Source organism: Eurosta solidaginis, chromosome 5 (assembly GCF_040869045.1).
Source record: "Eurosta solidaginis isolate ZX-2024a chromosome 5, ASM4086904v1, whole genome shotgun sequence".
Taxonomy (NCBI): domain Eukaryota; kingdom Metazoa; phylum Arthropoda; class Insecta; order Diptera; family Tephritidae; genus Eurosta; species Eurosta solidaginis.
In genome coordinates, this window is record NC_090323.1 from 269,053,302 (window position 1) to 269,197,480 (window position 144,179).

Consider the following 144,179-nt stretch of genomic DNA (forward strand, 5'->3'; position numbering starts at 1 on the left):
TTACTACAATTTTTCACAAATGATATGCTTACGGAACTTTTCGTGAGAGTTTTCTTATGATGAGGATATATAGCTTTCGTAAGTTAATAATGCGCTGCTAATATTTCGAACAAAGGTGTAGATACAAACATATTTGGAGATAAACACAACTACTAATAATATAAATAAAAATAAAATAAAAAATAAATGTAAGGCGCGATAACCTCCGAAGAGATCTAAGGCCGAGCTTCTCTTCCAATTTGCGTCGTGCTCCTCTTGATTTTCCCTACAAATTAGCCGGACGGGACCTACATGTTTTATGCCGACTCCGAACGGCATCTGCAAAGCAGATGAGTTTTCACTGAGAGCTTTTCATGGCAGAAATACACCCGGAGTGCTTGCCAAACACTGCCGAGGGGCGACCCCGCTTAGAAAAATTTTCTTCTAATTGAAAAATCTTATTTCTAAAATTTTGATGTTGCTTTGCCCGGGAGTTGAACCCAGGGCGTACGGTGTGGTAGGCGGAGCACGCTACCATCACACCACGGTGGCTACTAATAATATATCACCTCGTAATATCAACAAGCTGTAGATCTGTAAACCGAAAGATAAATAAACTTAGAATGATTCAACGTTAACAAAAAATCCCCCACATAATGATTTTTAAACAATATCCATGAGAGGCAGATAAACAACAAGCAACAAATACTGCGAAAAAGTGCAGCTCATACATGCGCTCAATACAAGCAACACAAGTACAGGTTAAAAGGAGAACTCACCACACCTGCTTAGTGTACGCTAACTAAGCACGAATTCATTACTACTTTCTATCTCCAAGTAAACAAAAAAAAAACATGCTAAAAATACAACAACACAATGAGCTACTCAGATTTTAGCACTAAACGGAAAATGTAAACAACCTTAAAGGCGGTGACACAATCACATTTTTCATATAGAAGCGTTTAACACAAGCTTATGCATTCCAATAACATCGCCACAATCAACCAAGATGTTGAGTTTGTAAATATGAAGGAACTTCAGACTTGGAAATTGAAGATGATTACGCCTGGCCCATTTACATACAAATTTCGCGAAAAACTGTTGTAAACATTCTCCCTATACAACAAAAATACTTGCTAACATGTTTTATGTCGTATTCGATTGTTATATTGCAGTTTTTATACTCAGTTGAGCAGAGCTCACAGAGTATACTAACTTTGATTGGATAACGGTTGGTTGTACAGGTATAAAGGAATCGAGATAGATATAGACTTCCATAAATCAAAATCATCAGGATCGAAAAAAAAATTTGATTGAGCCATGTCCGTCCGTCCGTCCGTCTGTTCGTTAACACGATAACTTGAGTAAATTTTGAGGTATCTTGATGAAATTTTGTATGTGGGTTCCTGAGTACTCATCTCAGATCTCTATTTAAAATGAACAATATCGGACTATAACCACGCCCACTTTTTCGATATCGAAAATTTCGGAAAACCGAAAAAGTGCGATAATTCATTACCAAAGACGGATAAAGCGATGAAACTTGGTAGTTGAGTTGAACTGATGACGCAAAATAGAAAATTAGTAAAATTTTTGACAATGGGCGTGGCACCACCCACTTTTAAAAGAACGTAATTTAAAATTTTGCAAGCTGTAATTTGGCAGTCGTTGAAGATATCATGATGAAATTTGGCTGGAACGTTACTCCTATTACTATATGTATGCCTAATAAAAATTAGCAAAATCGGAGAACGACCACGCCCACTTTTAAAAAAAAAATTTTTTTAAAGTCAAATTTTAACAAAAATTTAATATCTTTACAGTATAAAAGTAGATTATGTCAACATTCAACTCCAGTAATTATATGGTGCAACAAAATGCAAAAATAAAAGAAAATTTCAAAATTTTTCCTTTAATTTGTCTATAATACTTTTAATGCCATAAGTCGAAAAAAAATTTACCAATCCTTGTGAAATTTGGTAGGGGCTTAGATTCTGGAGCAATAACTTATTTCTGTGAAAAAAGGCGAAATCGGTTGAAGCCACGCTCAGTTTTTATACACAGTCGACCGTCTGTCCTTCAGCTCGGCCGTTAACACGATAACTTGAGCAAAAATCGATATATTTTTACTAAACGTACTTATCTGAACTCACTTTGTATTGGTATAAAAAAATGGCCGAAATCCGACTATGACCACGCCCACTTTTTCGATATCGAAAATTACCAAAAACGAAACAAATATCATAATTCTATACCAGATACGAAAAAAGGGATGAAACATGGTATTTGGATTGGCTTATTGACGCAAAATATAACTTTAGAAGAAAACTTTGTAAAATGGGTGTGACACCTACCATATTAAGTAGAATGAAATGAAAAAGTTCTGAAGGGCGAAATAAAAAACCCTTGAAACCTTGACAGGAATACTGTTCGTGGTATTATATATATAACTAAATTAGCGGTATCCAACAAATGATGTTCTGGGTCACACTGGTCCACATTTGGGTCGATATCTGGAAAACGCCTTCACATATACAACTACCACCACTCCCTTTTAAAACCCTCATTAATACCTTAATTTGATACCCATATCGTACAAACACATTCTAGAGTCACCCATGGCCACCTTTATGGCGATATCTCGAAAAGGCGTCCACGTATAGAACTAGGGCCCAGTCCGTTTTAAAATACTCATTAACACCTTTCGTTTGATACCCATATTGTACAAACGCATTCTAGAGTCACCCCTGGTCCACCTTTATGCCGATATCTGGAAAAGGCAACCACCTATACAACTACCACCACTCCCTTTTAAAACCCTCATTAATACCTTTAATTTGATATGGTATAATGGCGATATCTCGAAAAGACGTCCACCTATAGAACTAAGCCCCACGCCCTTTTAAAATACTCATTAACACCTTTCGTTTAATACCCATATTGTACAAACGCATTCTAGAGTCACCCCTGGTCCACCTTTATGCCGATATCTCGAAAAGGCGGCCACCTATACAACTACCACCACTCCCTTTTAAAACCCTCATTAATACCTTTAATTTGATACCCATATCGTACAAACACATTCTAGAGTCACCCCTGGTCCACCTTTATGGCGATATCCCTAAATGGCGTCCACCTATAGAACTATGGCCCAATCCCTCATAAAATACTCTTTAATACCTTTCGTTTGATACACATGTCATACAAACACATTCCAGGGTTACCCTCGGTTCATTTTCCTACATGGTTATTTTCCCTTATGTTGTCACCATAGCTCTCAACCCAGTATGTAATGTTCGGTTACACCCGAACTTAACCTTCCTTACTTGTTAATTATGAAAAATGTTAGAAAATTTAGCAACAGGGTGGGAAAAATAATTTCACTTGCAAAGTGTGCCAACACCCTTAGCCAAAGCAAATTCTTCTTCTTATGATTTGCTTGGAACAAAATTTGGGAGATGGCTACTTTTCAATATCAGATGGTGCCAGTGTTGCTCATTCTACCGTTCTCCATAAAAAATATGTGCAATCTACTCATAATGCATAAGCATGTGTTAAACTCATCTATATGAACATTTGCTAATGTGTCGCGGCTGTTAGAGAAGGCAAATACAATAAAATTCCAATGCACAAAAGGTGTGCTGTCTTTAGAGGAATCACAATAAAAACTACAACTCATCTTTATTTTTATTTTTATTTATTTTTACTGTAAGCATTGCTACAAAGAAAATTTAATTCAAATGCGACTAAGATAACGCAGCATAATAAAACAAAGGCCTTCTTATTCACGTAATTTACGTGCTTTCAAGCGAGGATCGGAGGAGCGAGAAGCTTGCTTAGCATTCGAGCACAATAACAGTAAAACAGGTAGATGTGCGCATGTATTTGTTAACAGTAAGCCGGCTAGCAAAAGCTTAACACCCTCGTATGCCAGGTGATCGTAATCGCTATCGCACACACACACACAAGCGAGCCACTTTACTCACTCACTTCGTCTTGAGTTTGCGCATAACATAACAAAAGTTCGTGGTGAAAAATGCAATGAAGTGCTTTGGAGCACGACTAAGCTAAGCTGCTGCGTTGTCGTTAAGTCATTTCGTCGTTTTACGTTTTACTACTTCTGCACTGCGCTGCTTCAGTCATATTGAAGCGGCAGCATTCAGCAAGCGTTGCGCTATGATCACTTAGTGGCAGCGGTGCTGTTGCCGTTGTTGGGGTTTGAAAATTTCAACAAAACCAACTGACAACTGGCGCGGTCCATTCAAGCGAGCTTTTCATTTCGTCGTGATAACTTCAAAACGAGAAACAAACGCGCGCGCGTCTAACTACCGCACGCACAGTCGAAGAGATCGGTTGAATCGAAATGAAAAAATCATTGCGAATTGTACGGATATTTTAAATTACAAGTTAAAAAGTATTGAAGATTTAATTCAAATACAAAAGTAAAAACAAAAAAAAACATATTAATATGTAGAAAAAAACCAAAATAGAAAAGTATTTTATAAAAGTGTAAACAAAAAAGTTATTTTTAATTAAAATAATATTTTTTCTATTAATCTAATAAAGATAAAAAAAATACAAATATGAGAATATTTAGTGTTGCAATAAAAACCGAAAAAATATAAAAAACTTAAAAAAGAATTTTGTTTAAAACAAAATTCTAGGATTGAGCGCATGAAATCCGTTACGAAAAGTTGAAAGGATACGCGAACGTGCCACACAAAGCGTGACAGTTAGAACACAAAATAAATTGTGCAGCAAAACATTTCACTGTTGATCTGTGGCAGGATAATATCAATATAATCTCAAACTTAAATATGTGTGAATAAATTTAAACAGATTTGAATATTAAATTTCGAAATTTTGCGTGAAATTCGTTTGTTGTACCAAATATTTGTATGGGAAGGATAATATTATGCAGCAAACTTTGCGCAAATTTCTATAAAAAAAAAAATTGTGTAAAAAGGTTTTTGTGAAAAAAGCAGCTGGTTTCATGCTAATTCTAATTAAATAAACCGAAAACCACAATTCTTTCAACGAAACCGCTTCAAATTGCAGATTTCATTTGGATAAATTTTGTGTAAGTAAATAATTAAAAAAAATTGTTTTTTGTGAGTTTGGAAAACAAAATTGTATATATTTGCTTTTTGTTTTTCTTATTGACAGAGACTTTAAATTAAAAGATAATTTTTAAGAAAAAAAGGAAAAAATGTTGAAATTTTAATTAAAAAAGGCTAAAAAAACAGCTAGAGGCACAAAAATTTAGTCTCACTAATGCTGAAAACTAACACTTAAAGATCTAAATTTAAAGAAAGTGTTCAAAAAAATGATCAACAACAAAAAAATAACAAGAACATAAAACTGAATAAGAAAACACAGTCATTCCGGTTTTCATCAAATGTTGTTTTTTTTTTTTTTTGTGGGAAATGTATTATAATATTTAAAATAATTCCTATTTATATGAAAATTAAAAAAAACTAAGTTTGTGAGGTATGAAAAATATTAAAAAAATTTTTAGAATTTTCTATATGTGTATACTTAGAATTTTAAATTTGACCAAACAAAGCAACAACGTCTTGTTATTTCAAAAAAGTTTTCAAAAATTTGGAATCATAATTTTTTTTTTAAATTTAAAGCGAAATATTTTTAACAATATTTGTTTATTCAAAAATAATTGAGGAGATGTGTGGAATAACGGTATAACTCAAGAATCAACCTTTTGAGAAAAGTGAAAAAAACTTAACAATGCAGGTAAAAATAAATTTATAATAATCCTACTTGGTAGGATTTTAGATAGTATGATTCTTTGATAAGAAAAAGTAACAAATTTTATATATACATAATTTTATTAGAAAATGGATGATTTCTAGTTTTCAGTCATACCGTTATTCCATAGATCGAATATCAAATATTTTGATTGAGATACTTTATTAAACAAAATAGAGGATACATTAATAACCATTGTTAAATACATTATATTCTATTATTTAGATGTGCCTATAACTTTTTGTTATTTCTTTTTGTTATTTTTAGCAATTTTTTTTACTACTTTTATCATTTTTAAACTTTTCCTATTTTTAAAAATGGAGTTCTCTGTCTGCTTAGTCGTTTTTGAAACCACTTCAGTTCGTTTATTTTTCAGTTCTTTCTGGTCTACGACATTGAATATATTTTCAAACCATTTCTATGCTTCACTACTGCAAAATTTTATTAGAGAGTTAAATCGTTTTTCCATAAATGAAGCTAATATCTTTGTTAAAATATCACTATTATTTTCTAAGATTTATATGGTATGTGTATGAATCGTGCTATTATATATTTGCAAAAGATTGGAATATAAAAATTTGTCTCAAACAAAGTTTTTGAAAATCTGGAATAGCTGTTTTCAAAGCCAAAGACAACGACAAACTATGATAAAAACGTAAATTTAGCAAAATTTTATGAAAATGATAAAGGCTGCTGAGTGCATTACATTACTTGGGCTACCGTTCTAAAAACGACCTATCTGATCTTAAATTCAATAAATTTTTATATTGGCTGTGGAGTTTACGAAAAATTTCTGAGATACCGAATTCTGAAATAGGATGTTTTTAGAAAGTATTCTCACATCTTTTGCTTGTGTTTAAGTAAAATCGCTTTTTACATTTTATTAAAGCTTTTGGCTTATTTTTTAAGAACTTTACTCAAAAATGTTGCAAAAACAATTCCATACAATAAAAATAAAAGGCACTATTTTTTTTTAAATCATAAAAATATTGCGATGCTCTAAATCATATCTGTTTCAAAATTTTCTTCAATACTTATTCACTACTTTTTAATTTACTTAAAATCGTTTTTTACAAAATCGTAAATCAATTTTAAAATATTTTGCGCTAAATAGCTCTTTAAGCACAACAACAAAATAACAATGTTTAACAACAATCAATAAACAAAACAAACGATATAACCAAAACTCACACACGCGTTCACACATCTAAACAAGCAACAACAATTAATTGATCAGCAAGCGAATGGGGCTCGGTGGCAGCGGTGCCCAATTCGCGTATCAACATAAATTAGCCACATTTCGCAAATTTTGTAATACCAAGCAAAGCAAAAAGAAATAAATGAATAGAAGAAAAAAAACCTCGAGCAAACACACAAAATCGCCACAGCATCCACCAACAACAACAAGTGGGCTAAATATGAACAGGAACAACAAAAACAATTAGCAAGCGCATGGATGGCAAATGTCGCATTTAGCGACGTGGTCCATTGCCAATTGACAGTGACGCTGCTGCGTAGATTTCTTGTATTGGCAGCATTTTAGCGCATCAGTTGGCTTTGGCTGGCTCATTGCATCTTCATATAGAAGGGCGCGCAATTTCTGTCACCAAATGACTTTGTTAAGTCAACGCCAAAGAGCGTTAGCTGGTTAATGAGGTTGTGCGAAAGCAGTTGCGTCAAATTGCCCACAATCGTTTGTATCGAATCGAATCTGCAAAATCACGCTAAACTATCGATATCATCGGTTTCCTTTTACCACTGCTGCCGTTTTTTTTTACCAATTTGGTGTGACTAAGTTATCTTTTAGTCATGCTAATTGACATTTTGTATTGTTTAAAATACTTAAATGTAGGGAAATTTTTTTGATAACGTTAATGTAGACTTAAAGCTCGTTGAATATCGAGTTTGGTTTGAGTTATAATCCTAAAAAGAGTGAACATCTCAAAACTTTATAATTTACTGCGTAACTGCAAGATCTGCTTACGTTACATTTCACTCTAAACTTCAACTTCTTTCAATATCATAAATTGTAGTCTACACAGAAAAAACCGTAATTGCTTTCCAATTGAACTTTGGTTCGGTTTGTTTATCAAACAAATTTATGAACTTTGAAAATAGTATTCTTATTTAGTACGACATTTAATTAAATTTGCTCTAACTGTTCATATATGTTGTGTATCTAAGGGAAGAAAAATAATGTAATTTGAAATTTTTTTCAATTAGGGATTTATTTATTTGGTGAGCACTTTGAAATTAAATTGTGTAGCCCATTGTGTATCGTTTCTGTTTTTTTGTACTTAATTTAAGAGTTTTTAAACCGGTGTCTTAGTAAATTTTAGTATTCATTTTGAATTTGAGGTAAAAATAAACATTTTTGCAAAGAAATAAAAACTGAAACTTTTCTTAAGTTTGTATCACAGTTGGTCCCAAACAGCATGTTTCTTCATTAATTACTTGCTGTTATTGTTAGACTGCATTTATTGTTAGCATAGTTAATACACCGAAAGAACTCTAGTAACTCTACTAAAATCAACCAAACGGGTTTATTGTTCCTGAATTAACAGACAATGCGTAGTCATTTCAAAAGAAGAGAAAATGTTGGATTCGAGTCATTAATAGTCTGTAAAGAACATATTCTCAACTAATATAGGCAACTGATTTTTCTGCTGAAGCACCTGGATTCGTCGGTCATTTCAACAGCGATCAACTGTCAGTATTATGCAAATGCATCAGACAATTTTGAAAAGAAACTTATAGCCACGGCACTTACTTCTTTGTTCTTAATACAATGATGCTTTCACTGTTATTCTAATTTGTTATTTTAACAGATTTCATTGTTATTTTCAGGGTGACAGCCACAACCATCAAGTTAGCATATGATGAACAGTTTTTTTTTTTGCTGATTTGACTGTTGATATAGCCAAACGACGCCAACAACTTGTGCGAAGTTGATTCAACAGCTTTTTGCGATGGAAAAAAGTATACAAAAATATCGGTTGAATTTATCTGCTTTTTCTTTCAGTGTACCTCCTGCTTTACAGCTATTTATTGTTGTGCTACCAATTCGAATTTAAATAATTAAATTGATTGTATTTATCCATGTACTTTTCATTTTTTGTTGCTGTTTTAATTTGTGTCTGGAAAGCAATGTTGTTGTTGCATACAAATTGTTATGCACATGAATAGCTTCTTTGTTTTTGCATCAAACAATATTTTCTAATTTTGGCTCTTTAAATTTTGACATTTAGCTTAGCCCTTCGTAGGAGTGGCACGAGTGCTCGAAATGCCGAGAAATGTTAAGTTGAGTCTCGCTCTCTTGGCCTAAATCTCCTCAAGAGTGTATCTCGTTAAATTATTTTTACTAGAGTTCGCCCAGTGGTTGAAATTCAACCACAGGAAAGGAAAGGACAGGAAAGGAAAGGAATGGAAGGAAAATCAATAGAAGGGAAATGAAAATAAAAGAAATATAATTTGTCATTTTAATATAATAATAGGAACATTCGATGGATAATGTAATGAATAAGTAAGCTCAAAATAGGGAAATTTTATATCGCTCTGGCAGGAAGGGTATGATTTAATCAATCTGCTTCTCGTAAACAAAAGGTAGGAAAAAGAAAGGTAAGAAAAGGAAACGAAAGGAAAGGAAAGGAAAGGAAGTAAAATCAATGGAAGGGAAATGAAAATAAAAGAAATGAGAGAAAAGAAAAGTAGAGAAATGGAAAGGAAAGTAAAAGAAAGGAATGGAAAGGTAAGGAAAGGAAAGGAAAGAAATGGAAAGGAAAGGAAAGGAAAAGAAGGAAAGGAAAGGAAAGGAAGGAATATGAATGGAAGAGAAATGAAAGTAAAAGCAATTAAATAAACAGAAAACTAAAAGAAAGGAAAGGAAAATAAAGAAAAGGTAAGGAAAGGGAAGGAAAAGAAAGGAAGGGAAAGGAAGTAAAATCAATGGAAGGGAAATGAAAATAAAAGAAATGAAAGAAAAGAAAATTAGAGGAATGAAAAGAAAGTAAAGGAAAGGAAAGGAAGTAAAATCAATGGAAGGGAAATGAAAATAAAAGAAATGAAAGAAAAGAAAAGTAGAGGAATGGAAAGGAAAGTAAAGGAAAAGAATGGAAAGGTAAGGAAAGGAAAGGAAAGAAATGGAAAGGAAAGGAAGGGAAAGGAAAGGAAAGGAAAGGAAAGGAAAGGAAGGAATATGAATGGAAGAGAAATGAAAGTAAAGGAAATTAAATAAAAAGAAAATTAATAGAAAGGAAAGGAAAATAAAGAAAAAGTAAGGAAAGGAAAGGAAAAGAAAGGAAGGGAAGGGAGAGGAAAGTAAAGTAAAGTAAAGTAAAGGAAAGGAAAGAAAAGGAAAGGAAAGGAAAGGAAAAGAAAGGAAAGGAAAGGAAAGTAGAGGAAAGGAAGGAAACGAAAGGAAATGAAAGGAAAGGAAATGAAAGGAAAGGAAAGAAAAGAAAAGAAAAGAAAACAAAGGAAAGGAAAATAAAAGAATAGAACGGAAAAGAAAGGAAAGCAAAAGAAAGAAATGAAATAGACTTGATGCATGATCAGCTATGTATTTTTGTTTTGCAACTCCTCGGCCATGCTCACGATTCAGCATAGTACACAAAAAGCAAGTACACACACACAGCGTGTCTATAGTATGAATAAGTGCATGTGTAGTGGCGTTACTTTTATGTTAAATATTTTATATTAAAATGATTTTTCAAATTTTTTTGTATTTATGGATAACAGTGCAGCTCAAAATTTCCTATCAATACATATATAATAAAATAGTATACCTTAGAATTATAGTTTAGCAGAAAACGGTTCCACATTTTTTCATCTTGTCTATTTATATATAAGATAACTAACAGAACGTTGTCAGTTTCAAAAACGACACATTATTTTCCACTTTGAGTTTTTTTAGCCTTTTATTGCTTCTGAATTAGATTATTAAAATGTTGATGTAAATAGCAAGAAGATGATTGGGAAATGCTAAGTCGGAAAGCGGTGTATGCATCTTCTTTGTAATTTTTTTCTTTTCCAAATGGCTCAAAATTTCACCTCGGTACCGTTGAAAATGCTTTAACCAAGAAGGCAATCCTGTGGTGTTGTTGTTGTGAGACACTCCCACAAAGTTTTGGGGTGTGTTATGAATGTTGATAGTCGTTTGCTGGATATATATTCAGTACGTTCCGGCAACAAGCACCACAAGCACGATTTAGTATGACCACATTGAACCTTCTACCCTCCGCGCCCCCCCATTCCTTTATTCCGTGCGAAACTTTAGGTCGACAGAATCTCGCCTGCTATATATGTGTATGATATATTAACATTTATAACGCAATTCGCCTCGTGTTGTCAATTGGGTTGCGAAAGTTGCGCTTATCAACACCTTGAATCCCGAGGCATTATTATGGATAACTGCCTTTAGCATCAATGGAAAGAAACTTTTACTGAGGTCGGAAATATGGATAGAAGAAGATTTTATCTCCCTTTGAGCTACCAATCGAGGTCAGGTATCGCAAAGCAAGGGTGACTGGCGTAATCTGCCTTGCAATGGGCAATTTTTTCTAGATGGCTGAGAGCCAAATAATAATGATGTTGGGTTAAACTTCTGATTTCGAGTATGTAGCTAATTTGAAAAAAGTAAAAGAAATAAATTTTTCAGTTTACCAAGGATTTCTTAAATATCTTGTTCCGCGCGCCACCTAGCGTAACTTTTTTTTTGTGATAGCATTGTTTTTTGTCGATTTCCTTTTGCCCTCGTTATCCATTTATCAACCAACAACTGAAATCATTGGTATGATATGAAAGAAAAGATAATATAAAAATGGCCAAAACAAAATGATAAATTTGCCAAAGAAAAATTTGTGTCTACCTAGCAACAAAGCTAAATTAAAATATTTAAATATATGCAAAAGACTAACAAAATTCGAATTAGTCGAAATTATGTCTGGCATTAAGCGCAACAGACGCAACGTCAAATGTAAGTCAATGTCAAAGCAAAGAAATGTTAAATTTTATGCAGAAAAAAAAGTTAACCAAAAGCTGCAAAAATAAATGTGGCGATAAACAAAAAATTAATAGGTATGTTACATTCATATGCGAAATTGAATGCAACAACAACAACACTGTTGTCACTCTTTAACAACTAAAAAAATATGGAAACAATAAAAAAGAGCTAAACAAAAACATACACGACTTTTTTTAAATATCAATTTATTTGTACAAAATACTTTGTCAAAAAAAAAACTGAAACTATGCGTATCGGTAAAACAACTTGAGTTTAAATGTATGGGTTACGCTAAATTTAAGATTTTGCATATTAAAATCGTATGAAGAATGAATTCGAAGCACCAGAGACAAGCCGAAGCAAAAATATCTATTTGAACGAATGCATCAACTTTTATCAGGCTTGCGAGATATTATTAAGATGTGCATTTCAGTCTAGCGATTATTGAACTTTGTAGGAAACCTATTATGTAAATAGGTCTAGACTTCTACCCTTTTTATTATGTATTAAGTTTTAACAACAGTTTTGTGTCTAAGCTTTTCTAAAGATCAAATTCATATTTTCTAAAACGACTGTGTTGCGTATGAATATTCGCTTAAAAGTTTGTTTTTTTTAATACAATTTTACTTTTGATTGTGTTATCATTTATGGTTTCTGCTACTGTTGTCGTAAGTGTCGTCACATTTATCATGATCGTATTTAATTTCACTGTAAATGTTGGTGCTTTGGCGCATGCGTGTCCTCTCATGCATAGCAAAATCATTCTTACTTAACTATTTCTTCGCTGAAATAAATATAATGGTATCACATATTTATTTGTTTGTATGTACAATATGAGATGTAATAAATAGCATAAACCTTGTTAACATTAAACTTCAAAATAATATAATATGTCATCAAAACATCAAACTCGTTTAAGTCAACCCCCACTTAGAAGGTAAAACAAAAGACTTAAGCAACAAACTGTTTTTTTTTTTTTTGTGCAATAGTATGTTACAAGCATTCACGTGCACAGTTGTAAGAAACTTCTTGAAACTAATTTGATCACAGTTAAAGTTGCTAGTGTATCTGAACTGAGAAACACGGAATGAACAATAGAACAGAATAAAAAGTAAAAGCTTTTTTAACAACAGACTTTGATATTTTAACACGGTTTGAGCTCACCTATAGAAACAACTTAATAATTTGAAAACTAACGCTAAGCGCTCAAGGAATAAGAAAAAAATTGGTTAGATTGTCAGCGTTATACACAGGCCCGCACATATAGTAGCACACCTAGATCAAAACAGCGATCAACTCCAAAAATTTCAATGCTCAGAAAACGCGTTAAACCGACTGCCTCTCCTATATGCGCTAATGTAATTTTTATTTTCTACAAAGACTTTTGCAGCTGATTAGAGGTATTTGTCAATCGAGTACATAGTTAGGTAGCTATTGCATTGGGCAGCCCTTAGGCACTCATAACTTCGAAATTTCAAAATTTTGAGTTAGCTCACTATTGATCTAGGTTGTTTTAAAGCGCATCCAACACAAAATATTTTGTGAGAATACCAAATAAAGCTCTGTAGTCTGCGATCAGTAATCTTGCATTGATTTCAACGGAGTTTTTAGAGTATATTACAGTTCAACGTGTGTGCCTGCCAAGGTTCACTCAACTCCATAAAGTAGCATTCAAACCCTACCCCGCGAAGGAGGTGGTCTTAGATATGAACTCTTACTTTACTCGAGATTTATCTGAAATATCAACGCATTTTTTCCTATTTCTGTTCCCTTCTCTATCTGCTTTCTTTGATTTACTGAACACCATATTATTTAAGATTTCACTCCTATAAAGCCTTCCGAAACCTCTTCGAAGCGTAGACATGAGAATCTCGAATAGCTTTTACATATTCACATCATAAGGCTGCTCGCCTAATTTGGCCCCCTTTCTCTTAAACTGTAAACTTTGTTGCTATCTTGCCAAACTTCTTCTTTAATCGTTACTCCCATATTAACTTAGGCATATTCAGCTACGCAATTGTAAATTGTTTTAAAACATTGATCAAAACTTTATCCATTCATATTGATCCATCCTAATGTACACATACTAGTTTTTCATTCTAGTTAAACACAATCTAGCATTTGTTTTGATTTGCGTTTTTATATAATTACAAACATCAATTGAATTTAAAGCGAATTGGCAACTCAGACCGTTTGCGTGTATGTTGTAGTGACGCACTGGTGCGTGTCGCCGCAAGATTATTTATTGTTATTTTTATATTGTTTATACTACATACTTCAATCTAACTTAGATAGTTTCTTCAATAAATTTTTGTTGCAATCGAACGTTTGCCAATAAATTCATTGAGTTTCCTCAGCGGCTAAGTAACTTCAATTTAACCTCGTTTTAAATGCTCTAGTTGTAAGTAATGGGGGAAAATAAAAACATAAACAATAGCAAAAATACTATTTATCACTGTAATTACATTGTTTCACTATTTTGTAATACTTAAATTAGGTGCTTTTATTTTCGTTAAGTTTTACTTATTTTTTTAATGCTCCAATTAAGCTTAGAATCAAACAAGTTCGGAGCAAAGTTTAATTTATTTTTAGGGATTATGGAAAATTCTAGGTCTCGAAAAAGAATACATGGGCCAACTACAACAAAATAAAAATCCCTGCAAACATTCTCTATCGCGCGAGTCACTTATTCGATACGTAATTCATAATCGATATGGTCTTTATTTCGAAATCTAATCAGCCTTCGGGAAGAACTCTCCCTCCAATACGAATCGGCATAGCATTTCGAAAATATTGCAATTGGAATAGAAGTAAATAAAGCGATAGGATATATTGGGAAATTGAAAATGGCAAAGAAGATTCATAATGATGTGAGAAATTTTTTTGAAAAAACTAGGCCAGTTGCAGTTTCTGAGGCACAGAGAAATAAATTCATATCAACTTAGTAATTACAAAACGTTTCGAATTAGTTACTTCTTGGCGATGGATGATAAAATAATCAGAAGATTGCTGGCAGGGATATTTCTCCATCTGGTAAAAGCCATAAAAAGTCTATAAATGAGCGATCCCCTTCGGAGTTTCAAAATTCGCTTTAGAACTGACATATCAAGTAAAAAAAAACGAGGCAGACTCTACATATATAAATATATAAAACAAATTTTCAGCGAAAATCCTTCGACTTAAAAATAAGTTCTGAAGAAGGACTTTCTAGAAGTTAAGTAAATTGTGATATAAGACATTTTCGAACAATTGGAAGAGGGCTTCTCAAACCCCTAGCAAAGATGAGTTGAGATCGTCTATCTTCCACTTCTTCGTCGATTTGCTTTTGCGCAGTCCAGTAAAAATTGTTTCACTTAAATTTTTTCTCAAGTGAGCTTCCCCCCAGTGCAGTTACCACCTTACCTAACCTAACCTCATATAATTTGAATGAAAAAAACCATTTACATTTTAAAACTCACACTTACTGAATAGAGCCTCAGTTCTGCATAAAAGCATTGATTCAAGAAACAAGTATGAATATTTTGCTTTTATTATGAGCACAGTACGCGCCTTTATTTTGTTTTTTATTATTTAATATTTATTCAAGAAATTGAGTAAATGTTTGCACATTGCAAGAAAACCCATTGCCCTGACACTGACAGAACTTAAAAATGCAGAACTGTGATCGGATGTTTTTTGTTGTTGCTAAAGTAAAGTGTGAGTAAACACGAGTGTAGTGTATGGCCAATGTCACATACCGAACTTCAGAATGTACGCTTTCAATGTTTTCTTTGACTGACACAGAAACTAAATACGATGATTAGTCACGCCCCTTACGCATTCCCTGACATGCTGATGTTGTCAAAATTGAAATTACAAATAGTCATATAAATACAAAGTTTGCAAAATGTGATCATACTTTTTTTGCAAATCTCATATACAATCACGTTCTTATGATTTATACATACTTACAACTTATTTCAAAGTATTTACTTACTTACTTAATTGGTGCTTAACCGTCTAAACGGTTATGGCCGTCCAACAAGGCGCGCCAGTCGCTCCTGCGCTCCGTCAATCGGCGCCAATTCGTCACACCAAGGGAGTTTAAATCATTTTCCACCTGGTCCTTCCAACGGAGTGGGGGACGCCCTCTACCTCTGCTTCCATAGGCGGATTCCGATAGAAACACTTTTTTCATTCACATAACATGGCCTAGCCCGCGCTGCCGCTGCGTTTTAATTCGCTGGACTATGTTGATGTCTGCGTATAGCTCGTACAGCTCATCATTAAATCTTCTTCGGTACTCGCCATCGCCAATGCGTAGAGGTCCATAAATCTTACGAAGAACTTTTCTCTCGAACACTCCCAAAGCCGCTTCATCTGCTGTTGTCAGTGTCCGGGCTTCTGCCCCATATAGCAGGACAGGTACGATAAGTGACTTGTAGAGTATGATTTTCGTTCGCCAGGAGAGGACTTTACTTTTCAATTGCCTACCTAGTCCAAAGTGGCATTTATTGGCAAGATTGATTCTTCGCTGGATTTCAATGCTGATGTTTTTGCTAGTGTTGATGCTGGTTTCCAAATAAACGAAGTCATTTACTATTTCGAAATTATGGCTGCCAACAGTAGCGTGGTTGCCAAGACGCGTATGCGCTGACTCTTTGCTGGATGACAGCAGGTACTTCGTTTTGTCCTCATTCACCATCAAACCCATCTTTACCGCTTCTTTTTCCAGTTTGGAGTAAGCAGACCTAACAGCGAGGGTGTTTAGGCCGATGATATCAATGTCATCAGCATATGCGAGTAATTGCACGCTTTTATAGAACATTGTTCCAGTGTAGTTAAGTTCTGCAGCTAGTATAATTTTCTGCAGCATCAAATTAAAGATATCGCACGATAGGGGTTCGGAGAGGTCCTTCTCAATTCTGACTGAGATGATGGTGTTGCTCAACGTCATTTTGCACAGTCGTATAAATTTTGCGGGGAAACTAAATTCAGACATAGCTGCATATAAGCAGCTCCTTTTCATGCTGTCAAAGGCGGCTTTAAAGTCGACGAAGAGGTGATGTGTGTCGATTCTCTTTTCACTGGTTGTTTCAAAGATTTGGCGCATTGTGAAAATCTGGTCGATGGTAGATTTACCAGGTCTGAAGCCGCACTAATAAGGTCCAATCAGCCAGTTAACGGTGGGCTTCAATCTTGCGCACAATACACTTGAAAGGACCTTATATGCGATATTAAGAAGGCTGATTCGACGATAGTTGGTGCATTTTGCAGTATCCTCCTTTTTGTGGACTGGGCAAAGAATACTTAAATTCCAATCGTCGAGCATGCACTCGTCCGCCCATATTTTGCTAAGAAGCTGCTGCATGCGCCTTACTAACTCCTCGCCGCCGTACTTGAATAGCACCGCAGGCAATCTTTCAGCGCCCACGGCCTTGTTGTTTTTCAATCTGGTTATTGCTATTCTAACTTCGTCATAATCGGGCGGGGGGACATATATTCCATCATCATCGATTGCGAGACCGGGTTCGTCATCTCTGCGCGGTGAATCGATGCCTCCATTTAGGAGAGCAGAGAAGTGTTCCCTCCATAATCTAAGCACTCAATTTTTACTAATCCGACCGCCTTCATTTTGTCGTAAAAATTTCTGGTACCAGGGGCCCTTATTCGCTAACTGTGAGTTTTAAAGTGTACACAAGAAATTGTGTAAAATTTGAAATTCTGATTCTGTAAATCAAGACTGTGACCAAAAAAAAACTCACTAATAAAAACTTCGTGAGTTTTCTTGGTAGTCAGTGTACACGATTGTGACATTCAAAACTCATACGCACTATTGCAGAATGACTGTTTTGTTTTCATGGCGTTGGATGAATATTTTCTCACTGACATAAGACTTTTACATTCAGCAAAACAATTTGCACAATAATTTACAGAATCGCATGAAATTTTAAAGTGTAAATTGTGGGTGCAAATGAGTTTTCAATGAGTGTACATTTTTCAGTTTTTCACAGGAAGGCAAATGAAAGCGAAGAATTCTAGCTTAGCGCTGTGAGGCTGCCTGAATACTTGAGTAAATCCGGCTTTCTTATTGGAAAAGCTGTTCCGAAAATGACAGTTCTGTGTCCCAAATGAAGGCTGTCGCAATTGTTGTGTCTGATTCAAGCAACTTAGTTTTTCATCTTCCGGACTTAACGTTGAGATACTGTTACTTCTGTAAATATATGACTGCTTGTGCTATTACACCTTTATTTCAGATTTTATTACGTTCGGTGAGACAACCCACAGTTATGGAAAGCCCTACCTTGCAGTGTACCGTACTTTCACCGACTCGATGTCAAGAGTTTGACTGCGTCTATGCGAAGATATATGTGTTTAGTCGAATTTTTTTAGGGGATTTGATCATCGCGTTGCTCTTTATATTATTGAAATCGCAATCTGTGTATCAGTGTAAGAATATTTCCACCAAGTTTATTAGTTGCAAGAAAGTAACCAAAGTACGTGCTATAAAAAGTAACCAGTTAAACCAAAGGAAACCGCTTCCAAAAGTTTACCGAGTCTAAAAAAGTAAACGATCCAAAAAATAGTCTAAAAAGTAACTGGTTGCAAAAAAGAACCCGGTGGCATAAAATTAAGCGGTTACAAAAAATTCCCCGGTTAAAAAAAAGTAACTGGTTCCAAAAAAAGTAACCGGTTCGAAATAAGTAACCGCATAAAAAGTAACCAGCACCTGATGAAACAGATTTTTCCGCTATATACAACTTTTATCTATAATAAACAGTTTAATGTGTATTTTAAAAACGAACCTTCCTAGAGGTTCAAAGCAATCGACCAATCGTACCAAAATAAAACTTTAACTTTTTTGACCGTAAAATTATTTGGTTTTTTACTGAAAAAATAAGTGTCAACCATTTCTTATAATTTTGCAAAAAAAAAATGTATTTAACTTAGTTACGATTTGAAGCACTGAAACACTTAACCGTCTTCTGACGATATTGAAAGCGAGAGGCCTTCATTTTAACCACTCCATACATTAAATTAAGCAGCATAGTTGCGAACTAATTTTTATACTCAGCTGAGCAGAGCTCACAGAGTATATTAATTTTGTTTTCATAACGGTACCCCATAATGGCATAAACTAATCGAAATAGATATAGACTTTTATATATCAAAATGATCTGGGCGAAAAAGAAGAAGAAGTCCATTTAGCCATGTCCGTCCGTCCGTCCATCCCTAAACACGATAACTTGAGTAAATTGTGAGGTATCTTGATGAAATTTGGTATGTAAGTTCCTGAGCACTCATATCAGATCGCTATTTAAAAAAAGAACGAAATCGGACTATAACCACGCCCACTTTTTCGATATCGAAAATTTCGAAAAACCGAAAAAGTACGATAATTCATTACCAAAGGCGGATAAAGTAATGAAACTTGGTAGGTGGGTTGACCTAATGACGCTGAATAGAAAATTAGTAAAATTTTGGTTACACCCAAACTTGGCCTTCCTTACTTGTTTTCAATAACTTTGTCAAAAATTATTGTTGCTAATGCAAAATTGAAGGTGAAACTATTGATTTCTATCCTAAAATTTATGGGCGCACATGTTTGTCAAAGTTTCAGTGAAATTAAGCAATTAATGAAAAATAAATTATCAATTTTTTACGCTGCGAAATTTACCCATTAGATAATGAATCAAATATTGAAGCACTCAATCAAAATGTTGACGTCGTGCGGAACACAAAATTTTGCATCCCCAAATCTACATATGTATGTACGTATTTTGTAAGTAAATTGGAATATGATGCATACTTTCGATTCACTTCAAAATAGTCACAGAAGGCACTTAGTTTTTTTGTTTCGAAAATATTGTTACCTATTGTATCGTTTTCAATAAAGAGCTTTTAAGTGTGCGCTCAATCAGTCAGTGACTTCGACGGTTTAATGACACCTGCTGTGTGATCTCAAGTACGGCAATTGAGTCAACGACTTGACAGCTGCATGACATCTCAAATTATTTCCTAATCTACTTATTTGCGTATAGGATTTAGATAACTATCGATTTATCAATATCACCAGTTATTTTTGTGATTTGCAAAAAAAAAAAATAACAACAAAAGTAAATAAATAGGCAAAAAGATGAATAAACAACAAAAACTAATTGACACAGTTATACCGGCCTCTTGAAGTTCACCTTGACAGTGACGCCTTGTTATGTACATGAATCTATGTTTATATAAATCGTGTATTATGGTTTTTTAACAACATAAAATCATGCTCGTTGTACACTCACTTTCGTTGTCCAACTGCATTTTATTTTGTATAAAAACTCCCTAACAAAATACCCTCAAAACAAGTAAAAACACTCATTCAACGAGGTGCAAAATTTCAAATGAAAGTGGAATTTTTTGGGCGGGCTGGCAGTTCTGTATAGTTTTTTTTTACTAACAAAATAAGGGGGGTTGGCTTATAGCTAATAGGAATTGGTTGGTAAATATGCTAAACAAATATTAATGACGACAAAACATTTCATATGCTCTGCTAAAGATGTTGGACTTCGGTTTCGATAAAATTGCTGATTATAAATAAAAAGCATTTCGATTCTAGCTCTGTGACTGAGGTGCTAATTAATATAATTAGCATGTTTGAATCGCTTTCCTTATAAGCTGCTACTCGTTAATAACGTTTATTGTACTAATTATAACATTATAAAACTGAGCAGTGTGTATGTTAGGTTAGGTTACGCATAAATACCCTCAATATTTGTCATAAGTTAAAAAAAAGCAGTTTTTTCCGCTAAGTAGTTCCACTCACCTGGAAAACCAGCTTAAGCCACACTAATTTCAAGCTTTTTTTTTGTGTTATGATAGGCTTTTCTTGACCATAATGTTGCTTTTAATGCAAGTAAAACTCCACTATTACGTCCCAACTCTCTGTTTAGACCATTTGAAAAATATTTGTTAAGACAAATAAAAGCTTCTGAATATTAAAAGAATTGCACCATAGAATCAAAGAATTTTAGATTGAAGTAGTCGCAGTGGCCAGTAGCTAAGCACAACAAAAACTCGAAATAATGACCAAGATATAAAGTCTCACTAACCAACCAACTGGCATCTAGTCTGTTAATGGTCTTTGTTATTCATTATTTTGACGCTTAGCTGCCAAAGAGATTGGGGCCGTTGTGTAACAAGTCACATCAGCTACCTCTGTGTTGCGATAGCTAATGCCCATTGGTCGCACCATTGGCCCAGTAAATATTCTTGAAGCCAATATATATTGTCAAATTTGGTTTGGAGACAAACCGGATTTGATATGTTACATTAGTTTGTCTTGTATTTAGAGTTCGTAGGTACATGCATGTCAAAATAGATGTTTTCGCATATGTTGTGTGTTCATTCAGGAAGGGGTGGATTTAATTGATAAATTGGTGAGAATTGCTGAGGCAAGTAGTAGTCACTAATTTAAGTCATTTGACCCGTTTTGTGTACTTGTTGTTGAATTTGACTCTAAAGAGTGTTATCTCCGACTTCTCATTATAGGATGTAATTAGACATTCATTAGTCCAGAATAAATATCTTTCGGGTACCACTGACAATTTATGATTTTAATTTACTCATCAATAAAAAATGTATAACCGTTCGGGCACATAGAGAAATCAAATAAAATAATTTAAAAAAAAATTTTTAAGTTAAACGGTTTTATTGAAAATAATACTTACATGAAGTAATAAAAATACTAAAAGCTAGAAAATAATCACGTAGATCCTAGGTAATAGTCATCACACTCCTCATCAATCTAGGGCGTTGATCAGACAAGTAATTAAAAAAGTTGGGCGCGTCAAATTTCTATTGACAGTCATATATAAGACCAACATTTTTAGAAATTTCATGCACCCAACGCTTTTATCTACTTGTCTGATCGACGCCCTAGATTGATGAAAAGTGTGATGACTAATACCTAGGACCAACCTAATTATTTTCTAGCCTTTAGTACTATTATTACTTCTTATAAGTATTGTTTTCAATAAAACCGTTTAACTTAAAATTTTTTTTTTAATTATTTATTTTCAAGTTTTTAGTCTTTGTTAATTGCCTATTATTTCTCATTTTACTAAGTTCATTTAGTGACTCATTATCACAAGGACTTTTTCCTGACAATTTGTTACAATCTAAGCCCTCAGTACACAATCCTTCCAAAGACTTTACTCGACTCTGCGCCACGTATGATTGTCCCTCCTCCAACTCCAAAATATTTTTATGTAACTTCTACCGGACTGTATGTAATATTTGTTTCAAATATGAGCCAAATCGGACATGATAGGTCGCTTTCTATTCATGTATGTATTATGTGTTCCAAATATGGACCAAATCGGACCACAGATACGATTTTTTGATTATCTCGATCTTTGCGCCACCTAGTGGTGGTTTTTTTCATAGGTCGCTTTCTATACTTGTATGCATTATGTGTTCCAAATATGAGCCAAATGGGACCACAAATACGATTTTTGGATATGTTTCGATCCTTGCGCCACCTAGAGGCAATTTTTTCATAGGTCGCTTTCTATTCATGTATGTATTATGTGTTCCAAATATTGACCAAATCGGACCACAGATACGATTTTTTGATTATCTCGATCTTTGCGCCACCTAGCGGTGGTTTTTTTCATAGGTCGCTTTCTATACTTGTATGTATTATGTGTTCCAAATATGAGCCAAATGGTACCACAAATACGATTTTTGTGAATGTTTAGATCCTTGCGCCACCTAGCAGCGATTTTTTCATAGGTCGCTTTCTATTCTTGTGTGTATTATGTGTTCCAAATATGAGCCAAATCGGACCACAATTTTTGTGAATATCTCGATTCTTGCGCCACCTAGTGGCGATTTTGTTCTTATTATTGCGTTGTCATCGGGTTCTGAACTATATTCCAAGTTTCAAGCTTTAGCTTATCGGGAAGTTAATGAAATTTTAATTACAAAATTCGTGCCAGCCCACCAACCAGCCTGTCAAGTCAAGCTAAATAAAACGGTTTAAAAAGAGTCAACCAAAAGTGGAAAGTTTATTTCATTCAAAGCTATTAAGAGCATAGTCCTCTACGACTAATCTGCCACGCATCCCGAACTTATCGCAACTTTGGCAGTACCGACCATCTTTCTCGTACTGCGGCGATTAGTAAACATTTGATTCTCATGGCCAATATCAATGGTAAATGAGTTTACCAGATAGTCAAAGAAGGAATGTCTTCCGCTGTTATCTTTATCCTTGGATTTAATATCTTGTGGATATTCCTTTTCATAAGAACGGAGTATTTGGTTTAAAATATTTTTTGAAAAAGGGGCGTTTAAGAATTCAACGTATTGAGTGTGCCTATAATTATAGTGTGTTATAGCTAAAAAAATTTTAATTTCAATAGAAGAAAGATATTATAGACATCCATGCATAAAAAAAGATAAATGTAAGGCGCTATAACCTCCATAGAGATCTAAGGCCGAGCTTCTATTCCAATTTGCGGCGTGCTCCTCTTGATTTTCCCTACAAATTGGCCGGACGGGACCTACATATTTTACGCCGACTCCAAACGGCATCTGCAAGGCAGATGAGCTTTCACTGAGAGCTTTTCATTCCAGAAATACACTCGGAGCGCTTGCCAAACACTGCCGAGGGGCGACCCCGCTTAGAAAAATTTTCTACTAATTGAAAAACCTTATTTCTAAAATGTTGATGTTGCTTTGCCCGGGGTGCGAACCCACGGCATACGGTTTGGCAGGCGGAGCACGCTACCATCACACCACGGTGGCCGCCAATCCATCCATCAGCCGACATCCATGCATATGCCTACCAAATTCAATCCAATGATTCTTCTTAAATTAAACCGCCAACAACAAAAGCATAGCTTTGGTACAAGCTAACATACAAAGTATGTACTATCCAAGAAAAAAGTACGCAAAGAAAGCAATTGGGGAAAAGGCACCACAACAAAGGCATGGCTTTGGCTGAATGTGTTTGTAATAGTTCATCTAACGCAAAAGTGCGGATTTTTAACTGTTTTTCAAATGATTTTATTAACAAAGTAAAACATCTCCCATAACATTGCAGTTAATAAAGTTTTTTAAAACGTCAATATATTTAAGAACTGTACTTAATAAAACTTTACTTAATAAAAGTGATACCACATTTTACTACCACCAATGAAGTAGCAAACGATGAAATATTTGCAATGACAGCATTTCCTATAAACAGCGACAAGCACCTTAAAAACCTGTCAACTTTCAACCTATAAAAGGGGCGTGACTGCCGCTCGCTGTGTTCCACTGAATGCAAAAACTTTAATGAAAAGTGCAGTCCCAAAAAAATCTGACCATAGTAATAAAAATAAAAATTAATAAAGCGATGCATATGCTTATAACCATACACCCACACACATGCATAAACAAATATTTATACACCCGATTGCATACATATACGATTTACGATGTCATACAGCAAGTCCCAATAACAAAAATTGTATGCACGTATAAATGTGGAGATGAGATAATAAGTAATAATAATAATACAAAAAAAATGCATAAATGCAACAACATCAAGCTGCAAAAACAAAAAGCAAAACGGCTGACCTTCGCACTACTTTTTAAAACGAAATTATTTAATCAACGAGCAGACAGGCCGACCGGTAAAGTTACCTGCGCGCGAGCTCCCTCCACGCCGCTCTCTCTCTCTGACAATGTGATGGCAGTCAGTGAAGCAGCAACAATTGCAAAGTCGCCTGCATGCGATAAACTTTCAAATTGTTGTCGTTGTTGGTTTTTATGTGCATAGCATTTGCCATTACTTGTTTTGTGCAACATTTCTTTGTTTTAATTCACTTTAAGTTGCAGCCACACAACAGAAAAAATTTTAATAACAGCAACAAAGACCTGTGGCGATTATCAGGTTGCAATTATTTACTGAAACATATACTGCCATTTGCCAAAATCCATGCTCATTTATGTATATATATGTGTGTGTATGTATGCATGTAGAAGCATATCGCTTTACTCATATGCCTAAGCTCTTCAGTTGTTTAGTTTGGCTGCTGTTGTTGTTTGCGCCATCGCTGGTGCTTGAGCAAATTGTTAGCCTGTTTATATTGCAACTTTGGTTTGCTTGTCTGCCTTCGCATTGTTGTCCTCTGCTTTATTATTTACCTGAGCTTTTTGTTTTCATTTCTTTAAAGCAAAACAAAGGCAAATAAGTGCTCACCCCAAGACTAAAAAAAAACATAAAACGAAACTGGTGTAGTGCAACGTGCAACAGCAAGATGAATGCAACCAATGACCACCCTGGTTGCTATGAAAAAAAAAATCGTAAACAGTCGCAAAGTAGTTTTTTTTTTTTTCATATGGATCTTCATAGCAAATTTCTAATTGACATTTGGAGTAGACTGTCGATATAGTACAAGTATCTGCTGGAGGTACTCTTAAAAAACCAGCGGTACATTTAAATTACGAAATCACGAAAAGTTTCTTATCTGAACAATCGGTTGTGGGGGATATATTCTATATATACGACAATATGCGCAATATCCGAAAGCATATGGTGAAGTTTGAAGCTTTGGTAAATTGAGGAAGATATGACAAACATCCTCTTTTCTTAAAAATCGGTTGTATGCGGGATATTTGCTATAGTGGTTCGATCCGTTCGGTTCCGACAAAAGTCTAATCGGACACCTAAAAATATCCGCTCCACAAATTTTATCAAGATATCTCAAGGGGATTAGTTTGCATACAATCAGACATACGGACATGGCTAAATCAAATCAGCTCTTCAAACTAACATTTCAGTATACTGATTGGTGGGTCTATCTCTTTTCCTTTAAGTACCTACAATTTTAAGATTTGCGAAAAATTTAATATACAATTTCATTTTCATAAAAGGTATAATAAGGACGCAACAATCTTTAAAATCGTATGTCAAATAACCAAGTTCTAATAAAACCCATTTTCGACCGTACTTAGAAGGATACAAAAAATCTACACTAGTTTCGAATTTGGAATTCACATAAAAAAAAATGTTTCTCCACCCATTCTAATGCACACTATTAGACATGCCAAATCTTATCCAACCCGTACAAATTCTTGCGAACTCATAAAAATCTACCTTTTTCTCTTCTTTTTTTTTAATTTTTGTGCTTCCCCTTTTCCTTTTCCTTCACTTCTGGTTTCTTTTTCTTCATTCTCTTTTTCCTTCCTTTTTTCTTCTTCCTATTCCTTTGGCCTTCTTTTCGTTTTATTTCGTTCATTTTCTTCTTTCTTTTACTTCCCATTCTTCTTCACTATTTCCTCCCCCTCTCCCTCTCCATTATACTTCTCACTGTTCCTCTTCCTCTCCCTCTCCTGGTCTATCTTACTATTATTTTCCTTTTTCTTCTTCTTGTCAATTTCATTTTGCTTCTGCCTCTTTTTCCTCTCCTTCTGTACCTCTTTCTACTGTTCCTAACCCTTCTCTTTTTACTTGGAATTTTATTTTTGCTTACTCTTCTTCTCGTCCCCCACCTTTTCTCTCTGCCATTCCCTCATCATCACCTCTTCCTTTGTACTTACTTTTTGTCTCTACCACTCTCTCTCGAGCAAGCTTTCCCTGTCTGTTCTCTTCATAGTAAGTCGAAAATGGTCAAAGCTTATAAAGCACGGCTGGTATTAGAATACCATATCTCACGCACCTATTACGCCTTTTATGAGCACACTGCTGAAGTGGATGCTCCATTTATTAGTAGTACAGAACTTCAATTATTTACATAATTAGTATTCATAATGTTAAATTTGTATGTGAGCAAAATAAATATAGAGTTCTTATCTCACATGTTAAAAAGTTTATTCAAACAATTTTCTAAATATCGAAAATAGTATCAGCAATTTAACTAAATTAATTCCAGACATTTGAAATTGCTGCCGGCAAATCTACTTGACTATTCGCATACTCAAAAGCCGCCTAAACCTGCCTCAATACTTCAACGCAACCCGCATACTTTCTGCAGCAAAAGCCAGTACTATATTATTGCCATAAAACCTGATCAGGCGACACGCTTCACACCAGTTCTCTTACTTAGATTGTTGTTGTTACTGTTGAAGTTGTTGGCTGATTTCAGCACATTTGCTATGAAGCGCAGCGTAACCGGTGTCTCATACAGAATTGAAAGTGTTACAAATCATCATTATCACCATGAAACTTCATTACTATGATTGACCATAAACAGCTGACTGCTTCGCCAAGTTACCCGACGGCTGCCTGCATGACCAAAGATACCAAAGCTGCTTTGTTCGCATGTGCCACAAATATACGATGTGCTTGGGCGGTTGTATCTTTTCATTCAATATTTGTAGTGAAATGATTACACCAATCACTCCAATCACTTATTATGGCACATGTTGCGAAAATCTTAAAATGACATACAGACATACAAACAACAACGAAGAAAGTGTAGACTTGACGTCGATGTTGCAATCTTTGCATTGTATGGCAGCTGTTGATGTCGGCAAGTAAGTGAATTCGCACGCTATTAACATATATTTGGAAATCAACGGCTTCTTAATCACTGTACCCAAGTGAGTGTTGGTTGTTTGGAGTGATTGGGGCGAGTTTGGTTCTTAAGTCTTTAGTTCGCTTGGGTGTAGTAATTAACTAGTAATTAACATTTAAAAAAAATCATATTCACTTATTAATGCACGATCAAGTGACAATGTTAGTCATTTAGTGAAGGTGTGCTTATGTATTCAGTCATACGCTCGAGTACAAGGGGCACACACATACCGCTCACATCAACAACTCGTCTTATTTAAGTTTGTTTTCAGTAAACTAAATCAACGTTATCTAGATGGTGTGTGTATGTGTGCGCGTGCGTGTGCAGCGTGCAAATAAAATATCTGATTCCATAAAGCAAATGCAATTTTACATCTATTTTGTACATATTACAAATAACTGCAATTGGCGAACGCACTAGCACAATCCAGCCTTTGAAGCTGCTGAAATACTGATGGTCTTAGTTGAGTAGTAGAAATAGTTTTGTATCTATACTTCAAGCTGGCCAATCTTAAATTTCCAGATTTAATATAATTTTTGTTTTATATTTATTATTTATTTTTTCTTTTTCATACAAACTGGCAAATATTGCGCAATCTGCAAAGAAAAGCCGGGAAAAAGTTTAAAATGTGAATACGTAAAATTGTTGACCCGCTAAATTGGAATTTAGCAGCTACACTTGCGGGATAATTGAAAATTTTGTAAAAAGCATGTAATAAAGTAATCATGTAGTTATAACGTAGCTATTGAAGATTTATACAAAGTGGTTGTAAAATTACAAAAAAATCAAAATTTCGCCATTTTGTTACCAAATTTTTTAACAAAGATTAATAATGAAATGGTTTAAAAGCGGTGCATTTGATTTTTGAAAGATAAAAATAGTTCCAAGGTCATATGAACAGTTGCATATTTATCCCTCTGGCCATTTCCATCTCTCTGACTTTTTCTTTTCTTTATAGTTTCGCACTATTCCTTTACTTGTTTTTCTTCTGCTAATTTTCCTTTTTCTTTACCTTTCGGCTGGTAATTCCCCGCTCTTTTCTGTCTTCTTCTTCTTCTTACTAATACTCTTTTTCCGATCTGCTCTGTTTCCCTTTTTACTTCCCTTTTCAATCTTCTCTCTCCTCTTCTCTCTATCCAAATTTCACTCGTGCCCTTTCCCCTCACCGTTTGCCTAGCTTTTCAATTACTCTTCTACACCTTGATAATTTCCACTTTCATTTCCCTTTATCTTCCTCCTCTACACAGGACTACAGGTACTTCCTCTTTCACATCTTCCTGCCCTTCCTCCATTACTCTTTTACGTTTTCGATTTGTCATCACCGAGCCATCGACTTCTTGTTGATTTTTCGTTTTGTTGTTATAGCGACTTCGATTGAACTTTATTCGGCATCTATTTTATGACAAACTGATGAGGCACCGAAATTGGTAACACTCCTATAAGAAGTCGATAATGTTTCGATATGAAGTCGATAGGATTTTGAAAACAAATCGACTGTATTTGATAACAAAAAACCGTTCAATAAATAATCGAGAGATTTTAGATAGTAATTCAGAAGCATACCGATTACTCATTGATACTGAATCGATAACTCTTTGATAGCAAATGGGTAATTTTTCAATAGCCATTCGATAAATCGCCGAAAACACATTGGTAACACTACAATAAAAAATTGATGACTTTGGTAGATAGCCAGGCAATAACTTATCCGAACCGCTATTCGGTTTTGGTTCTGGCTTTCGTTTTGGCTTCGGTTTTAACGTTTACTATTTTTTTTTCTTTCTCCTCCTTTTACTTTTTCCTTTCCTTCAATTTCCTTCCCTTTACTTACCTTGATTTGCTGTCTGATGTTTTGTTCACACATTTCTCTACAGTGTAGTGACTTCACTTATGCTCACATTCCGTAATCACCCATATACCATACCACTTCCAAAGACTACTCTTACCTTTTGCTTACACTCTTAATTTCCTTTTGCTGTGAGAAAATATGTTTACCAAAAAAAGATAAAAATTGGATCTGAAGTTCATATTGCTTCAGAGCATTGAAATTTCGATATGTTATCGATTCCTCAAAAATGAAAATACTCAAATTCTGTGGCTTCGTCTCTTTTGGCTGTTATGTTTCGCCATGTATTACTTACCTAATTCAAATTTATTATTCCATTTGCTATGTTTTATTATGCCTTGACATTTAAAGTTGTCACCAAATTTAAAATGCAATTTCAGTAATAACGCTTTTGTAATTTTGTTTTGTTAGTTCAACACATAAAATGAATATTTACATGCATACGTTAACATATGAAACAAAAACAAATTAAATAATTTCATAAAATTTTGCTAACTCCAAGTCATTAAACTTTTTATCATTAAAATATGTTACATTTATTTTTTATATAAACCACTGTAAAAGCAACTAAAAAAGTTAAGCAAACCAAAAGTTGTAAAAACTATACTACATATGCCCCATTTAATAACATACAAACACATACACACATACGTTTACGAAGCACGCAAAAACCTCGCCTTCTTTATCTCAATAAAGATAAACATTCGCGATAAAAATTGTGTGCCTTATCCTTCAACTGGAGGTGTGAACTCCTTGGTCAAATGCAATTAAGAAAAAATCATATTTATTTAAAAACAACAACAGCACTTTTTTTAATTTTTTGTATAAATGCAATTAAAAATGGCCTTAAATTTTGTATAAGTATTTTGAAAATGCATTACTTACTTTTTGGCTTCTAAAATATCATCAGTAGCATGTGCAGCACTTAACCCAATTAAGCATATATAATTTAAATAAAGAGTATTTACAGCAGCGAACGGAAAAATAGCAGTGGTAATTTAATGTTCTTTTTTTATTTTGTTATTTTTAGAAAACATGTATGAATTTGTATCTGAAATTATACAAACCGATTTCAAAAATGTTTTCAGAAAATTTGAAAAGCTCAAGAATATTACGTTAACTTCAAACTTTTTATTTGAAGTTCCCTGAATTTGAGTATGCAGTTTCGTAGCTCAAACAATTTTAGTTTGACAAAGTATAAGTCACATATCTCAATGAGTTCGCATTAATTTTTGCATTTTTTTCTACCTGCATAGGTTAAGTTGAACACGACGGTCCGTGAAGACCTCAAAAGACTGCATGAGTCCAAAATATTACAAGAATTTTGTTTAACGATCGAACCAAAATAACCTTATAAAACTAAGACCAATGCTACAAATAACTCCGTCCTTGCTGCTTCCAGATCAGACAGCTTAATTATCCCTAATAGCTTGAGTCTTAGCCTGGCAAGCAAAAAACATACTTGATCGATTCCTCCTCCAACACGCAATACCCACATCTGCTATCACTGACCAAGCTCAATTTAAAGGCTTATAACGCCAGAAGGCAGCCTCCTGGTAGCATACTTGTCATGAGTTTAGAGTTCTCCCTTTTAAATGATAGGAGAAACTCTGTTAGTCTAAGTTTCTAAGGTCCATAATTTAGTTTCGCCACTCTATAGCCTAGCGCTTGGGTGTACGCTTTTGCCCGCTTGGTCGATCGTGTACAACATTCGTCTTTCCTTAATCTGGCCTAATATAATTGGTGCGTTTACGGAGCTTCGAGCAGTGCACATTTTTTGGCTTACTAATCCGCTATTTCAATTCCATCTATTCCCATATGCTTGGGGACGCAATATAGATGTATGCTTCGCGATAGGACTTTTTCAGGAATTGCTTACACTCTAGCACACTTTTAGATGCTTTGATATGCGGTTTTTCTAACATAATTGCTGCTTGGCTGCCAATATGAAAGTTGACGAGGCTGCAGTTTAATATATTTTCCTCTACTGTTTCTAATGTCCAGGCTACTCCGCTGAAAAATATTACAGTGATATGGCAGCTTGTAGGATCTGTTTATTTCTGAGCTTCGTTGTTGACGCTATGTTCTTTGCCACCAGGTCTACAGTGCAGTTATTGGGTTGCTTTCAACCTCTTAGGAAGTGAGACTGTATACGTCTTCTACGCCTTGGCGGTCAACCCGACATTAGATGCCCTGATATATATATTCTGAAGCGTTTGATCCATCAAAAAGCTAATTGTCGGAAGGCACTTTCCACTAATGATAGCTGCAATGTGTGAAAATATTTTTTATTGGAAGAAAATTTAAACACCCTTCGCAAAAAAAATTACCATTAAACAATAAAAGTTTCGAGAAACCTATAACTTGTGAGTGCTTGGAATAAAAATATGTGGCCTATAAAAGTGCATACTCAAACAATGCAGAGAATTCCAAATAAAAGTTCAAAAGTATCGTTAATATTCTTGACCTTTTGAATTTTTTTGAGAGCGTTTTCGCGATTGGTTTGCCTAGTTTCAGTGATAAAATATATGTTTTTTCTTTTCGTTTGAAACAATTATTTACATTGAGAAATAAGTTTAAGTGAAGCGAGTACGAATATTCTCTCATTGGTGTTTTCCTTGGCTTTCTTAGTTAAAAGTTTTGGTTTTTATAAGAATGTTAAAAATAATTTGCAGGGGAAGATGTAACACTATAAATTTATTCAAACCACAATTTTATGACATAATACACAACTGCTAAATTCGAACTTTTTTGAGTCTAAATATTCTTTAAGCCGCAGTCGTAAATTTAGCCCTACCGATGTTGCCAAAACAAAACAATTAATAATAACACCATTCAAATCGTTGCTTACTTGATGGCAGTAATTAAAAAAATGTTTATGCAGAAAAATAATAAAATTTTAAAGACATTTCATAGTCACAGTAGCAGATCTTCTATAAGATAATTTTTTTTTAATATTTTGTAGCAGCGCTGTGCTAAGTAAAAGGTTTATTCAAAATAACAAACTTCAAGCCAAAGTACAACTTTTTTATTTCAACAAAATTAGCAATAAAAAAAAATTGCAACAACTTTAAGCTTTGTTGCTTTTTGTATGACTAAATCAGATATCACTGGAACGTTTCGCATTTCAAATGTCTTTGCTTACGATGTCAGATGAGATAACTCAATTCATTTAAATGTTTGCTTACAAAAAATGGTGTAGTTTAACAAAAAACAAGTAAGGAAGCCTAAGTTCGGGTGCAACCGAACATTACATACTCAGTTGAGAGCTATGGAGACAAAATAAGGGAAAATCACCATGCAGGAAAATGAACCTAGGGTAACCCTGGAATGTGTTTGTATGACGTATGTATCAAATGGAAGGTATTAAAAAGTATTTTAAGAGGGAGTGGGCCATAGTTCTATAGGTGGACGCCATTTAGAGATATCGCCATAAAGGTGGACCAGGGGTGACTCTAGAATTTGTTTGTACGATATGGGTATCAAATTAAAGGTATTCATGAGGGTTTTAAGAGGAGTGGTGGTAGTTGTATATGTGAAGATGTTTTCGAGATATCGACCAAAATGTGGACCAGGGTGACTCAGACCATCATCTGTCGGGTACTGCTAATTTATTTATATATGTAATACCACGAACAGTATTCCTGCCAAGATTCCAAGGGCTTTTGATTTCGCCCTGCAGAACTTTTTCATTATCTTGTACTTAATATGGTAGGTGTCACATCCATTTTACAGGTTTTTTTCTAAAGTTATATTTTGCGTCAATAAACCAATTCAATTACCATGTTTCATCCCTTTTTTTTTTGTATTTGGTATAGAATTATGGCATTGTTTTCATTTGTCGTAATTTTCGATATCGAAAAAGTGGGCGTGGTCATAGTCGGATTTCGGCCATTTTTTATACCAATACAAAGCGAGTTCAGATAATTACGTGAACTGAGTTTAGTAAAGATATATCGATTTTTGCTCAAGTTATCGTGTTAACGGCCGAGCGGAAGGACAGACGGTCGACTGTGTATAAAAACTGGGCATGGCTTCAACCGATTTCGCCCTTTTTCAGAGAAACCAGTTATCGTCCTAGAATCTAAGACCCCACCAAATTTCACAAGGATTGGTAAATTTTTGTTCGATTTATGACATTAAAAGTATCCTAGACAAATTAAATGAAAAAGGGCAGAGCCACGCCCATTTTGAAATTTTCTTTTATTTTTATTTTTTGTTGCACCATATCATTACTGGAGTTGAATTTTGACATAATTTACTTATGTACTGTAAAGGTATTAACCTTTTTTTTTTAATTTGACTTAAAAAAAAATTTTTTTTTAAGTGGACGTGGTCGTTCTCCGATTTTGTTAATTTTTAGTAAGCCCACATATAGTAACGTTTTTGCTAAATTTCATCATGATATATTCAACGACTGCCAAATTGCAGCTTGCAAAACTTCTAAATTACCTTCTTTTAAAAGTGGGCGGTGCCACGCCCATTGTCCAAAATTTTACTAATTTTCTATTCTGCGTCATAAGTTCAACTCACCTACCAAATTTCATCGCTTTATCCATCTTTGGTAATGAATTATCGCACTTTCTCCATATCGAAAATTTCGAAAAATCGAAAAAAAAATCGTTCATTTTAAATAGCGACCTGAGATGAGTGCCTGGAACTTACATACCATATTTCATCAAGATACCTCAAAATTTACTCAAGTTATCGTGTTAACGGACAGACGGATGGACGGACATGGCTCAATCAAATTTTTTTTCGATACTGATGATTTTGATATATGGAAGTCTATATCTATCTCGATTCCTTTATACCTGTACAACCAACCGTTATCCAATCTAAGTTAATATACTCTGTGAGCTCTGCTCAACTGAGTATAAAAATAATAATAATAAACAAATAAATACATACACATACATATATCATTTGGCAGTTTTTTGCAATCTTGTTAATTATACCGAGTTCAGAATAATATCATATAGTGATACTTAAAATAACTTACACACATAAATATGTTTGAATCTAACATTAAATTTTAATCCACCTTCTTGCACTGGCACATTTGTATGCAAACAATAACAATTTGTTTCATTTATATACAGTAAAATTCCCCATTACAGACATTCCTTATAACCGGACAAATTTTTGATACACAGGTTTTTCATTAATTTTTCATACAAATATCATCCTAATAAACGGACACTCTAATAACCGGACGCGGACAAAATATTTCAAACCATTTTCATAAAAAAATTTCTCATAAACGGACAAAATTCAAAAATATGACAAGCAAGCTTTTCTAAAAGGTAAAGTATAGTTAGCCCAAAAATTTAATGGTAGTAGATACACGTTCATTTTGCTTTGAAAGGTTCAATATTGGCAAACACAATCTACTGAAGTCAATAAAAATAAAGAAAAAAGTCTTTCTAAATGGGAATCTGGAGTTAATGTTCATCAAAAGCGAAGTTTTCTTAAAGAAGGTGGCTCTGAAAAAGGCAAGATTTGTTTAAATTGGTTCGCTAAGGCTAGAAGGCAAAACATTCCGATTTCTGGTCCCATTTTGAAAGCAAAAGCAATGGAAATTGCGGGCAAACTGGGTGTACCTAATTCTAATGCTTCAGATGGATGGTTAAACAAATGGCAAATAAGGAATAATGCTGCTTTCAAATGCGTATCTGGTGAAGCTGCAGATGTAAGCCAGGATGGTGTCGAACAATTTAGGACAAAACTGCCATCTCTGTTGACCGGTTACAAGCCTCTAGACATTTACAACGCGGAAGAAAGTAGGCTTTTCTTTCGCGCCTTACCTGACAAAACCCTCGGTTTTAATCTGAAAAATGTGTGCGCGGTAAACTATCAAAGGAAAGACTCACAATTTTGTTCTGTTCTAACATGACTGGAGATAAGGAGCTGCTTTTGGTTATAGGTAAAGCAGCCCGTCCTCGATCTTTTAAGCATGTTCCAATCGCAAAACTGCCAGTGGATTCGAAGTCTAATAAAAAGCATGGGCGACTCGAGAAATAATGAGTGAATGGCTGCAGCAGTTCAATGGAAGAATGAAAGCCCAGAATCGAAAAATTATCTTGTGTTTAGATAACGCGGCTTCTCATCCAAAGGAATTAAACTTAACCAATATAAAAAGATTTTCTTGCCGCCAAATACAACGGCAGTTAGCCAACCCCTTGACAGGGTATAATCCAAAATTTGAAAACTTTGCATACAAGCTTAGTTTTAAAACACTTGCTATCTAAAATTTACAATACAAGTTCAGCCTCAGACCTCTCAAAATCAATTAATGTACTAGAAGCTGTGTATTTCATCAAAGCATCTTGGAATAAAGTGGAAGCCACAACCGTCCGAAATTGCTTCCGTAAAGCAGGATTTTTGGAAACTTATGAGGATCTTCCAGATTTTGATCCCGAAGATGACATTCCACTGGCAATCTATGCTAGGCTTCAGGAAGGACTAAATTTGGCAAATAATTTGGAAAGTTTTCTCCAAATGGATCAAAATGTTTTCACTGAGAACAACAATATAGAAATTCAATTTGACCAACAAGATAATACTATGGACATAAGTGATTCAGAGGCTGAATGATGAGGCTTTAAAATTTGTTACGCGCTTGAAACAATTTGCAAAAAATTACTATGAAGCATATTAAAAATATGGAGTCACTTTGAAAATAAACATTTTAAATTAAAGCAATCACTTTTCAATCAATCAAACATTACCCAATTTTTTCAATCAATCCAATACTAGGAATGTAAAGATTTGTACAATGTACTTAATCGATATATGGATATGTATTTATATGTAATACTAAACTATGCAAATATTCCTTAATTCCAAAAATTTCTTAAATAAACTATGTATAATACAATTTATATGTGTGGTATATATTTTGTGACTTCTTCCCTTATAAGCGGATATCTCCCATAGCCGGACAAAAACACTGCTGCGACGGTGAGTGTCCGGTTATAAGGAATTTCACTGTATATGCATATGTGCTGTTATATATACATATCAGATGTATACACAAATTTGTCAAACTACTTAAACGCCTAAATAAATATGTACGTACCCTTATCCATAACACTTCTCGGTATATATTTGTATGCTTACACAGATTTTGTGTTAACACTTAGCTCATATATGTACATATGTATTTATATCCATTTATATATGCGCATGTTGCTGGTTGTCATTGTGTGTTTGGTAAGAATCTGTTCTCATTCATATTTCACCAAGTAATAAATTACGTATATGCCGAGTTCGTTGCTTAAGTCTTTTGTTTGGATTAAATGTTTGAAATCGCTTTAACTAAATTTTGTATGTTACAAAGCGGAGCATTATTTTTCCCTTTTATATTTTACGGTAAAATGAAATTACATTTCTTTTCATTCATTTTTATATTTTTCGGGAAAGTGGAATTATATATTAAGACGATTGCTCTGAATCTAAAAATTGTAAGTCCCTAAAGAAGAACAGATATCAGGATGACGATCTGAGTTGATTAAGCCATGTCCGAGTGAACACAAACTAGTCCCTCAATGTTTGTGATATCTTGATAAAATTTGGTAAACGGATTTATTTTAGATATTATACATGTCTTTAAACCGAGTGGATCGGATCATATATCCCCCATACAACTCTATTGTTCCTAGTTTCTGTCTCAATTTAAGAGTTGGAGTTTCAAAATTTCACCCTATGCTTACGTATATTATATGTGTTGTTGCTTGAAAAGTTTTTAGAGATCGGTCGAGGTACTGCGACCTTTATTTAGATATGTTATGCTTGATATTTTAGCTTTTTACGGCATGTTGTGGCTTTTGGTGTATTTAATGACATATAAAGCTTTTTCCTTCCATATCACGATGGCACTAAGAATGAGGACTGTAGACTCATGACGGGTATTCTGACTGGACACTGAGTTCTCGAGTCACATGCTTTGAAATAAGTTTTGTCAGTGATATCATTTGTAGGAAGTGCGGGTTGGAGGAGGAAACAATGGAGCACGTTTTGTGCTTGTGCGCTGCGCTTTCCAGGCTAAGACTAGCTACTAGGAGTGATACAGTTGTCATATCTAGAAGCACCAAATGGCATAAGTCCTAGAAAGCTTCTGGTATTTACCAAAAGGCCAGAGGTGTTTCATAACGTAGGTCCTTGTGTTTGATAGGGTTTTTCAGTTTGGTCGTTAAACAAACATCTGATAACACTACGGACTTATTTAATATATGTGAGGTCCTCAGGGATCTTTCCACCTAGATGGGAGAGTGTCTATCTTGCCACAACGACTCATTTGCAGAGAATGTGAACCGGCGATTTATCTATCCTCCAGCTCACAAAAGCAATAGATTTTATGTATGTGTAACCCTTTAGATTTAACTTTTATAGGTGATGTCGTAGACTACAGTGTGACATGTAGTACCCAGTGAGAGTTCGTAGGTCTTCTCTACTTAGAACAACAAAAATAGCCATGTAAGTTATCTGTGGTTCTTTAATACGTACATATTTTGGTCCGTTCCGATGTAATGAAATAACAAATTCTAGCATTTAATTAGGTTTTTTGGTTTGGTTGCCAAACAATTTTTGCTAACACTATGTAGTCTTTGCGAGGGATTTATTGATCGACCCGGTCCCCCTTAATGAACCTTTGCTCAATAATACTGTGATTGTAGTTTAAGGATGGCAGAACGATTCCTATTGTACACGAGAGACCTAGGCCCAAATACTAGGTCCACAAAATAATTTTAAATTAGTTGGTCAATTTTCTATGCTACGGTCATTTGGTTAAAAAGTTAAATTACATTTTGAAGCTAAATATATCGTTATAGTCTATGAATCCGAAAAGAGTTACAAAGGAGATTGCTTCTACAGAAAATTTTGATCACTTTATATGGTTGGAGTGATCCCTTTTGTTTGAGCAAGTCCGATGGAGAGCCCACCTGTACGTGTTTGTGTCTGAACGAGTAGTGGCCTTATATACTCTTACAGTTATTATCCAATAGGTCTTTTTTGCATCCCTACGCTCACTTTCGGACAAGTGTCCTTTCTATTCGTGCGAGGCATCTTTGTATTTTTGGCTATCAGAAATTTATCCCCGCCGCTTCGAGAATTGAGCTCGATGACTGCATCTTCCTTTTTAATATGATTTTAAAGGTTCCGACTTAATTTTTAAATTTAAAAACGAAAAGTAATTTTAAAAATGTTTTAAAAAAAATTGCATTCAGTGTCTTAGTAGGCCGAGGTTACGTAATATAACATCCAGATTTATTTGACTTAAATTGGCGTCACTTAATAGTACAAACATCTATGAATAACAGACTTTTTTAGTAAATAAAAGGAAATGACACATATTTATTTACATAACACAGTTTGTTTACATAAATTGGAAATAGTAAAATTAAATTAGCCGTGCTTTAAAAAATGTCGTTGACATATGTTTATATATTATATTGTTTTATATGATACTTCAAAGCTAAGAAATGTGAAAGATGTTTAACAATTTTTAAAAGCAAAGCTAGACTTTTTTATATACTTAAATCGAATTATTTTATTTTAATGGAAAATTATATATTTATATCAATTTTATAGATATTTTTTTTGTTCGGAGCTTCCTTCGGGAGCAAGTGCCGGCCCCGAGAAAATTACCCGACCCAACGGGCCTGATTATATTTCACCTCAATTGGCATTGCTATTGACATTTGCAAAAATATATGAAATAAAAACCTTTGTATGGTAATCTTGTAATATATGTTTTCAATTTTTTTTTTTGTTTACTTAATAGAACCTTCTGATGTAAGTTGTTGGCAATTTTTGGAAGTTTTCGCCGAGTCAACATATTTCATTGCTCAGTCGACTCTAACTCAGTGCAGTTGAACTTGAATCGAAATAAGAAATTAAGCAACAAAAATTTCGAAAATAAGTGGAAATATAATAAACTGAAAATTGTGCTGTAAAAAATAGTACGTAGTAAAATTAAAGCCAAACAACTTGCAATACATCGCATGTACCCAGCAGGAAAAATCCTAACTATCAACCAAGTACAAGTTGGTTTCTTATCAACCAACGTGTACTATTATGGATTTCTTTTCTTTGAAAAAAGTACTTTTATATAGAACTGACCGAAGAAAAATACTTCTCCAAGAAACTGCTTTTTAATGTATCGGAGGTCTGGGGACACAAAAATTACCTTCTATAGAATCGATGTATACAAAGCTAAAATCTGTGGGTCATTTCAAATACATTCAAGTATTTCGGCCATCCCTAATGTATCTTGATTTTCCAATTCATTGCACGCTGATGGCGTAGAACTGTGACAAATTTTATTGTTATATACATACGTCTATACTTACACATATGCATACGTATTACTAAAGCAGTGAAATTTAAGTACCATAATTAAAGAAAACCCCAAACAGCAAATTGTAAACACCATCAAAGTTTCAGTTTGTAGTTTTATCAAATAAATTTTCACACAAAACCAGATCAGCGACTAAGAAGAGTGCAAGATTGAGGAAGATACTTATTCTATCGGATTTAAATATAATATGCCTCTTACATTGCAAATAATTATTTAAATTAATTACAAGTGTTAGCTGTGTTTAAATATGATATTATTTGCTGTTATTACTTAAGTGCGCAAGTGCGACATTCCTGCTTAAATCGTGACTTAACCGTTGCATATTGGTCACCAAATAAGGCACTAAATATTTTAATACTGTTGGAATAAGATGTTTGGTTATACAAATGTAGAATGTGTGTTTTCTATATTTATAATATGCAAATTATTTTAAGTATTTTCCAGAAATAAAATGGAGAAATATTAATGTACACTGAGAGGAATGACGTGAATGCTATGTGAAATTCTCCTTTAGTGCCGACTTGAAATGAAAATGTTATAATATTTACAATACAGAGAATCAGAGTTTGATCCCTAAGCAAGTGTCAGATTATTAAATGATATATTTATTCACAATAAATGTTTTTCTTACAAATATTTTGCATGGATTATACCTTGGATATGTAAAGGGCAAAGACAACATATTACTACAATCACATCTATCAGATCTAAAATCAGCAACTGGCATAGGCCCTAGAAGGCTTCTAATATATGACAAAGGGGCATATTTATTTTATAACAAAGGTATTGGGTTTGATAGGGGTTTTCAATTTGGTCAGCATCGACTCATTCAATTTTGGAAAGGTTCTCAAGCTAAATGCAACGTCAGCCAACTTGACCTAACCTACATGATATGGAATTTAAATGTAGTAGCAATACTTGCAATTGATCTAGTCATAGATAGATTTACTTCAGTGTACACATAACTTTGGTTAGCTTTTCACACCTGAAGCGTTACAAGTTGACCCAAGATATAGATTTATGGTGGAGTAGCATCAAATTTTCGAGCGCTTTTATGTATTTGATAACATAAGATAAAATAAATGTAAGGCGCGGTAACCTTCGAAGAGATTTAAGGCCGAGCTTCTCTTCCAATTTGCGTCGTGCTCCTCTTGATTTTCCCTACAAATTGGCCGGACAGGACCTACATGTTTTATGCCGACTCCGAACGGCATCTGCAAGGCAGATAAGTTTTTACTGAGAGCTTTTCATGGCAGAAATACACCCAAAGCGCTTGCCAGACACTGCCGAGGGGCGACCCCGCTTAGAAAAATTTTCTTCTAATTTAAAAACCTTATTTCTAAAATTTCGATATTGCTTTGCCCGGGGTGCGAACCCAGGGCATTCGGTGTGGCAGGCGGAGCACGCTACCATCACACCACGATGGCCGCATGATAACATGCTTTCCTAGATATTAGTGGCTCGCAAACTCTATGCGTTCATTTCCGCAATGAACATTTTTTCAGAAAAATTCATTTACCATAGCAGATGTTACAAATTGTTCAATTTGGATAAAATTTATAGCACCAAAAGCGAATTGAATGGTTTTTTTTTTTTAGTTTTCTCCGCAAACGCTTTTTTTTTTTTTTTTGTACATTCACATGAATAAAATACAATAAAATTATTCGAAAACTGAACCTTCCGTATCTCATAACTTTAATTTCTCCACAACATTCCACGACTACTTTTCGTAGTTTTAGTGTTTGGCATAGTTAAATTCAGTCGTTTTTTTTTTTTCAAAATTCGGAAAGAATACAGTAAAAAATTGTTTTTAAAAACTAAAAGCTTTTTCTTTTATAGTCATATTACAAGAATTGAAATATGTTCACAAAAAAATAATTGTTTTCTTAAAAAAAAAAAGAGTTGAAAAAAATATTAGAATATGAAATTTTCTTTTCAATAAACAAATTTCAAAACGTTTTTGTGCAGTAAACACATTTCTTTTCCAGAAACAAAAAAAATATTTGAAGTTTAATACTATGTTCAAACAGGAAAATAAATTGAGTCAATTTCGATGTAAATTGAGTGGTGTTCATACAACTCAATTTAGCTTACGCAATAGTCACTTGATAGCTAGTTGGCTCATCTCTACAGCAATAACATACCTTTGTTCAGACTGTCAATATGTGCGTGTTGGTATTAGGCGAATGGAATGGAATGAAAACATAAAACTTTGAAATTTTTGTGTGTTATAAGAAAATGTGTTCAATGTTTTGGTTATATTTTGAGTTTGCTATCCTCTTTAGACAATCCCTACTCCAGTGAAACGAAAAAAATAATATGAGCTGCTGAGATGAGCCAACCATAGAGTTCAGCCATGCGTAACTGACGTTTAAATCTATTCAATAAACACACTTTACAAGGTTGCATTTGCAGTTTGAAAAAATTTATTACGCAATTTTTTTAAATTGGCAATTTATTATTATGATTTATTATATGATAAATTGCGTAATAAATTGCCCAAATGGTATAAATTGCCAATTTGGCGTGTGTTTGTACATAGTATAAGCCAAAGACGAGTCAAAATTTCCCATCTGTCGCAATGGGATGCTCGAAAAATAAGAGCAAGTTTTTCAACAAACAAAAAAAAAAATCAAATAAATATATTTTTTTTTTTGTAAAGAAGTTTTTTGGAAAAAAATATCTTAAAATATCAAAGGACCTCTAAATATTTTTAAGGAGTAAACAAAAAAAATCGTACCACTTTTCCAAAAAATAAGTGTTAACGAATTCAAAATTTTGTTTAAACAGTAAAAATATTGTTTTTAAAGCCATTTAATAAAATTTAGTAAAAAATCTTTTGAAAAATATGAAAAAAATTGTATGATCTAACTGAATTAAATTTACCGTATCTAAGCCATAAATGTCTGATAAATCTTATTTTCCCATAAAGTTTCTGGCAACACCGTGTTTTTTTTTTTTTTTAAATTTTACTCTAAAAAAGGCATACCCAATGCCTTTAATGGCGAAAAACTACTTCATGCGTGGGAAAGGAAGTGATACTGCAATCGGCGTAGCCGTTTTTAGTTTAAAACGGGTTCACATGCATAGATTTTCTGCAGGTAGAAGGACAGGTCAGTGATGTTTCACAAACCTATCTCCAAATAAAGGGACCAATTTTCACCATATAAAGACTATGATGAGTGAAAGAAAAGGTCCTCAAAAGAGTCTATGGATCTCCTTTGGATAATTTCGAGACTGTGTCCGGATCATTTCGAAACTGTTTGAGGCTTTGTTTAGATCTATCTTTTTCGTATTACTTTAGACATCATTTTAGTCTTTCCAAGGCTTTTTCTCTACAATCTCAAAATATCGTTAGGATTATTTCTAGACTGGTTATTCCAAGAATATTTCGGGATTGTTTTTGTTTTGACCTGTTTTCAAAAACAAACACAACGATGAAAGCCGAAGACGAAGTATACAAGAAATAATGACAACTGCTTTACCAAGGCAATTCAACAGGATGAATAGGAGCATGATGCTAGCTCAACTCTTAGTAATACTAAAAGTGACAACTCACACCTACTATAGCATAAGATAGCCCTAAAAATTGTGTAGCTACATCCGTTAAATCTCTATTGTCAAAATATGAACTGTTTTGGTAATGTCAGCCTCTTGTATATTTTTTGTGCTATAGCTATTCCCTCTACTAAGTTTCGGGACCTTGTTTTTATTTCACTCACACTTAAATCTCCATGCACTTTGACACACAGTTCCTTCGATCGAAAAACCCGGTGTTGATATTGACAGATTCGCTATATGTTTGCGTTTTTTTTTGTCAACCTTGAGTTAAGCGGCGTCTTCTTCACTTACCTTACTAACAAATACTTGTTTATATTCTCAATATTTTTACAACTTACATTATCTATCTATATATATAAAATTCAAATTATGTATATATGTAGGTATAGATCAAGTTGCGTGCTAAACGGATTGACCGATCACAACCACATTTGCACAACCCACTAGAAACCTTCCAAGGATGGTCATAGGCTAAAAATAATATCGATATATAAATGGGGCGTGGTTTGGTACCATATAGCTCTGAAGGTTTTCATGCTAGAACATTGATATTCAGTAAGGAGTTATATGAGGTCAATCCCTAACACCCCCAATAAAATGTGGCGTAGGGGAGAAGGCTTGGCACCTCCCATATAAATGGAATTTATCATACTGCATATCTCTGGATGTAGTAATTATAGGATAATGAAAATTGGTAAGGAGCTATATGAGGTTAAGTCCTAACACCTCCAGTAAAATGTGGAATTGGGAAAAAGGGGGCGTGGCACCTTCCCCACAAATGGGATTTTTCAGAACTATGGTTGCCTTACAAACTTAGGCCATTATAACAGCTAAATGTTGACTACAGAGTTGTTTGGCTGTTATTCCTTTTGGATGTTTAGTAATTTTCCGCCGTTAAAATTTTTTGTTAACTTCAGGCTATCCACATCTACCATATTATATAAAATTAAAACTATTGAATGTAGGTTTAATTCGGGTTGCGCCCTAAACGGATCGGAATATCACAACTAAATTTGAATCACCCACTAGAAGCCTTTCAAAGATCGTTATAGGCTAAACATAACTTCGATATAAACAAGTAAGGAAGGCTAAGTTCGGGTGTAACCGAACACTACATACTCAGTTGAGAGCTATGGAGACAAAATAAGGGAAAATCACCATGTAGGAAAATGAACCTAGGGTAACCCTGGAATGTGCTTGTATGACATGCGTATCAAATGGCAGGTATTAAATAGTATTTTAAGAGGGAGTGGGCCATAGTTCTATAGATGGACGCCTTTTCGAGATATTGCCATAAAGGTGGACCAGGGGTGACTCTAGAATTAATTTGTACGATATGGGTATCAAATGAAAGGTGTTAATGAGTATTTTAAAAGTGGGTGGGCCTTAGTTCTATGGGTGGACACCTTTTCGAGATATCGCCATAAAGGTGGACCAGGGATGACTCTAGAATGCGTTTGTACAATATGGGTATCAAACGAAAGGTGCTAATGAGTATTTTAAAAGGGAGTGGGCCTTAGTTCTATGGGTGGACGCCTTTTTGGGATATCGTTATAAAGGTGGACCAGGGGTGACTCTATAATGTGTTTGTACAATATGGGCGTCAAATTAAAGGTATTAATAAGAATTTTAAAAGGGAGTGGTGGTAGTTGTATATGTGAAGGCATTTTCGAGATATCGACCAAGGGTGACCCAGAACATCATCTGTCGGGTACCGCTAATTTATTTATATATGTAATACCACGAACAGTATTCCTGCCATAATTCCAAGGGCTTTTGATTTCGCCGTGCAGAACTTTTTCATTTTCTTCTACTTAATATGGTAGGTGTCACACCTATTTTACAAAGTTTTTTTCTAAAGTTATATTTTGCGTCAATAAACCAATCCAATTACCATGCTCAACCCTTTTTTCGTATTTGGTATAGAATTATGGCACTTTTTTCATTTTTCGTAATTTTCGATATCGAAAAAGTGGGCGTGGTCATAGTTAGATTTCGGCCATTTTTTATACCAATAGAAAGTGAGTTCAGATAATTATTTGAACTGAGTTTAGTAAAGATATATCGATTTTTGCTCAAGTTATCGTGTTAAAGGCCGAGCGGAAGGACAGACGGTCTACTGTGTATAAAAATTGGGCATGGCTTCAACCGATTTCACCCTTTTTCACAGAAAACAGTTATCGTCCTAGAACCTAAGTCGCTACCAAATTTCACAAGGATTGGTAAATTTTTGTTCGACTTATGGCATTAAATGTATCCTAGACAAATCAAGGGAAAAAGGGCGGAGCCACGCCCATTTTGAAACTTTCTTTTATTTTTGTATTTTGTTGCACCATATCATTACTGGAGTTGAATGTTGACATAATTTACTTATATACTGTAAAGATATTAAATTTTTTGTAAAAGTTTCACTTTAAAAAAAAAATTTTTTTAAAGTGGGCGTGGTCGTTCTCCGAGTTTGCTAATTTTGATTAAGCATATATATAGTAATAGGAGTAACGTTCCTGCCGAATTTCATCATGATATCTTCAACGACTGCCAAATTACAGCTTGCAAAACTTCTAAATTACCTTCTTTTAAAAGTGGGCGGTACCACGCCCATTGTCCAAAATTTTACTTATTTTCTATTCTTCGTCATAAGTTCAACCCACCTACCAAGTTTCATCGCTTTATCCCTCTTTGGTAATGAATTATCGCAATTTTTCGATTTTTCGAAATTTTCGATATCGAAAAAGTGGGCGTGGTTATAGTCCGATATCGTTCATTTTAAATAGAGATCTGAGATGAGCGCCCAGGAACCTGCATACCGAATGTCGTCAAGATATCTCAAAATTTACTCAAGTTATCGTGTTAACGGCAGACGGACGGACGGACGGACGGACGGACATGGCTTAATCAAATTTTTTTTCGATACTGATGATTTTGATATATGGAAGTTTATATCTATCTCGATTCCTTTATACCTGTACAACCAACCGTTATCCAATCAAAGTTAATAAACTCTGTGAGCTCTGCTCAACTGAGTATAAAAAGGGGATGGCACCTACCATACAAATGGTGTGTTAGACACAGCATAACTCTGTAAGTATTCATGTAAGAACATTGAAATCCAGTAAAGAGTTAAATTGGATCCATTCTTAAGACCTCTAAGAAAATAAGGAGTGAGTAAGAAGGGGCGCGGCTAAGTCCTAACAGCACCAGTAATATATGGAATTGAAAAAAAAAAAAACAAAAAACAAGTCAAATGGGTCTTTCAGAACTATGACTGCCTTAAAAACTTAGGTTATTTCAACACGCAAAGTTTGGTTGCAGAGTTGGGTTTGGCTGTTATTCCTTTAGTATTATTTTATGTTATCTTTAGGGTTGGTATTTTTGGATACACCTGGAGGAATCGGAAAATGGTGTGTTCTTAAAAAGGGCCCATAATATCGTAATATTTATGCTTCGTTATTTCTTCGATTCTCCACGCTAATGTAGTGGGACAAGGCTTTTCTTCACAAAACTTTTACGAATGTCATTGAAGCAATTCATTTTATCAGAAGATTTCGAAAACAAAAAAGTTTAAAACCAATGATTCCATTGATACCGAAGATTTGTCTTTTCAATTTTAAATGTCTAAATTTCCTATCCCTATCAGTGAAGCTAAGAACGATCATTAGCTGCGAATCAAGGGATTGATGACGCAATACAAACCTTTATAGCTTCAGAGCTTTTGCAACTCAATTGTCAACCTCACCTACGCTACAACAACAGTTATTAGCTATAGAAGAAGTCAATCTTACTAACTCATGTCTTACCCATGGTCAGTTACGCGTAGCCTGCATATTTTTTAGAAACGTGGGGTAAAACCCACGGGCATAAGCTAGTAAATAAATAAATATAAGTAAACGAAAATTTTATAACTCGGATTTTATATTGCAGTGTTAAACGATGGGGTTACAAAAACACTACCTCAGATATGGCCGCAGTGCGAGAGATCACATATTGGGACTGGCGGGTGGAGGGCGTCGTAGCACAATTGTGAAAACCACCGGCGACAACACCAACCACAATGGTCACAATGTCCATGGAACACATCGACGATCGGATGGCGGGGGTGGCGGAGGTGGGGAACATGGTGGTATGCCAAATTTAACCAGCCGCCCCACCCCGCTGTCCATGCTAATATCACAAGGAGCTAAAATCAATAACCGTAAGTAGACGAAAAACTAAAAAAAAAAAATAACGCAAACTTCTAAACCAGAAAAACAAATAATTAACCAAAATTTAGCAATTTTGTGCGCCCAGAATGAAACTAAGAAAAAAATAATGAAGAGTCAGTGTGTGTAATAACAACAAAATCAAATAATGTTGAAATTGTTGTTGCATCGACTTTGGAAGGTAAAATCTTCAAGGAAACCGACTTAATTTTCCGGTTTTTTGTGCGATTTTCGTCGGCCAATTTTTTCACAGTTTGTTTTATAATTGGCTGTTAGTTAACTTATCTAAATACACACACACACGTGCTATGCCGCGGTAGAATTATTTGACTATGATTGCGGTTGGTGGCAACAACAACAACAACGACGAACATGGCAATTGGTGTTAAAGTCAATATCACCGCCATTAAAACAAAAACAACTGAATCTGGCCACAACAATAAAAGAACCACCAAAAACAGTGCATCAAAGCTTATGTACAAACATCAATACATACAAACATATTAGCCATCATATCAGTAGCTGCAGCGGCCACCAGCTGCGTTTGATGGCAATGATTTTTGCAGCGGGGTAAGCGTATTTTGCGTAATACAACATTCTAAGCCACCAACAACGATCAGCTCATGCTTCCTAGGCAAGTGCATTTTAAGCATAGTCAGCTACCTACCGCAGCCAGAAATCTGTGCAAAAGCAACAACTACAATAACAAAGCAGAAGCAGCTAATCAAAATAGTAGCCGAAAATTGCCAAAGATCAAGTCTTGCCAAGTTTCAAGTTGTTGTAATTATTTTAAATTTCATTTAAAGCGAAGAATTTGTTTTTTTTTTGCTAGCAAACTTGGTTCTTTTGATTTTACAACTGCTGAGGTGGCTGCTGCATTGCTCAAACAGTTTACCACAATCGTGCCGCCCAAGTTCATTTCAACATTTTACAGGCGGTCATTTAGTTGAAACGTTAAAAACTTTATTGCGATCTTATATAAGTATAATTGGTATTTTAGCCAAAATAAAAATCAACACACACACACATACATGCATACATAAACACAGATTCACACAAAATTTGCAGCGCAGAAAAACCCAAATAAATGCTAAACTTAAATGCAACTAAACAAGAAAACAAATACAGTTACGTGCACTTTATAGTGCATACATACATATGTATATATAGTTAAAATTACATGCACACTTACATACGCATATTACAAGTATCTATGTTTTTTTTTTTTTGTTTTTGCTTTTCTTAAAACTTGTATTAGAAGTTTTCGTGGCTCAACTTCGTTAGTCTTATGCTATGCGATGATGCTGTTTTTGGGGTTTGCCAAAAACTTGTTGCCAAAACAGCGCTAATATGATCAATTACATATGTATACGTGTGTGTGTATGTGATGTACACATGCGACTGTATTTTTATTAGCTAACATGTTATGTTGAAAGAATTCATGAGGTATGCAAGGCTAGAAGATTATTCAACACAAGCAGGGAAAGCTAATTTGGAATGGATTTAGAAACTAAGCTGCCTTACTTTTGTTTTAAGCAAAAATTACTTCACTTGAAAATTTATTGGGCCTCATGCATAAAAGGCGAGCATTTGTTCAAACCCCAGCAAAATATAGTTTGTTTTTGCTACAGGAATAAAAACTCCAGCTTTTAGTTGAGTCAGAAACTCGAATTGGTGCAATAGCTCGCTTTCGCTATTGAGCAGCTCACTATTTACTTTAGTTGAGTTTGGCAGTATGTTTTCTATAACTATTTCTTTCGTGAATGCGGTTGATGGCAGCATGTAAAATACAAAACTTCAGGACGGCCAATGGGGCTAATTTTGAACATAGGCGTAGAGAAGGTGTGAAGAAGAGGAGGAAGTGATGGGCTTTTCTACTTTGAGGGACAGGATATGGTTTATATAATGCAGACTTGTAAACTTATAAAGAGAAGACGGAAAAGCAATAATTTGGAACGTTTCAGGCACAATTTAAATGAAAAGGGGAAGAGGGGAGAAACTTTTCTATACTCTATAGTAAGATTTAGTTGAAACGTTGTCAACCATTCAAGGAAGAATGGCAACGCAAATTTTTTTATTCGTGCGCGTAGGCAAATAGAGTAGGGGCTTGGGCAATCCTCTATTTAGTTTAACCTAGTACACTATACGCTTAGCCAAGAGGAATCAGAGAAGTTAATCATATTTAGCTTAAACGATGTGTTATCAGTGTTATCGGTGTTGATGATCCTTTGACGGATATACTTCCGGTACACTCCAGTAGCAAGTACCATTAAGGTACCAGCGCGACCATCTCGGTAACGCTTTAATATGACTAAATTGAAACTTTTTGGCCACACCGTCCCCTCCCACTTGTTCTATGAGGAACTTTTGGATACCAGAGCCTCGCCTTCTAAAATAGGCTAGGTTAGGTTAAAAATTGAGTTGCTGAAGCTGTGAAGCTATTGAGCTTTGTATTGCGTTTATCACCTATATAAATCCCGTAATGTACGTCTAGAAAAGTAAAGGCTTTAATTAAGAAAAGCGCATTAGTTTAGCCACAACAACTTTACTTTATCATAAAAAAGTTATTGTTTCATTATCGGCCAGGCCCGGTCACAGACGAAGGGTTTTGGGGGTTCAAACCCCCCAAGGAGAATTGACTTCATGATACAAAAGTGTATATTTTTAAAGCATCATCACAGTATTTGAAAATATAAAAGCTAATTTTAGTCGCATGAAAAACTGTATAGAATATGGAACGTAAGTAACAATCAATATGGCATTCAAACCCCTAAATAAGCCGAAATTCGTTTTTATTTTAAAAGTAATACTTTCGGTAATATGGACGCTTAAAAATCGCTTGGAATTTTTAGAATTTTTTTTTGGGTCAAGGCCACTTTAAAACTGCTCAAAAGTGCCACCTTGTTAGACTAAAATTTAATGGCTACAAAACTGTTTCTCGGGTTTTTTGATCTTGAACTCTTAAAATATATGAACGTTGTGAACACCGTAGATTTATATGGCTTTGAAATAACATTTCTATAAAAACAATTTTGAAGTAAAAATGAAATTATATAAATGGTTCAAACATGTCAATTATGAGTGGGTTATATGTATGTATTTGAATTTGGGAATATTGTCGGTTATTTACTACTTTTTTAATGACGAAAAAATAATAATATTTAACCTAACCTGCTGCCGAAAAACATTTTTAGTACCCACTAGATACACCCACGCCCCTACCCCGCCCCTCGAATTCTTTCTTCGAACACAAGATTCCTTAGCCTGGCAGGAATATTTTTTACTCAAACCCAGGGACTTGTATTGGTTTCACCAACCTTCCGTATTTACCGACCTCCGGAAATCGATCCAACGACTCACCAACCTTCGGTTACAGCCCACCTTCCATTCCTCGGCCAGGTCTAGCCCTCTGCAACGGTGTGTTTGTGTTTTACCAAAATACCAACAACAAATCGACGTGTGTTCATTTCAAAAGGAAATAGGTGTCCTTTTTCGACTCTGGATTGGCTGAGTGCTACCCCAGCCTTCGACAAAACCCACCTTACTACATTTATCGTCTTGTCGTAATTCACTCTCTGTCATTTCACTCATATCAACTCTACATTGATCTCAAATTAAGCTACACTGTGGTAATCATGCTTAAGTTTACATTCTACATTTCCCTATACAGCATATCAGGGTCACACACTATATCTACATTTATATTCGATATTCCTCCGCATGTAGCATACCACTTCCAAAGATTACGGTTACACCTTCAACTATCTTAAATTTACATCCTGGACTCCGTCATACCCTAAACTTAAAAGCATCAAAAAATAATTTATTCTACTGCCATAGAAAGCTTACGAGTTCAATATGTTTCTACATTATCAATTAATCAGTTCACAGTTTCGTATTCGTTGTTAGTTCCTGAGTCTAAGGTTAACGGCATAGTGCTCGCTATAAGCTATGCTAGTCGAGAAGCAATTTTTGGTTTTATATTTTTTGCAAGGTTCAAACGTGTCTGGCACTCTGACATCTTTTACTATTTTACATAAGAAATAATATTCATAGATTTCTATATTTATATTATAGCAACGCTTCTCCGTTCCACACTCTCGTCAGCCTAAAGTTGTTTTCAGTAAACAATTTTATTAAAGCATACCACATACGACGAACAAAAGACCTAGTGGATTGCATAAGTACTTAATTCTTAGAAGAAAATGGAGTGACCAACATTTTTTTTGAGGAACCAGAAGGTTCATTTTAAAGCCCAACGTTAAGTATACGCAGTGTAGGTCCTAATAATTTTATGCTATCGCTGAGCTGTCACATATTTGAAATAAGCAACAACAACAATGAACATTAGAACAAACTGCAAGTAAAAACATATGACTGTTTACCCTTTTATATTAAATATATTATTTTATTAATGCGGAAGTTTGATTTTGATACAATTTCTACTCAATATCTAGCATATAATAGTAGCTGTAGGTACTTATTATTTTAATTGGCAATAAATGCCAATTAATAAATACTTAAAACTCTTTTCAATATGCGACATGTTTTTAAACAATTACTTTTTAATACAATTGGATATTAACATTTTCACTCTAGAATTTCCAGATATTCAGGTTACATACATAGATACAGTTATGCGCATGTACATAAAATGATAAACATAAAGCAAGATCAATTTATGTTTTTCATTCATTTATTAAGCTGTAATTAAGGTAATCAAGGGTAGGATAGATTACTAACGAGGTCTTGTCAAGTGCGACCCTGTCATGTTTGACAGAATAATATGGCTAAATGTCGGTGTGATTTTATGCGATGGTCAAGTGCATGACTCTGACTGCACACATTTAAATATGCAGTTGTTTTTTTTTTTTTTGATTCTTTGTTTAAGTGTTCTTACAAAAAAGTAATCTAGAGACATACATACAAACATATACATTAGAACACCCACAGAAATAAAGTGCAAATTTCCTTCGCTCCCCACGCATTTTCTGTGAGAATGGGGATAACAGATAAGATCTGAAAAAAAATGTGGCGATCTGTAGTGAAAAAAATCCATGGAAATTTGACCTAAAGGCTAAAAATGCACAAAAACATTGTCTTTATTGGCTAATATCTGGTAAATCAGTAATTTTAGAAGAACTAATGACATAAGGGCTTTTATTTAGATTGGAGTCGGGAGTAAATTGCCCATATAAATATTGTACCTGCGAGTGACCTTTCAAAGACTTTTAATAAGTCGAAGTAATTTTTTTATTTTTTTGTAATGGTCAAATAAAATACCTGCAAAATAATGGATTAGATAAGCTATACACCGTTTGGTAGGATATTAACCACAGTTTCATTTTAACATTGCATTTTAATTTTATTAATGTTTTTGCAATGGTGGGATGGCGTAAAACTAAGTAAAAACGGTTTTTAAATTTCTAAAAACATACAGAATGAGATAATTCAGGGGCACAGCTCAAATTTTATATGCTATGTTAAAGTAAAATGGTAAATATTAAGTAAAGAATCAAATTAAATAATAATATGAAACGTTTAGAAGCCTATAAGACAATATTAAACATTTTCTTTTGAACATTTTTTGTTTAAATAATCTATACATTTTTTTTTTTTTTGATGTGTTTCGTAATGGCAAAATTTTGTAATGTTGCTCCACTGCATGCAATATAAAATGCTTTTCTTCTTCCTGATTAGTTAGAGCTGTATTAAAACGGGTTATTAGTGCTATACCACGTTCTGCTTACCAACTAAGAACACGCTTCTAGATTTGTTTTCCATTGTGCTGCCTTATCAGAATTATTTTTATTATAAATTTCTTGGTCTAGAGCTCACAATTACAATGCACGTTTATTATAAATATATTTCCAAGCCCTTTGTGACAATTTAGTGCCGGTTTATGGGCAAAAATAGCTTATTTAATAGATTATTTTTTAAGAATTAGTAAAAACAAGTAAGGAAGGCTAAGTTCGGGTGTAACCGAACTTTACATACTCAGTTGAGAGCTGTGGAGACAAAGTAAGGGAAAATCAACATGTTGTAAAAAGAACCTAGGGTAACCCTGGAATGTGTTTGTATGACATATTTATCAAATGGAAGGTATTAAAGAGTATTTTAAGAGGAAGTGGGCCATAGTTCTATAAATGGACGCCTTTTCGAGATATCGCCATAAAGGTGGCCCAGGCCTGACTCTATGGGTACTCTGATATCGGTACCAAATGAAAGGTGTTAATGAGTATTTTAAAAGAGAGTGGGCCTTAGTACTATAGGCGGACGCCTTTTCAAGATATCGCCATAAAGGTGGACCAGGGGTGACTCTAGAATTTGTTTGTACGATATGGGTATCAAATGAAAGGTGTTAATGAGTATTTTAAAAGGGAGTGGGCCTTAGTTCTATATGTGGCCGCCTTTTCGGGATATCGCCATAAACGTGGACCAGGGTGATCCAGAACATCATCTGTCGGGTACCGCTAATTTATTTATATATGTTATACCACGAACAGTATTCCTTCCAAGATTTCAAGGGCTTTTGATTTCGTCCTGCAAAACTTTTTCATTTTCTTCTACTTAATATGGTAGGTGTCACACCCATTTTACCAAGTTTTTTTTCAAAAGTTATATTTGGCGTCAATAGAACAATACAATTACCATGTTTCATCCCTTTTTTCGAATTTGGTATATAATTATGGCATTTTTTTTCATTTTTCGTAATTTTCGATATCGAAAAAGTGGGCGTGGTCATAGTCGGATTTCGGCCATTTTTTACACCAATACAAAGTGAGTTCAGATAAGTACGTGAACTGAGTTTAGTAAAGATATATCGATTTTTGCTCAAGTTATCGTGTTAAAGGCCGAGCGGAAGGACAGACGGTGGACTGTGTATAAAAGCTGGGCGTGGCTTCAACCGATTTCGCCCTTTTCACAGAAAACAGTTATCGTCCTAGAATCTAAGCCTCTACCAAATTTCACAAGGATTGGTAAATTTTTGTTCGACTTATGGCATTATAAGTATCCTAGGCAAATTAAATGAAAAAGGGCGGAGTCACGCCCATTTTGAAATTTTCTTTTATTTTTATATTTTGTTGCAACATATCATTAGTGGAGTTGAATGTTGACATAATTTACTAATATATTGTAAAGATATTAACTTTTCTTTTAAAATTTGAATTAAAAAAAAATTTTTTAAAAAGTGGGCGTGGTCGTTCTCCGATTTTGCTAATTTTAATTAAGCGGACATATAGTAATAAGAGTAACGTTCCTGCCAAATTTCATCATGATATCTTCAACGACTGCCAAATTACAGCTTGCAAAACTTCTAAATTACATTCTTTTAAAAGTGGGCGGTGCCACGCCCATTGTCTTAATTTTACTAGTTTTCTATTCTGTTTCATCGCTTAAACCGTATTTGGTAATGAATTATCGCACTTTTTCGATTTTTCGAAATTTTCGATATCGAAAAAGTGGGCGTGGTTATTGTCCGATATCGTTCATTTTAAATAGCGGTCTGAGATGAGTACCCAGGAACTTGCATACCAAATTTCATCAAGATACCTCAAAATTTACTCAAGTTATCGTGTCAACGGACAGACGGACGGACATGGCTCAATCGAATTTTTTTTCGATACTGATGATTTTGATATATGGAAGTCTATATCTATCTCGATTCCTTTATACCTGTACAACCAACCGTTATCCAATCTAAGTTAATATACTCTGTGAGCTCTGCTCAACTGAGTATAAAAATAGAAGGGTATATCTGCTCATAAAATATAACAATAATTATCATTTGAAAAAAATTATTGTTTTGGCCTTGAGCTCGCATCGAGCTTTGAATCATTTATCAATAGGCCGATAAAAACAAAAACAATTGTTAATAAACCATGACCACTTGGGAATGTCAAACAAAGTAATTGACAATAAACAAATCCAGCATTATTAGTAATTTGCAACAGATGGCGCAACACTGAATAAATATAGTTGGTAAAGAGGAATACAATTAGCAATTTATTAGTCAAACAAAACACCGCTGTAAAGCTAAATTGTTAGCGCAGTGTGCCTAAAGCGTACTGATGATGAAGGCTTAGCACCCTTTGAAATGGATCTATCTGCGCAGCTATGGCAGGATGTCTGAAAAAGTTTCTACTTACTATTCCAAAAAGAAAATAAAATTTTTCAAATTTAGAAAAACTAAAAGTAAGTATTTCTCTTATTATTCCTCAAAATATTTGTTTACGAGATGTTACCCAATAAAGACTTATATATACAATTTTTAGTTCATTTTTCGCCTTTAGGTCAAAAGCGCATGGAATATTTTCACTACATATTTTTTTACAGATCTTGTCTTTTATGTGGAGCGACGAGGATTAGAACTTTACCCCTGAATTATCTCATTCTGTATATTTTTAGAAATTTAAAAACCGCTTTTACTTAGTTTTACGCCATCCCAGCATTGCAAAAATGTTAATAAAATTAAAATGAAATGTTAAAATGAAACTGTGGTTAATATCCTACCAAACGGTCTATAGCTTATATAATCCATTATTTTGCATGTATTTTATTTGACCTTTACAAAAAAATAAAAAATACAAAATTAACTTCCACTTATTAAAATTCCTTGAAAGGGCACTCGTAGGTACAATATATATATGGCAATTTACTCCTGACTCCAATCTAAATAAAAGTCCTTATGTCATTATTTCTCCTAAAATTACTGGTTAACGAGATATTAGCCAATAAGTACATACACAATTTTTTAGTACATTTTTAGCTTTTAGGTCAAATTTCCATGGAATTTATTCACTACAGATGGCCAGATTTTTACGGATCTTATTTTTTATCCCCATTCTTTCAGAAAATTCGTGGGGAGCGAAATATTTTAATACTTTTGCAAATCCCATACATTCTGTGGGTGTTCTAATATACATACATATAAGAGTTGAAATAAATATTGGTACATCTGCTCAAAACCAAAAAGCTAAATCTAATGACAATTCCAGTAATGACAGTGAACTTTTGTTTACATTCCTCTTACAGACATTCCTTCAGTTAATTCTAAAATAAAGCGCTGTTGGTTGAAACTGATAGGATTCGGAATGCATTAATGTTCCGTTTCTGCGTTCACCACGTTTCACAATTTAATAAAGTTTTGAGAAGTCGAAACAAACTTACCAGTGAAATGAAAGAGCTTAAAACCATAAACCATAATACAAATTGACTATCACCTCACCTTCGGCGATGTCTAACGGGTGTTTAAACATAAAAAAAATGATTAAAAGAAAAAGTGGAACTACGATGCTTCTTAAATATTATTAGCAGGGAACGGATTCTATGGAAATTGCCTTTTTCTGTGGAACCAGGTATTGTGGTTTTGATGAAAATTACAACGAATTAGCTTTACCTGATTCCGGATATACTTATTTCGATTTGCCTTTTTTGCCTTTTTTCTATTTTCAAATTTTCAAGAGCTCATATTTTACATCGCATTGTATATAAAACTGGTGTTGAAGAAATTTTTATCTTGCAATGTATTCACATGAAATACTTCAGCAAATAATAATTTTATACTCCTCATGTCACCCGTTGCGTACCAAACTTATTGCCAAATCGACGAAGTTTGCTAAAACTCTACCTTGACAGCTGTTTTATTCAAAACGATTTGCCAGATTATGTACGTGAAATATTTAAAACATAGCAATATTAAAACAAATGGCAAAGTTAAAAGCTGCAACCAAATTAAAAATCAACGGGCTCGTTAAAGAGTTTGGTTCGGATACCTTTTATACTGAGGGATCCATTTTATTCTGCAGCATCTGTTCAACAAAGGTTAATCATGAGAAAAAAAAGCATTATATTCAGCTGCACATCAAACGTAAAAAAACATGTAACAGGGACACAATTAATAAAAAGCAAGACCCGAATGATAGTTCCTTTTATGCAGAAGAATGAGTTTTACGAAGATCTCACTAAAATGATGATTGTAACCGATATTCCTTTCTATAAATTAAAGAGTGGAGTATTTAAATAATTTTTTGAAAAATACCTTCACAAAACTCTCCCTGATGAATCCACTATAAGAAAAAGTTATCTTAAGGATTGTTTCGACTCCGTTTTGCAGCAAATTCGTTTAGAAATAGGGGAAAGCCGTATATTTGTGTCCATCGACGAAACTACGGACAAAGCTGGTAGCAATGTAACCAATGTTATTGTTGGGCCATTGCATGAAAGCGGACGAGGTTATCTATTGACCGTGGTGGTGTTGGAAAAGGTGAACTCGTCAACAATTGCAACACTTTTTGACGATTCTATCCACATCCTATGGCCAGAAGGACTCCAACGCGAAAAGGTTTTGGTGTTTGTTACGCACCCTACATGAAGGGTGTTTGCGGCACCCTACATGAAGAAGAGTGCGTCGTTGTTAAAACTACTTTACCCCAATATGATTCACATAACTTGCGTCGGGCATGGTGTACACCGGGTCTGCGAATCAATACGCACAACGTACGCTGCTGTTGTCGCCTTAGTTTCAAACATAAAGAAAGTGTTTCTAAAAAGCCCAACAAGGGTGGCAATTTTCAAAGAAATGGAACCAGCTTTACCTCTTCCCCCTCGGCCGGTACATCAAAAAATATGTATTATTTTTTATTGCTTGTAACTATTATTGTATTATTTTATGCAGGTGATTACTCGATGGGGTACGTGGTTAATTGTAGTTGTGTATTATGCCGACAACTTTGATTCTATAAAGAGAATAGTTGACCACTTAGTATATGACGCGGCATGTGTCACTTTCGCAAAACAATTGTTGAACAAAGCATCTATTCTGGAAAATTTAATATACATAAAATATAATTTTGGATTTATTTTGGAAGAAAAGGTTTTCGAAGACTTCAGAAAACAGGTTATTTAAACATTGTTTGCTAAAAAAATTATTTACTTACATATAAATTCTTAGGAGCCCCCATTGGCGAAGTATTAAATATTTTAGATAATATTCAGAGGCGGCTTTTAGAAGCGCGCGGAACCACTTCCAAAGTGGTTTTGGAAAAATTCCATGCCGTTTTTACAGCCAACGTAGGTTTGGAGACAATTAGGACGGTTGATAAAATATTAAAAGGCGAGGAGAACGCCCTAGTCCCTAATAATTTGGAAGCTTGCACGGTTCCATATTTAAATTGGGCACCACTTGTATCAGCTCAGGTCGAGCGTACTTTTAGTACTTTCAAGGCATTTCTTCGCGATAATCGAATGAAAATGCCTCCCGAAAACTTTAAGATGCATCTTGTGGTGCAATGTTACTACAACTTTAAAGTGTAAAGTTTTTAAGTTTAAAAACTCGACTTAAATCAAATTCAAATCAAAGTACAAAACTTCATGTAATGAAACTAAATATTTTTGTTTTTTCGTTTTCGTTATAAATTCTAAGTAAGTGATTTTTTTCTTTTTAAAAATAAATGAATATTTTGCTTATTTATAAATTGTTTGCCTTTTAATTGCCCTTTGTTTGTTTTTATTGCCTTTTTCTGCCTTTTTCGCATCTTTATTTTGCCTTTTTAAGAGACTTTTAGGTCCTTAAAATCCGTTCCCTGATTATTAGCAATATTTTTGAAAAGTTTCGCTATTGTCTTTAGTAGCCGGAATCTTCTTTTTCAAGTATTCTAGTATTTATACTTTTTCTTGCAAAATAAAACCAACTGACTTTTTATAACAGGAAATTTTTAAATGCATATTACTGGACAAATTTGCAGTAAGTTGTTTACGTCAGTTTCTGGTACTATTCCAACAGCAGTGGGAACAATATGTTTGATCCCCTTTGGATTCTTTTTCTTACTTATATTTCCCAGCTTACTTATATCCCTTCCACACAAAATTTTGAAATAAAGAATAACATTAAACGTGAGAGAAAGCAAAAGTTGTTTTGTGAGAGATCACCACTCTTTGTGGAAGCTAAGCGCCCAGAACCCATTTGCATAAAGTTAAAGTGTCGACATCTCTATCTTTACAAAGTTTTAAAAACATTCTATATACGGTGTGGCTACCTGGAAAGCTTTCCTTCGGAAGTCTACAACTTACGAAGAAATCTACTTCCGATGGTACAAATTCCGCATGCTAGGACGTCGCACTTTAGAAGTTTTTACACATACACGTCGTGCAAATTTTTCAACTCCCTTCCTGCCACTGTACAGGTAATAAGAAACGTCAACTTATTTAAAAAAGAAGTTAAGCTGTATCTTTTTGGTTATAATCGCTTTGAATTAGAAGTGATGCTGAGGACGACCCTATAAATCGTACACAACTTAGGAAGCTGCAAATATTTAGTATTGATTCTCTTTCATATCTTTGATGATTTAATTTAATGTATAACTTAAACTCTTTATGAAATTATTATTTTTGTACACCCCACAAAAATCAATATACCAAAGCTAGGACTGGCATTTAGAACTATGTTAAACTTTAATATAAAAATGCCATATACTTTTCCTATGCTGCATAGTAATTTGAAATTATTTAATGTAATATTGTAATCTTAGGTTAATAAGTATGCATCTAGAAAATGTTTAATAAAATACTGTTACGAATATTAGCAAAACTAAGGAGTGCTGCCATCTCCAGGCCGATGCTAAGCAGTGACGTGAATTCACATCAATAATTCAATCATTATGTATCTACATAAACGAATCAATAATTGCGTCTACACATATGTACACATTCCGACGAGCATCATTTACATACAAGGCAGCGAGAGATGAGATGTCACACACAGATGAATTTACTTATACGCTTATGTGTGTGCGGGAGACTGTAAACTACAAACTCACATATGTACATCTGAGAAGCGCTAAAAAGTAGACAATTGTAAACAAGTAGAAACTATATGAGAACTATATACTGAGTTGTCACAAGAGAGAGCAATAATTTGTGCACGTAGTTGTGGCTGGCGATTTTGTAGCCGAAACAACTAGTAAGTTCTGGAAATCGAAGAGCCTAGAAGTATGCAGCGTAAACTATAAAAGCGGGGCAAGCGAGTAAGAAGTAATTCAGTTTGATTTGAGTTGTCAAGCAGTTGCGATTAAAATGATATCTAGCGAGCAAAAGCAGTATTATTTTGAATAGTAGAGTTTCATTGAGCTATCAATCAGTGTGGTTATTAAGCAAGCTATTCGTTGCAAAGTTTGAGTGTATTGTGAAGTACTTTAATAAAGGCCATTTTGCATTATTACAAATTGGAGTTATTTATTCAACAGTTTAGTGATTCGAACTTAGCAGGGGATTGCAAAGAAGAGAATTTGCAAGCAAATTCGTTACAATACAAATACAAGACAATACAATACTAATCCTAGTACAGGAGGTTGCCAGCTTTAACATCAGAGCAGAAAGAAGATTTCAGATTGTCAGCGATATCTATAGTCCCATAAAAATTTAACAGATAGCCGATTCTTTTAAAGCATTTTTACCTAGATTTGGTTGCCTGACAAGCCTCATACGGACGATTTTAATTGAAAATATTATGTGGAAAAGCCATAAGAAGCTGGGATCAATAAATTGAGAAAAAGACATACATATCGAGTACAAATGACGAGGTATACATGAGTGCTATCAAAGCTATCGATTATTTATCAAACAGTTATAAATATGTTATCGGTTTGTTATGCAAATGCACTAAATTTGTTATCAAAAAGTTATCTATTATTTATTAATATCATCACGAAGTTATCGAATTATTTTCGAAAACTCATCTATTCGGTATCAAACTGTTTTTCTATTTAATGTCAAACATTTATCGATTTCTTATCGGAGTGTTGCCAAATTGTTATCGGCTTGTTATCTGTTTGTTTTCGACGACTCATCGGCTTAGTACGAATACCGATAAAGTTTAATATAAAATCGATAGAAAAACAATAAAAAGCAAATGACTCGACGAAAACATACCGTTAACTCGACAATAATAATCCTCTATCGATAATAATGCGGTAATAAAACAACATATCTTCTTCTTCTTCTCCTTCTTCATCTTGTAGAAATGCTTAGCGTTATTAAAATTTTCATCGATATCCTCTAAGTCCTAGGAAACTTGCACTTTCAACAGGATTGAACCAGAGAGACATTGTTATGTCTGGGTTGTTTCTGCATAGGTAAAGTTGAGCTAGAGTGACGCGTGTCTTCCTGAGAAATCTGCTTTCCGCAACTGCGAGTTTTCTGGTATTGGACTCTGAAAACGGGGATCGTCGATGGTTTAGCTCGCCCAGGGCTCGAAGTTAAACCAATAATTTCAGTTTTTTAAGAAACTTTTTGTTTTTAGTAAAGTTACCAATATTCCTTCCAATCCTTGGCGAGCCCTGGTTAGCTTAAAAATATTAGTTTTATAGACGTAGACCTGAATGTTCACGCATCGAACTCTATGAATACCTGATAATTACGCCTTTTTCAACGGAGCTATAAAAATTTTCAGTGGTCACGAGCGCAAATTCGGACCCAAATAGATGATAAGGTGATATACTTTCTCTAAATTACTTATTATTTCGTATGTCATGACTCACCAAAGGCGGAAAGTATTAATCACAGGTTCACAGCTGCTAGCAGAGGAAGAATGATTTCCAAGTGAACAACTATTAGGACCAGGCATTTTAGCATGTATTTAAGTAAGAATTAATGAAGAGGAATATCAGGGATTTATAACATTAATTTCAAAGTAATCATAACGGTATCGGGAGAGGTTTTAAAAACGCGATCACAGCACCAGACAAGAGTCCGTTAGCAGCCCGTAATTCAGATTTATGTTGATCCTTCGATATTTTCCATCAACTTGCTTAGCAACGATATCTGCTTAGATGACTTTTCTGTTGCATAACAGTACCTGAGAATGATCCTGAAGAGACTTATTTTAAAGACATTTTAAGGCTTCCAAAAATTTGATTCCAGTTAGCGCAATAAAAAATACTATAAGTTGAAGAAGTCATCGCTCAATAAACTCATAATTTAATTACCTCTGCAAATCATATTCTTACAAAACTATATCTGTTAAATGCAAAATTAAAAATAATAGAGCCCATTATTATGTTAGAAGCACAAATATTGCAACGCAACCATACAACAACTATAAAATGTTTATATTTTAACTGTAAATCGTTAATTGTTTAAAAAATACAATTGCTTTTGTAAATTTTTGCAAAGTCTCCATCTGCTTAACTGCAATGCAACAATGATGATGATTATTATTATGATGATTCGGCAAATACTCAACTACTCGAGTAATCATTCAGAGGTGGGCACGATTGTTTACCACTAACGCCTAGTAGCAACTAAGCATATTTACATCTTTGCATAGAAAAACACAAATACAACAAAAGCCTTTTGAACGCAGTCACACATGAATACAATAAATAAATTTTTTAGCAAAATGTTCAATGATTGTTGTGAGTGATAAATAACAAGGCAACAACAAAGCGTGTATAAAAAAACGAAACAAAATCTGCTAACAATATGACACAGCATAATTTGTTGTAGTAGCAGCAGCAGTAGCAATAAGTATTTTTTGTATAAACAAAAAACAAAAACAAACAAAAACGCTACATAAACAAAAATGCGTGCAAAAAATAAAAATAAATCAGCGACTGTAGATAAAGAAGATGAAGAAGAAGAAATAAGAGGCAGTGGGCCATATATATATGTGTATTTGTATGTAGATATACACACAGATAGAAACATATGAAAATAAAGTCAAAACCAACAACTCTCAACTGAATAAACATGAGATCGACAATATTGCAAAATCGATTTCAAATAAGCTCAGCGCTTGCTGCCAAAACAAGCCGCGCACCCGCCAACTGTAGTCAAGTATGGACCGAAGTGCAGTCGGTTTTTTTTTTCGTATCAATTTTTCTTATTTGGCATTTGGCGCTAAAAGCCATAAGCGGCAGGCACACGCAAACAAAAACAACAAAAACAACTAACAACAGTCACTAACAAGAAAGCCTATTTGACACTACCAACAACGAGTTAGTAGTAGAATAAGAGCAGAGTGAAAAACAAGATGCTGGGCGATGTAACGGGCGAATGAATATCTGTATTATAGAAGAGGGTGGTGTAATATTATGAGTTGAGAAATAAAATAACTTTTATTTATTATTCACTAGCTTTACCCGGCGTACTTTGTAACGTCCGAGATCGAATGCATTTTGCGCTATTTTTTCTGTATTGTTTGTTGATAATTTAGTTTATTGTTCTGTAAATGTAATTTAATTTTGTACGCATATTTGATGAAATTTTCGTTTAAAATATTTTATTATTGTATCATATTGTAATGCAAGTGGGTACACAATATTTTTGGTTTTTTCGTTCGGTGCAAAGGTAAAAAAATTTCTTGGCGTTCGAACTCTAGAGCAGGCAATATATAGCTAGCTGGCCATGCAACAACAGTAAGCGATTGTCCATGTGCTTTGTTGATTGTAATTGCAAAAGCAAGGCGTACAGGAAACTGTAACAGCTTGAAATTTAGTGACAAATCTTTAGGAATCATTGGGATCCGTCGTATAAGCAGATCTTCACCTTTGCTTTTACCGCTGATGATTGATTGTTGCTTCGATTACATTCGGCATTAATTTCTTAACGCAAAGTCTGGTCCCATTGCACAACTTTGGTGGGTCTAAATTCCAAAGAAGAATAATTGGTGAGCCATTCCAGGTGGTTCTAAAGAGTTTAGAAATTAAATTGGATAATTCACAATTTGATCTTCATCTGTAACTGTGTCGATCGATTTATATTTCGTCACTTCACCAAGAATTTGGTTTTTAATGCGATCATTGATTTTGTATACATTATCATTTTTGGGAGCTAAGATTGCTCGTTCGCACAGCCAAAACAAAAAAAAAATTTTATTTAAAATTCTTAATTCTGAAATATGAAAAACCTTCCTTGATCGAAGGAACCTATAGTCAAAATTTGGTGATGATTAAAGTGTGGGAAATACGTTTCCATAGCTAACACACACACAAAATTTGATTTTTGTATATATATATGTGTATATGGGGTATTCCATCCCATTTCGATCAATTTTGAACCCGACCCCTTTAGAATTGGCTGAAAGTTTTTCTTCTTTTTCTAGCTTACGAAAGACGTTTTTCAGAAGTTTTTCAAATTTTTTCATCCAACTCAAAAAAGTTTATGAATTTAAAAAAAAGCACCGTTTTTGTTTTCAAAATGCTATAACTTTTTCAAAAATTGAACGTTTGGGATCATTTTTTTTTTTTTAATATATTTTTAAATGCACTTTTCGGAAAAAATACAAAAAAAATTTTAAAGTTTTTTTTTTTTTTTTAATTAAATAAAAATCCCAAACGGTCAATTTTTGAAAAAGTTATAGCATTTTGAAAACAAAAACGGCGTTTTTTTTAAAATTCATAACTTTTTTTGAGTTGGATGAAAAAATTTGAAAAACTTCTGAAAAACGTCTTTCGTAAGCTAGAAAAAGAAGAAAAACTTTCAGCCAATTCTAAAGGGGTCGGGTTCAAAATTGGTCGAAATGGGATGCAATACCCCATATATATACATATGTATTTATTTTTTATTAGTTTGGGATGCATAACATAAAAAATTTCTTGAAAAAGGTGCGAAATTATCCCAAAAGTGATTCCAAAATATTTAAAAAAATTCTCGCTAAGCAATCTCTTAATTATCCGGAAATAGTTCCATACCATATCAACCTATTTGGTTTTCAACATTGTATTACCTATATTTATATCGCTCAAAGACTTGATGTCGTAGGTCAAGATTAATACACTAAATGTTATAACGATTAATTATAATAAAAAATTGGGTTCACAGGATGAATGAATAATCAATGTATGAATAAGTCCCTAAGACAACCATCTGGGCATGTCGGCATTTGAACATTCAAGCATTTAAAACATACATTTTTATAATATCAATAATAAGTAGGGCAACCGAAATTATGGAAAAATGTTGATTTTAGGATTTAAGGCCCTTACAAGCCGTAAAGTATGCTTTTATATTTCAAAAGTACCGGGTGGACTAAAGTAATCACGCCATTGGAAATCGCTATAATAGCTTAAATAGATACAATTCGTCACCACCGCTAGGCAAATTGATTTCATCATCAAAATAATAGTTAGTTATATGTGACGTTGTTGAAGTATGTCAAAAGTAAATAATTGGCAAAGTATAACTGATGTGATGACTGTTATGTAGCCTACCTGCCGTTTACCACTCACTTTTATCCTTGTCTGCCAAGTAAGTGACTTATTGTGTCTGTTTGTGCCATAATAGCGCCAAATTTCACTTCGGGTTTAATATTTTTTAAATAAACAAGCTCATGATATAAATCTACATGCACTGGTTTCTACTTGATGAACGTGAACTATTCTGAAGGAAGCATTTCCCCGTCGCTTAGTCTCTTGCTTTGATTGCCACATTTTCGGGTGAACCACTACAGCGGCGAGCACTTGGCCGATGTAATTTTCTTGGCATTATGGAATGAATTCAAATGGATCAAATGAACGCATTACACAAGCCGATCCACAGTTTCTCATTAAAAATATAATAGAAAAAATATTCGGTTGAATCCGGTGTATGCCAATTGGGCAAAGAGGCTAAACATTTATGTTGGATTCAGCGAATAAAAATTGAATATTAATATTTTTCTTACACTTTCAAGCTTTTTCTACACCTTGCCTGGCTTTTTACCTATATCTTTTCCTTCATATCCATATTTCAGCTTCGACTGCTAGAAACAAGCCGGAAATACAATTTCTTTTTTGCAGAATAAGCTTAATTTAAAAATATGCAAAAAGAAGTATTTATGGTAAAATTCGCGAAAATATGCTATACGAATTATATCCCAAACTTCATATTTTTTGTGAAATGTAAGCATATTTGATTGGTATAATGGTTACGAGTCATATACAAAATATGCGGTTGCCTACTTTGGGTTGCCCTGATAATAAGTTTACAAGCAACAATACGATGGCCTAATTTCTTTGCGACAGATGTCTTGTACCAAGGACTTGAAACTATCTTCTAAATTTTTCTATATTTTAAATTTTTACATTTAGTGGGCATTGATAATAAATATAATATCCAATTTCAATTACTCATAGATACGTATTGGTCTTTAAAGTGTTGATTTCAATAATTTAATCGTCTAGTCATTATCAAATATTTCACAAATATAAAATATAATATTACAATCAGAAATTAATAATTGACTTTGTTCAAATCTCTGAAATGCTCCATAAATCCGTAAGAAATATTCATCCTTTCCAAAAATCTTGTAATTTGAAGGAGACTGCAGTTAACGATTCTCTGGTTTGTCATGGATAACAACCGATTTACAAGCAGAAAAGAGCTTTCGCAGTGAGATACGCTCATTTTTGATCTTTTTTCGTGATTAATATTTTTTATCAAATACTTTTTCACTACTACCTAGAACGTTTAGTGTGGTTTATTTCACATGGTTTTTTGTAAGTTCTTATTTTAAGACCGAAATAGGTTTAGGAATAGTAAATCCCTCATCTGCACCGTTAAAACCAACATAATGCGAACCTACCATTATCTTACTATAAGGGTCTGCAAATAATTATTATTCCTTGAAGTTTTATCTAGAAAAATGATACTAAGTCTCTATCGTATAGTTTTCGAGGTCGTGCGGGGAATATTCCTACGACCGTTTTCAGCTCATTTCTGAACTGTCTAGAATAATTGCGGGACTATTTTGAGATCATTTAGGGATTAGTTTGGTTTTTCGGTACTCTTTTAATGTACTATTTTGCAGGGACCCAAACTTTTATTCCGTTCCATAATTATAGACCCAGACTTTAATTTGTTCTTAAAGAATAAGTGTGCGGATTTTCATTTATTTGTGGGTTTCTGTGACAAATACTCCGAAAAATAAAAAGGACGCATGATTTCTCATGAAAATGCTGTGGGTATCCCGGGATCCTATAAACTTTCACCTTGGTAAATTTTGTGGCCCGGATTTTTTCGACTCAAAATAACTTTAAAATGGGTCATTTTGGAAATGTGGGGAAAATCGGATTGTTATCGGCATATTATTGATTTGATATCGATAAAACTTTTACTGAGTGTTAAAGTTATCGACGAGTTATCGATTTTTGCCGACCAGCTATCGCAGTGTTATTGAAATAGATAAAAATCAATAGTAAACCGATAACTTTTCTATAGAAAATAGATAATTTTCCGACAACAAATCGATAAACTTAATATATTTAACAGTTTTTAATCGAAAGTATTGGTTTTGGAAACCAATTATTTGCTATCTCTTATTTCCAGCTTCACGCATGCTTACACTTAACGCCTTTTGAGCTCAAAGCATCAATTCTAAGCAAATGTTCATTACCAAAATAACTAAGCACGACGTCGAATTACATTTATTTTTAAAGTTCTGTTGAAAACAGCATCAGAGCTATTGAACTCACAAGTTGGGAGGATCGACGTATTATATAACATATCGGCTCAACCGGCCACTGTAAATTTAAGTTTAAGAAAAAGAACACTCAAATCGACAAAGTGTTTAAACTTTTTTATTTTTCAATCACATCACATTTCCGGACTGAGTGTAACTTAATCGTGCATTCCTGAGGACAAAATCAGATCAGAAACTTTGGCATATTATGTGTAGTCGAAACTGGGAAGCATCGATTTACTGCACTAAACTAATGATTCCATCAATCTTATAAGCTATGTATGTATATTCTCTCATATAAAAGATGGAACTGCATACTACTTATCGTATGTGTATGATCGCGATACATGAAAAGCCTCTACCATTCAACTTTGATGCTTAAAATATTACCAACTAATTGATGTTTATGCATTATTAATTATTTAATAAAAAGCTGCTTTAATTGATTACATATCGCTATAAAAAAATGTATGTAAGTATCTACTGAAAGTGAATGGATTACAACAATGCGATAACAGCAATTATAACAAGTAAGGACGGGACTGTCTTCGGCTATGCCGAAGACTTATACCTTTCATGAATGGGGCTGAACAATAATCTTATCCCGTTCGTAATCTCCAAATAATCGGATGTATAAGATAAGAAATATATAGTGAACAGATCTACATACCTAAATGATTTTTAAGATAAATATAAAATAAATAATGGCAAAAAACCTCTTATCTGAACGATCGGTTGCATGGGATATACATTATACATAGCTCCGATCGAAATGATTTTTACAGAAAATCTTCTATAATATATTAAAATATATATCACGAAGTTTCACATTTTTATATTGGAAATTAAGGGAGAAATGGCTAAAAACATTTCTATCTGAACGATCGGTTGTATGGGATATATATTATATATAGCTCCGATCGAAATGATTTTTTTAAGAAATCTTCTACGAAATATTAGAATAAATATCGCCAAGTTTAACGTTTTTATATTGGAAATTAAGGGAGAAATGCCAAAAATCTTTCTATCTGAACGATCGGTTGTATGGGATATATGCTATATATAGCTTCGATCAATGTGATTTTTTCAGAAAATCCTCTATGATATACTAAAATATATATCACAAAGTTTCACGTTTTTATTTTGGAAACTAAGGGAGAAATGGCCAAAAATCTTTCTATCTGAACGATCGGTTGTATGGGATATAACTATATATAGCTTCGATCAAAGTGATTTATTCAGGATATCTTCTATGATATTTTAGAATATATATCACCGAGTTTCATGTTTATACTTTCTAAATTGCGGCAGGAATGACCAAAATCGTCTTATCTGAACGATCGGTTGTATGGGAGGTATATGTTATAGTGGTCCGATCATACCGTATCCGACAAATGTCTAATATAATACAAAAATACATCCTTGTGCCAAATTTCATTGAGATGTCTCAAAATTTGAGGGACTAGTTTGGGTTCAAACAGACAGACGGACGGACAGACGGACGGACGGACGGGCAGACGGACATGGCTATATCAACTCAGTTCGTTGCCCTGATCAATTCGGTATACTTAATGGTGAGTCTATCTTCTATATTTCTCAACGTTACAAACATCGGACCAAAGTTAATATAGCATTTCATGTTCATGAAAGGTATAAAAATGTCGTCACAGCGAGTACGTAAATGCTGCATCATTCTTACTAAACGTTTGTGACCTTAAGAATAAACTTTTCACGTAAAAAAATTCGATATTATAGAGTAAATTTCCATTCCAAAGAATATCGATAACAGTCAGTTAGTAAACAGTTTATTTTTCTGCTTTGATTTTTTCTTTCTTTTTTCGTGGTAACCAAACAGGATTATGGGTCCTTGTATAGCCTTGCGATCACTTCAATGTAGCACTTTCACGAAATGACGCAGTCAAAAAAAAAATCCCCAAGTTGGATCATTAAACTATACGCAGCATCTGACATGCGCACGCATCGACATACATATTTATGTATGTATATATGTATACTGACATTCCATGATCTCAGATTGTAAACTTGCAAAGCATGTGGGGTTGTACTATGGGAGAATTCCCTCAAAAAAATTGTTGACAACCTGTAATGGTCATTAATACATTAAGTGATGACACTAATTATCATAAATCTACAAACAGTCAATTACTTAATTTATTCAAAAACTAAAAATGGCTCACTAAAATCAATAAGAACAAAGGCCATTTTCAAAAGAATTTTAATGAAAAAGCTTAATGACGCATACGGAAATGGATTGTGAGAAGACGCACCAATAATAAAGAAAATATTTATTACACATATTTGTATTTACTACATATTGTATTTAATAAAAAAAAAATGTTGTTGTAGTTACAATGCAAATATGTACAATAAACATCCATTTATGAATATAAATAATAACGTAAATAACAATTTTACACACAGATATAATATATTTTCTAATAAAACTTTATTGAGACGTATTCGCGTTTTTTCTAATAAAATGAATATAAGATTATAAAGGCAAATCAATTATCCGCTTAACAATTAATTTTAACAATTAAACAAAATTTTATAAAAATCTTTTAATTCGTTATGGAAAGGTATGCGTACATATGTACGAACATACATTCAATAATTAAGTTTTAGTAACAATTAATTATTTAATCATGTGCACGCTTTGTTTTGTTAAATAGGGATGGAGCAAAGTTCTTTGAAAACATAGCAACGATCACGTGGCATAGAACTTAAGAAAAGCAGTCGACAAATAGGACATACATATTAACTTATGACATTCACCCCTATTACGGTTGTTAATATTGTCAAAAATAGTGTCGACGGTCATGAATTGGTATCGGCGTTGTCAAAGTCGATAACTATTGACGGGTGTTTATGCCGTTTTGGTATTGACTACAACCATATTGATATTCTATTGACGCGTGTCAACATAAAATTTGTCAACACAGTTTTTGGTGACGACAAGCGTGCAATAAAATATTCTGCTGTTAAAAATTTGGTAAAATAAATCTGACTTATGCTTTTATATACATTTTATTTGTTTAGTTTTTATAAAATTTCAGAAAATGGTAAAAATAACAAACAACAACCAATTTGCCTGGCTTGTTACAGAGTTGGAAAAGAATCCCGCCCTTGCTAAGGGCTATACCAAGGGGACAGTTCCAAATAATTTTAAGGCCCAATGGCAGGGTATTGCAACTGCATTAAATGCTCTCGGTCCACCACTCAGGGATGGTGAGGGTTGGCAAAAGGTAAAAAACAGCTTATTTTTACACTTATATGGTTTAACTTTTTGTCAATTTAAAGGTTTGGAGAGACTTAAAGTGCAAAGTGAAAAGAAAGCTCGTGCACAACAAGCAAGAGTGCCGTGCCACAGGAGGAGGCAGCTACAGGCAATTGGTGCTGATCCCATTGGAGGAGCAGGTTGCCAATCTTCTTCAATTCGGCAAGCAGCTTAACCCGAAAGGAGTGGCTCTGGGTGTTCCCCAAAGTGGAAGTGGCATGAGTGTCGAAGAAGTGGTACGTGAATATTCTCCAGCTCCATTGGTAGATTTCGCAACGATGGAGTTCGATGGTACCACGGAGCTCAACACCACCGCCGGTAGTGTTTCTACAGAAGAGGAATTGTACCGAACTGAAATGAGGCTAAAAAATATTAAAATGAAAATAAAAGAGGCTGAGTTAGAAATAATAACAATAAAACAAAAACAAACAAACAAAAAATAAGAAAGCTAATTAATAGATGCATATATAGTTTTAGAGATGTATATATTACCCACTTCCTTTTTTATGATTTTATGTTGAATTGATTTTTTTTATTTGAATTAAACTGGCCGGTCAATGAAGACCTCAGAGAGACTGAATATGTGCAAAGAACACAAATGTAGTTTATAGTTTATAAGTTTTTTTCCTACAAACTTTTGTACCTATTGTCCCGAGGACTACATACATACATGCTAAGAAAGCATATTTTTATTTAGTGTTTCATTTTTAAACAATTGCATTAAATATTTTTGTTTTATGCACAAAAACCGTAGTATTTTATATTTTTTAATAAAATCATACAAAAACGAATTACAAAAAACTTTGTTTAATTTGTTGCCGTATTTGCGAAGCTTCCATGCTTTGTAAGTCTTCAGACACATCAACTTCAAACGCATCTTGGACATTTTCAGCTTCGGATGGTGAATCATAGCTTGATGCTTCTACATTATAGTCAATGCAAAGATTATGTAAGACAGCACAAATGTTAGCTATTTGTGTTGCTTTTTCCGGCTTATAATGTAGCTGACGAGCACTGAGTAAGCAGCGAAATCGATTTTTAGTACTCCAATGGTTCTCTCTATTATATTTCTAGTTTTGGCATGCTTGCTGTTAAAAATGGCTTCAGCGCTTCCTTCTGAAGTTGATCTATAGGGCGTCATTAAATACGGTTCCAGAGGGTAGCCTGTATCACCTGTAAATGTTTGTTTTGTTTTGGTTAACTTCAATTTAAACATATGCTGTTTTTTCTACCTAATAGCCAAGCGTTGCACACTCCAGAATCGTAACGCTCACGTAATACCTGTTTTGCCGAACTAATGTTCCATATGAGAGAATCGTGAGATGAGCCTGCATATCGCGCATCGAAGTACCGTATTTTCATTTTATGATCACAAATCTATAAGTAAAATTTATCAAAACCTATTAAATAAACTAGTGGCAAAATTTCAATTTACAATTATTGCATTTAAGCTGAAGAACCCTTTTCTTTTAAAGTACAGGTTTTGGTCCGACTTAGTGGGCGCCGAAATTTTATATGCGTTCCATCCACGCATCCTATTACGCTAGGGAACCCTGCCTTTTGGTAAAAATGAATTTTTGCTTCGGTTTGCTCCTCCTCGGACATTTCGAAGCTTATGAGCAGGGGGCATATTACCTGCTCCAAAGCTTCAAATGTTTCCGCCAATATTGCGGACACAGTGGGTTGAGATAAGGCCAAGTTGAAATCATTTCCAACACTAAGTTGGTATGAGCCTTGTGCCAAAAAGCGTAGTGTTGTTGCTAACTTTATTTCATTAGATATAATTGTTGGTCGTTTCCCTACTTTCATGGATGGTACTATTTGTTCCAGAACGTACGTAAAAGCAGCTTTACTTAACCGAAAATATTCAACAAATCTGAAATAAATTAAATATAAACATGAAAGTTGGTTGATTACAATTTAGCAAACACCCAACAATTTTATTATATTTTCCATTAGTACACACCGCTCTGGGATGGAGAGGATTCGTTGTTGGTGTACTAATGGGAAATTTAATCATCCACTAATATCTTCACAAAAGTTTAGAAACAAGTTCTTTATATTTTACCCGTAATATTCACTTATGCACCAATAGAAATTGCAATGGGCAAATATAATACTTACTTCGTATCTGGCAATTTAAATATGTCAGATCTTTGGCGCATTTCACTTCTTTTCAGGAGCAAAATCTCCTTACTCTCCTCATCGCTTGAACCTGAACTTTCCACAAAAAACATCTTTAAACACACGTTTTAATAAAAAGCCGAAATAACCACAACAAATTGTAAGTAAACAATTGTTAAAAACACAAGGATGTTAGTTTTGCTATGAAATTATAACAGATCAACGTCAATACATTGATGAAGTAAATACCCGAATTGCATTGACGTGACGTTGATATTGATACGACGTGATGTCGACATTGATACGAAGTGACAGTTAACGTTGACAACCATAATAGGGGCGATTATGTTTATATTTCATACTTTTTGGATCAAACGTATAAACGCCCATAGTTGGAGAGTTAAAACTCCACGAGTAAGGTGACGAGGAAATGAGCAGCATATTATTAAATCAGCGATTGATAGCCGATCGATAGAATATTTGATTGGTGGTGTTGGATTTCCATTTACCATTGATTTTTTCGAAGTTACAAGAGATGTAAATGAATGATGATGTATATTGGAACGATTTTCCGTCGTCCCTTGTCAAATTTGGTTTTGAGACAAACCGGTTTCGGCGTTGTGCCAACAGTGTCGATTTTCGTTCTGATCTGTTGTTGTCGTTTGTCCTGTATTTATAGTTCGTAGGTATATGAGCAGGTATTGTCAAAATTGATGCTTGTGTATATTTAGTTTTGTGTATGTGCTGTGTGTTTATTCAGAACCGAGGGTGGTTTTTACTTATCGATTTGTGTGGCTGACTGGGGCAGGTAAAAATCCGTAATTTTAGTAGATTGACCTTTGGGTTTGTTGTTTTGGTGCATTAATTATTGTGTGTTTGTCTGATGTACCTGTGTGATTACTTTGTTTCTTGTAAACAAGTTTTAAAGGCTCGAATACTGTGTCAGAAATTGTGTTTATCTGTTCGTTTATTAATCTACCGTCGAATGTTTTCTGTTTGTAGATTTCCATGTTTTCGAGTACGCTGATACGTCGGCCTTTTGCGTGTATGTGGAGAACCCTAACTGTTTTATTGATGTTTGCTGGGGAACATTCATTCTCGACCATGTGATTCGCGAAGTTAGACTCGGGTATAATGTTTGAATTCCGTATTTTTTTGTTGTAATCTCTAATATGTTCTCTGAACCTCGTTCTTATTTGCCGTCCTGTTTGTCCTATATAACTATGTTGGCATCCGCAGGTAAGCTTGTATATGCCGTGGCTGCTAAACGGATCCTCTGAATTAGTGTTAGTTCTTAGTTTTCGCCCTAGATTGTTCGATGTTTTGAATGCTGTGTTAATGTTGTATTTTTTAAAGAAGTTTGCCAATTTTATGTTGCTTTTCCAGTATATGTCATAGTCGTCCAGCTATTATTTTCCTTTTCATTATTTCTTTTTGGTTCTCCATTTGTCCTTCTGAGCTTCTACTAAGGCTTTTTTATATCCGTTGTTTGCAGCGATATTATATATGACCTCAAGTTCTCTCTTATATGCATTTTATATAAGAGGTGTTCTTTCAAGTCTATGTACCAAGTGCCTTAATGCTGCATTTTTATGCTGTTGGGGGTGATTTGAAGTATTATGTATTATTGTGTCGGTGGCCGTTGGCTTTCTATATATATCATAGTCAAATCTTTTGGCTTCTTTATCAATATTTATCGTGAGGTCTAGATAGTTGATTCCTCCGTCTTTTTCGGTTTCCATTTTTATATTTCCGTGCTGCTTGTTGAGGTACTCTAGTACAAGCTCTTCGTTATTAGTAGTTAAAACACATATTATGTCATCCACGTCTAGCATAAAATGACACGCCTAATTTGGACTTCCTCTCCTGTATGTACGTATGTATGACACGGAAACCGGTTTGTCTCAAAACCAAATTTGACAAGGGATGACAGAAAATCGTTCCAATATACATCATTTATCAACCCTGTCGGAAAATCAAGAAAAATATAAATAAATGAATGATTGTCACATGCTGCAGTCACCTTTTGGAAGCTGTGGCGAGTCGCATTTTCGAATCATATCAATATACTATATATGACCTACGGGCAAATAACCAAATCTAGAGCCTACATTTACTACAGCATGACAAATATATATTTGACTTTTTGCAGACATATTCTGCAGAGGGTCTAGTCAGATTATTATATCGGTTGCCAAAATAAGCTAAATAACTAGGAGTCATAGGCCCTCACATTATTACAAATTGTGGAAGTTTAAATATTTGGTATATGTGCTGAAAGAGTCATATTTAGATAACGTCCTCCTACGTGCATAGGAACTTCGAACACTTCGACTCGGAAAGATTTTTGTTCTTTGTAAATGGCTCCGGCGACTAACAACGAGATTGACTGAATTTTTATATGTGTGTGGGTCGGCTTTGACGGTTGCCCCGCGGCTATTAAATAAAAAGCCATAAATTTTTGCATTGAGAAAGAATATTTGCATTGAGAAATCCGACTTTTTTTACTTGCAACTACAGCAGTTTTATTAAATAAAAAGAAATTGTGGATTTTTCGTTCATTTGTTATATTGGCCAATGAGTGTGCTTGTAATTCTCAACTGGTTAGTGAAATATTCTAAAGACATGGTTACAATTTTTTATTCCAAAGTGGGGGTTTTCAAAGCAAAATAAGGTGGCTCAACCCGCAGCAAATACCTTAGATCCCCCAGTAATGTTGGCCGATCCCGTGGTTTTTGCTGAACAATGTTATCAGTGATTGTGACCTCTCAGTCACAGCGGCTTTTAACCGTGACTGTGACTGAAAAAAACAAATACCACGCCAACAGGAATCAGTTTTAGTGATTCTATACGACAGCATGACACTACTAATACGCGTCCAAAAATATCGAGAGAGGTGTCAAAAGACGCGTATTGACCTCGACAACAATAATCCGAAGGCAGAAATTTTGGGTATGTCGAGAGATATTTGCGAAAGAAATTTAAAATTTTCATATAATTGTTGTAATTCTGTGATGCCAACAAAAAAAATTGTTAACATAAGTGTTTTGCGCGAATATAGTTTTGGCCTCCAAACCGGTTTCGGAGCACTCAGAGGTCATTTTCCGGTTTTTCGTTAATATTTTTGAACGAGCTAAAATTTTTATTTTCCGCCTTAGGATTATTGTTGTCGAGGTCAAAACGCTTCTTTTGACACTTCTCTCGATATTTTTGAAAGCGTATAAGCAGTGTCATGCTGTCATATAGAATTACCTCAGTTTTATATATTTCCCTGCGGATTGTGTTGCGAATAATAAACTCTGCGTAATTTTTTGGGACATCTACTGTTATTCAGTCGCAGCCTAAGTAACATGCTCATTGTATTGGTTCATATCATAGAAGCGATTTGTTCCTGTGATGAGAGCTATGCTTGAGTCTGTGATTGGTAACGGCAATCAGTCACGAATATTCCTTGTAAGCTGTCGCTGAAGTGTACTGTGATATTTCAATAGCTGTGACAACATCACAGGTACACGGATATTTGCCAACTCTAGCCCCCAGTGCTCGCCCCCAATCAATACACACAAGGTGTAACAGGTACATAGCGACCTCTCTCTCTAAAATAACACACAGTCCACTTAAATAACCAAATATTATAATCATAACAAAAAAAAACATTCGCCTGTTGACTCACCAAAGCTTAAACATGGATGAAAAGCTTTTACGCAACTTTACTTTTGCTTTACATCCCGTAATGCTGGTAAACATTGATAATTTTCAATAAATTTTAATATGAATTGCTGTTCACTTGTTCATTTTGAATGTCGACAACACTGCTGTTTTGTCAATCACACCCCGCAAAAATTTTTGATTTTCATCAACGTGTAGCGGCAATAAATACGTGTGTCACGAAGCCACCCTACTGCACTAACTTACACAAAATTCAGTCAATCTCGTTGTTAGTCGCCGGAGCCCTTAAATGCACTAGGTAAGCACCGTACAGCGGCACATTCGTCCAACCAGATTATTTCCTAGTAGACCTCAACGAACCATTTGTTTCCTCTGATAATTTTAAGAAGATGCGAAAGATCAACCTTCCCAACCTTTATAGGACTGCACATAAAAATCTGAATCGTTTTATCTGCAGTCCTACACATTGGCAAAGAAACTGATAAAACAGCTCCTCTTCATTCTTATCCTGACACCTTTTGCACAGGGAGCTGGTTGGTATGCGCCACCGTCGCAGCATCGCTGCACAAGTGCAATGACCCGTGATGACACCCGAAACTGTTCTCACTGCAGTTTTGTTTAGCTAAAGAAAGAAGCTGGTTGCTTTTCTATACAAAAATGACCAAAAGGATCTTAAGACTTCAATCATTCCAGTTGGTTCACAGCAAGTTCGGTCCCTTAGCCTAATCTCATTTTTCTCTATTTTTCTTAGGAGTTAAACTACCTTTCTAGGCTAACTCATGTGCAAAATCATTCCCTTCAATATCATTGTGCTAAGGGAACCAGCAAAGAGATATATTGAAATGTGTTAGGGACGTCAGCGAGGCTCGACACATCCGCACAATATCCCACTTTATTACGTTGCATTATAATACGTCGATAAAGATCAGTGCATGAGTAAAGGATTCAGTACAACTGACTCTTACTGAGTGAAATTCAGCTCAAGTTTCCATTTTCGATCCATCAGTGTGGATTGCAATGACCCTACCATTTTCTATCACATCCTTGCATTCCTTCCTCAAATTAAATCTTATGTCCCGCCACTGGAAGTTTGCAACCGCCGTCATATGATCGGTGTCGAATGTTGAATCAGTTACGATCCAATTTGGTTGTCCCCTTACCATGTCATGTAATATTGTCGCGTGAACGTATACGTTTGATTTTCATATGTTGGATTCTCTAAGTCGTAGAGCCCCTTTCGAAGACAAGCCCTACACGAAGGCTTGTAGGGGCACCATTTAAAAATTTACATTTAAGCAATGTATATTGGAACGATTTTCCGTTATCTCTTGTAAATTTGGTTTCGAGACAAACCGGTTTCAACGTTGTACCATCTTCACTGTCGATGATGGGATGACGGAAAATCGTTCCAATATACATTATTTATCCGCCCTGTCGGAAAATCAACAAAACAAAATAAGTACTTTAATCTTTATTGAGGTGCGGTGCACCTTCTTTGCACCTTCCCAGCCCACTGTTGGTTGCTCTTTTTGTCTAGCATCTTCCATTAAACAAGTTGCTCATATGTTAGTATCGGTCCATTGACTGTGTTGTATAGACTTTGGATGATATGATATCGAGCACCTGACTTGTCACCAGATACAAATACCTTAAGTGATCACAGCCCGAACCTAACGATATCATTACTCGTTTTTTAGCTTGCAGCATCGTTTGATAAATAACTATCAATAGGTCGCTGTCTTTCCGTTTCATATTGGGACCAAAACTTATATTCGATATCACCGACTATAATATTGATTTTGGTCTCCTTAGAGCAATCTTAGTTCTGACCCTGTCAATCGTGGACCTAAATTTTTTTATGATATACAAAAAAAAATAAAGTTTAAACTGCAAAAATCATTTATTTGATTTATAAGAGCTACCCTGATGTACACACAGACATATCATACAAAAAATTTGCAAATTTATTTGCCAATTTTCCCGACCAACTCCAATTCTTCCAAATGTAATTTTAATTGTGGCGTACGAATGAGCATCAATTAGCACTACAATAGTTTTGTGTACGCCCACGCATTATCGCTAATACATATTAGATGTACATTTTAAGCTAAGCGATGAACTACAAAAAGTTTGCAAATATATTCACAAATGTACTTCAACGTCATTAATCTCTCTGGCATAATATGAATTACGAATGTATGTGCTTTTGTTTAAGTTTCTATTAGGGTGCACACCAATGAATTGGGCATTTTTCACATCGAAACTATAAAGTTTTGGTTTAAATTAAAACTGCTGCCAAAATATTGTCAAACCATATTTGGAAATGGCTGTTTAGGAAAAAATGGGGCTACTCATTGATACTGAAAGTTATATGAGAAGTTATATTTTGATTGAAGTTTTCTTTTTGTGTTTTGTTTTTACCTATGAGTTTGTAACTTATTGCTTTATTCACTCTTAAAATAAAGTAATTTTTCCGACGGCAAGAAAATTCAGTTAAGCGATACAAATACAAGATAAGCCCAATTTCATGTACTCAACAGAAGAAGTATTGAAATTAAAATCAATAGTAATTACGTTCAGGGATGAAAACTACTCTAAATTAACTTTTGGTTGTAACCTGAAACATTTAAATCAACTGGAGATTCGACGAAGATTGATTTCAGGAAACCTGGATAAACTTGATCGAGTCTCAGATTTTAAAATCATAAAACGCAACTGAAAATCAAATATTTGCACACAATTTGTACAGGAAATCGAAATGTATAATGATCTTGACCTGTAAAGCATAAGAATTCATTTTTCTTTAACGCCAAGCCATGTAAAAACCATATCGGTACAAATTGCTCACCCTAATGCGCATACATATATATCAATGCACATATGAGTGTTAAATTGTGTGGCACGTGAGCCAGAAACATTGCATATACTCAGCGTAATTACAATATAACACCGATTTGCCTTTAGCTGTTATAAATGGCGCTACTTCATGTTTTTTTTTTTTTTTTTTTTTTTGTTGCTGATTTGCCTTGTCATTTTTTATAGCGTTACTGGCATGGGCTTCAAATGAAAAACCTTTTCAAGTTAACAATTTTTTACTGTCACCAAAATCCACTTGAAAAAACAGCAGTGGGAAATATTGCAATGATATATTTACAGTTTTATGTTTATATGGTAAAAACTATTCTTGACTCTTTGACAAATCATTCATGTTTTAGTAAAAAAAATTATCAATTAGTTTTTATGTTGCAAAGGTAAAATTTTAGCAGCTACATATACAACTTTGAAGTAAGAAGCTTTACAGAAAAGCTTTACAAACAGTTATACCCCGACATCATTCGATCTGGAAAACATTTTTTCGCATCGATTCACACGCGAGTGCAATTAGAAGATTTAAAAATCCACATAAATGATTAAGCTGCATTTAACTAGAACTAATTACAATACTTTTGCCCTTTTGTCGCTTAATTCAGCAATAAATCTGTCTTTATCTGTCAAGTACCTTTCATATTGGATAAAATTTAAATGAACAAATTGTAGCAGTGATACATTTAATTATTTAAAAGTGCATTGTCATGATTTTATTGAAATACCTAGAAGTGCATATAACTCTATTATGTTAAAATATTGAAGTAGGTATCGGTTAAATGATATATTTTCTTAAGCCCTCTATTTCGGGCTTATAATGCTCATTTAATAGGAACTTTTCGAGCTGTTAGTTATGTATATATTTTTTCTCTTTAAAAAAAAAAAACCTAATTTATCGAAACTCAAAACTAGATTCTACTTTTATTAAAAAATGCGAAGATTAGTGAAAACTAAACCAACGATCTCATAGAATATTATATATATACATACATACTTTATCTTGTCCTAAATGTTTATTTTCCATATCGTATTAACCAGTCACTCATAACAATATTACACATACGCACAATTACTTAGGTATCTATAAATTTGTTTTAGTATGTACATAAGGGTGGCACTTTAAAACCATTTTAACGATTTTCACTCTCTTTCCGCCAAACGGTAACACCATGATAAAATATATGTATGTAAATAAATCCATGTAAGGCGCCATAATCTCCGAAGAGATTTTAAGTCAAGCTTCCCTTCCAATTTTCGCCGTGCTCCTTTTAATTTTTCCTAAAAATTGGCGGGCAAGGCAGATGAGTTTTCCCTGAGAAGCCTTTCATGGCAAAAATACACCCGCAGTGCTTGCCAAATCACTGCTGAGGGGGCGACTCCGCTTAAAAAAAGCTTTCTTCTAATTGAAAAATATTTGTTTACAAAATGTTGATGTTGCTTTGTTCAGGTGTGAACCCAGGATCATCGGTGTGGTGGGGGAGCACGCTAGGCGGGAAGAAAAATTGTATCAGTGCAGTTGAAGTTGGCAGTTTCCATGTGGTTGTTGTGAACTGAAACAAATTTGGTATACAAAAGGATTTTGCACGGATTCAATTTTGATCACACCCCATTGGTGGACCGACCAGGGTAATTTGATAAGCCCATCCGAAGGCCGCCAACGCAGAAAGGTGTTCTGTGCTATACTATGGATCAAAGCTGCGATTTCGTAGGGAGCCGGGGTCATTTTTCGGTTTTTTGTTAATGTCTTTTGAACGAGTTAAAGTTTGTATTTTATTATTTTTTATTTTTTTATTATTGTCGAGGTAAATACCCGCCTTTTGACACCTCTACCAATTTTTTGGACGCGTATAAGCAGTCGACTCCTTTTCTAGACTTGTACCAATTTTGTTTATGTAAGATCCAAATTCGATAATATAGTAAAACAAGTAATTGTGTCTATGTTCGGGTGTAGCCGAACATTATATACTCAGCGTGATTTTCAATTGCACACTTCATTTCAGATAAATTACTTTTCTACATAACACGTGGCACCGCCCGTTTAAAAAAAATATGTGTCCCCATTTCCTCTTACAATAAAATTTGATAAGTGGAATATCATTGATTCAAAGCTCTTTTTCGCTAAGATAAAAATTAAAATTTGAAGTTTTTCCTATTTATTATTATAAATCCACTTGGGAAATGAAATACCATTGATATACAGCTCTTTTTTGCAAAGATATAGCTTATTTTAGTTGTCTTTTATATAAAAGTGGGCGTGGTCCTTAACCGATTTCGTAAATATTTCTTCAAAGCATTCCCTATAGTAAAGGCAACCTCTCTGCCGAATTTTGTTACGATAGGTTTAACGATTTTTGATTTATGATTAATAATATTTCTAAAATTGATTTTATCACAAGTGGGCGGTGCCACGCCCATTTTGAAAAAAAAAATTCAAATTTTTATCAAGAGCTTCAATATCAGTCCACATGTCAAATTTCAACATTCTAGGTGTATTATTTACTAAATAATCAGGTTTTTTGTGTTTTTCAAAATGTTATATATATAAAAAGTGGGCGTGGTTATCATCCGATTTCGCTCATTTTCAATACCAATCTATTCTACGTCCAGGTAAGCTCGTGTACCAAGTTTGGTGAAGATATCTCAATATTTACTCAAGTTATCGTGTTAACGGGCAGACGGACGGACATGGCTCAATCGAATTTTTTTTCGATACTGATGATTTTGATATCTATCTCGATTCCTATATACCTGTACAACCAACCGTTATCCAATCAAAGTTAATATACTCTGTGTACAAAGCACGCTGAGTATAAAAAAGACATGAACTTTTGTCCCGAGTGGTGGAGTTAAAGGCTTGTATTTATAGGGTAGCCTTAATTTTGAACCTTTTTTCACGTACCACCCTAATGGAAATATGTATATGTACATACATCTAGGCATGTGTGTACTAGTAATATAAGCATCTATTTGTTTAGAGCAAGCATTCAAGGTAATGATATCAAATGATTAACTATGCGAATGACCAAAATTTAGGAATCCCAGCCCACATGCTACATGGAAGAGTAACCATTTTGCGCCATTATTTCCGTAAAGACACTGTCTAAGTAATATTTTAATATATTTAAATGTGTAAAACTCACACCCGCCAAAGATTTGTGAGTCATAAAACTGTGAATTTTGCGAGCGTTAGCAAATAAATCAAAGAGGCGTGGGCATGTCAAATGAAGACGCTACCATGCAAGTAAGAAGGAGTTAACTCTCTGAACTAAGTACTGCCTGACTCAACCATCACGCACCTATTACTTACATGCTTACGTACTTACAGGCATACCTATGTACATATGTACGTGTAAAGTTATGTGGGAACGTGCGTTTAATCTTATTTTGGTGAGTGATGGCTAGGGTTAAACCTGGTCAAGTTTATAGCAAATATACATAAATACAAATATCTCAAGTCACTGCTAAAACTTGCTTGGCTTTTTTACTTACATTCATATGAATTGGGAGCTTATTTGCGAACCTTAATTGGGAACATGCACACATGACTGTATGAATAGTTTAACTTTGTGGAATTCCCTTGACCTTGAATATGTTTTATTAACATTTTCGTTTTTATTAGCCATTCTTTTTTTTGCTGTAAATTTGCGTAACTTTCACTGCTGTAGAGATGAACCGGCAAAGTGGTTTTATAGCGTTTGCGTTCGTGATCACATTTGAGTTTAACGATGACCAACAATAATGCAAAAACAATGTGTTATGATTGACAGTAACAAATGCAGGGACGGACGGCAATCCAACTATAGTGAGTAGTGTGCTTGCCTTCAGTACCAAAGGTCTCGTGTAACAGAAATGGATACGCTTAAGACAACTTAACTAATTTCACTGTAATCAGTAAATACAGCAGTTTTTTAATTTTATCACTTAAAGGCGAATACTCAATTGATATTAAGCTAATAAAATATAAAAGTTACTTTTGTAGTTGCACAAAAAATTACATATTATAATAGTTACGAGAGGGATCACAAAATCGACAGCCTACATAAGTGGATGATTTCACTTTCCAGTTTTAGACAGACTACAAAGATGCTTTAAAAACATGCTTTACCCAAAGTATTTATGAGAAACTAGAATACAATTTGCATCTTAAAATATCTTGATTATTGAATAAAGAAAAACATAAAATCTAATTTTAGCTTGTGGCGGGTCAGGCAAGTTGTATTGGAACCATATAATAGGCGTGTTTTTTCTAAAACTTCACAATTTTTTCTGCTTGATGATGAATTAGATATTCAGGTGTTCTCATCCCGTTGACGTTTTTCCTTATTTTGACAAGTTCGGCATGCATATTTTAGAAGGTTGTCTATCATATAGAACTGTCTTTGAGTTCTACTACGTTCGGAGTAGAGTTTACAATACGTTTAGAAATATAATAACTATATAAGACGCTATTAGAATTGTTTAGCCAAAAAGATTAACGTAACTTTGTGTTCCCCAAAAGAATATAGAACAAATTTTGCAGAAAACAAATGTTTTGCGGAATTTTGTACGAAAAACAAATAAGGAAGGCTAAGTTCGGTTGTAACCGAACATTACATACTCAGCTGAAAGCTTTGGCGACAAAATAAGGGAAAATCACCACGGAGGAAAATGAACCTAGGGTAACCCTGGAATATGTTTCTATGGCATGGGCATCAAATGAAAGGTCTTAATGTATATGTTAAAAAGGAGTGGGCCTTAGTTCTATAGGTGAAAGCCTTTTCGAGATATCGGCATAAAGATGGACCAGGGGTGACTCTAGAATGTGTTTGTAAGATATGGGTATCAAATTAAAGGTATTAACGAGGGTTTTAAAAGGGAGTGGCCTTTAGTTGTATATGTGAATTCGTTTTCGAGATATCGACCAAAATTTCGGGTACCGCTAATTTATTTATATATGTAATACCAAGAACAGTATGCCTGCCATGATTCCAAGGCTTTTGATTTCGCCCTGCAAAGCCTTTTCATTTTCTTCTACTTAATATGGTAGGTGTCCACCCATTTTACACAGTTTTTTCTAAATTTATATTTTGCGTCAATAAACCAATCCAATTACCATGTTCCATCCCTTTTTTCGTATTTGGCATAGAGTTATGGCATTTTTTTAATTTTTCGAAAACTTCGATATCAAAAAAGTGGTATGACCATGCCCATTTCGCCCATTTTCAATACCAAGTGAGTTCATATAAGGCCATGAACTAAGTTTAGTAAATGTATATATCGATTTTTGCTCAAGTTATCGTGTTAACGAGCGGAAGGACAGAAGGTTGACTGCGTATAAAAACTGGGCGTGGCTTTCAACCGATTTCGCCCATTTTCACAGAAAACTGTTATCGTCATAGAAGCTATGCCCTTACCAAATTTCACAAGGATTGGTAAATTTTTGTTCGACTTATGGCGTTAAAAGTATTCTAGAAAAATTTAATGAAAAAGGGCGAAGCCACGCCCATATTGGAATTTTCTTTTATATTTGTATTTTATTGAACCATATCATTACTGGAGTTGAATGTTGACATAATTTACCTATATACTCTAAAGATATAAAATTTTTTGTTAAAATTTGACTTAATTTTTTTTTTAAGGTGGGCGTGTTTGTCATCCGATTTTGCTAATTTTTATTTAGCTCACATATAGTAATAGGAGTAACGTTCCTGATAAATTTCATCATGATATCTTCCACGACTGCCAAATTACAGCTTGCAAAACTTTTAAATTACCTTCTTTTAAAAGTAGGCGGTGCCACGCCTGTTGTCCAAAATTATACTAATTTTCTATTCTGCGTCGTAAGGTCAACCCACCTACCAAGTGCCACCGCTTTACCCGTCCTTGATAATGATTTATCGCAGTTTTCCTTTTTTCGAAATTTTCGATATCGAAAAAGTGGGCGTGGTTATAGTCCGATTTCGTTCATTTTAAATAGCGATCTCACATGAGTGGCCAGGAATGTGCATACCAAATTTCAACAAGATACCTCATAATTTACTCAAGTTATCGTGTTTACGGACGGACGGACGGATGGACATGGCTAAATCATTTTCTTTTTTCGCCCAGATCATTTTGATATATAGAAGTCTATATCTATCTCGATTAGTTTATGCCGTTACAGAGTACCGTTGTGCGAACAAAATTAACATACTCGATCAGCTGAGTATAATAAAGCAACCAAAATTTAATACTTTTGTAATACAAGTAAATACTGGAAGATAGAGCTACCGAAAAAGTGAGGTTATATTGTTGACATCACTCTTATTATTACATCATCATCTCGCTTAATATTTTTTTTGGGTTTTCAATTGAAATTTTTTTCTAAGGGAGCAGAAAATATGTTGAAGCTTTAGAAAAAAAGCTGCAAATATTTAGAATACCTTTTTCACACTTTTCTTGCATTAAAAACAATTATTTAAACAAAGTTTTCTTACGTGGGGTCTTTTCGGCTAATTGTCTCATATATAACCAATTATAGGAAAATTTAGAAAAGCTCGGCCTAACCTCCTTCATAGATACACATATGGGTCATTATTATGAAGAGCAGCTGAGCAAAAGAAGTATTTAACGACACTGCAAAAAATCACATTATAACATTGGCATCACCAACAACAACAATGCATATTTTATTATATTATATTTTGTATCACATTTCATTGTAATCTTCGCACAAAGAAAAGAAACGAACATAATGAACTCAATAACGTGTTTGAGTTTTCAAGGTCAGCACTGACCGTGCGCCAATTATTTTACTTCAACGTATTTTAAACATTTCTTGAGATGCTGGCGTGTTTTGAATTTATTTTTCATAAAATTCTTCACTTTTAGTTTCAAAACAGTTTCAAAAACCGTTTTGAAATAGTATGGTTTCTAAAAGTTGTTGCTTGAGGAATAAGACAAATTGCTCGGAAACCCCATAAACTGACTCGCTATCTCATATGTGCTCAAGGGGTTTTAACTTGTTGTACATTGGAACGACTTTCCGTCATCCTCTGTCCCAAATATAAATACTTGTCCTCCTTCTTCGTTAATGCTGCTAGCCTCTGGAACTCGATTCCAGAAGATGTAAAAGCTTTTATGAGTAGGCGTAGTAGACTACAGAAGAGTAATTCACAATTATTTTGTTCTGCAGTGCAGAAGTGGCTGTGATTTGACGTGCTCTGTATCTATTTCTTTTCGTATTCCTTTGCTTTTTTCTATACAACGCTTAAAAATGTTAGCTTAACGTAGTAGATCTAAAATGTAATAAATCTAGATTTTTAATTTACTATTCTTCTGATGTATTTTATTTCAGTATGAAAAATGAAGACAGCTATACATTTGAATTGTAATTGTTGCTTTTATTCCGAACAATACTGTTTATCTATGTGCAAATATATATGACCTCTTCAGGCCTGAGCATGAACTAAAAAGGATTTTTAACTTTCATATGGTTTGCCATAGTTGTAAAGACTTAAAAAAACATATGATTTAAAAATAATAATAAGAACAATGTACTCACTAAAATGATGCCACGAAAAATATGGCAAAAAATACCGGTAAAAGTTAAGAAAAATTTAATTTGTTTCCAAGGGATAATATAACAATCGAGGTGAACTTACCTATTCGAAATTCGAATAAAACTACACAAAAGTATTTTTTATTATTGGTTTAAAATTTTATCCTCGACCATTAAAATGGATAATTTATAAAAATTTCAAATTAAATAAATACTTACCAAATATTTATATAGGAGGCGCCTGGCAATATATGGTAGGCTTAGTTAAGTATAGAAATTATTTGTAGTACTAGCATTTGCCGAAAGATGCCACAACTAGTTAAAATTTAAAAATATGGACATATATGCGTGAGATTTGAATAGGACAATCTTGCATTTGTATCATAATTTAGCATTGGCCATCTGTACAACTGTTTGTGTGTTTGGTCGCGAACTAGTCCTTAAATTTTTTGACTTTTCTTGGTAAAAATTTGATGTATATTTGTCGGAACTGACCGAATCAGACCACTTAACTATACCTTTATCTCTCGTACAGCCGATTTTTCTGATATTTTTGTTATATCTTCTTCATTTTAGCGGTTACCAGCTTTCTCCAGAGGCTTTTGTTTCCAGCATTTCCTATGGTTTAAAACAATCGTAAATTTTGGCCATTTATATAATATATGTATATTCCATGCAACAAGAGATAAGAGAGTTCTAGTTCTTTTTATCTCATTCTGACAGTGCGTAGCATCAAATTACACCAGATGCCTAGAAATTGCATACTGAGCTGACGTCTAGATCGGAAAAATATGTAATATATTTATTCGATTGTTCAGATAAAGAGTTCATCGTCAGAGCAAAAGTCGTTAAACATTGCTGTGAATTACCGATCTATTTTTATACTCAGTTGAGCAGAGCTCACAGAGTATATTAAGTTTGATTGGATAACGGTTGGTTGTGCATATATAAATGAATCGAGATAGATATAGACTTTCATATATCAAAATAATCAGGATCGAAAAAAAATTTGATTGAGCCATGTCCGTCCGTCCGTCCGTTAACACGATAACTTGAGTAAATTTTGAGGTATCTTGATGAAATTTGGTATGTAGGTTCCTGAGCACTCATCTCAGATCGCTATTTAAAATGAACGATATCGGATTATAACCACGCCCACTTTTTCGATATCGAAAATTTCGAAAAACCGAAAAAGTGCGATAATTCATTACAAAAGACTGATAAAGTGACAAAACTTGGTAGATGAGTTGAACTTATGACGCAAAATAAAAAATTTTTAAAATTTTGGACACTGGGCGTGGCACCGCCCACTTTTAAAAGAAGGTAATTTAAAATTTTTGCAAGCTGTAATTTGGCAGTCGTTGAAGATATCATGATGAAATTTGGCAGGAACGTTACTCTTATTACTATATGTACGCTTAATAAAAATTAGCAAAATCGGAGAAGGACCACGCCCACTTTTAAAAAAATTTTTTTTTTTTAAGTAAAATTTTAACAAAAAATTTAATATCTTTACAGTATATAAGTAAATTATGTCAAGATTCAACTCCAGTAATGATATGGTGCAACAAAATACAAAAATACAAGAAAATTTAAAAATGGGCGTGGCTCTGCCCTTTTTCATTTAATTTGTCTAGGATACTTTTAACGCCATAAGTCGAACAAAAATTAACCAATCCTTTTGAAATTTGGTAGGGGCATAGATTTTATGGCGTTAACTGTTTTCTGTGAAAATGGGCGAAATCGGTTGATGCCACGCCCAGTTTTTATACACAGTCGTCCGTCTGTCCTTCCGCATGGCCGTTAACACGATAACTTGAGCAAAAATCGATATATCTTTACTAAACTCAGTTCACGTACTTATCTGAACTCACTCTATCTTGGTATGAAAAATGAACGAAATCCAACTATGACCACGCCCACTTTTTCGATATCGAAAATTACGAAAAATTAAAAAAAATGCCATAATTCTATACCAAATACGAAAAAGGGATGAAATATGGTAAGGTAATTGGATTGTTTTATTGACGCGAAATATAACTTTAGAAAAAACTTTATAAAATGGTTGTGACACCTACCATATTAAGTAGAAGAAAATGAGAAAGTTCTGCAGGGCGAAATAAAAAACCCTTAAAATCTTGACAGGTATTACATATATAAATAAATTAGCGGTATCCAACAGATGATGTTCTGGGTCACCCTGGTCCACATTTTGGTCGATATCTGGAAAACGCCTTCACATATACAACTACCACCACTCCCTTTTAAAACTCTCATTAATACCTTTAATTTGATACCCATATCGTACAAAGTCATTCTAGAGTCACCCCTGGTCCACATTTATGGCGATATTTCGAAAAGGCGAACACCTATAGAACGAAGGCCCACTCCCTTTTAAAAATACTCATTAACACCTTTCATTTGATACCCATATCGTACAAACAAAGTCTAGAGTCACCCCTGGTCCAGAAAAGCCCACTCCCTCTTAAAATACTCATTAACTCCTTTCGTTTGATACCCATATTACACAAACGAATTCTAGAGTCACCCCTGGCCCACCTTTATGGCGATATCTCGAAACGGCGTCCACCTATGGAACTAAGGATTACTCCCTTTTAAAATACTCATTAACACCTTTCATTTGATACCCATATCGTACAAACGCATTCTAGAGTCACCCCTGGTCCACCTTTATTGCGATACCTCGAAAATGCGTCCACCTATAGAACTAAGGCCCACTCCCTCTTAAAATACTTATTAACTCCTTTCGTTTGATACCCATATTGCACAAACGAATTCTAGGGTCACCCCTGGCCCACCTTTATGGCGATATCTCGAAACGGCGTCCACCTATAGAACTAAGGCCCACTCCCTTTTAAAATACTCATTAACACCTTTCGTTTGATGCCCTTATTGTGCAAACAAATTCTAGGGTCACCCCTGGTCCACCTTTATGGCGATATCTCGAAACGGCGTCCACCTATGGAACTAAAGATTACTCCCTTTTAAAATGCACATTAACACATTTCATTTGATACCCATATCGTACAAACGCATTCTAGAGACACCCCTGGTCCATCTTTACGGCGATATCTCGAAAAGGCGTCCATCTATAGAACTTAGGTCCACGCCCTTTTAAAATACTCATTAATACCTTTCATTTGATACCCATATCATACAAACGCATTCTAGAGTCAACCCTGATCCACCTTTATGGCTATATCCCTAAATGGCGTCCACCTATAGAACTATGGCCCACTCCCTCATAAAATACTCTTTAATGCCTTTCATTTGATACACATGTCATACAAACACATTCCAGGGTTTCCCTCGGTTCATTTTCCTACATGGTTATTTTCCCTTATGTTGTCACCATAGCTCTCTACTGAGTATGTAATGTTCGGTTACACCCGAACTTAACTTTCCTTACTTGTTTATATGAGATTTTTTGAAAATGCCGAAACAGCCGAAGACAAAATATATATTCTTAAAATAATTATTTCTTTTCTTTAAATTCTGAACGCTTTTGGTTAAGACGAAATATTTATAGATTTTTTTTAAATATTTTTTTTTCTCGGACGTTGTGGCAGCGCACTACCCTCAAGTGGCCCGATAAAACCAGGCTAATCCTGTTTTTTTTTTTTTTAATTCATACATACTTATTATTTTTTTTTTTTTAGCCTAATTCTTATTTATGTGTTATTTATAATTTTTTTTGTTACCGAGTCTTTGAGAGGCAGTGGCTTCTTAAGCGCCGAGATCTAAAACCGCTCAGCTACAGAGAAACTCATCAGCTGAGAAATATAGATTCACAAAATACAATAGACTAAAAGTATAAATATAATTTTTTAATTATTAAGAGAAGATAGAACCGTCTTTTTTTATGGCAAAGAGCGAGTCCGAAACATCAATTATTCTCGAGTGAGAGTTATAATCTTCACACAAACATAGAAAAGGTTCGTATAGTTGGAAATTGCTTCTGCATTGTTTAAGAATTATAGGTTTATAATGCCTTGAAACTCGGCATGGAACATCCAAGTTTACTTCGTTCAAAAGAAATGGGCTTGAAATCGATTCATTTAAAAGTCTAGCCATAAATAGTACACCTAGCATTTCTTTACGACTTGCAAGGGTAGGAAGATTTATTAGTTTTAATCGATTAGTGTAAGGAGGAAGATTATACGGAGAGTCCCATTGAAGATTTCTAAGGGCGAAAAGTAAAAACTGTTTCTGAATTGATTCTAGTCTATCCACATGAACTTGATAACGCGGGTTCCAAATTATTGATCCATATTCTAATATCGACCTTACCAATGATGTAAAAAGGGTTTTTGTAACGTAAGGATCACTAAACTCTTTTGCCCATCTTTACACAAGCTAAAACTCCTCTCGCTTTATTGACTGTGGCATTAATATGAGGGTTCATTGTAACTCCCAAGTCGACAAGAACATCAACGCTTTCCAGAGTTTGGCCATTGATTGTGTAGGAAGCTGGCTGTATGTTCCCACGTGAAAAACACATGGATTTACATTTTTCATAAATAAAATTCGCATTACACCAAGTAACTAAACGATTTAAATCCGCCTGGAGAACAGAACGTTCTTCAACCGACGCGTATGACTTAAAAAGGTTTACGTCGTCGGCATACATTAAAATTTTAGAATATTTTATAGTTGTGGAAACATCGTTTATAAAGATCAAAAACAGAATAGGACCGAGATGGCTGCCCTGAGGCACACCGGAGGGAACATCGATGACATTCTAACAAATGTTTTTAAAAATTACTCTTTGAGTTCTACCGCAAAGATAGGAGGAGATCCAGCGAGTTAGGCCAGTTTGAAAACCAAGCAATTCGAGTTTATAAACAAGTAATGAGTGGCGTACTTTGTCGAATGCTTTGCTGAATTCAGTGTATATAACGTCGGTATGATGATTGTTTCTAAACCCATTAAAGACGTGAGTTGTAAATTCAAGCAAATTGGTTGTGGTTGATTTGGCTCTACAAAAGAAATGCTGAGAACTACCTATCAATGTAGAAATCGTAAATGTAAGGTGATTAGTTACGATTGCTTCGAAAAGCTTAGGGATAGCGGAGAGCTTTGCTATTCCACGATAGTTTTCAATAGACGACTTGCTTCCTTTTTATGGAGTGGGATAAGAAAAGATTCTTCCAAGCCGTCGGAAAAATGTCATTTTTTAAAGAGAGGTTAAACAGATCAGTAAGGGGCTGGTAAATGTATTCCGCACATTTTTTAAGAAAACATTTTGGAATCAAATCGGGACTGTATTTGAAGGATTCTTTTAAGGTCTTTAGATGTAATAGAACATCTTCAGGCAACAAATGTCGGGCATATATTGAGTTACTAGAATGGAGCTCATACGGATAATTTGTAGGTGATGAATCAACCACAGCAGAGTAATTAGAGTGAAAGAATTCAGCGAAGAAGTTTGCAATCTCTTGATCGTCGCTGGAAATGCTATTTCTGAACTTCATGGCAGAAGGACACCCGTTAGTTCTGCGTTTAGAATTTACGAAATCATAAAAAGACTTCGGGTTCCAAATAATGTTTCTTTTAATTTTACATATGTAAGCTTTATAACACTTTTTATTAAGTTCAAAATACTTATGACGGAAAATAGCGTACTGTGCATAATCAGAATGTAAACCGGTTCTCTTATATAATTTTAATAAACGTGATTTCTTATTTTTTAAAACTTTTAAATCTTTAGTAAACCAGGCTTGTACTGGTTCAATGTAGGAGCACGTACGTTTGGGCACATGTTTTTCAAATAAAGTATAAATGGTTTTATTAAAATGTAAAACGTTTTGTTCCACATCCCCTTTATATCGAGGCCACGTTATATCAGAAAGTACTTTATTTATTTTGGTTAAAGTGTTTGGCTAGGACGTACTCTAAAGGCCGATTTCACCACCAATGCTTAGCTAAGTCACAAATAGGCCTACCTGTCAGCTGGCTTATTCTCGACTTTCAACTTTCAACAATGTAGTACAAATTTTGAGTTGAATTAAATGGCGGTATTGATACTTATTTAATTATGCAAATATAGCAGCCCCGCTGTTATGTGAAATCACTGGGTATCGTGTAATTAAAACGTAGCCAAAAATACTACTATGTATAAAACAGCTGATAGGATTTAGTAACTAAGTTGGGGAAACCAAAAAAAACTTAGCCTCAAATCTGGGCTAACTTAAGCTGCAACTAAGTTTTAGCCTAGTTCGAGTAGGTGAAATCGGCCCTAAGAATTGTATTATTATTTTGTATGCTTATGCATACCTCGGGTTACCCTGCTCATAAAACTATGTAAACATTTGGTTGAGACGAATTTACCTCAGAATTTTGTAATAAATGCTTTGATAGAAATGTTGTGCTAAAAAGTACTCTTAAAAGCCGCGGTAATGTTTTACAAGACAGTGCAGCAAGTAATTATTATGAATCTGTGAAAATACTCAGTTTTACCTCGGAATTGGAAAATTTTATTTCTGCCAAAATATATGTGCGATGTAGTTGTTGTATTTTGCCAGGTTTTGTTGTACACACACTCACATTATTGCATACACGTGTTCTGCGTGGCCATAATTTTGATTACGAAGCCGGTGTTGGAGTCACTCATAGTTATTTTTTTTTTAAACCGCGGCGTTCTGTGCAAAAAAAAAAAAAAAAATATTGCGGCCCGATTATTTAAGACCCTCTCGGAATAATTTCCCGTTTTTGCAAGTATCTTTTGACAGCAAAAAAATTTTTGATTTGCCGCTTTCGGATTCTCAGTACGGAGGATGAATCGCGTCTTTTGATACCCCTATCATTAACAAAACCGTTTACATTGATCAATTTTTCCAATCAATATTTGACAAGATTTGCTTAATATGACGTAAGAGGTGAATCGTTTCACAAACTCTCAGTTAAAATAGAATCTTTAGCATATTTTCCACAAATAGGTATTTGTAACTGTGAAACATTATAATCGTATAACTTTCAAACTTCACATCTCACATTTATTGCAAGTATCAATCAAGTAAATCGGTGTTTTACGTCACTATATATGTATCTTATAAACCTGATTCTTTGAATGGCGAATTTTCGCCATAGAATAAAAAACATTTTCCATAAATTTTTAAAAGTGTTTTTTAAAAAAAACTGCGATTGTAATTACATTACTCATATAACGGCTTAAGCCGAGCCGAAGACATCGCTTTCCTTTCGGGTATAGAGTAACTTGATGCCATTAGCTGAATATTCAATGGATGAAATCGAATACATTTATCGTTATTGTTATTGCACTTTGTTATATATTATAACTTCTGGACGAAGGCAGTTTTCGTTACTTTTTTTTTTTAAATGTCTGCAAAATAAACATTTTAAGTTTTGTAATTTATTAAATTTGTTTGTGTATATTAATTTTCATCTTTTTTTTTCTTGCTTTGCCAAAAGTGCTCAGAAATTATCAATTCAGCACTTTAGTCTTCTTGGTTTAATCAAAAGCGTAAGCACATAAATATACTTACATATGTACATATTTTCATATTGTGATATATTTATGTCAATTTAATGCTGAAATTACAAGTAATAGCCACAAAGTACTAAACAAACAGCAACAAAAATCGCAAAGTGTTTGTACGAAAATTTCGATATTTTTTAAGAAAGACACGTTCACAATTTGTTTGATATACGAGAGTATGTGGGCTGTTAAATTGTTTTGCGATCAAGCAAATAAAGTATTTGATTTCATTAATATTCACTTAACAACTTTCAAAGGCAATAGTGGTATAATTTTAGTAATGGAAAATAATAATTAACGTGCGTGGCAAGAATTTTTAAAATAATAATAAGAAGTTAACAATAATTATCTCATAAAAAACAGTTATACACACTTAAGAATAAGCGCTTTCAGTGTTTGACAACTTAATAAAATACTTTCTAAGAAGATTGTATTAAATAAAAAATATTATGACTATGAAAAGTAAAAATCGTAGATGAAATATTGATTGAGTGCAAATTTTGCAATTGTGATATTAAATTGAAATTTGCTTTATAATTATATTCAAATATCATATTTAAGTGACTTTCTATAAAAAGAAATAAATTTGTCATTTTTTACCGACTACTCAATGTGAAGGATCTGCGCGTGTGCATTGCATGTGGAAAATCTTATTTCCCTTTTTATATTAGCGCAAGTAACTGTAAAGTGACATTGCATTTTGTTGCATTTATTGAGACAAAGACAAGTAATCGATAACATTTTTACATACATATATGTATAGACAAATTGAAGTATTCGTTATACATGCAATCAATATTTTCATTGAAAACATGCAAAACAAGTAAAAAAATAAATAAATAACAAAAAAAATTCGAATAACGAAATCCTGATTGTTGATGCGTGATGATTCTACGTAGCAAGAAGATACGTTCTCTATTTTGTTCGACTTGCAAACTTGGCTGTCATTCCAAAAGTGTTGATCCAATACAACAACAGCAAGGAGAGCAACATAATGAATTGGGCAGCTATTATAAGGACACGCACATTTGGGTCGACATTCTCACATGTCAGAAGTGCGAGGAATCCTTCGTGCGTTTTACGCATTTACGCGCAAAACTAGCAAAGGTGAAAATTTGGACTTCGGGTAAGCTGTACATTTTGGTTGGCCTAGTGATAAAAAGGCAGATTTTAAAATAAAAGACTAAAATCACAATGATCTTAATTTTTTACACAGCTAAAAGCCAACAGTAAACAGTCCTTGTAGGAAATTTCAAAAACAGGCACCACTTTAATCAATTACGCAATCAGTCGCCCTTAAGTGCATTCATATTTATTTGCATTTATACCAGTTGAATATGCACAATGCCATATAATTTATTTTGCATTGTCACTGAGGCTCGAAATTCGCATTATAACAACTAAATACATCTTGACAGATTTTTTCGGATATATAAATGCACTAAAAATGTGCACTTAACAATTTTTATACTCAGTTGAGCAGAGCTCACAGAGTATTGTAACTATGGTTTGTTGTACAAGTATAAAGTAATCGAGATAGATATAGACTTCCATATATCAAAATCATCAGTATCGAAAAAAAATTTGATTCAGGCATGTCCGTCCGTCTGTCCGTTAACACAATAATTTCAGTAAATTTTGAGGTATCTTGACGAAATTTGGTATGTAGGTTTCTGGGCGCTCATCTCAGATCGCTATTTAAAATGAACGAAATCGGACTACAACCACGCCCACTTTTTCGATATCGAAAGATTCGAAAAACAGAAAAAAATGCGATAATTCATTACCAAAGATGGATAAAGCGATGAAACCTGGTAGTTGAGTTAACCTAGTGGTGCAAAATAGAAAATTAGTAAAATTTTGGACAATGGGCGTGGCACCACCCACTTTTAAAAGAAGGTAATTTAAAAGTTTTGCAACCTGTAATCAGTTCGTAGAAGATATCATGATGAAATTTGGCAGGAACGTTACTAAATATATGCTTAATAATAATTATCAAAATCGGAGCACTACCACGCCCACTTAAAAGAAAAAAAATTTTAAATCAAATTTTAACAAAAAATTTAATATCTTTACAGTATATAAGTAAATTATGTCAACATTCGACTCTAGTAATGATATGGTGCAATAAAATACAAAAATGAAAGAAAATTTCAAAATGGGCGTGGCTCCGACCTTTTTCATTTATTTTGTCTAGAATACTTTTAATGCCATAAGTCGAACCAAAAATTACTAATCCTTGCGAAATTTGGTAGGGGCATAGATTCTATGACGGTAACGGTTTTCTGTGAAAATGGGCGAAATCGGTTGAAGCCACGCCCAGTTTTTATACACAGTCGACCGCTTATCCTTCCGCTCGGCCGTTAACACGATAACTTGAGCAAAAATCGATATATCTTTACTAAACTCAGTTCACGTACTTTTCTGAACTAACTTTGTATTGATTAAAAAATGGCCAAAATCCGACTATGACCACGCCCAATTTTTCGATATCGAAAGTTACGAAAATTTAAAAAGATGCCATAATTCTATACCAAATACGAAAAAAGGGATGAAACATGGTAATTTGATTGGTTTGTTGACGCAAAATATAACTTCAGAAAAAAACTTTGTAAAATGGGTGTGACACCACCATATTAAGTAGAAGAAAATGAAAAATTTCTGCGGAGCGAAATCAAAAGCCCTTGGCAGGATCTTGGCAGGAATACTGTTCATGGTATTGCATATATAAATAAATTAGCGGTACCCGACAGATGATGTTCTTGGTCACCCTGGTCCACATTTTGTTCGATATCTCGAAAACGCCTTCATACATACAACTACCACCACTCCCTTTTAAACCCCTCATTAATACCTTTAATTTGATACCCATATCGTACAAACACATTATAGAGTCACCCCTGGTCCACCTTTATGGCGATATCTCGAAAAGGCGTCCACCTATAGAACTAAGGCCCACTCCCTTTTAAAGTACTCTTTATGCCTTCCATTTGATACCAATGTCATACAAACACATTGAAGGGTTACCCTAGGTTCATTTCCCTACATGGTGATTTTCCCTTATTTTGTCTCCATAGCTCTCAGCTGAGTATGTAATGTTCGGTTACACCCGAACTTAGCCTTCCTTACTTGTTCATTTATGTAATTACTTTATTAACGAAAATGGTGTTAATTTATTTTGCCGTTGTAATTGTTGCTTTCAATTAACACTTAGCACTGTTTGTTTGTGGGTTTTTAAATGAAATTGTGGTGTCACATATGCTCTCAATTAAATCAATGACTAAGAAAGTAAACGGACTATATGGTTTTGTCAAAATCATGCCACGTTACATAATTTTATATTTCCTAGCGTCAACCTAAATGTTTTTTTATAATCGACTACTGAAAAATTGTGCTTTCGTTATTTGAAAGCTGCTGGTTCTTAAAAAAATTTCCAAATAATATTTGAGTAAAACTCGTGCGATTAATTTTCTCATTTCCCAATTGTACTTTAGAAATCGGGAAACTACAAATGTTTCCTTCCTAAAGCACGGGGGCCTACGTAATATCTGGTTTGGCTCCGTATGGCTCCCAACAACAATACTATGGCTCTGACTCCCAACTACAACAAAATCGTTTTCGGTAGAACAAAAAATTCAAATTTTGAATTGCGTTGGTACCGGCATGTCACACAATCAAACCAACGGCACGAATATAATGAAATGAATATTCAGGTGTACTCAACCCGTTGACTTTTTCCCTTATTCTGACAAGTTCGGCATGCATATTTTAGAGGGTCGTTGAGTTCTACTAAAATCGGAGTAAATTTTATTATACGTTTAGAGCATCACAAGACATTTTTTCTAAGCCGGGTCGACCGTCGGCAGTGTTTGGCAAGCGCCCCGAGTGTATGTCTGCCATGAAAAGCACTCAGTGAAAACTCATCTGCCTTGCAAATGCCGTTCGTAGTCGGCATAAAACAAGTAGGTCCTGTACTGCCAATTTGTAGAAAAAGTTAAAAGGAGCACGACGCAAATTGGAAGAGAAACTCGGCCTAAAATCTCTTCGGAGGTTATCTCGCCTTACATTTATTTATTTATATACAATTTCCAGTTTCCGGAGTAAAATTGTTAATTCTGAAGTATAACTGACTATTCTGAAGTGTTTATATTGATTTCTGATTTCTAATTGAGAATAATTAAATTGCTATTTAGAATGGTCGGTTGTACATCAGACGACGTGAGCGGTGTTAAGGATACCGTGCAAATGGAGTTACCAAAAAGAAGGGTATATGTGGAAAAATTACGATATAAATATATCCGAACCCAAAAATCTTTATCATAGAAGTTTTTCTTACTTGCGGGTTCTTATCAACTTTTTTCTAGAATTGATTTAGTAAAAGCTTCCCTCGTGAATAAAAAGCTTTCCCTTCTCGCCTGGAAAATGCATGCTAAAGACTAAAAATCCAGTGCAATATGAGGAAAGTGTCTACTGTATAAATAAGTTTTGAGTGCACTCCATAATTCCGACTTCCAGAATCCAGACAAAACAACATCCAACCAATTTCGAGATAAAGAGACAAGACTCAATCCGAACAGTTCAAAATACAGACAGCAAAATCTCGAAAAGACAATATCAGGTCAACCCCAAATGTATAATCGATTAAATGTTAGTTCATTTACTTTCCCGGGGGCGGGGGCATTGTAAAATTCAATATTTCATATACTAAACATGCCTTAACTGGATCATTAAGAAAATTTACAAAAGAATTGAATGACTCTATGTACATGTTTATAACAGCCTAATACTGTTTACACACAGAAAATTAATGATATCATTTCACCTTCTAATGAAATCGTAAATTTTTTGCTTTCACACAGAAGTAACTGCTCGATTAGTATGAAGGATGAAATGTTAAGCGAATAAAATGACAATGCTATATGACAGACAATCATGGCGGAACGATACAAGGTGGCAGCATGGTGGCATACCTACATACATAAATAAGAATTCCATGTACTTTGTGCTTGTAAATTCGATGGGCAAATGTCAAAATCGTACTGCGCCGGAAGTTGATGTATCAAACCAAATAAAAAAAGGTTATAATCAGCTGTTCGATGCGGCCACCTTGTATCGTTCCGCCATGCAGACAATGGCATTTGCTTTGACAAATGACATTTTTAAGCACTGAACACACCAAAAACTAAGAAACTGAACACTCTAAACAGAGTTGCATTGTGCTTTTGACTTCATTAGGCATTCGATTAGTCACTAATGAAATAATTATAGATTCGAATTTTGTAGGGAAGATTTAGCTCAATAAGCGTCTTAATGTAGAAAAATGACTTTATTATTCAATAAGACATCTGTGTGAAAACAGTATAAGTGTTTGAGAATATTTTATTATATTAAGAAATCGTGCATACTCTGTTCATTGTGAAAAATATACAATTACATAATAAAAATCTTATTGAAATAACAAGTTACAATATATCTTATTTATTAACTTCACTTTTGTTTCATTTTCAGATAGACTAGCTGTGATAATTATTGGAATAGTAACATTAATTTTAGGAATAATGCTAACAACAATCCCATGGCTGGATTATTTTATATTAAAGGTAAGTAATGAATTGGCTTCATAAGGTACCTCGTGTGAGTTCTAAATCTATCAGCAGGTCCTAAACATATCATACCAACTATTCAACTATTTGCACCTTTTCAAAACAGTTGACAATTCCTAAAATATATTCTGCTTGCGTTGTCAAGATCATTTGAAGACTAATCGCGAAAAACGTTGAAAGCGCCAATTTCTGCAAGCAATGATATCTTACAGATAACCGTTATTATTGCCCACTTTCAATACTCCAACATCAATTCGGCCAATATAATATTATACGAATTTTTTCCGCACTATCCATAGTTTGTGATAAGCTGAAATAAAACTAAGACACAATTATTTGCACTAGTCTATAACAAAGGTTGCTTTTTTGCTTACCTGGAAATTGTGATTGCGGCTTACAACGTTTTTCACGATTACCCTTCGTTGGACCAATCAATCGATCTTTATTATCGCAATATACTACATATTTGCAAAATATTTGTGCCACATAAATCTTACTTTCGTGGTTTTTTTTTTAATTTTAGTTATTTTAAAATATGTAGTATACAAGTTTTTTTGACTAAACCAAAAAGACTCACAACAAAATTTTCATCAATTTTTTAGCATAAATCGATCCATATAAGCATCGTGAATTAACAAATGCGCTTTTTTCGCAAGGAATATTTTTCTTCACATAAATAACTATCGTCAAGCTCGTTGTTTTTCAAATTTAGTAATATGTGCTGGTATTTACTTAAATAAAGCCTCTCTGATTTGAGTTGTGACCCTTCTTGGTTTAGGATGCGATGTGTATGTATATAAGCATTGCATGTATGTTAATATGGATAAGTTGAATAATCTTTTCAAAAACCTTTTTTCAGAATTTACAGCTATGGAATAATACGTTAAGTTTTCATTACTGGCAACGGCCTGGTGTCATACGTCTAACTAAAGTTTATATTTATAATGTCACAAATCCAGATGGTTTCCTGATTGGGGAAAAGCCAATATTAACGGAAGTTGGTCCCTTCGTATATAGGTAAGTAAAGTTAATAGTCTCAGCAAAGAAAATGTGTAGTGCATTAGTAGACACTAGACTGGGTCGAAAAAAAAAGTTGCTAATGTCCGCCCCTAAATTTGAAGATTATGTTGAGAGGGTTTCGGAAAAATTTTTTTTAATTTTTTTTTTATCCTTAGAAATACAGCCAAAAAGGTTTTTTTGTTGTAGCTTGGTTATTTGACGTCCAATTTTTAAAATTGATATGTCATTATTTTGGCTTTGAGAAGCTTCACATTTCTGTTTAATGTTCTTTTAAGCTATGAAGTCGTTTTCACATGATTAGGTCAGCTAACAAAATTCCCCGCTTATTGCAACTGTTATTTTACCTGATTCTTATTATACTTAGACCTAAAACTCATCATATTTTTGGAGGAAAAATTGCAGGGTTTGCATTGGAAAGTTAATAAAGATATGCCAAATATCATGAGTAGGGGAAGTCAAAGTAAATAAGTGAGTCAAACCTGTTGTTTCGCATTTATAATAATAACATTATGCGACAAAATCAACTTTTTTTCTGGGTATTGGACAAACCCACTTTTTGTAGAGATTGAGGCTTGGCTAACAAAGTAGTATCTCCGTTTTTCGAACTTAGCATCCAAAAAATAGATATCGGCTTACGAATTTTGAAGTTCGAAATTCTACATTTCGAAATTGTATTTTATTGTTTTTTGTTAACGTGTTCAGCAAATTGAACAAGTAAAAATGTGGGCGTGGTCAGCCCTTTTCCCTTATTAGAAGGGCTGGATTCTTTTTTTGAGAGATGTAGTATAACAGCTGTTATACGAGGTGAAAAGTCAGACTCGGACTTCTGAATACAGTCAGAGAAGTGGGTTTTGTTCAATACCCAGAAAAAAAGTTGATTGAAAAGTTGAAATTTTGTTTTGGCTGTATTTCGAAGGATCAAAAAAATTTAAAAAAATGTTTCCGAAACCCTCTGAAGATAATCTTCAAATTTAGGGGCGGACATTAGCAACTTTTTTTTTTGTATGTGGACCAACCCAGTCTAATAGACACCCAAGCTTTCAAAAGTGCAATTCTTGTTTGGCCATAAACGCTTCCATGCCTGTTTGTCAATCTATAAATTCCTTAAGCCAATTATGTTGGCAAATAAAAGAGCTATTAAAGTGTAATTATGAGCAAAGCGAGCAACTTTTGTGCATTTATTTGCCTTAATGTATAAACATACATGCATATATACAACTTACAGTAGCACGTATTAAGATATTATGTAAGAAAAATATATTGCATACATACAAGAATCAAATAACAAATTACTTTTTATGCGATATGAGGTAACAAGAGTTGGACTGATAAGTGGAGTTGCGACTATCTTATATATTATTTCTAATTGCTGTTTTTATGTAAAGGTCCCTTTTTCGCTCTTATCTGGTATCCAAATCTATAAATAAATTTTTGGTTGTAAAGAAGGGGATTCGTGCTATTAGCGATCTTTGGGCATTATTAGTCGTAGTGCTTTTGTTTAGCTATATTTTATTAAAATAATTTGTTAAAAATAAACGATTGTGAGCACACAAAGAAATCTATTTGTACTATGGCACTATTGTGAATATTTGATTAGAACTAACACTGCATTGCCGGCATTTGCTAACATTTGCCAGATGGCATCGATTTCTGTTGATATTTGATATGAGACTTTTATATTTGTTGCGCAAGACGAGTTCAGCTGGTGTAATTAAAATGAGAAGAGATACCAAGATACAGAAATTTTTTTTTTCAAAGCGAGCTTTAAAAAAAAGCCTCAACTAGCTAAACAGTTTCATCTTGGGGTAGTCTAAGTATGTATATCAGCTAGTTTCTACTTTTCTGAGCTGCTTTGACATTTCTTCTTCTGGCGCAGTGTGTTTTTGTCACTAATCCAGAGAATTACAAATACAAAATAAATGAAGTGCGCGTGTTTGTTTGTTATTATTTTTTTTTAAAGACTTAGTTCATGTGCACCGAAATGGAAAAGTTGACTAATAGCTGAGTATACAAACGTATGCATATACAAATCTTACTCGTACATCCATGGTTGATCTGAGAATTTAGTAATATTTGCTTTTGACCTATCTCTACATGAACTTAAAAAGAAACAAAACAAGTAAGGAAGCCTAAGTTCGGGTGAAACCGAACATTACATACCCAGCTGTACACTTGAAATGCTGTTGTTGTTTCTTTTGTGTGCTTAATACTATTACAAGGCTGCGCAATAATACACATACATATACTAATTTTTCTTCCAGTTATGGGTCCCGAAACATAGAAAATTGCTTAGTCATTAAAGGGGCGGTGCCACGCCTATTTTTTTAAATTTGAAGGTTTTCCAATTATTGTTATAAATCCACTTGGGGAATGAAATACCATTGATATGAAGCCCTTTTATGCAAAGATATAACTTTTTTTATTCGTCCACGACCCTTTTAAAAATCTTTTATATAAAAGTGGGTGTGGTCCTTGACCGATTTCGTTCAAAGCATTCCCTATAGTAAAGGCAACCTCTCTGCCGAATTTTGTTACGATAGGTTTAACAAATTTTTGGTTTATGATTAATAATATTTGTAAAATTGATTTTACCACAAGTGGGCGGTGCCACGCCGATTTTAAAATTTTTGTTTTCAAATTTTTATCAAGAGTCTCAATATCAGTCCACACGTCAAATTTCAACATTTTAGGTGTATTATTCACTAAATAATCAGGTTTTATGTGTTTTCCAAAATGTTTTATATATAAAAGTGGGCGTGGTTATCATCCGATCCTTTCATCCGCTCATTTTCATTACCAATCTATTCTGAGTCCAGATAAGCTCGTGTACCAAATTTGTTGGACATATCTCAATATTTACTCAAGTTATCGTGTTAACGGACAGACGGACGGACGGACGGACATGGCTCAATAAAATTTTTTTTTTTCGATACTGATGATTTTGATATATGGATAAGCAAAGTTATAAAACCCTGTGTACAAGTTCAGCTGGGTATAAAAATATGTTTGAGTTAGATTTCGCAGAAACTTCATAATTTAGTGCAAAATGCACAAACATTTGGGGCACTAAAACAACATTTAAAACAAGCAGGGTTAGGTTTGAACACAAAAATTGTGTTTTATTTTTTATTTTTTTTACTGTTTCTTTTAGTGTTACATTTCAGGGTCAATTTTACACCTTATTAAGATTGATTGATTTGCCTTTTTTGCTAATAAAATTTACTTTTGCAAATAAGCCGTTAAATCGATAATTGTTGATAGAAATTTGTGTAAATTTAAATTATAGGCCCAACATAATTACCGATTAAAAATAGATAAATCATTAACTTCTAATGAAGCAGAAAAACGCGTTCATTTATTTAAGTTTAAAGTAAATCAGCAACTATTAAAATTATAGTAAAACCAAAATTCAAAATTTACAAAATTCAACGACCTCGTACAATGTAACAAAGTGTAAGTTATTAACATGATATACATATTAAGGGTTAGCCAATGTAAATGCCGGCCCTTTTTCTCTTACATGTAGAGGTAAAACCTATTAAGCTTTTTGATACGGTTTTTATAGAACCATGTATGTTACTAAATTCTGTTTGTTAATATGCATTTTTAAAAGTTATTAAACAGGAAATGTAAGTCACATTCCTAATAAAATGAACGACAGAAATTTGCGAAGCCCTAAAAATGGCCTTCAAAAACTGAAAATGCTTCCTGCACCATTTGATTGCAATGTTAGAAGGCTAATCTATGAAGGCCAACGAGCATGAACCCAAGTATTAGGCTTCCGAAGACTATTAACGTTTTCGTATTTTATAAATGCACATTTACCAAATTCCAGAATGCTAAAGAAGATTTTTGATTTTATATGTAAATTCTGAGCCAACTTTAAAGTTTTATATAGATAGGGTTACATCACTTTTCTTTAAATCTCAGCAATAAAATTGAGGCCATCTACAAAAAAAAACTTTTTTTAAAATAAAATACAGCTAAAATATGTAAGAACTAAGTTTTAAAGGTTTCACTTACTGCAAAGCAGTGCTACAAACGACCGCAAATTGAATGCTGTACCGGCAAGAAGCGTGATTGTGTGAGTCGTGAATCAACTGCCTTTCGTTTATTCGGCTAACGAATTCATATGTCATTTGTGCTGGTATATGGATAAGAGGGCGAATCGGTACAATCATCACATATGTATGGTGGAATTTTTTAGACGTAAACCACGACGAAAACAATTACAATTAGGTGAACTCAGTGTTGAATTCAAATGATGTCGCTTTTGTACTATGCAAATGCATTTCACCCATACTGTAAGATGTGTTTGGTATGGTTAGTTTTTCAAGTTCTTCTAATATTTTTGTTTTGATTTCAGCATTTTCATTCCTAAATTTTCAGCGAATTACCTCTCTGGCAGTCAAATTAATACGCAAAACATTTTTAATAGAGTAAAAATCAGGGGTTGAAACTGTTATTCCTTTTATAATATAAGTCCTTGCAAAACTATTAATTTTGGACTTTAAATATATTTGGATCAAGATAAAAATTATTTTCGGATTTTTATTTTTTGAGTCCGATAGAACTAGTTAAACTCGGACTTTTAAAAATAAAAGTCCCGAAATCAAGACTTTTATTTTTTAAGGCCGAAATAACAGGCCCGCTTGATAACAAAGAAACGGCTTATCCGAACGGCTTGATTTAACTTTTATTTCCGGAATTTTATTTTTAAAAGTCCGAGTGTAACTAGTTCTATCGGACTCAAAAAACGAAAATACATATTTTACTTTTATATGTAGCCTTTTATGGAAAAAGTTCGAAAAATAATAAGGATGAATGATCCGACATGATATTGCTATAGGGATACCTGGGAACTCAAACATTTTCACCTAGGACAATTTTTTGACCAGGACTTTTTCGACTCCGAAAAAAAAAATAATTATTATTTTCATTCCCTTGTAAAAATAATACTTCGCTAAATTTATTTATTGAAGTAAATATTTTTTTGTTTTTTTGTGATTTTGCGGTCAATTTATTTATAACATTTACTAAAGCTTACTTAGGCTCTTTTGACCATTAGCGTTTGGTGCCAATAAAAACAAACTTTTTCAAGGGCGATATAATTGGACTATTTAAACAAATTTGTTAGAACTAAAATTATTTTCGGTACCATTGCATAGTGGTATCATTGTCATACTAAAAAGTACCAAATAATTTTAGTTCTAATAAATTTGTTTAAATAGTCCAATTATATCGCCCTTGAAAAGCTAGAGGGACTAGCGAAACGTCGGGTTGGAATGGTGAAATAAGTTTGTTTTTATTTGCACCAAACGCTAATGGTCAAAAGAGCCTAAGTAAGCATTAGTAAATTTTTTGCTTGTTTAAAGATGTGTTCAATTTAGACTTAATATTTAAGCATTCATGAGCTTAACACCGGCTTATAACAATTGAGTATGCAAAATGTCCGTAACTATATATATAGCAAGATTTAAATTTTGTTACACGAAAACCTGGGTTATTTAGGGCTATTGTCCTTGCAACAACAGCCTATCTCAACCCGCAGTTCGAATAGGTAGCATCTCTACACTCGTTAAAACAAACCCTTATCACAGAGTTTTTTTCAAGTCCAAAAATGTCATGTAGTACGCCCGATGTCTCAAAAGCATTCTCAGAATTCAGTTCAACAGCGCTCTAAGTATCTTAGAATTTTTTGCCCAAATCTCCCAAAAATTTATAAATTACCCTCAAACTGATGTGATTTAGATAGATTTTGACAATGATTTTGATATAGGTGCTGCTTCATTAACTTTACTTTTTGGAGTTTTCACCGACACAAGTTCGAGTTCCTCTTATTGAAATGGGAGGAAAAAATTTAGATTTTCAAAATACCCCACCAATATATATAACATCTAACGTACCACAAAAAATCAACTTGGGCTTTTATTATTTCTTTATTGTTTATAAATGAACTTCCGAGACTGTTAAATCACTTCAAAATTTTAATTTACGCTGAAGAAATCATATTTTAATTAGAACTAATACCGTCTCTTGCTGAGATACTTCTGTGCCAGTTCGGAACGAGTGCGACTCGCTGGTTTACCGAGCGTAAATTATGTTAGATTTCCTTAGTTATTTGCATTTTACCCTGGCAAATGTTACTAGCCTTATCAACCAATAAATTTCCGATGATATTCATCAGTCACTCTATGAATTAAAACTAATAATTAAGATTTTATGATCTATTAATGATAAGCACCGTACGCAATTATAAATAATACAAATTGATATCACTTATTTTATATATTGAAGACACTTTCCGGTTTCAACTTTTTATAACTTGAAACAAAAAAATTTAATCGCTTGTATTTTATTTGCGGTTTACGATTTGGCGTGCCTTAATCTATTGTTATTAAATAATTAAAATATGATTATTAAATGATTTATCGAGTAAAAAGTGTGTTTACGGAAAAAAATTTGCAGATTTCCTTTAAATGCGATCGGCCACTTGTGATTTTCAATTATAATTGACAATAAATTATAAAATTAAAAGACTTTGTATGGGCCTATAAAACCGGGGTGCAAAGTTCATTATGGCGACATTTGCTAAAATTCTATTCGCAGTAATTATTTATGGAAATATTATTTAACAAGTATTTAACAACATACCAAGATTTACTTTGCACTCGTTCCATGCGATGATTTTATTAGCGTTTTGTTATGGATTCGTATTTCTATAACACTGTGCAACAACCGGCTGGCTATTAGACCAAACCCACATTTTTGCAGAGATTGAGGCTTATGTAGACAAAGTATTATCTCCGTTTTTCGAAGTTAGCCTCCAAAAAATAGATATCGGCTTTCGAAGTTCGAAGTTCGAAAATCTACATTTCGAAATTTTATTTTTTTTGTTAACGCGTTCAGAAAATTAAAAAATTAAAAATTTGGTCGTGGGCCGCCTGTTTCTTTTATTTGAATGGCTGAATTCTTTAGAGAGGGCCTGTATTTTTCGGTAACAGTAACGGGTAAGCGACGGTGGGATACGCATGTACTGGGACAGCCAAGCAGCGCTAAAATTTATATATTCACCATTAACGTTCTCTAAGGCGGTCGAAAACTGTAATAGATCGTTACGCCTAGCAGCCAAACTCGCGTTCATCACGCTCACTTGGGAACCCGGTCGCACGAGCATTAACGGCAATGAAAAGGCGGATGAACTCGCAAAGGTCGGTGCATAGTTAGACATCTCTGAGGCAGTCATGGTGCACCGGGTACTTTCATCAATAAAGAGTGACATTTTTATTAATCTCAAAAAACCCGCATTTCGCAATGGGTATTCTAAGCATACCTGAAATATTGTCAAGCAGACATGAGCTGACTACAACCAGAGAATACTAAATATGACTAATAAAGAGATAATCAAGATGACATCCAACATTAGAGGACGCAAGCTATTTGGCCCACGCGCGGAGAGAATTGGAATCTCCTACGCAGTGTGCAGTATGGACGGTTGTAAGGAGACAGTCACCTATTTTCTCTGCTACTATCCAGCCCTGGCGAACATAAGGATGCAAACTCTAGGAGCAGTCTCAAAATGATCCATTAAGTACATCAGAAGATTTATAGATCTTACCAAAGAGTTTGAGTACACAGGGTACAATCTGCAATTGGTTCTATGAGAATGTGTATTAAAACGGCGTCTAGAGCGATACTTGGGTTCGGTCTCTTCGGACGAGCACCATGGCAACCAACAAACCAACCACTCTTTTTCTACCTTCTCCTATTTCTGTTGTCACAACAAACCGACCGGTATAGATCACCAATTTTTTTTTTTTTTTTGCAAATTTCCCTCTCACTAAAAACTGCACCTCGCCGTCTAAGAAGCTAACCTTAATAGATCAATGGACTCATAACCATATACCAAATACGGATTCACTGTTTTTCGTAATATTTGTTATTGCAAAAAGAAGTAATAATTTTAAACATTTTTTGCCATAAAATATTACGATGTCTTGACATTTTTTTTCGCCCTAAAAATTGGTTCTTACTAATTAAATAAAGTAATAACAAAATATTGAAAATATGTACTGATAACCTCAGAGTCCAGAACACCTAAAATGTAAAACTTAGATAAGTGTGCACATTGGATTGCTTAGTTTTAAGGTGAAACTTCTTTTCAGTCCTACGTAGGAATGTGTTCATTTATGGACAGTGAATTAATAGAGCTTTGCAGTATTCGAGACAAAAGTTCTCAGAAGCAGGGATCGAAGAAAACATTGTACAGCGAAGAAAGGCTCGTAAGCGTCGCTGGCTAGATCATCTGAGGAAGAGAGGTGCCAAAATCGCCTACATGACTAAGCTATGATTACTGTTAATGAGACATTTAAAGGAACTGTCTTCAATGCGTGCCATCGGCACAAAGAAAAACTATGAAGTGGAGCCCTTTCGACACCAAGAAAGATCACGAAGTGACCAATCACACAGCTGGCTAAGTCTCCAGTAATGAGTAAATGAGTAGGTTCTTTCGACCCTATTACGATTAGTTATTTGCATATAATTTTTGGTCGCAGAACTAGGGGAAAATTATTTATAGCGCACCAGCAGCAACGCAAATGCGTTTTTGCACAACTAGGCCAACAATTTGGAACGACGGATATCTAATTTTTTTTTTAATTTTACGCAGGGATTTGCAAAATTAATGCAAACAAACTTTTGCAAACCATTACAAAAAATTCTAAAGATTCAACTTTCTTAAACGCAAATATCAAAGGACTATCAGAAGCTCGAAGTTTTTCGGTTTCTTTTAATTTTCGATAATACCCAGTCAGCGTTAATCATTAGCTAAATAATAAAGAGTAATTGACTCCCTCACTATTTGTTCATATGAAATAACAAGTTTCAAAGCCGATTACCATTCATTACAATTTTCAACATCAAAAGTAGTAAAAAATTTTACCGTCGCCACTAAAAACATTTAATTGCAAATAGCATCACTCGTTTGGTGGCTAAATGGGCGGTCCTATTGAGCCTTAGACGTTAAAACTTCAGTCAATTGCTTGAAGTCAGAGTAACAAAATGATGAATGAAACGCAGTCACTTTTCAAGCTTTGAAATAAAAAAAATAGATTAAAAAAATTTGAAAATAAAAATGTCGAAAAAACCGCAACAAAGTGCCAGCGCCACAAAAACAAACAATAATAAAAACAAAAAATGATGTGACTGTCGTGGAACAAAAATAGAGAAACAATTTGAACCGACAGATGCACACAAAAATCGCTGACAATAGGCGGGTGTAAACAATTATAAATATTTGAATATAGAAATACGTGATTAGATTTAATTTACACCTGCACACACACACACACATGCTATGTGTCACAAGCCAGCAACAAAAATAGCAAATCGGAACTCACTGATGTTTTGAGAGCAAGTAAAACAATTGTCAAGACGAATATTTCCGCATCGCACATTTAGGGCTCAAATAATTCATTGGCGGTTAAGATGCTTTTTTTGTTGCTACTGAATGCTGAACTTGACAACAAACTCGCTGTGTGATGAGCTGTAAATAACTTTTTAGTTCGGTTGATGTCGTTAGTTCATTACATTTGAAAAAAAAAAACATTTGGGTTTATGTTTGTGCAAAACAAACTTTGGGTTTCAGATGTCAACGGTGAACGAATTGCCTTGACTTTGATGATGCGAGCGATTTATTTGGAATGTGACACATAAGATCAAATAATAAAGTGACGTAACAAGCTGAGAAATAGCCGCAAAAGCTAGCCATATTATAAAGTAATGATCACACTACACAACAGCATTTTTGCCACATACTAACAATGGTATTTTTCTAAAATATTTATTTAAACGTTAAACAGGTCATAAGGTATACAGAATCCTGAAGAATTTAAGCCTTGGTGGCTAAGGGTCTTTATACAATCAGTAACATTTAAACTAACACTTCGGAACTCCACCTTTTTTCACATTTTTCCCAAAAGATTCAGGAAGTTGCTACGTAGTGTTGATGAAACATCCCAGCAAACACAGTTTCTGACGTTAGAGAAATATTGTAGTTTTACATTAGAATTCTAATGTAGTTCTCTAATGCATTTCGAATCGAAAACTAGGTTAGAGCACTCGATTAGAATTCGACTGTGAAACGATTCGAATAACACTAGAAATGCGATGTTATGATTATTGTCACAGTTATCGATTATTTGCACGACATAATCAGTCACAGTGTTATACAAAAAATAAAAATAGTGAAAAGTTGTGTGGAAATATTATAAGCTGAGAAATAAGTTTTTCTATTTATAATAATAAATACTAGTAAGTGAAAATGAATCCAAGAAAGTTAAAAAGGGCTATTTGAATGGAATGAAGAAAACGCTTCCTCATCCGTACCTCAAACCAATGCCGAGCTCAATCCTGAGGAAATAAGTGGAAGCGAAAATTCCAACACAATAACTAGTACTGAAAACTGTGAAACATACGATAGGATTTTTAATTATTTTTATTTTATTATAATTTATAAGCTTATAACCAAATAAAAGTATCTGATATAATGAAACAATGAAAATTTCGCTGATTTTAAATAACTGAAAAAAATTAAATAAATTGCGCATCACTTAAAAATTCTCATTAGAAACCCATTAGCAATTGACGTTAGAATTCGATTAGAATTCTAACCCTTTTCTCGATATCGAGAACGAAGTCCCTTTTTGTCGAGAATGCTATAATTCGCGACAGTTTCGCAAATCGTCCTCTAACCTTCTACCTTAGAGAAATACATTAGATTCGATTCGTCTTCTAATCGTTTTCTAACCTAAATGTTTGCTGGGATGTTGCTAAATTTGTACTCGGCATTTTCATTGCTAAGGTTAAAAATCTATGGAAGAGCTAATCGTGGAGAGTGGAAATGTTTGTATGAAATGAAATATTAAGCTTTGTACAGGAAGCAATATTATCTAGGACATGAATGTTGTAACTCTTCCGGATTTTTTACAACTTGACCAAAGACCCTTTTGAGTTGGGTTTTCGGTGAATAACTAACTTTAGTAAAATAATAAAACCAAATTTTATGACATTGACCAATTAAGATTTCTAAATGAGTGACATCTTAGGTTTACTTGTGAGCCTCTAGAAATTGGTGTCCAAAGCTTCACGAATATTTCCTTCATAGACAAACGTCCACATTTAAAATACAAGAAAGATCGCTACAATAAAATTGGGAACTGTTTAAAGATTATACATTCCTAAAGCTGGAAACTTCAAATTTTGGACTGCACTACTTATATGTATAGATATATATGTATATATATATATATATATGGGGTATTCCATCCTATTTCGACCAATTTTGAACCCGACCCCTTTAGAATTGGCTGAAAGTTTTTCTTCTTTTTCTAGCTTACGAAAGACGTTTTTCAGAATTTTTTCAAATTTTTTCATCCAACTCAAAAAAAGTTATGAATTTTTAAAAAAACACCGTTTTTGTTTTCAAAATACTATAACTTTTTCAAAAATTTACCGTTTGGGATATTTTTTTTTTTAAATTTGTTTTTAAATGTACTTTTCGGAAAAAATACAAAAAAATTTTTAAAGTTTTTTTTTTTGTAATTTTTCAGTTTTTCGAGATTTTTCGAATTTCACCATTTTTTTTTTCTCATAAAAAAATTCAATCAATTCTGCAATCATCCCCACTAACCCCGGAGTGGGCCGATTATTTTTTTTTATTTAATTGAAAAAAAACTTTAAAAATTTTATTGTATTTTTTCCGATAAGTACATTTAAAAACTAATTTTTAAAAAAAAAAGATCTCAAACGGTCAATTTTTGAAAAGGTTATAGCATTTTGAAGAAAACACCGTTTTTTTTAAATTCATAACTTATTTTGAGTTGGACACCGTTATTGTTTTCAAAATGCTATATTTTTTTCAAAAATTGACCGTTTAGGATCTTTTTTTCTTAATTTGTTTTTAAATTTACTTTTCGGAAAAAATACAAAAAAAATTTTAAAGTTTTTTTTTTCAAATAAATAAAAAAAATAATCGGCCCACTCCAGGATTAGTGGGGATGATTGCAGAATTGATTGAAGTTTTTTATGAGAAAAAAAAAATGGCGAAATTCGAAAAATCTCGAAAAACTGAAAAACTTTAAAAATTTTTTTGTATTTCTTCCGAAAAGTACATTTAAAAACAAATTTTTTAAAAAAAAGATCCCAAACGGTGTTTTTTTTTTAAATTCATAAATTTTTTTGAGTTGGATGAAAAAATTTGAAAAAATTCTGAAAAACGTCTTTCGTAAGCTAGAAAAAGAAGAACAACTTTCAGCCAATTCTAAAGGGGTCGGGTTCAAAATTGGTCGAAATGGGATGGAATACTCCATATATATATATTTATATACATATATAAGGCATTTCAAAGTATCGGTTAATGATGATAGGTTATCCTCAATTATCTCTCAAAAATAGAAACGGTTGATAACTATCCAAAAATGAATGTACTGGAAAACTTTTTCCGATTAAAAAGTTGGGAATGAGTTGCGAAATAATACAGTGAGGGAAAATTGCCATGCTCATGACGTCACCGTGTACAAGTGGTCAATTGGATGCAATTATTGGATATGAGCTAAAATACGTACTCGGTCTGTTTATAGCGGAACTATGAGAGAATTACTGGAATCGCAATCAAATGGTTGAAAATATACGGCTCCACCGATAGTTGGGCACAGCGCACCAAATTTTCAATTCCACCTACCACTCAAAATTTAGTATTGGACCGAAATGTTTTATTCCAACTCGCCAACGGCATCTACCAGGTATAGTTGGGCACCACTTAAAATTTAGTAGTAGTGGAATCGATTATTTAGTGCACTGTGCACAACTAAGACTTGACCAAATCGTTTGAATCTCCTAGAATTTAAGACATTTCTCATCGGTTATGATGAAAACTCACCGTTTCAAATCCGTTAGTAAATAGCGGAAAACTCTTATTGGGAAAGAGTTTTTTGCTTTTTTTCAAGGTTTTTATTTTTAAAAGTCGGCCCGAAACCGCCAAGATAAACAATATGTAAGGCGCGATTGCCTCCGAAAATATTTTAAGCCGAGCATTTATTACAATTCCTCTTCCAATTTCCATCGTGCTCGTTTTTCATTTTTCGTACAAATTGATTTGACGGGCCTTACATTTTTTATGCCGACTACGAACGGCATCTGCAAGGCAGATGGGCTTTCACTGAGAAGCTTTTCATGGCATAAATACACTCGGAGTGCTTGCCAAATCACTGCCGAGGGGCGACCCCGTTCAGAAAAATGGTTTTCTAATTGAAAAAACTTGTTTCTAAAATTTGGATGTTACTTTGCTCGGATCGACAACTGTGAACTTTTGGTGTGATAGGCGGAGCGCGCCACCACCACTCCACGGCGGTCGCCAAGATAATTGATTTGTAGTGGAAGTTTTACAGTGTTTTCAAGTTTTTGAAAACTACTGAATAATTAAGACCTCAAATATTTACTTAAGAATATCAAAAAGAACCCACATATTAATAGCCAAGTCTCCGTTTTAACATTCACTCAATTTCCTACCTCTTACAGAGAAGACATGCAAAAGGTGAATATTCATTTTCACGACAATCAAACGGTGTCATATCAACATAAAAAGATTTTACAATTCGTACCAGAATTAAGTATAGACAAAAACACGCGCATAGTCACGCCCAATATTCCTCTATTGGTAAGTAGCAAAGTCAATACCTATTCTCAACGAAATTTTAATTTAAATAACAATTCTTCTACAAATCTACAGACACTTACTAGTCTCAGCCCAAAATTAGGTTATCTGCTCTCTAAGACCATATCTGTGGTGTTGACCGCCGCTAACTTTAAACCATTCATTAATGTGACAGCCGATCAATTGGTATTTGGTTACGATGATGCACTCGTTAGTTTAGCGCATCGATTTTATCCAAAACATATGCGCCCAATGGAGCGTATGGGATTGCTTCTTGGGGTGAGTTATACATTTAAGCGCTTATATTTAGTATTTCTGTTTTCTTCTAACTACAATTTAAAACCGTTGCTTAACTCATTACAGCGCAATGGCACACTTACCGAAATCTCAACAATTAAAACTGGATTACAAGGTATGGAAGAATTTGGTTATATAGATCGTCTCAATGGTTTGGATCATCTGCCACATTGGAAAAGCCCACCATGTAATCGGATAGCAGCTTCAGAAGGTTCGTTCTTTCCACCACGAGACATAACAAAGGCCAATATGGTTTATCTTTACGACAAGGATTTGTGTCGTGTTATACCTTTGCAATACCAAAGAGGCGTCATCAAAGACGGTCAGTTTGTGTGTTGTGATAATATAAAATTTTAGTTTTTTTTTATTTATTTTTTTTTTTTTGCTTTTTGTTTTTGTAATTACATAGGCATTGATGCTGATTTATACATTTTGCCTGGAAATTCGTATGGTGATGCGACAAATAATCCTGAAAATGAATGCTTTAATGCGAATGATTTTGAGTCGGTAAAAGGTCTACAGAATATAAGTCCATGTCAATATGGAGCGCCCGTTTATATATCCAATCCGCATTTTTATCAAGCTGATGAGTCGTTATTGCATTCGGTAGAGGGACTCAAGCCAAATAAAAGCGAGCATGAGACGTACTTCAAAATTCAATCGGTAAGTATTAAGATATAAGTATTTCAAATCTTTAAAATCTGGAACCCAGAAAAAACTTCTCTCAACTTATGTCACATCCTGAAACCGAATACGTCTCCGCTTCATTCACACTAATTAAACTGTGTAGTCATTTTAGTCTTTGTGGGCACGACATTTCGAAATCTTCTTGAAAAATTAATACACGTTTGAAGAAACTGTCTGTCTTCCCCTGAGAGGTAAAGTAAAAGAGGAGAGTGAGAGAACGGCTTACTAGGTTTGTGGTTCCTTTGTAAATGTTTGCTCTAAATATAGAGCTGGTCGTTTGCGATATCGTTTGAAATCAAACTTAACTGCCCTTTCTAAAGTTCATTACAAATTCTGTGAAGGCCTATAAGATCAGGTGCCCCGAAGTGATCCCCTCTTCGCAAGGATAAAAAAGTCAGGCAAGTGCGGCTCTCATAAAAATGGCTACCAAGCTCTAGCGTTGATTATAGCAGCAACTAAATTGTGCTTATTTAATTTGTTATTCTGCTTATCTCTTTATCTCTTCTAAGGGCAGCCTTTGAGTTAAGAGCCTGTACATATGGAATTCTTCTTGAAATTAAACTTTTTCCCTCAAACGTTGTTCTGACAGCGCCTGGGTATCTACCTTCAGAACCTTAAGAACTCAACCAAGGCTCAGCCTTTCAAAATCATCATGGAAGTGGGCAGTGAAACTCCGCAGTCCAATCTGTTCGGTATATCACGCTGGTAGTAGATGTTGAAAAACTGACTAAAAAGTGTCTGGATGACACATATATTCAGAAGTTACCTGAATCCATTTGTTACCAAGCTCACAAGTCTCCCTTTCATATTAACTGCCGACTCCATTCACTCCTTGAAGAAATATGAGTTGTGAATATGGCAACAGGTGCGGAATCCAGTGCCATGAATTAAGTCGATCAGTATACTGGAGTGCCCGTAATTAACTAGCTTATATTCCACGTATTGCCGCTCTATCTGGATTGAGCACTGCGTTTCGCATATTCCCTCATCATTTATTTTATCTCATCAAATACATAATAATACTTATTAAAGAAACAACTTTTTTCATTTTACAGAAATTGGGTGTACCATTGGAGGGCAAAGTACGCATTCAACTCAATTTGAAAGTGACACGAGCGAAAAATGTATTTCCAGTAAGAAATTTTCGGGACTTTGTTTTTCCGGTCATGTGGCTAGAAGAAGTAAGATTTTTCGAAATGATCTACGCTCCGCTTCCTTTTTCATATCAAAACCATTCCAACCTCCATTGCCGAAGTGCCTACATACTTGCATCTAATACATGAACCATTTTTGCGCTGTTCGATCTCTTCATAGCGATGAGAATATTTTTATACAAATACATATTTCACGATTTATATTAATTTTCTTCACATTTTCAGGGTATTTCCGAGTTAACACCTGCGATAAGACGTTGGATCTATTTGGCGACCGTATTTGCGCCACTCATTGTACCAATTTGTGCCTATTCAATGATCTTTGGAGGCATACTTGCAGTTGTGTTTGTATTCGTACGTGCATATCAAAACTTTGTCTTTGCACATGATCCTACATTAGAGATCCTCGAAATGGGCCGTCGATCATTGCGTCGCGGCAGCAGTTTTATTGCACAGCATCAACACAAATTTATGCATCGTGAAAGTTATACGCTGCTTAAGACAGTGCCTAGTGATCTGTTAGATGACAGAGACGAGGCGGACAGCTCATAGTATTTTCGCACACATTTACGCAAATGTATCACACATCCATACAAACATAACTGAAATGAAGCACTGATTGATCGGTAGTGCGATTGATCGAGTCTCATAAGTGATTGCCTTTAGTTTTTTTAATTAGTTTTTTAATTGTAAATTTAAATATTATAAATATAATTTGTATGTTACTATTGTGAATGTTATATGCATGAGTGCGTGTGTGTGTGTGTGTGCCTGACTAAGTGGGGTGTAAAATAAAAAATAATACTAATGAAGTAAGAAGCAAAAAAACAAAAAACCTACTATGTGATCTAAGTTATTATTGTAAATAGTTACATTGAGAATTTTACTTAAATATGTGATGCATTGTGTATATAAATATATGTATGTGTATGTATGTGTGTGTGTGTGTGTGTGCATATTAAATAGCCTTTAGTGCGTTTTAGCTCTAATTATACTTGTACAACAATTTCAAGCTTTAGTAATTAATTGAAGTTGGTTATGTATGTATGTAAATGTACTGTTGGTGTTTAGCTTTCTTCTTCTTTATTTTCCTATTCTTATTATCAATTGACTTATATGTACTCGTGTCTCTCCAGGGTTAGTGGTAAACTATCAATTAAACTTAGTAAGTTAACAGTTACACGCATACATATATTACATATCCAACAATGCCTTTGACACACAGTGAGTGCAAATAGTATTCGACATTTGGAATTTTTGAGAAAATTCTAAAAATATTACTATCTAAAATTAAATAACATGACAAGGTTTATATTTCTTGTTTTTTTTTTTAATCCAAACCCAATTTAGACTTACTATACTTCTCGTATAAAGAGTAATAATTAAACTAATCCGCAAGTATTTGGTTTGTCTTTTACATAGGCTGCTAGTCTGGTAGATGACTTTCACTTGTCTGCTTCTATGAGCGTCTGAATCATTCGCATATAACATTATCCAAATACTTCTGTTGTTGTTGTATCAGTGCTACTTCCAAATACTTCCCTGATGTATCGTCGTTTCCTATTTAGTTTATGTATAATTCATTTCTGCCTACATGTGTATGTACAGGTTTTGTTGTCTTGTGCTTTCCTTTTCGATGTTGTTGTAGCAACTTTCATTTACTGGTGAAACTGTTTAAAAAAATTTGGCACTCTACAGTAATCCAGGAACAATAGGGTTCTGATTACATTCAACACGGCGTCTACGGACCACAACCACAATATAGCAAAGCTTGACGACAACTGTAGCCAAACATTGACTACTTGACAACTTTGAACGCCGCAACCACAAATATAAATTATAGCAAACAGTAGCGAAAAATTTTGAAAAAATATTAATCATGTTTAGAAAATGCCCAAAAGAATGATTTTAGCTTTTATTATCTGTTATTTACTTCTATTTTAGTTTTATTGACAAAATAAAAAGGACGCCACTCACTGTCGCATTCGTTATTGATTGTCGTACTGCTCTGTCGCGCCGAAAACAACGACCCTCATAAGAACAAGTGTAAATATAATTTGACGGATGCCGTTTGAAGCCGCCGTCGTGAATGTAATCTGACCTAATGGCATAAATGGAGGAACAACTAATAATAGGTTCAAACACACACCAAATTGGCAATTTGTACTATTTGGGCAATTTATTACGCAATTTGTCATATAATAAATTGTAATAATAAATTGCCAATTTAAAAAAAATTGCGTAATAAATTGTTTCAAAGTACAAATGCAATATTGTAAAGTGTGTTTATTGGGTATATTTAAACGTCACTTACGCATGGCTGAACTATATGGTTGGCTCATCTCATCAGCTGATTTTATGTCTTTCATTTCACTGGAGTAGGGATTGTCAAAAGAAGATGGCAAACTCAAAATGAAACCAAAACATTAAACACATTTTCTTACAACACACAAAAATTTCAAAGTTTTATGTTTTCATTCCATTTCATTCGCCTAATACCAACACGCACATTTTGACAGTCTGAACAAAGGTATGCTCTTGCTGTAGAGATGAGCCAACCAGCTATGAAATTACTATTGTGTAAGCTAAATCGAGTTGTATGAACAGCACTCAATTCATATCGAAATTTCCTCAATTTATTTTTCTGTTTGAACATAGTATAACTCTGTGTTTCGAATAGAAAAGAAAATCCTATTCGAAGTTGCTGATTTGTTCACATAGTCGCCTTTAAAAAATAGAGCATTCTAAGATCGCTGGCAAAATGATACAAGCGAACTTTAAACTTACACTGCTAAACTTGTCCTGCTTTGCACTAATTACTTCGAAACAAAATAATTTCATTACCGTTTCAAGCTGCATGGTTGGACCTTAATTGCTATAATTTTTGTTGTTTTAAAAAAATTACTTCTTCTTGCAACGATAAGAAGACTAACCAAGTGTTTTGGGGAGTTTTGTTGATGGTCCATTGCCAGATATTGATCCACTGCGTTCCGAAAAATAGTATGGACAAGATACTAACTCGACCAACCCTGCATTATTTTTTTTTTAATTACTCGCTTAGGATATGTGGGAAAGGAAAGTTAGTTCCAATAATTTGGCTGGATATGAATCCGGTGCCCTCTGGTATTGACATGTTCAGGTATTAGATGTGAGAGCAATCGAATTTTATAATAGTATACCAAGAAACCTAGCGGAGATATTCAGAATCACATCCCGTAAGCTTGCCATCGACAATTTTTTTATATCACCATATTGTAAAAACCTTAAACATAGAGTTACCATAATCAACTTTTTGATCTGTGTCTCTCAAACTTGTTCCGTGTTACACGAATCCAAATTTTGGAGTACTCCGAAGCGTTATGTTTTAGAAAAATTTATTAGCACATGTTAGGGGACATCTCAGCAAGCACTATGAAAATATCTAGCATAGAAGAATAAATCAGTTTGAACCCAAAAAAAAAATTAATAGGCCCTCACTCTAATGAGTCGGCAAAGCCTTATGTCGATAAAATCCCGGTGAGTCCCATATCTCAGAAGAACTTGCAGAAGAAGAAAGCAGACAAACGCGCAACACTCTGGCACAACGAAGCACTGCTAAAAGAAGAAGAATACAGTCGGGCCTTCCACAATAGGTGAAAAGAACGGCTTATATAGTGTTATGTGCGCTATTTGTTCCAAAGGCTTTACAATTCATAAAAAATTCATCCGAGACAAGCAAGTTTGTAAAAATTACAGATCATTAAAATTTTCAGGATAATTTTAATATTACAGAGTGATTTTGATTTTTCAAATAAGTTGTCGCATGTTCACGGCACTCACTGTACCCAAATATATATAACAAATAAAAAAATTACAAATTTTATAACGAAAATTTGAAAATTAAAGCACGAGTTTGCGTTGAAATCAAAACGCACTTAATGACCAAAATTTATGTATAATTTTGTTGGCTTCATTACTTTTGTAAATAAATATTTATATACTCGAATATCTAAATCCAAAAAAAAAAACTATAATGACTCCTCTAAACTTGAGCATATCAAAAAACGAATTGATTAGTTTTTAAATAAATTAGCATATTTTAAGATGAAATTATATATTAAAAAAGATTTTTTTTTCAAATTTATTTCACTAGTCATTTTTACGACACGAAAAATGAGAGCAGATTTTTATGGCATAAGCAAATTTTTTATTTTTAAATATTTCAAAATTTTGTATACTAAAACAATGTAAATAAATAGAAAATACATAAATACGTACAGATGATATGCGTAGTCAATTTAAATTTAAACAATTTATATTTAAGCAATTTATTGAGAAATATGTTTTAGAAAAATTAAAATTAGTTTTGAAAAAACAAATTCTTTTGTTACGAAAATAAATTTTTATACTTAAAAATACTGAAATAGAAAATATTCTTGATTTAAAATGTGTGAAAGATAAGTACTTAAGTATGGTCCTCGTAACTATCTAAATTTGTAGGGTAGTTCCATTTCAAATGGAGGAATAATATATATTTTTTTTATTTTCCAAATGTTATAGAATATTAAAAATTTGTTAAATACACAAACAATGCAATATTAAATATTTTCATATAATCTAACAGATTTTCTGTTGAAGGAACCGATTCCATTGATCTTTTCGTCGGCAACAACTGTCAGCATTCAAATACATTAGCTAATTTTAAAGAGAATCTTACGCTCATGGTGCTCACTACTTTTGCTCTTATGAGCATTCTGCCACAGAAATCTTTGACGTGACACAGAAATCACTGTTATTCGAATGTTTAACTGAATCTGTTATTTTAACAGTTTTCAGTCACTGTAATATTTGTTAAGTTAACAGAGTTTTAATAAAGATATCACTGCTATTACTGAAGTATAGGTACATCAACATCTAACCAAGCTTGTATCGAAGAATCACCTCCAACGAATCTGCTGGTCAGGCGGAAAATGTCACAGGCTGCTTTCATAAAGAAGTCCAGAGATTTCCCTTTACTTCAGCCCATGCTTTGACACTCTTGTGCCTGCCAGCGCCGCCAAAATGTAGTTTCTCACTTTTCAATTCGCTTTTCAATTTCATCAGCATGCCCTCCCCCACTAAACATCTATCCCGCATTACTTTCGTGTCTATATTAACTTTGTCGGACGCCGTGGTGTGGTGGTAGCGTGCTCCGCCCACTATACCGAAGTTCCAGCCCGGGCCAATGCAACATCAAAAATCTATAAACAAGTTATAAGCGGGGTACTAACCCCACTATTTCGGCAACGATTTTATATGATCAGGTTGAACCTACTATTCCATCCCACCCCTCTCCCTAGTGCTATGAGGAGCTTGGTGTAGCCATTTCCTCGCTTGCTGAATACATGTGTAATACATTCATATTCTTAAGAGGATTCGCCTCTAGTAGGTGAGGTTGATAATTGGAGTGGAGAAGCTGTGAAGCTATAAAGCTTTGTATTGCACTAAACAATTCCCCGAAATCCTCCTTTTTTCATCTTTCGCAGCGGTTTTTGCCCTGAGCCCATTCACGATCTTCCTCTACTTCCTCATAATGTCCTTCCGCAGAGAGTAGGATCGATTTTTTTTTAGCTCCTTAAGGTTTTCTTTTCTCTTTTTATCCTTTTATTGTCCCTGTCTATATTCTCTGCAGATTACTAAGTCTGGTCATGATCGTTGGGTGATACTTTCTGAGTATTTAATTCACTGCCATCGACGACTAATGATGATGGCTCATATTCGGTAACCTGCTCGGGCAGATTATTTGTAGACTATGTAGTAGAGATATACGCCGCCGCCGGTTTTAGTCGTTTTTCGCACGCCGCCGCCGATTGTCAAAAATACCGGCGCAGCGGCGGCGGCGGCGTCGTCCGGCGCGTTACTATATTTTCTACTCTTTTTTGATTGTTTAGGCCATTTATTGTTCATGTCGAAAATTGGTCGGATATGGTCGAAAGTGGTATCAACGGATGCGTATCACTGCCAGTTATAAGAAACTAATTGCTAAATTTAACTCTAATTGTTCATAAGTTATTTAAAAAAAAGGCGCTTTCGATGTCAGCTTAACACGGACTTTGCATCACCCAATAAACACTAAGTTATTAAAACAAAATACTAAAAGAAAAGTTTTATAATAAACTAGAAGACCCGGCAGACGTTGTCCTGCCCTAAATTTGGCCTCTTTGCACACATTTTAGTAAGCTTTTTCCGTCTGACTCTGCGCCCCCCCCCCCCCCTCTTCACTTTTTCCTAATCCTTTTATTCACTCCTCCCTTCGTCTTTTTCGCTTCATCCATCTCCATCTTCGTCTCATTCTATCTCTTTCTCAATCTCCTTCTCTCTTTTCTCTTCTCTCAATTCCTTCTCATTCTTCTGCATCCCTTATTGCCTGTCCCAGAGGGTGGTATGTATTTTATTCCATTCCCAGTCCCACTCCGAGTCTCAGTCCCAGTCCTAGTCCTAATCCCAGTCCCAGTCCGTCTCTGGATAATATATTACTCTTTACTAAAGCACTCATCAACAGCTTTCATTTGATATCCATATTGTATAAACACATTCTAGGGGTACTCGGGTCCACGTTTCGGCCTATATCTCGAGACCCTGTACGTCGATCGCAACCAAACCTATATAGTAACCACCGCGTGAAAGTTTGAACAAAATTGAACCACGCATCTCTTCAAACACCGGCGACAAACTAACACACGTTTTAGCCTTTCCTTTTATATATATAGATTTTTATTTTTCACATTTTACTATAATTTTAAAACAAAATGCAGATTTTCGTTGCTTTTGAAATTCGGCTTAAAAATTGCACATGGAACAACTCAATACTCTCCTGAATTAAAAAAAAATGCATAGTACCTCTAAATCGCGGGCCCACTCCGAAACCCCCACCCCCTCGGCGGGCCTGGTGATGTACTATACTTGATATCATTCGCTATGATATTTTTTATTGATAAGCAGGTTGTTTAATTAAAAACCAAGCAATTACACGGAAGTATAACCGCACCACCTGAAAATATGAGTGCCACTGCGTATACGTAACATTTGATTATTACGTATAAACAAATAAAAAAAATTGCAATAAAATAATATTGCGACTTTTTATAATTTATTTAATAATTTGGGAAAAATTTAAACAACGTGACATCAGGACGGACAAGGCGACAGCTGTTTCGATTATACCTTGTAAATCTCTTCAAAGCCTTTTCTCCCGGGAGTGGGAGTCGAACTCGCACCCCTACGATAGTTGAAATGGTTGTAATGGTTGTAGTTCTATAAATAGAACGAAAACAGCAACAAAAACCAAAGTTTCTTTGAAAACCGCCGTACCAAGCATAGCTTTAACACATAATTGCATACGAAGTATGCAATGTGTAAAAGATTAAAATATGCATAAAGAAGGCAATTGGGAAAGACTTCACAACAGGCATGACGTAGCTGAATGCGTTTACAACCATTTCAACTATCGTAGGGGTGCGAGTTCGACTCCCACTCCCGGGAGAAAAGGCTTTGAAGAGATTTACAAGGTATAATCGAAACAGCTGTCGCCTTGTCCGTCCTGATGTCACGTTGTTTAAATTTTTCCCAAATTATTAAATAAATTATAAAAAATTAAAAAAAATTGCTTCAAATAAATGTTTTCATACATTTAAAAAAGCAATATGGGCAATCCCCGATTATTAAAAAAAAAAAAAAAAAAAAAAAAAAAAAAAAAAAAATCATAATATTGCGACTATAAACTGAGATATAACCTATCCTATATTTCAAGTTAGATCAAACTACATACGGGGTGCAAAACAAATTCAAAATCGGTTCAGTAGTTTAGGAGTCCATTGCCCTCAAACGTGTGACACGTGTTTTTTATATATTAAGATTATATGCTCAATTTGCTTATTTTTTTTTTTTCAAAAAATTAATAATGAACAATGAATTCAAATAAAATGACCCAAGGCGAAAATGTTTTCAAATTGTCCTCAAGTTGTTAATAAAAACAAATTTCCCAAAAAAGGTGCCGATTAAAAAAAAAATTTACATTGCTTTTGACTGAAGGAATAAGCGAAATCAGTGATGCAAAATCCTTTAGTAGGTTCTAGAGGCATAAACACTCCTTTGAAATGATTCTTACCTCATACTTAAGTTTAGGATATATGTATGTACGTATGAGAAGGGTTTGAAAAATCACATGGGCTTACATTCAAACATCTGTTGTTTATTTGCGAACTATACAACAGCGTCTCAAATGTTAATTTTGATTTTCACACTTCATCCTTCAACACCCAAGCCTTCCGGTTTGACATTTCCTAAAGTTGGCGGCCCTATCCAAAACTACTCCTTTGGAGTGAATCACATTGTTTATAGCCTACCAAGCAAGTTTAAATACGCGTTACTGCTCCTTTTACAAATGTGAATACGTAGGCACCTATATTTACCAGTTAAGGCTTTGTCCTTCGCAAGAACACTCAAAGTGGCGAAGCAAAAGCTTTCCCAAGACAGTCGAACTAATGACCGTGTGTGCTACTACCCTAACGTAGTGGACAGTCGAACTAGCCTGAAAACTGAAGCTACGCGGTAATCCATTCTAAAATATCGTTTTAATTTAACGAAGACTATTTAAATCAATGTTGTGAACACTAACGTCTGCAAACTTTGGTCTACATTTTAAAAATTGTATCCAGGGTCCTTGTAAAATTTTAATTCTGCGCCGAGGATTATACGATTTTCACCCATGAGTTACGCATTGACATTCACTTAGACTGCTTATGATTTCAAGGGCGTAAACCTCTACTATGTAGCCTACGGTATTAGTCCACAGTTTGCAAGCCACTGGATCTTGACGCCAGATAATCTTCAAAGGGTTTTGAGTACGGAAATCTTTATGTTTTCTATTCGTAAACATAGCGCTGGCAAGTGTCGTTAAAAAAGTAAGCGAATTTTACTACAAAATATTTGATAAACTCTCAAAATTTACTGAGCGCATATGGAGAAGGCGCCCGTTTTCTTTTTTTTTTTTGTTTATCTCTGTTTGGCCCAAGACGTGTGATACGAAAAACAAAGGTAACGTTTTAAAAAAAAGGGCATCCAGCTCAAAAGTTGGCAATTATGGTTGAAGATGGAATGTCTCAATAGCAACGATAAAATTTCTCTTAAAGATTAAAATTCGAAAGTAATTACCTACTTATTTTTTCCTATATTACTCATAAAATAATCTATTTCCAATTATGAAATATTCTTAACGTTCAACCTCAAACATTTTCATTGTTATACAAGAAACAATGAAAAAAATTCCAATTCACCTGTGAAGTTTTGCATTTTGTACGTTTTGCAACTTTATGAAACTGCAGTTTTACGCCTTAAAGGTTTCCATTTAAGTGAATGTCAAAAGCAGAAATTGCACAAAATGAAAATGGAATATTTCTTCACATACAAAAGCGCACAAACATTTAATCGAAAACTCACTTCTGCATATACTCTGTGATAATACGCACACATACACGTACATATATGTGTGTTCTTGTATCCGTTTCGATGTTATATGCTAAAAAAAATCAGTTTCATCTTAGAATGTTCAGCTACCAACTTGAAAATAGTAAATTGGCTATACTTAATATTTCAGAAAATGTTTCAAATAGCTGCGTCCACTCAGTTGCTGCCATTAGGAACTAATAAGTGCGTCATATATTAAATTTATAAACAATAACTCTCATTCAAGAACAAACCGAAAAAAACTATAATTTCTAAACTGTAGAGTTAACGTTGAGTAGCTCGAGCAACTTGAAAAAGTTAATTTATCGGCACTAAAGCGAAATGAGTAACAAGAGAAAACAACGAAAAAAGTAATAAAACAAACAATTGTAAAAATCAAAAAGAACGTCAATCAAAAGCTTCAAAACATTTCACAATTCCTTCAAATTATAGTTTCACACAATAAAAATTGTAGACACATACATGCGTACCTCTCACACACAGCCAAGTGCTGCAAATCACTGCCACACACACACAGCCACATATGCGCACTTTCACCCACCCAATCAACTCCAAAGCTTGCTTGCTTACTCGCTAACCAATGCCACTGCTCACCATGTGGCGGCAACGTATGGCGTACTTGGACACTGCGGCAAAGGTCCTTTTCGCCAAGTTGCAGATGAAGATGAAAAAATACACATGGTTAAGGATAACAAAAAAAATTTATTGGAAAAAAAGGAACTGGTAAACGGCGAATGTAATTTTCGAGTGAAGAAATATGCTGCCACAATTTAAAAATTCGTAAATCATATTTCAACGGACCAAATCAAAGTGACCAAAGCTGAGTAAATTCGAATTTTTGTAAAAAAAATGGTTGGGGTTAGGTTGAATCGGTGGATGTGGTGGCACAGAAAAATGGCGCACACTACGACATAACATACACCGTGCACAAAGGATGGTTATTTTTATGCTTACACACACAATCACTCCCACTGACCTCTCAGCATGTAACGGAAGTCGTAAAAAAATCAAAAGTTCAAACAATTGGCGCTTAAATGGGGAGAAGTACTTTAAGAGAAAAAAAAAAAAAGGAAAAAATAAATGAAAATATACAATGTTGAAGGGCGGGGAATAGAAGGAGTGCCACCCATTTTACGTTGCTTGAAAATAAAGGGAAAAATTAAAGAAATATATTTGCACAATAGGGCTTGTCGCTTTTAGAGGATACATTTCTTAGTCCAGCTCAAACTTTAATAAATCAATGTAATCAACATTCGGTATCGTACCATAACGCCTTGATCATGACCATAGCATAGACAGCCACCTACCTTTTGAATTTCCGCCATACCCATAACTTATATATTTTGGACGAATATACCTAATAATAATAAGGGCGACTACACAATCGGCTCCGGATAGCGGCCTTGAGGGGGGACTTTTTTAGAATGGACAATACTAATACGAATCCGCCAAGGATGGGGTGCGGAAGAAGAGCGCTTTTGATGGAAATCCGTCAAATCAATCTTCAGCACTCTAAGGCGGCTTCCGCAAATTTGTTGCTCTGCCTTGAAAAAGGCGGAGTGGATATAGTCCTTGTCCAGGAGCCGTGGCTGAGTAGTAACGGCAGTAAGATTTCTGGATTAAGGACTGGAAAATTCAACACCTTGGTGCATGGGGAGGCAAGTAGGCCTAGATCCTGTGTGCTTGTTAAAAAAGAGATTAAAGCTTTTATTCTCTCTAATTTCAGCAATGCTGACGTAACCACGGTCTGCCTCGAGCGAGGAAGTAATGAAATGTGGGTGGTCTCAGCGTACATGCCCCACGGGGACGTAGTGGGACCACCACCTGCGATACTGGGTGAAATCACCGCTGAAGCAAGGCGGAGAGGTGTTGGCGTGATCATCGGTGCCGATGCAAATGCCCATCATTGCATTTGGGGAAGCTCGGATACCAACACTAGAGGGGAATCTTTATTTACTTTTATTGTAGATGAGGGACTTTGTATATGTAATAGGGGGAATGACCCCACTTTTATTACTGCGTTAAGGGAGGAGGTCCTGGACCTCACCCTGGTTAGTAGAGAACTGGAAGGTCGGATATCTGGATGGAGGGTTCTCAACGAGCACTCCTTCTCTGATCACCGATATATTCAGTTCTCAGTGAACGAAGAACGTCCCGGTAAAATATCTTTTAGGAACCCTAAAAGTACTAACTGGGACTTGTATTGTAGGAAGCTGGGAGAGCTACTGCCTGCGGTGCCTATCATTAGTTCGGGCCTGTCCGAATCTGAGATAGACGTTCTGGTGGAAAACTTCACCTCGGCAAGCAAAAGCGCCTTTCAGCTGTCCTGCCCATTGAAAACTTACAGGGGGAAGGGCAAGCCGCCCTGGTGGTCAGATTCTCTTGACGACCTAAGAGCGTCCAGTCGGCGGCTCTTCAACAGAGCCAGGAGGAGTAAATTACCCTCGGACTGGGAGCTCTATAAGGTGAGTCTGGGGATTTATAAATATGAAATAAGGATAGCCAAGCGAGATGCATGGCGAAGCTTCTGCGAAAACGTAGAAGGCTGCAATGAATCCGCGAGATTTAGAAAAATACTCTCTAGGAACCCCGCTCCTCTGGGGTATCTGAGAGATGATGGTGGGGACTGGTCGATGAGTAGCGAGGAGTCCCTAAGGCTTTTACTGGACAATCATTTTCCCGATGTCCCAGTTGCGCAGGGATCATCGCCTGCATGGTTGGCGGTCGTTGGCCATGCAGAAGTGCCTGCCATTCCAATACGTGAAAGTCAGATAACCTGGGCTATAGGGTCGTTCAAGCCCTATAAGTCTCCGGGCCCGGATGGAATCATTCCTGCGCAGCTTCAAAGGTCTTTGGGGATTTCCTGCCGCTGGTTGGCCATCATATATACTAACTGCCTCAGGCTTAACTATATCCCGAAGTCTTGGCACACGGTTAGGGTTATTTTCATTCCGAAGGCCGGCAGAAGCTCTCATGTATCACCTAAGGATTTCAGGCCAATCAGTCTCTCGTCGTTTCTTCTTAAGACGTTTGAGCGGGTGATTGACCTGTACCTACGGGAAAGGATACCTCGTTGGTTACTGTCGGCTTCACAACATGCGTACTGCAAGGGCAGATCGACGCAAACGGCTCTCCATTCTATTGTAAAGCAAATAGAGGGGTCCCTAGAACACAAAGAGTATGCTCTGGGTGCCTTTCTAGACATCGAGGGAGCTTTTAACAATGTCTTACCGGGGTCAATCGAAAGAGCTCTGGTGGGTTTAGGAGTCGAGGCGGCTCTGGTTGAATTTATTAGCAAACTTCTATGCGGCAGAATTGTCGCAGCGGAGTGGGGAGGGGCCATAATTAAGAGGAAGGTGTGCAGGGGCACGCCACAGGGGGGTGTCCTATCTCCTCTCCTCTGGGTTGTGGTAGTCAACGAGCTTCTCGTGGAGCTGGAAGCCAGTGGTTGTCGGGTGGTTTCCTATGCAGATGACCTCGCTATCCTAGTTAGAGGCAAATTTCTGGGCGCCCTGCGCGATGTTCTTCAGGGCTACCTGGATACTGTGGCTAGGTGGGCTGAATCATGTGGATTGGCGGTCAACCCGGGAAAAACGGAATTGGTCCTTTTCACAAGAAGATATAAGGTGCCCGATTTCAGAACTCCCTCGATTGGAGGGGTACCGTTGGTACTTTCTGATAGGGTTAAATATTTGGGGATTGTTTTGGACAAGAAACTGTCCTGGAGACCCAATGTGGAAGATCGGGCCAGGAAGGCCGCCATTGCCTTGTACTGCTGCAGAGGAGCTATTTGAAAGAGATGGGGACTCTCGCCAAGAATAGTACACTGGCTTTATGAGATGGTGGTCAAACCGATTCTGCTATATGGGGTGCTGGTCTGGTGGAAAGCACTGGACACGGCGAGCACCTCCAAAATGTTAGTGTCAGTGCAACGGACGGCGCTGATCGGTATCAGTGGCGCTCTCAGAACAACGCCTACCTTGGCACTGAACGTCATGCTGAACATATACCCAGTAGATATTGCGGGAAAGGCGGCCGCGGCAAGGTCGTTGGTCAGGCTTCGTGATATGGGATATAGACTTTCTGACCGCGGACACTCTAGCCTTCTTACCAGTTTCGACTTCATCCCGGACAGAACGGACTACTGTATGCCGATAACAGCTCCCTATACAACCTTCACCCCAGTTATTCCAGAGAGAGAGGATTGGGGAAGAGGAATTATCTGGGGCATGGGACCGGTTAACTTGTTCACGGATGGGTCAAAGCTGGATGGAAAGGTTGGTGGGGGGGGTCTTTTGTCAAGAGCTAAATTTAAGCCGCAAGTTTAAGTTGGCTGATCACTGCAGTGTATTCCAAGCGGAAATTGCTGCGATTAAGGATGCGGTGGATGGAATGCTATCCAGTGCTACCACGGTTAGGGAATTTAACATCTACTCTGATAGCCAATCGGCTATCAAGGCCTTGAGCTCAACTACAGTGCGATCGAGGGTGGTCTGGGAGTGCCTGACCTCGCTTGCGATTGCATCGAATTATTTTACAATTAAGATTATCTGGGTCCCGGGCCATAGTGATATCCCGGGTAACTGTCAAGCGGATCTCTTAGCCCGCATCGGTACAACTGAACCGGATGAAGATGGCTGTAGGGACTTCGGGATCCCGCTGGCCACCTGTGGATTGCTCCTCCATAGCTGGGCCTCGAATCAGCTCAGCAAACGTTGGGCGGATACCACGTCTTGCAGGGTAGCAAGATCTTTCTGGCCGAAAGTGGATGGCAGGAGGTCTGCTGAAATAATTGCGTTCACTAAGGCTCACCTATCAATGGTCATTGGGGTTTTGACAGGGCACTGTCCCATGGGTATCCATGCGGTACGTCTCAATATACTGGAAACTCCATCCTGCTGCAGCTGTATGGAGGATGATGAGGGGGAATCACCAAATCACTTTATGCTTGATTGTCCAGCTTTTGCCAGAATTAGGCGAAAGTACTTCGGTCGCGACTCACTTGGATCTCCCGAGGATATATCCAAAGTTGAGATCGGTATCATTCGGAGCTTTATCGTTGCTACCCAACGATTCTCTAAGTAGCTGGATCTAGGTCACCGTTATTTTTGGTGTATGTGGTATCACAACGGACCTTCGTGTTGTCCAAGTGAGCTATCCTTATCAGGGCAGCTACCACCTAACCTATCCTATCCTATACCTAATACCTTTTTGGAGATTTTATTTTTCGTTGAAGAGATAATGTTATTAAGGTTATAGACTCTTGGATGTTCTTGAATTTTTCTTTAAGAAAACCTTTGATATACGCAATTGCTTAAAGAAATGCTTTCAATGCATTTAAGCTAGGGTGATCCCGATTCGCACTAACAACAAATATTCATCGTGCACTAAGTGAACTTTGCCTATAAAATCCATTCCATATATTCAAATACACATACATAGTATGTTCTGGATCTATACCGATGCATATTATAAAGCAGTGGATTAAATTTCGGAAAAAGATAATCTCGTACACTACTGAAGGTATTCGGCAGCGAATTTCTTTAAATAAATTCTTTTATTTTAGTCTACAAAGATAGCTACTTAAAATAAAAAATACACCATCTATTTCTGAAATATTTAAGAATTAAGTTTTAAAGTTTTTTACAGTACGCACAGCACTGTTATGAAAAAACAAAAATTCAGTGCTGTTGCGGCATGAAGTGTGATTTTGCGAGTCGTAAATCAACTGCTCCTCGTTTACTGGGCTAACAAATTTGGTTGCCGTGTGTGTTGTTGATTTCACATACATTACGCGCTTTACACCTGTTTAAGTATGTACAAGCTACATAGCAAAATTGAAACAGAAAGGGCGATTCGGGGCTATCACATTTCGTGGTGAAATTTTTTAAAACTTAACCATGGCGAAAACAAAAGAGGTAAACTGAATGTCGAGTTCAAATGATTTAGCTTTTGTAATATGCAAATGCATTTGATCCACATTGTTAGATGTGCTTGTTTTGCTTTGTTTTTCATGTGTTTCTTTTGATCAATGGATAATATTTTACAGCCTCCCGAATCCTTACAAATTGCCTTCAATTAATGATCATCCAAAAAGTACAAATTTTTTCGGCATATACATACGTGCTTTGCATCTCAGATGACATCTTTTGGGAGTATTGAAGTGATAATGTGAGACCTCGTTCCAATTTTTAAAGTGCAAGGGAAAGGGTACCATATGGGTCCCTCTACTGCCGAATTAATCAAAATTATGCAGTTTTATTTTATTTTTAATCCATAAGAGCTGCTATGTTTTTATGTCTAGACGACGTGTTAACAATAGTTAAAAGGACTGTTAATAATGATCTTCAAAACGTCCCAGAATGTAATGGGGCTATCCACGCCAGTAAGGTGCCAACCGGACATCAATTTAGCATTGTAATTCATAGTTGCTAGGACTGCTTGTGTGGAATATCTTAAATTCACCGGCTTTTGTTGTAGTAGTGATTCACCGGTCTTATGTATCTTTACAACACCATTTATTTTGTGAAGGGGTTAATAGGGATATGTGACAAATATTTCGGAAGTCAGTCCCGTCACCAGAGAACAGACACGCAGAACGTGCTCATCCATGAACTATTACGGGTGTCGTATAATGATAAGAGAACACTCATTTAATACAATATTGATATATTGGATGCTAGCCTTATTCGCCAAGTAAATTCGGTACAAAAATTTTCCAAATTTTTTTGTTTTTTATATTACTGCTTTTTTTCTTTTTTCATACTTTTTGCATTATATATCATTCTGTGCAATACCTTGATTGATTTTCCAATCTAGCAAGCAAAAAGTATTTCCTAAAAGTCACACCCTAATGCACACACTCGCATAGTACAATTTTCAGATTTGATATTCGGTACATTATTTTTTTTATGCTTACATAGGACAAATGCGTTAAGAAATAACTAAAATTATGGTTATTCAAGTAAAAGAAAACACCAAATGTTTCCTAACACCTGACACATTAACAGGACCATTCCCTCCGAAGTTCCTATAAAAGTGAAAATGGCATGAGGTGTTAATGCGCTTTTAATGAAACTCATAAAATGGACCGTTATTATTGAAAATGAATTTAAAGACTACTCATAAGAAATAAAATAGAATTATAATTTATGTATATATACATATATGTGAGGCACGATAACCTCCGAAGAGATTGCCTTTCAATTCGCACGACGCGAATTTTAATTTTTCCAACAAATTGACGGGACGGGACCTACCTACACGTTCTTACGCCAACTTAGAAAAATTTTTGATATTACTTTGCCTGGGAGTTGAACCCAGGACCTTCGTTATGGTAGGTAGAGCACGTAGCACCACACCACGACGGCCGCATTATAAAGCTCTCATAATACATAGTATGGAAATGTCATTTTTAAAAATCTTGATAAGCCGCTACTACTACATAAAAACATATTTTTTTTTATTTATGCAATTTCATCATTTCACTGGTCATTACCTTCCATTTCTATGCTTCTTTAAATATCTTTTCATTCCCCTTTTAAAATTAATTATGTTAACATTCAAAATAAAACCCAGCGCAATCAAGTCGAAACTTCACTTTTTCTACATTTGATATAAATGGAAATTATTGAAAGTGTCAGCAGCAGATGCCTCAATGACCGAGGGTGGAAACATCATTTGGTAATCGCTTTGAATCAAATTAGTTTTATCATTAGGAACTACAACAATTATTCGATATATCGTTAGTTCCATATCAGCTTGGTTTGTTATTGTAGTCAACTTAACTAAGAACTCGAATTGGCTCTTAAATAAGCATAAAAATTTATTTTGGGTTTCAAAGTTGGCGCATCAGAATCATTAAGAAAATGATTTTTGTTTTTCAGATAAATAAATCATTACTTCGTTAAAGTTTGTATCGATGTAATGTAAAGCAACCCAACCTTTGAAATGCATCACATTATGCTCGTTTATATAGTTGAAATATAATAGCTTAGTCCTTTGACATTTTTACTTTGGTCACCTTTAGTTTGTTCCACTCTATGGCATTCGGACTGTTCAGTGGATGCATTTTTATATTCAAGTACAGTGCACAGCCTCTTATATTCTATCAAGCTCATCCCGTTTTGCGAAGTGTCAAAATCAGGCTAAGCAAGATTGTGTTAGAGAGAATAGAAAAACTCAACAACTTTTTCCATCGGTCCAGTTTTTCTGCCAGCATCTTTTAGATCGCACAGATGGCTTACAAGCTTTGCAACGTACCTTGAGTTAAAAAATCCATGTATATTTTTATGATATATGATGCTAATTTTAAAAATAATGTTAACAGTTTTTAAGTAAGGATCTAAATTTGTTTATGTATACTTCTTAATTTATCTTACAAACTGACTTAATTGCTGTTTAATTGTTTAAATAGTTACGACCATTCAATTAAGTGCGCCAGTCGCTTCCCTGTTAGGCTAACTGGCGACAATTGGTCTCATTAATGGTATTTGATTCGTTTTCTACCTGATCCTTCCAGGGCTCCGATAAGACTACTTTTTTCGCCAGAGCCATCATCTTTCAATCGCAGCATAACATAATTCTCAGCTCAGCTGTGTTTCAAACCGCTGGTCCATTGGTGTCTGTAAAGCTGGCACAGCTCATCATTAAATCTTTTGCGATACTTATTTTGCCGATGTGTAAAGACTCTCTCTCGAAGAACTTTTCTCTCGAATAATTCTAGAGCCGCTTCATATGATGTTGTCATAGTCCATGCACCATATAGTATGGGTGACTTATACAGCATGATCTTCCTCTTGTTGTTGTTGTTGTAGCGATGTTTCTCCCCGAAGGCTTTGGGGAGTGTTGTCGATGTGATGGTCCTTTGCCGGATACATCTCCGGTGTGCTCCGGCAACACAGCACCATTAAGGTGCTAGCCCGACCATATCGGGAACGATTTATATAGCCACATTTAACCTTCAGTTCCATGAGGAGCTTAGGGTCGCCAGAGCCTCGTCTGTTAGTGAAACAGGATTCGCCGCGGATAGGTCAGGTTGACAATTGGGTTTGGAGAAGCTATATATTGCGCTGGCAACATGAAAGGGTTGCGCTACACAGCCCCTTGAATCTGGTATTTTAGTCGCTTACGACAGGCATACCTACCGCGGGTGTATTCTGACCCCCTATCCCTCTGGGGGCATGATCATCATGCTGATGATCTTCCTTTGCCAAGAGAGCACTTTACTTTTCAATTGCCTGCTCAGTCCAAAGTAGCATTTTGTGGACAAGAGTGTTTATTCGATAAATATGGCTCAGCTGTAATGAAGAGAGACTTTGAATATTCCGGCTCTAAAACAGTACGGCACCTGAAAATTACGAGTTGCCCACCTGTCTGTTTAACCATAAATAGAAAAATTTTATTGAAAGCGTACACCAAGTTGTATGCAAAATATGATTTGGCGGATCCATGGCTCCCAGTGGGAATAGAAATTTGCCCACGAAAACTAAATAAAAGGCGATATCGTAAGCTCCCCGACTGTCGTGGAATCAGTACGTTATCAGCAATATTACTGATCAGCAAGCTAATTGTGGCTTCAAACCTGGTAAGGACACCTTCAACTATATATTTGCAATTCTCAAACAACAACAACTATATATTTGCTAGTGACAAGCTACATAAAACGAAAATGGAAACGCATTATCTTTTTCTTCGCTGTAACTTTGGTTTCCCGACAAAACTCATAGGCTTATGCCAAAATGCATTGATTGATCTATAACTCCATCAGGATTTTTACATATCTTTTCGAGCAGTTCAAGACCAGATGAGGGTTTAAATTAAGCGACTCTCTGTTATTATGCAATTCCTCAAAATTGAAATGGAACTAAATCACAAGGACGCCATCTATTACAAGAGCGTGTAGGCAATTCGAAAGTAAAGGTGCAGAGGCATAGACGATGACATCAGATGAGAAGACCCTTGGAACAATCGAGAGTAAGTTTTATCTGGTAAACAACATTAATGTCACATACATGCGAAGTTATAGGCCTCGAAGGCTTTGAAGGTATTTCTATTCATACCCACCAGTGGTAGCAAAAGAGAGGGCATCGGCAATCTCCCTGAGGAAGGACAGAAATGGCCTGGCGTTTGTTAGTGGTATTAGTTATCGAAAGAGGCGGATGACTGGCGCGCCTTTTTTGACCCAGAATTGAGTTAATTGTATTTAATTTGTTCACCAATAATAAGACATTTAAGTAATAATCAAAATATAAAATAATAATAAAACTTTGCTGCAGCGTCAGCTACGTTCTCCAACCAATATCGAAAACATTTTAGCCATTTTTGTTTTTACGGAACCACCAAATGAGGAGTTGATTGGTTAGCTGACTTCGATGGCCAGCAATTTCAATAACAATTTTCACAAATTATTTGAATATGTCAGCTGATACATTCATACATCCACACAAATCGTGCATCTGCCTTTATTTCTTATGGAAAAGTTATAGTAAGTCGAATACCTAAATACGTAAATGAGATGCAGAAGCGCGCCGCTGAGCTACAATTTTTCTTGCTCCATTCAATGCAGACATCTTAATTCGCCTCATAATAAGGAGAAGTGCGTGAGGTGATTATAAGATTTTTTCGATAGGCCAACCATTTATCCATTTAAGTCACCACCATCCACCAACTGCACCTTATGCTTAACGTCAACGAAAACAACGCCCGGCCGAAGAAATTGAAATATCTTGAAACCGGATGTAATAAAAAAAAATATCTATTATTAGGAGCAGATTGTGCGTTTGTGTTCATTGTGGAGGGAGTGAATGCTTCGGCTTGAGCAAGATTATTGTTATGGGGTCACGCATACATTTGCATACATACATGCAAATACACATCAAGTCAGCTTAGGCCTAATAGGAATTATTGGGATATTAGCCAGAAAATCAAAACAGCCATTTTCGGGAAGCTATGCAAAGTTAATTTTGTAACGAATTGAGCAATGGCCCTCATCGCGTCCATCCATAACCATCAATACATTGAGCTTGAATTGAAACTAACTTAATTGTACGGGATCTCTAGTTATCTAGGTATTTCATTCAGGATATCATTGATTGACACATAAAACATGTTTTTGTAAAAAGTTTGTCTAGTATAATTAATCAAAAAACGACGATCTAAAAAAGATGTTGGTATAGATTTGTCCTTGTTGGGTTATGTTAGGATAAGTGTTAGCTCCGTGATCTCCAACTTAGACAAATTCTTCGGAAAGGTGACGAAACTGAGACCAATTACTTCACGTAGTTGTAGAAACAGCCATACAAACCAGATAAAGATGAGCAAGAAGTGTCTCGATGGATCCTCATATTGTCACCCTTCATTAGGCTACGGCAGTTGAAGTTTTGCAATACGTTACACAGCAGATACACAGCATTTACTACCATCCGAAACCAAAACTTACAGCAGAGCGCCTGCAATCTACTTCCGATCATAAGGATCTCGCTACCTTGCGGATATGTTAGTCGGTCACCGTTTGCTCAGCGGTTTTTAAAAGCAAATTCCAGCTAAGCAGTGGTACCTCAAACTTCCTTCAGCCCTGTTGATAAGATATGTGCTTGCGGGTTACCCAGGATATTGTAATAACCACAAGGCTCAAGTAATAACCTAAAATAAATGGAGTAAGTGGAGATCGGCGTCCTCATAGTCCCTTGGCTGCCCCAGTAAATATAAAATTCCATCCAAAACATCCTTACTTACAACGGCTTTTGATTGAAAGACATTAAATTTATCGAAGTTTCCAGAACACTCTTGACAGAATTGCACTTTCACATGGTCTCATTCTATGTTCGATCCATTACCCACCAGCAACACTTGTAAATACTATCTGAAGAAGCGTATGACCGTTCTTCTTCTTGTTGCTGGTTTTTTCCAGATATTGATTCGGTATCTTTCGCAATAGCACCAATAAAATACTAGCCTAAACATCTCTCCATGCTGAACCCCCTCCTCTCCTCGCCTCGCCTCGCCTGATTAATAAACAGGATTCTGCACTAGTAGGTTGGGTTGACTACCGCTGAATCGCTACGCTCTTGCTGCTAAACCGTAACTTCTTTCCAATTGTTAATGACAACAGCACCCGCAAATCTACTCGAGTTTACTTTCCACACCGAGTCACAATTCAGAAGCCTGAATTTATAACCAAGGTTTAACCTACAATAGAAAAATTTCGAAAATTTCCAAAGCTTTTACCTATAAGGATATCAAATTTATTCGAACAGCCACAATTTGTTTAACTAGCAGCAAGGTCATTGAATCAGTACTTTTCTTTTCCCTACAAGGTGTATATGAAAGCATGTATGCAAGATTACAGCTTACATCTGTATGTGTGTGTATGTATGTATGAATTTAATATGCTTGTATAATTCATAAGAAATTCTACCAACGCAAAAGAAATGCGTTAAAATATTCTAAGTGGGCAACAAGCTGACGCCACTCAATATTGAAACGAACCAATGCCAAAATACTAACAAATACACACACACATATGTAAATATACATACAAACCTGACGAATTCTCTTACATTCCTGCTCTCATTTACCCACTGGCAACCAACCACCCACTCGATTAGCTGCTAAACGCTTCACGACTGTTATGTAATTTGACTCTGCTTGGTTGACTGAGTAGACGGTCTGACGACGGTGGTTCTCCATATTTTTCCAGTACGTTGCACAGGTTATTTATTTGTTGACGATATTTTTTTTTCATGGCCCAATAAAAACTTTTCGAATTCGCATTCAATAATTTCTGCTCCCTCCTCTGTGCATTTTGCTTCGTTCAGCGCAGGATGATGATGACTTGATGGCATAAAGTGGAAATTATACCAAGCACTGCAACATCTTGTTGGCGGCGTTTCGCAATTGTGACTTTATGGCGAAGAAATTTGCTGTTTTGTTTCCAATAAAGTTTGACTGTCATTCAATTTGTGGCCTTTCCATGCATCTCGCTTCCTCAGAGTTCCTGCAACTGAATGATGTCTCCCTTTTTGGTTGGTGGCTCTTTGATTGCATTAAATCTCGCAGTATGTACATTTGAATGTATGCGTGCATGTGCTGGATGGTGGAGCTGTAGGAGTGTGCATGTAGGGAGGCGCATTCGTTGACCATTTTTGGGGTAGCGAATTAATTTGATATACAATATTTTTATTGGATTTTATAGCAATCATAAACGTATATCAACATTCCGTTTTTATTGTGGCAAAGTTCTCCCGAATTTAGTAAAATGTTTTTTTGGGTTGATTTTATGCTAAAATAATGGACGTCTACATAAATAAGTAGTCGATGGTCGGTGGTATAAAATTATTGCAAATTATTCGATATACAAATATTTGATGGTCGTTAGTTGGTGATAAATGATTTTTTTTGTCCGAATATTACAACAATATTATTGAGTACAAACTGTACTAAATATGAGTGTATTTCCGCATTTGATCCCTGCAAAAAATGACGTGGCCAATCTCTAAAGAAATGGTTAATAATTATTTTCTGAAGGGTATAGTTTGGATTAGGCTGTCTTCAATTGATGAAGTGGAGTTCAAGAAATAATAATACAAAGTTGTCGCGAAATGGGTAAAATTGTCTCACCATAGGACATGCTTCATCAAATCAAAAGTCAAAAGTGATCAGTTCAACCCATATAAAGAGATCAAAACTAGCATTATTCGTAGATTCTGATTCTCGTTTGTAATTCCCATTTAAGTTCTTTCGAAAGATTTTTTCGTACGAACAGCCAAATTGCTCTTTTAAAAATTGCATTTACTTAAAAATGACTTTGGCTGTTATCGCTTGTTGTTCCAGCTGTGGGCGTTGGTGAACTGAAATAACTCTAACCTTCAATTCCGCAGTTGAATTCCATATCCGGTTGTGAACTTAGCTAAATTTTGAAAGAATGGGTGGGTCTTCCTCTTCTGGCTTTCGCACCAGGGATCATGGTGAAAAGCAACACGTACGGAATTGGCATCATTTGGGGAAACATGGTGAATCGCAAGGCGTACCGAATTTACATCAGTTGGGTGTGACGTTTATGGTGAATTGTATGATGTATTTTCAGAGAATTTGTACACAATGAGAAGAAGTTTTTTTGGCATCCACTGGTGATGATCCATTTGCACGTGAAACGTCTTGCACTTCACCATTATTCCCCAAATTCATATTAACTTAACATGGTGCAAAAAGATTATTGAAAAAAATTAAAATTTATTTACTATTGAAAGCGTTTATACTTCGCTTATTTTATAAACTTACATAAAGCTATTTCCAAAAACATTTACAGAAATTTCTGTTGGGTATCGAAAATACACACATCACACGCACATACATATACTTTTTCACACTCTTTTACACCACTTACACACATTATTTAAACCATTATTTTTACTTACCAATGTCAATGTATGGCACAGCATCCTCCCTCAGGCGGTTGCCTTTACAATGTAGGTCCCGTTCCGTAAAGTGTGCCCGGCACACATATGAATTCCATTTCGGAATATGGGCGTCAAGGGCAATGCCCAAAGCCGCCCTCCACTTCATGTCTTGAGAAGGCTTTGCCGGCCAACGGAAGACCGGCAAAACCTTCTCGGTGTTTAAACACCCACGAGCAACACATTTACGTACGCCCGAAATCGCAATTTTAAAAATGTTTCCAATAGTTTAGTCAAAAAGGGGAAAAATTACCAAAAATCGGCGGAATTTTTTAGGAACTCGACATTTGCATCTTTGAGCACTTTGGGTAGATTAAAAATGGCTATAAAACTGTATACTTGAAATATTATTTCAAATTACAGCAAAAAATCCACACTTAATAAATATAATTAACAAAACTTAATTTTTTCATACATTTATATTTTTATTTATATTTTATTTACATATGCTTAACAAAAATAATTCAAACAAGCATGAAACGAAAAAAAAGGAAAAAAAATATTGAAAGACCTAAAACGAAAAGAGAAAATAAGACACAAAACAATTAGAAAAGGGATGTAATAATATTTATTTAAAAACCTATGAAAAAAAGAATAATTAATAAAAAAGCTGAAGAAAAAAAAAGAATTATTAAAAATCTGAAAAGAAAAAAAGGAAAATTTAATTAAAAATATGTATTTAATTAGCGAGCTTTGCTCATATTGCTTTATACAATGGTTTTGTTATTGATATTAGAGAAAAATTGCAAAGTTTACAAACGGCGATGGTTACTAGGTCGGAAACATGTCCTAGTAGTCATCGCCGTTTGTAAACCTTACAATTTTTCTCTAATATCAATTGATTAAAAATATTTAATCAGTTTAATGAAAATTGGTATTTTATACGGTTTACGAAGTTGCCAGACTCTTAATGGCGAATTCTCTCAGGATATAATCAATTAAGATTAAATCATTTCTCAGAGAAGCAAAAGTGCATATTCTCTGCTTTTTTCACCTGGTTTACAAAAACGACTAATATAATTGATTTTGAAAACCTAGGCTCGTGTGTCAAATGTTTTTTTAGAAGCCAACACGATTTGCGAGTTCGCCTACCACGTAATAGCGAACTCTCAGACGATGTATCAATGAAGAATACATCATTTTCACCTGACACCAACTCTTCTAGGCTCGTGTTAGCTGAAAAAAGAAAATAGTTCTTAGTATTAATCAGTTTTTAAAAGTTAATTTTATTAACATAAATTAAATAAATAAAAGTTCATTTTTTATACACACTAAATATACGAAACATATTTACATTTAAATCTACGAAATTTATTTACATCTAAATCTACGGAATTTATTTACATCTAAATCTACGAAATTTATTTACATATTTATATCTACATCTATGAAATATATTTATATATTTAAATCTACATCTACGAAATATACGTGTGTTAAGAAAATGATCTGAAAAGAAAAAAAACTGTATCAGTATTTACATTAAACTATTAAATATACATTTTACTTACTATCCGATTGTCCCTAGAAACTACTACTATCAATTACGTTTGGCTATGGATGAGCTAAATCGTCCCTAAATTGGAAATTTGCCTAGGTTGAGCATTGGGTCGTTTTTATTTTTTTGCTTTTACGGTGCTCTCGAGCAGCAATCAAGTCATCTCTAGCCAACCATCTCGCATTTTTCAATAATAAACCAACAACTAATGCGTCTAATAGTTGCTTACGGTGCTCTAAACAAGACCCAGCTTCCAAAACCCAATTTGAAAACTCATTTTCGGTCAAACTGGTCAAAACGCCAACTATATTTTTGTTTAAACAAGGGTAATGAGATCTCTGGCTAAATATCTGTTTATACCAGAAAATTTGGCAATGACATACTTCGAATACATCATCGCTTGGATTCACTAAGAATAATCTCTCATTCCCTTTATAATTTTTTGACCGAATAAGAGCTTCCGAATCGGAGTTCAAGTCGAAATATGGTTTCACCGTAGCTTTGGAACAATTATCGCAGTTCAGTTTGTTAAACAAAGTATTACAAATGGTATTTCATGTGTAGTACCTCTGAACTTGAATTTCGCCTGGAATAACTTCTTCCTTATCTTCTAATGTCAGTGGGAAAGAATTGTCTAACGCTGGTATGATACTAAGAGGATATGCCTCTTCCTTTTCATAAGCAGGAAGTCCTCTTCATCTTCAGGAAGGCTTTCTTCATCAAGCTCTTTTGACTCATCAGCTTGAACCACTGCATCAGCGACTTCGGTCAAAACACCTTGTGCATTAGCTGAAATAGTTCATCACCAGCGTCTTCTTGAAGTTTATTCCATTCTAACTCCAAGTCTTCATCGTCTTCACAGTTACTACATTTGTTTTTGTTATCGAATCTATATTTCAAAATGCGCATTGTTACCAAACGAGGAACTGTATATTGGATATCATGCGCAGATGCACAAGTTTTGATGCCCTGATTAGCTCGAATATTATCAAAAAAGTTTTCAAGCGCATCTTGATTCAGTTTACCCAACAATGTGTATTCAACCTCCGGGTGATCCTTAAAAATATCGGTAGATAAACTTATCATAGCTTTAATGGTCAAAATTAATCCCTCTAAGCATAGCACATAACTATTGGGATTTACAATTTTCTCAAGATATTTGACGTGCTGCATCAATCTTTGTACTTTCAAATTGTTTTTCCTATTCGTAGGCCATTTAAAGAGGGTATTATCTGAAATTTTCTTGCAATTAAGCTCATCGAAAATGTCGTTCATTCGTTGTACGAAAATCTGAGTTGGTAGGGCATGATTCAAAACGAACGAATCATCCGAAAAAAAGCCTTACTTCCATGTCAATGCCAGCTGCAACGGAATTACTAAGGACAGCAGTTAGCTTTGGGCATATTTTAAAATTGATATTTTTTTTGTCTAGCTCATATAGCTTCTGAATGACGTTGAAGCTGGCTAATCCGTTTCTAGTAACGATATTATACTTGTGTAAATTATTTCGTACGGATGGTAATAGTCATACATGCAATGAATTTTTTTCGTTTTACTAGAATAAATGGATGACCCTTGGTGACATTCAGAC

General features: G+C 34.7%; 1 protein-coding gene across 4 annotated transcripts; it reads left to right on the forward strand.

Annotated features, from left to right (window-relative positions):
• The first annotated feature begins 4,159 nt into the window (after positions 1-4,159).
• On the forward strand, positions 4,160-121,561 carry dsb (debris buster). Of its 4 annotated transcripts, XM_067790451.1 has the most exons (10): positions 4,160-5,059; positions 46,971-47,241; positions 100,188-100,279; positions 101,142-101,299; positions 114,878-115,016; positions 115,089-115,292; positions 115,377-115,632; positions 115,720-115,973; positions 117,053-117,178; positions 117,377-121,561. In XM_067790451.1, the coding sequence occupies exons 2-10, from the start codon at positions 46,980-46,982 to the stop codon at positions 117,701-117,703; spliced, it is 1,818 nt and encodes a 605-aa protein (XP_067646552.1). In that variant the 5' UTR covers positions 4,160-5,059; positions 46,971-46,979; the 3' UTR covers positions 117,704-121,561. The 4 variants fall into 4 exon arrangements, with proteins under 4 accessions (XP_067646552.1, XP_067646555.1, XP_067646553.1 ...); XM_067790454.1 differs by lacking the exon at positions 4,160-5,059 and having other exon boundaries at positions 47,104-47,241; positions 100,192-100,279; XM_067790452.1 differs by lacking the exons at positions 4,160-5,059; positions 46,971-47,241 and adding an exon at positions 94,984-95,805.
• Positions 121,562-144,179: the final 22,618 nt, after the last annotated feature.

Bases quoted from the DNA above. Each gene is read 5' to 3' on its own strand.
- dsb (XM_067790451.1), top strand. From the start codon at position 46,980: ATGGGGTTACAAAAACACTACCTCAGATATGGCCGCAGTGCGAGAGAT. The intron at 47,242-100,187 runs GTAAGTAGACGA...TTTCATTTTCAG, and splicing joins AGGAGCTAAAATCAATAACC to ATAGACTAGCTGTGATAATT. The intron at 117,179-117,376 runs GTAAGATTTTTC...TCACATTTTCAG, and splicing joins CGGTCATGTGGCTAGAAGAA to GGTATTTCCGAGTTAACACC.